This window comes from Rhinolophus sinicus, chromosome 5, assembly GCF_057876585.1.
Source record: "Rhinolophus sinicus isolate RSI-liver-muscle chromosome 5, RSI-T2T, whole genome shotgun sequence".
Classification (NCBI taxonomy): Eukaryota; Metazoa; Chordata; class Mammalia; order Chiroptera; family Rhinolophidae; genus Rhinolophus; species Rhinolophus sinicus.
Genome location: NC_142505.1, coordinates 77,736,387 through 77,858,816, shown reverse-complemented (window position 1 = coordinate 77,858,816; position 122,430 = coordinate 77,736,387). Strand labels below are relative to the sequence as shown.

The 122,430-nt window shown below is 35.7% G+C and overlaps 3 protein-coding genes and 2 pseudogenes across 4 annotated transcripts; 1 reads left to right on the top strand and 4 right to left on the bottom strand.

Moving 5' to 3' along the window:
• Window positions 1-4,455: 4,455 nt before the first annotated feature.
• On the bottom strand, window positions 4,456-47,274 carry DDX46 (DEAD-box helicase 46). 2 transcript variants are annotated; one of them, XM_019740343.3, is made up of 23 exons: window positions 47,025-47,274; window positions 46,139-46,321; window positions 44,628-44,771; window positions 42,181-42,277; window positions 39,520-39,685; window positions 37,813-37,964; window positions 36,930-37,043; window positions 35,885-36,050; window positions 35,058-35,178; window positions 34,280-34,455; window positions 33,236-33,357; window positions 31,504-31,582; window positions 29,696-29,778; window positions 24,262-24,426; window positions 23,597-23,759; window positions 20,526-20,719; window positions 18,741-18,878; window positions 17,827-17,976; window positions 14,559-14,735; window positions 12,934-13,152; window positions 12,474-12,618; window positions 7,311-7,384; window positions 4,456-6,265 (listed from the first exon to the last, which is right to left on the bottom strand). In XM_019740343.3, the coding sequence occupies exons 1-23, from the start codon at window positions 47,039-47,041 to the stop codon at window positions 6,218-6,220; spliced, it is 3,093 nt and encodes a 1,030-aa protein (XP_019595902.1). In that variant the 5' UTR covers window positions 47,042-47,274; the 3' UTR covers window positions 4,456-6,217. The 2 variants fall into 2 exon arrangements, with proteins under 2 accessions (XP_019595902.1, XP_019595903.1); XM_019740344.3 differs by having other exon boundaries at window positions 14,562-14,735.
• Window positions 47,275-48,239: 965 nt separating this feature from the next.
• On the top strand, window positions 48,240-48,369 carry LOC141567388 (U4 spliceosomal RNA; annotated as a pseudogene).
• A 2,598-nt stretch (window positions 48,370-50,967) lies between these two features.
• CAMLG (calcium modulating ligand) lies at window positions 50,968-58,646 on the bottom strand. The gene is made up of 4 exons (XM_019740390.3): window positions 58,364-58,646; window positions 56,202-56,662; window positions 54,549-54,614; window positions 50,968-51,585 (listed from the first exon to the last, which is right to left on the bottom strand). Exons 1-4 carry the CDS (start codon window positions 58,533-58,535, stop codon window positions 51,394-51,396), a joined length of 891 nt encoding a protein of 296 aa, XP_019595949.2. The 5' UTR covers window positions 58,536-58,646; the 3' UTR covers window positions 50,968-51,393.
• Window positions 58,647-63,019: 4,373 nt separating this feature from the next.
• SEC24A (SEC24 homolog A, COPII component) lies at window positions 63,020-117,352 on the bottom strand. Its single transcript, XM_019740260.3, has 23 exons — window positions 116,847-117,352; window positions 106,571-107,062; window positions 102,124-102,267; window positions 99,904-99,981; window positions 99,186-99,346; window positions 98,643-98,815; window positions 97,717-97,819; window positions 96,567-96,693; window positions 94,993-95,102; window positions 92,753-92,865; window positions 91,334-91,452; window positions 86,658-86,713; window positions 85,354-85,560; window positions 84,460-84,580; window positions 83,441-83,599; window positions 81,516-81,689; window positions 75,937-76,047; window positions 74,214-74,389; window positions 71,959-72,096; window positions 70,044-70,148; window positions 69,637-69,729; window positions 66,736-66,839; window positions 63,020-65,981 (listed from the first exon to the last, which is right to left on the bottom strand). The coding sequence occupies exons 1-23, from the start codon at window positions 116,941-116,943 to the stop codon at window positions 65,867-65,869; spliced, it is 3,276 nt and encodes a 1,091-aa protein (XP_019595819.2). The 5' UTR covers window positions 116,944-117,352; the 3' UTR covers window positions 63,020-65,866.
• On the bottom strand, window positions 66,103-66,699 carry LOC109451781 (small ribosomal subunit protein uS8 pseudogene; annotated as a pseudogene).
• Window positions 117,353-122,430: the final 5,078 nt, after the last annotated feature.

The window sequence follows — 122,430 nt, the reverse complement described above, 5'->3', positions numbered from 1 at the left end:
ATGCTGGAACTACTACTGACTTCATTTCTCAGATTACAGGGGTAATAAATGGTGGTCAGGATTGGAACCCAGCAGTCTTGTTCCAGGAAACTGCTATTAATTGCTGGTGGAACAAAAGATCTATTGTTTTATTGTGGCAGGTGCTGCCCAAAGCATGTTAAAAGGACTCAGCCTCTGCCCTTTAGTTGCTTATGGATGAGTAGGGTAAGACCTCCTGCTGTAAACAAAATGGGGAATATCCAAATAGGTGTTTGGACCTTCAGACCTAGGATCATGTGATAATGAAAAGCCTCACCCTGTATTTTACATCCATGACCTCAGAATTGCCATATTCTTCATTCCACCATCACAGGAAGGATGGGACAAGAAGTAATTTGCTTGCTTACAAACACTTTTATGGGGCTATTGTGAGACTTCTGGCGTATCAGTCACCCCATAGAAGCCACTTAGTAGAAGTATTCCCCAGTTCTTCCATGAATTCGAAGATGTCAGAAAGAGTATTCAGAATTAGGAAGGCTGCTGAGAGGAAGACACTTTATTAGAAGTGCGAAGAGGCTAGAGGCCGGTGCCTGTCCTTTTTGCCCAAGCAATGAAGAATGTTTGAGGAGATAATTCTTAGCACTGAGTAAGTTCTACCACGAGCACAGTTCTTGGCCAGGTTCTGCTGCCAGTAGGAAAAACAGGACGAGCAACAACTTTTCTTTCTAGAACACACAAGCCAGGACGGAAACCAAATTCAGTACATAAAACAGGTTACCCATTCATTTTCTGACAGGCAGTGTTTCGTAACTTGATTCTAAATCTCATTCTAACTACTCCTACAAAATGCTAGAAAACAGTACCGACCATACTAATATTGTTTGTATGTAACAGGAAAATACCAATATATAAAACAGTTCAAAAGCATACACATATTTGAGGGCATATTAAATAGCCTTTGAAAAACTTCTTTAAGTTTTCTCTAAGCAAAGTTTTTTACTCTTTGAAGTGGAATTTGAGAATGCATTGTAGTACTCCCATATCTTATTGTGACTATTCCAGATCCCTATGTCTAAACTTATCTGAAATGGCATTCGTACATAAAACCACTTATACAGAAACTTTTGTACTAATAAGGTCAAATTATTTGCAGCCCCCTTGAAGTAGCCAGAGTAACAGAAGTCAGATGTTCTTGGGTTTGCTTTTTTGTCATTTGTCTCCTATAGTACCGTGGGTACGTCACTGCTCTTTCCAAAAGTTTCTATATGTGTGGAATGAAGATAATGTCCTCCTTGTAAGGCTGTGAAATTAAATGAGCTAATAGGTGAAGATCCGAATTTAAATCCTAGGTTTACCACTTACTAGCTGTGTGACTGTGGAGAAGTGACTAGTCAATTCAACATATATGTATTGAATGCAAAGTACTGGGGATGCAGGACAGACAGGGTCCCTAACCTCAGGAAGTTCACATTTGGTGAGGTAGACAAAAATTCAGATAATCAGAATACAGTGTTAAATGTAATGATCTGGTGTTTTCTGATAATTATCTCAGGATGATCTTAATGAGGTGCTATACTACACACAACACCGGTACAATGACTAGTGCTGAATGTAGAGGCTTTTTTAAGAGCACAGGCATTTATCACTTCAACTGCAACAAGCACACCTTTACATGTCACACTATTTTTCTCATCTCTCATTTCTTCCTCAAAAGTGTATATCCTTGGAATACAATATGGATTCAATCCAACATTTTTTATTCCTTCTCCAACAGCTTTAGCATGGCCCAGATCATATGGACAGATCACCAGTTAATAAGGTTTTTGAATGATAAACGGTGATTATATAATATGAAGGGAAGGCCAATAAAAGGAATTTGTCTAGAGCTGGGAGCTGGCTGCCTTTAACGACCTTTCAATTGAGGCAACAAGTCTTAAATAATTTCATTTGAACTGAAAGATATGCGTAGAAAAAAATTAATCTCACTTTCCAGATTTTGGTTTATCAGTAGCCCTTGGTTGTCCTTGCTAGGTATGCAGCTTATAGCAATAATGAACGGTAAAGCAATATAGAAAGATAGCATAAGAAAGCCCACTTCCATTCACCCATTAGTACCAATACTTATTGAATGTTCACCATGTGTCTTTATATGCTTTAAGGCTTTCTATGTATTATTTCACCTCATCTTCACAACAACCCTGAGAGATAAGTATTATCATATTCCATTTCATATATGAAAAAACTAAGACGTTTTAAAGCATTTAAGCAACTTTGCTAAGGTTGTCCAAGTAACCCCCAATGTATGTGAATTCATTTTTAACTGTATACCAATATTGCAGTACTATATTACATACAACATGCCATGTAACATATAAAACCTACAAAGTTTAAAGGATGAGATTTTAAAATAAATACAAATGGAAGCTATATTCTTCTTCCCAACAGCCTGCTGTACACATACCCCACTTTGGAGACCACCGCTTTGTATCACAGGAAGTCAAAATCCAAGAGCAAAAGAAATGGAAGATTATCAGTGGTTTTCAAACTTGAATGTGTCCCACAGAATCATTACCACCCCAGACACACTTACAATAGCAACCCCAGACCAATAAAAAGTTACAGAGGAACTTGGGCTCTCTTTGAAGCTACAGGCATTCACTCCCCTGCTCTTTGCACCGAGCTGTGCAAATTTAAAACTTGGGCTCTGTGCTGGCTTTGGGGATGGAGAGGTGACTATCAGGTATTTTCATGTATTAAAAACAATTAGGATTTTTAAAATTATGGAACTCTATAGCTTTTATAATAATGCTAATAACGTCTGAGAGAGTAACTGAGTTACAGTTCTCCAAAAGGGTTAAAACCTTCTTTTTCATTTCATACTTTTTCCCTCCCCAACAGAACCAGGTTAATGCAAAGTTAGAATTTCTTGTAAAAGGCTTCAGCTTCAAAATCATGAACTCCTATAAGCTGATGCCATATTTGGAAGAGAACGTCAAGAAAAATAATCAAAAGAAAATTCCTCACCAGTCATGTGATCTGACAGTATGTACTTACATATACTACAAACCAGCTAAGCCACAAGGCACTAAAAAGGTGAGACCATGGATATTGCGGAAATTTTGTAATGAATATACATTTGTTTACACTTTTCCTTCACAATTCTACTTGGACTCCTGGCTGAGGAAGATTTAAGTTGATAGAGAACTTATAATCTTTTGTCAAATATCTGCAATTAGTAACATATCAGGGAATCTTTTTACCAAGTGAGGGAAATACAGCCACCTTTAGCTCCAGAGAGCTGGCTTAAGAGCAGAACGTGTTTCATTAAACAATGTGTACGAAGATGTTATACTCTGAGTTAAATGCCCTACTCCAGTGACATTTTTATTAAGGTTTTCTGATGGTTACAACAGCTAAACTGAATAAAAAGTTAAGCCAGCCCCTCTACCTCTCACACATATTCATTCTTTCTCTCTTTATATTTACTCACACATCTTTTTTAAACATTAACTTCAGCTTTTCATGCCAGAAGCAGAAGGTATTAAGAAAATGCCAGTAGATTCCAATTCTTATATAAAACTACATACCAAAATGTGAAAAACTGGCAGCCCCAGACTCAAATCTAAGGGGACGAGTATTCTCATGGACATTGGCTAGCCACTCAGAACTCCTGCCTGCTCTAAGAATTTAGCACCATCGTCTATAAAGCACCAAAATGGAGCCTTTTACTAAACCAAGGGTAGCTTTTTACCCTAGATTTCATTTTAACTACCATTTTCCCCAGCTCTTATCTGAACAAGCACGATGTTAGCTGATAGTTTTATAAAGCAAAGCGAGGCAGCATAGGGAAAAGTGCTCATACACAGCCAAGTTACAGCTTTGGAGGCTTGGCTTTCTAGCTTGTGATTCTTAAGATGCTGATGTGTTACTCAGAAGCAGACCCCACAGCTGGTTTCATGGGATTTATAAATCCCAGGTACGTAAGAGCTGGCTCTGTTCAAACAAAAACCTTTTTACACATAGGGGCTGCCTGCCTTGAAAGAAGCCCTGCAGTCACAAGTGCACTGTGACTACCAGTTGAACACCATGTGTACACCTCTAAGGCTGAAAAGACATGAAATATATCAAATAATAAAGTGTCTAAAAGGAGCTGGAGAGCACTTAGCCATTATCATTTAATTCTCTACTTTTAATTCTATGCTAAAAATGAGTGTCACTGTGGTAAACGCCAACTGGCACATGAACCTATTATTTCACCTACCACCGATCTGTCTTATGCCAAATACAAACACCATCAAAGACTAAGAGGGCTCTTCAAGAAGATATTTTGGATAGAATTGTATATTTTGGGTAGTAAGTTGCTAGAATTGTAAAATAAATATACAGAGAGTACAATACTTTGCTCACATGCCTACTGATATAAACATATTTACATAAACAGCAGAAAACATTTCAAAAAAGATAATTTTAGGAAAATGCAGATTGAATTACTTTTATTTTATAAGGAATTTAGAAAACATGAGCAAATATTGATATTGCATTAGAAAACAAATTAGTCTGTACATCATTCAAATTTTAAAAATCAATGAGTCAATGTGACACTAAAAAAAGTAATAACAGAGAAATGTTTCATTTTGGAACAAAATACTATCAGTGGTTTATTACAACTAGATACACAAACATAAAGGCAGTTAATGCTAAAAATGATATAAAACTCTGAAAATCAAAGTGATCCAGCAGGCTGAGGGGAGCACCAATTGTCACCAATGTGGGATTGCCACATATTCTATCAAAGGAATCAAACCATCACTAGGTAATAAAAATAAGCAAATAAATAAACTGAAGGAAAAAAAGGAGCCCAAGATGCCTGGAATTTTATAGTAAAGAGTTTGTCTGGTTCTATTGTTATATATGTTTTACCTGTTTTCTTCCTCTAAGAAAGAGAGTGGATAGATGAGGGATCCAAGAATATTTCCCAGTTATATCTTAGTTTTTCAGTATGGGTAACTTGATTTTGAAGAAATGATTGATACTCCTTGTCATTTTAGTCAATTAATGTATTGTTAAAATGATTTCTTTTTTAACAGTTATAGTATGCTTTGATTTTTTTTGTCTTTTCTAAAACTCCACATCAAGAATATTCAAAGGAACTTCTATGTCTCTTAATTTAAGAAATATATCCTGAAAATCTTTTGTCCAGAGTTGACAACAACAATATGAAATTCTAATATATCAGTGGTCTGAAAAGAGTATTAGGTGATCCAATTATAACAATTTAAATTAGAACATTCAGAAAATATATCTGAGGGCTCAAAAATATAACTTATGATTCCTTGTGAACTAAATGTCACTGAGAGATGCTTATGTCTAAGTCTAAAACATAGGTATCATTATGTCTGAAAAATTTTAAGAAAATTCACAACCTACTCAATAATCCTAAAGAAAAATCTAGTAAGGTGTTTATATGTTCAGATGTAGAAACAAACATTTTCAAGGGAAAACTGGAATCACATTAATATTTACAGGCTACAAATCACTTTCTTTTAAGAAAGATTAGAAAAGAGTTAGTAGCTAGATGTAGAGCCAGAAGTTGTGAGGGGAACCTAAAAGCAGTAAATACTAAAACTCTTTGCAGTGTAAAGAAATGCAAAAGATTTTTATACTACAAATCTTTAATATTACAAAACCCAAAGCAGTGAAACTATTGTCCATTTACGATGATAAAAATTGAAACAAAAACTCTGAATCCATTTTGTAAAAATTCTATTATAACATTCTTAAATCCAGTTCACATTGTTCCACTGAGTTAAGTAAGATTTAAGCTCAAGAGGGACACAAAATTAGACAAAGATTTTTATCTTTTCTGAAGAGATGATCACAATTTCAATACAAGAGGATAAGATAAGGTGAACAGCCTCTTAGCAACTTGTGCACTTTATTACCTTCAATAGAAAGTGCAAATATTTCCATTTTTTTTAACTTCTGGACTATTATCCGAATATTTAAACTGCTGATGTTTAAACTTTAAAGGACATCGTACTCTGCTTTAAATAAAATTTGATAATCCTGGGAGTACTTACTGAAAGAAGCTTTCTTTAGCAAATACTGGTATCTTCTATTTAAAAAATCAGCAAGACAGAATTTTAGAAATCTTAATTTACAATACATTATAAACTGCAGACAACAAATGCCACACGTTTCACGACCAGCACAGGTAAAAAGTTTTTTTCCAGATGTTTTATAAGACTTTGTATCTTCCTTTATTTGTTGGTTGGTATGAATTTTGCTATAATAGAAAATAAAAGATACATGGTCAGAAAAAGCAAAAAAAGAAAAAGGAAAGAAAAGAAACACAAATTAAGGTAATTTCTTTTACAAATGTATAAAACTATCAGATATTTAAAATAAAAAATGTTAATATTATATGGAAGAAAAAAGAACAGTTCGGTCAATAGCTAGTAATTTCTCTGTGTTCACTGGACTCCTTGACAACTGTTTTGAACCAACTTAATGGTGGTGGCATCAAGGTTCTTCTTCTATTTTTGGTGAAATAGTCTTAAGCACTTGATTTACAGGTTGTTTTTCTTCTTCCCCTTTGTTTTGTGTACCTCCTATTCTTTAAACTTTTTATCCCCCCAAAAGAACATTCTGTAAGAGGAATTTTAGAAAAGCCCTCAAAAACACATTCTTAGAAAAAGGATCAAGTTTCCATTCAAAGGCCGCTCACCCCAATGTACACAGTAAGTACAGTTTACAAGCTTCAACTGGCACTAAAGATACAGAGATGTGTCTGCCTCTTTTGGAAAGGTGGTCTATGAAAGGTGGTTTTCCAAAATCAAATTAACTCCTTACCCAAATTTAAAAACACTAACAATACCTGTATTGGTAAAAATATAGAAAAACTGGAATTTTCATACAACACTGGAAGGAATGTAAATTGGTATAACCACTTTGGAAAACTATTCAGCAATACCAACTTAAAGCTCAACTACATATACTTTATAATTAGCAATACTCCAAGGCATATACCCAAGAGAAAAGCACAATAATGTGTATCAAAGAGACATGAAATAATGTTTACAAAAGTGTTATTCATAAAAACCAAAAACTAAAATAACCCCAAAGCCCAATATATAAGTTGTGTGGTGTAGTCACGTAATTAAATACTACAAAGCCATGAAAAAGAATAGTGATCACGTCAGTGTGCTTGTTACTTTGTGAAAATTCATCGAGCTATATGGTTATGATTTGTATATTTTTTCTGTATTTATATTATATCTAATAAAACATTTATTAAGACAAATAAATAAGTCCTTGAGGCTTTCACTCACCAGCCGGATCAGTTCTTCTTTTATGAGCCTGGTGATTTCTGCCTTTGCTTTCTGTACAGCCAGTTCGTTGGCACCTGGTGAGCGAGTGGAAAACACTGTTCATACTACTAGAATTACACTGGATGTTTATCCATGTCATAGGGATCCAGCAGGAATACTAAGAGTGACTTTCAGGAACACCGTACTGCCTGCCAAGATAGCCTTTCAATACCTGGTGAGACATCATCCACATATGTAATGGCTGCTTATTATTCTCATTACTTTTAGAGCTTCAAATGTAACCAATGAGGTCATATTACTTGTACTACCAAGAGTTCCTGGTATGTTGATTAAAAAGAGTAGAAAAAAGACTAGCAATTTGTCCAAAAGAGAATAAGAAAAAGTTAAAGGGAAATATAACTTCCTTGGTTCATTTACTTAACAAATATTTACTGGACGTTTATTATGTTCTTCAAAATCGGCGAATGTTTCAGAAAGGTGTCATCTGAGCAATCTTAAAGATGAATAATGGAGGGAGAAGAGATGACATGGAGAGTATTTTACAGAGGGAATCACCTGTGTAATGGTATAAATTAAGAAAGGCATGCTTAATTACTGAGGAGTAAAAAAGCATATCGTGCTTGGGAAAAAAGAGTGTGAGAGAACACAGGAAGATAGCCAAGCGGGTGAAGCAGGCTGGAGACATTCATTCATAGTTATTAATTCAAGAGACATTAAGCACCAACCATGTATGATACATTGTGACAGAATCATTATACAAAGAACTCGTTCCTGCTCTTTATGATCTTGTAGACTACTATAAAAACAAACTTGTAAAGATATCACAACAGGATGAGTAGCTGGGAAGCAGTCTACCAGAATAACTTTGAAATATTACATCTTCCAAGCAGCTTTCCCCAATTTCTCCAAGCAATTAAGTATTTTTTCCTCAGTGCTCTCACTGGATTGTGTTCCTACCACCATGAAAGCACATTTTTTAGGTAGAATGGACAAAATTTTTTCTGGCTAGATGTAAAAAGTGAAGAAGAGGTACAAAGTATGATGCTAAGAGTTGAGTAAGCAAGTAAAGTAAGAAGTAATAAAGAAGACACTGAATCCAAATGGAAGAACAGGTGTTAGCAGCAGTAATGGTGGGTAAATTTCAATTCTGAGATCACTGTACTTGGTGTTCTTCTGGGACACCTAGTCAATAAGGCCAATGGAAATACGGACCAGAAGTTCAGGAGAGATGGAGATTAGGGAGCCATGAAGGGGACGTATGGAGGAATCTGAAGCCAGAGAACAATGCCAGGGAGTACAGGGCACACTAAGAGGAAGCAAACTGGACCAAAGAAATAGACTAGAGAGTAAGGACTAGGAGTGAAATGTCAAAGAATAAAAGGACAACTGGGGTTGCGGGGTGGAGGACTACATTTTAATCATTCTCTATAGGAAAACCAAATGAAGAAAACAATTCACAAGAAATGGGGAAAATTTCCCCCAGACAACGGAAAGGAAGGGTGGAGGGGAGAGCATGGGGAGGAAAAGGAGGAAGAGGGAGAGGAAACAGTTTAACAATAGGAAAGAAAGGGCCATGAGTATGGCTGTGAATTCTAAGTCCTGCAGCTCCACCAGCCACCAACCACAACATTTTAAAATGGTGGGTGCTGGAAGGGAAAAGAGGTGGATGAGAGTGAAGGCAAGGGTAGAATCAAGAGCCAAACCACACTGAAAATTACAACCAAAATGAAATTCGGGAGGAAAATATGCTAGTTGGCATGAGTTGATGTGAAACTTGTTGATATTCTGTGCTATTTTAAAAAGAAGGAAAATGACACTCTCACCTAGATCCAAGTGGAAGAGTGACTTTTCTACTTTAGGTAGAGCCTGACCATTTGGACCAGTTTAAATTTTTGACTTACACAGCTTCTTTAGGTAATAGGTTACATATGTTTATAAGCTACCATGAAAAAGAGGCATTTCCTTTCATTGGTCCTAAAACAACTCTGGCTGCTTTTAAGGGATTCTCCACTAGTAAAAAGAGGGTCACAAAACAGGCTATAAATTATACAGGGTGGCTAGGCACGCAAGTCCTTCCTGTTCTCCTTCCCGCTGCCTGGTGGGAGGCCTGGAGCTGCTGAGCCATACAGAGCCTCCAAGGAGCCAGGCAGTGGGGTCCCTCCAATTACAGAACTAGAAACAGATGACATTAGGCTCCTTCCAACACCTGTTTTCATCCTATTAGTGTTCAGTTGATTTGGTTGGAGTTTCAAACACTAAAAGATCCTTTAAAATCTAATCATCTATGAAAATTTCTAAAGATTTAGATCATTTTAATTTCTAATCTCCAGCTTTTATTCAGCATCCTATGTCTCTAGAATTTAAGATTTTTTTTTTGACAAGGTTATCTTTTCAATGGGGTGGGGCGGGGGGAGGGGGTTTGTTTAGATTATAAAAATCAGACATTAGTTCCTGAGTACAAGTTGACAGTGTAGAGAAGTGACCAGAACCACTCTAGGTGGATGGAAAAGTCAGCAGAAGCTGTAGGCTTCTCACTTCACTTTGTAGTACAAGAGGTATATTCTGATCAAGTTATATGTACACTGAACTTTGATACATTAATTAGACAATACTAAACAAGCATAATTACCTTTAAATTAATAAATTACATAGAGGGTCCATCTTCAAAACAGTCATGTCTCTTGATTTACCTCTTTATAAGGCAGGAATTTAAAATACTGCTTTTGCTTAAATGATAACCATGACATTCAAGCTGGGGTTAAAAGCTGACTCCATGTATACCAAGTTTTATCATCAGATTCCACTGGATGACACTGTGTCTCCATCCTGTATGGCCTAATGAACAGAGTAGTAAAGGAGACTTGTCCGGTCCTCGGTGCAGACAGATAATGTAATTTTCTCTCCTTAAAGATCTGGGTGCCAACAATCCCCATATTACTATGCTAAGGAACACTGTCACATGATTTAGAAACTCCGAGTCACTAGCAGACCAAAAGTCTTTCAGGATACATAAAAGGGTGCCATTGAAAAACCTGACTTGAAATAGGTATGAGTCAGTTTCTCAAAGTCACAATCACAAACAAAAAAACGCAATTTGCCTAGTTCTGGACCCACATCCTTCGTACACCATTTAGAAACATGTATGAATCTTATTATACAGTAGTGGTAGACTGGCAATAACATGGAAAATATAAAGGCTGTAGTGGAGTTTTACCTTTGCCACAATTCATCATTATTAATTTTTAAAAAGTCCAATAGTGAGAGAGACATTGGTGAAAATGGCAGAGCAGAGAACTCCAAAAGCCTGTCCCTCCACAAAAGCAGCAAATAAACTTGCAAAAACTATTAAAATCAACTTTATCGGAACTCTGGAAACTAATCAAAAGTTTATAGCAACCAGGCAAACACTTATTAAAAAAAAAAAAAAAAAACCATCTGAATCTTGGTAACAGAACTTTTCAGTGTTTTAACTTACTCTGACCCCATCAGGCATTTTTGGCCAGGAAACAATTTCTATTTAGCGGTAAATGGGATGCACACTGAACACATGTGTTTCTCTTACTGTAGTCTTTATACTAAGAAGCCACATAAAAACAATTTGAGGTCACCAATTAAAAGGAAAATGACTAAATAGGCACAGTACTAATTTACTTTCTGTGAAATTCTTTGTTTTTGCTAGGAAAGAATCAGATCCTAAAAATAATTCCTAACATATAATTAAATCATTTTTAGTTTACATTTTATTTCACTAAGAATATTACTTAAAATTACAAAATCTTCACAAAAATCAAAGGAATGCCAAAATACACAAGAAAAAATTAACTACCCTTCATATAATATACTTTTTCAGTAGATCTAAATAACCTTCCATTGACTTTTCCAACAACAAACAATGGAGCTGAGCTATCCAGTGCAGTCGCCACCAGCCAGGTGGTTACTGAAATTTAAATTAATAAAAATTAAACAATGTTTAGAAATTCTCAGTGACAATGGCCATATTTCAAGTGCTCCACAGCCATCACAGTGAGTTCTCTTGGGTAGTGCTGCTTTAGCGAGATCAAATGGATACGCCCATCAAATGCTCTGTGTCCTGAAGACAAGCGACTGGCTATAGGGCTTAACCAGATGCGATTTTCAATTACCAAGTGTCTACCATGTGCCAGGTAGTGGGAATACAGCAGGTAACAGTCACTGCATTTTTGAGGGGAGACACAACAAGTAAAAACATACAATAATTTCCATGTGATGAATACTGTGAAGAAAAACAAAGCAAGGAAAGAGCTACAGAGCAGTGAAGTGGGATCAGGTAAGGCCTCCTTGTTAGAAATGATGTACATGATTCAAAGTTCTAGACTGGTGTCTGAGATGATACAAAGTGTGGGAGCAGCTCCTTTGCAGCCATCTAAGCCATTTAAGTACTAGATATGCAGACTCTGGGTTTACATGACACATAGAGGAAACGTCTCCACAGCTCCCACAACAGTATCCAACAAATAGTTCATCAAATAGATGAAATGGGTCTGGCTGGTCTACACTTTAAAAGTCTCAAAGAGACTGTTCAGGTTAAATATAAACGAAGGGAGGCAGGTTAACCTACTATGTAGTGGAATAACACATTAGGAAAATAAATCAAAATGGTAACTTTTTTGAATTTATGAAATAAGGTTAAAAAGCAAACCAGAGCATTCTGAGATAATGCATTACTTAATATCCTTTGAGTTATGGTGTTAATTGTCCTCTTGTTATTTTTTAAAGGTATGCATTAATTTTTATGGGCATAATTTCAGAGGCAATATTTGCTTAAACATTCATTAAGTGGACTATTAATATAGTGGATTTACTTTCTAACCTAAACTTCGGCCAAAATGTTCTACTTACTAGAAGCGTAAACAGATCAATCCTTATTAAAAGAAAATCCCTTTTCTTTTAGAGTTTTCAAATTTGACTGAATTGTCAAAACTAAAAGAGTCCCAAACACAGATCATTCACCTTTGTGTACATACCAACGTTCTAAAGAAAGTCCTCAAATAATATATGAAACTATTTTATAGGTATTCCGTATTTTCAGTCCTCTCTAGAACTGACCTCACATTCTTTGTCTATTAGAATGTGAATTAGAGTGTCTGTCTACATTAACCTTGAAACAAAACCAACAGTACATACTTTCAATTGCCAAGTAAATTTTCCGCTCTCCTTCCTTGGGTTCTTTGCCAGGCGGGAAGTATGTGCCTCTGATTGTAATTGCAGCTTCAGAATATTCACTGATTCTCTGCAGAGCTTCCTTAGAGGTAACTTTCCACCTAGCAGTCTATGAAAGAAAGGATGGGGGATAAAAATCACTTCGTAACAGGATTAAAAAACCTGGTGTATGACAAAGAATAGGTTGTCTAAATCACATTATGGTCAATAGTAAGATTATAATTGACACCAGTATACATTCATTTAGATCCTAATGTACCTAGAACATTTTCATAAAAATGACATTTCTGTTATGTCTCCCCCATCTAGATAAAAAGTGAAGTAGCTCTTAAAATGTTCATGGGTTTTTAAAGAGGGATTTTCACTCCTCAAGAAGCAAGAGTTTCTACTCCAAAACAGAAAAAGGTTTAAATTTGTTACTTGCCTGTGGGAAGTCATTGATCTCTAATTCTTCCTCATATCTCTTAAAAGATTCATTCTGTCCACCATCCTGTCTCTCCTCTTCTTGTTTCTCCAAAGGCACATAATTGAGCTTGGCATTGATCTTTTCAGCAAGTTGCTCTGCAATGGTTTTTGCAGATACAGTGGGAGCCAGGATGGTGCCACCTCTGAGAATTGCATTGGTGGCCTGTTGCATTACATCCTACAGTTAAAGAAGACCTACAGTCAAATCTCAAATGAAGGCAGAGACAAGATCAGGGACCCCACCCCAAATTATTCTCTGGAAAGGTACTAACTAAAAGCGTCTTTCTAATGTAGAATCCCACATATGTGCAATTTAGCAGTGTATATTTAATATTGATAATGCGACATTTTTTCCTTACTTGGATGACGAAAGAACCTTCAACTCTGCATTAAAAGTTCTACTGAACATAGATAATTAGGTAACTCTTGATATCAAATATCAATATTCCTAAAACCATTTCTATGCTTTGTGGCTTCCAGGAGTTTTAGAATTAGAATCTTTGTCCACTACCACCAAGGTCCTCCTCTCTCCATGGCTCAACCCAATATTCAATAAATTATAGTAAATGACTTACTCAAAACCGTTTTGTTTTTTAATTTGAACTTAACTTTACTATATGCCTAACAGTGACAGAATTATTCTGTGGGTCGTACATGACTCATACCTCAAGCTTTTCCAACAACAGTGAAAAGTTACAGCTATTTGATTTCCCCAATAAACAGTTATTAACAGTAATAATCCCAGAGAATATTAGGTTAGGTACTGGACTCCCTGTTCTCAGAGGTGGCACAGGCTTGGGTACAGTAAACAGTTCATGATAACTTACTGGCTAAACAAAATAGATGCAGAGACCTGAGGCTCCGAGCCCTGGTTCTGGCTGCCTCACTCAATTAGTCTACTAGCCTCTGGCTTGGTCAGCCCAGCTTAGGTGCTACAGACCTGAACCTGTACAGCCGACTGGACAGAGGGCCTTACAGGTCCCCAAACTGTAAAAATCTTCAAAATGCTGTCAAAAATGTGCAAACTATGCTTTGGAAATGCTATGAAAATTTACCCTTAGTTAGAAATTAAGTTAAACGCCTGAAACTAATAATAAAATTTTAAAAAAATAAGTTAGGAAAAAGGCTCCAAGAGAAAGGTAACATGTAAAAATATTTAACACATTTTTCTACTGTTTTTAAAATCATATTAGTTTGAGTCATGTAACTGGGTGTTTGTACTTCTAAGGAACTGCTTGTGTGCCCAATACCCCACCCAAAAAAAGCACACCGAGAGAGAAAAAGAGAGCTATTTCTTTAAGATTCTGGTAAGCACAATCAGAATAGTACTTTATAAACTTCTCCGTGGCTAACATGCTTAACGTTAGGCCTTCCAGAACAGGCATTAAGACCTCAGTTAACCATACTAGAGACACCGTCCAAATCCAAGAATCAAATAATTCTGTATTCAGAATGATGTTCAACTCTCACTAACTCAGTGTCTAGTGAACTTGTTATTCACTTGTGCCGACGTAATTCCTGAAAAGCATTTAAATCAAAGAACTTATAGAAAGTACTAATTAAAACTCGGAACAAATTACTTAATACCTGAGACTCAATGCCCAAGTTCTTCTGAGCATTGATTCTAAGAGCCAGTCTCTTAGCGATTTCTAATTTCTCAGCATTTCCTGCAGTGGGAGCAGGAACACTCGATGTTCCAGGAGCAGCCATATCCTTCACTCTCTTCTTTGAATTAAACATGCTTTCAATTTGCTCGTCAATCTAAACAAGGAAAAAAAAAGTTATTAAAAATACCAATTTAGGTTTGTCTACAAAAACTACTAAAGAATATTTCTACCAAAATTCTAGAATCATAGTTACATTTATGTTAATTCAACCGCACGGATCAATAGGAAAATATATGAGCTATTCATTAAGGGTGACATATTTTATTTTTTTAAAAATCAGTTGTCTATGGTGTTAAAAAAAAAAAGGAAACAGAGATACAGTGTTGTATGAACCACTTATGCAGGCTCCTGCGTGGTCCAGAAAATACATCCCAGTTCATCAATGGGGAACATGTGCTATCAAGACAGAGCAGCCAACATGATGCAGCTAAGATGCTCCAGAATTCAGGTCTTGAGGCCAAATTACACTGCAATGAAAGAGGCCGAAGGGGCAATAACTCAAGACCAGTGGACAATTAAAACAATAATCAATGATTCTCAGGGGGAATGGTACATGTTCCTAAGACAAGGCTCCCAAAATTCTCAACTCCTAAAATACAAGCGGATTTGCCTGAAAAACTGGGCAACAGAATCAGAAAAGATGGCTTTACTGCTTTATTCCTTTGAACCAAGAAAGGAAAAAAAGGAAGGCTGTTCCCCATCAAAGTAAGAGCAATGCTGAAAGCCTCTGCTCCCCAGGAATCGCGAGTCCTACTGTGACTGTGTAATCCCCAGGTTTGCCACATCTACCTCGTAAACCATTTGCATTTCCTTTCAAAGATGCCTTTTGCCCAACAATGACGACTGATATTGCCAAATAAAGAGATGCAAACCCCTTCATATACTCAAATTAGGCTAAAAAGGCCTTATCTTCTAAATCTCAAAAGCAAAGGAAATTTTGTTCAGGATTTAAAATTAATTAGGTTAACTTAAAAAGACCTTTTACTGAAGTAGAAATAATCAACTTAGCTTCTTTTAAAACCTGTTATCTAATAAGGGGTTTTAGTTATCAACTACTTTTAAATTTAACATTTAACTGGGTAAAACTGTTTTAAATTAAACAGCATATGTGGCATTAAAATCCAAAACAAATGCATAAAATCAGAAATGGGGAATATGTATGGTGCTAGCTGACAGGGGTAACTTTACTTTTGACTTTATTCACTTCAGTTCTGTTCTGATTTTTTATCAAAATCATGCACTATTTTAACAACCAGGGAAACAACCAACATATGGCACTGTGAGACTTTAAAAAAATGTTCAAAGTAACAACAAAAAAAAACCTGAGATGATTTAAAAACATGGCCACAAATACTTTTCCCTTCAAGAGATGAAGCCTGTCCTTGAGTATGGGATGGACTTAGTGACTTGCTTCTAAGACAGAATAAAGTGGAGGTGCTAGTGTGTGAATTCATAGACGAGTATTAAAAGGCACTAAGTTTTCCTCTTTGCTCTCTCGGGTCACTCGCACTGGGGGAAGGCTGCTGCCATGTTATGAGGACACACAGGCAGAGCAGTAAAGGGCAGAAGCATTCTGCCAACATCAAAGTGAGGGAGCCACCTTGGAAGAAGATGGTCCTGCATCAGTCAAGCCTTCGGATGACAGCAGCCCGGGACAACAGCTTAACTGCAACCTCATGAGACCCTAAGCCAGAACTACCTGGCTAAACTGCTCCTGATTCCTGACCCTCCGGAACTGTGAGATAATAAATGTTTTAATCTACTAAGTTGGATTGATTTCTTACACCCTAACAGATAACCAAAATATTGATTGAGTTTTAAGCCAGTCTGGTATACTAGAAAAAATAGGCTCGGGTCAATAGGAGACTGGGGTTCTGGGCCTGGCTGTACTTAACAGCCAGCGTGGTTGTGGGCCAAATACTTTTCCTGGGCCTCGGTGTCCTCAAATGACAAGATCAGATTAAATTCTTGATTTCCAAAATTGTGTTCTAAGCTAAGGTTTAATAGGGTATGTCAAAAACATGTTATGTGATCTAAGATCAAATATGTTGGAGGATTCCTGGGTTAAACAAAATTAAACAAGTTTCTTTAATTAAGGACTTTTCACATCCTTTGATATGCTAATACCACTAGTGGTACATACTAGGCAGATTTTCCAAAATTATTTTATAATGAAAACATCTTTTTCTAAACCTCAAGCTCCTGGGGGTTTAGGGTTCCAACGAATACTCTGTAAAACCTTCAGCTTGCTAAGTCCTCAGGGTCCCTCTTCACAAATAATTCCATGAGCTAAGAACACGGACTCTGAAATAATGGAATGGGTACAGATCCCAGCTCTTCCCCATAATCACTGTATAAATCTGAAAAGGTTATTATTTCTTTAAGACTCAGTCTCAATTATAAAATGGGAATATTCTTGAGTTTCTACCTCATATGGCTATTGTAAGGAATAGAATAATCCCTGTGAAACACTTGCCACAGTACATGGCATTTAGTAGCACTCAATAAATGTTGACTATTATTATCAATAATAGTACCCTATAATGATTAAATTTAAAAAGATGAACAACAACATTTGTACTAATGTTGTTACAGATATGGGGAGTCAGGCACTCTTACACAGCACTAGAGTGCAAATTGGTATACTCACCTTGTTGGAGGACAATCTGATAATGTTAAGACCAAATTAGATACACCCTTTGGCCTAGGATTTCCTTTTACATACTTATCCTCATGACTGAATCTGATGAATGTGCACAGTTAAATGTGCAAGGATGAGCAATGAAGTATAGCTTATGATAGTAAAGTACAGTATATTCCAAATGATATATAGAAACAACCCATATATTCAAAAACAAGGGTTTGATTCATTAAATGGTGGAACAGCCATATAATGAAATATTATGTGGCCACCAAGAATAATGTACTGAAATGGGAAGATTTCAACATAAGACAATTGCTGTAAAGGAAGTTATAAAGCAGCCTGATCTCATTTTTATGAAAATGAGAGACATAAATACGGACACATGTGAACATATGTATGTATATACACAGAAAAAGGTTGGGAAGGGTACACCAAGGTTTCCACTAATTGGTTATCTCAACAAGCATATGGTAAGAACTCCAGTACAAAAGGAACCACTGCTTCAATTGGCAAGAACGAAGCTTAGAACGACAATACTTACATCGACTGCAGCATCCTCATCATCTGAATCTTGCAGACCAAGAGCTGCTTTTTGTAATTTCTTCCTCTCATTAGCCAAAGCTTGTTCTGTTTCATCAAACTTGAATCCCTTACCAGAGAACCCACTACTCTTCTTAATTATTTTCCCTTCCTTTCAAGAAAAAACAAAAAAACGTTAACTTCATAGTACAAAATTTCAATATGGCAATTAAATATTTTTCAAGAAATTTATGAAAATTAAATACTTTTCAAGGTGGTATATGCTAATGTAATAAATACACTTCATCTGCCATGTGAGAAAAAAATAACTCTATGTAGACTACTCAAAATACTAAACTGAAGTACAAGGAAGGATTTTGTTTTCATTCCTTTTTTCCCCCCCTCTCCCTAAAGGGATAAATGAAAATAATCCCTTTAAGGTTTACAAGTATTAAATATGGAACACAATAATGATTTGCATAAAAATGGGAGTTAAAATGCGACAACATGGATGGACCTGGAAGGTATTATGCTAAGCAAAATCAGTCAAATAAGAAATAACATGTGGTCTTACTTATATGTGGAATCTAAAGAACAAAATAAATGAACATACAAAACAGAAACAGACTCATAGAGAACAAAGTGATGGTTGCTGGATGGGAGGGGGACTGAAGGGGATGGGTAGAAAAGGTGATGGAATTAAGAAGTACAAATCATTTGTTACAAAATAGTCACGATGTAAAGCATAGGGAATATAGTCAATAACACTGCAATAACTATGTATAGTGCCAGGTGGGTACTAGACTACTTGGGGGAATTTACTTCGTATATAAACATCCACCCACTATGCTGTACACCTGAAACTAATATAAAATAATTTTGAATGTCAACTGTAATTGAAAATAAATTTTTTAAAATGGGATTTAAAAAACTCACAGCTTTCTGTTGATCTTTGAAATCACTCCAAAGTTTCTCTAGATCAGGAGGCACTGCAGTCCCCGACAATTCAAGAGCTTTAATGATGTCACCAGCATAGCGAGCTTGATCTTCTGTGATAAAAGTATATGCGTAACCCTAATGAATGATAAAAGTGGATCTATTAGACACTAATAAGATGAATCCTATTTAGATCACAAACAAGATAAAATCGAAACCACCCAATAAATCCTCTTAAGACTAACTCCATTGTTAAAGAATTTTAAAAACTTTAAGAGTCCTACTAAATTCTTTAATGATTCAAAGTAAAATATTTAGGCTTAATATTTAAAAATGAAATAAGCAAAACCAGAAAATTTCTAATTTCTTATGCATAAGTAGAAATATGTATTTTACATAAATGCACAATTGCGTTGTCACACATATTAATGTCCTTTAATATAGTATTTTTATCTTTCCCTTTTTTGCTGGCATTCCCTTTCTCCACTGCCTACTGCACCACTTTAACCCAGCTAACCCGCATCAACTTCTTAAAATGTAGCTTTCCATATTTAAGACCAATAAAAGATATAAAAACATGTGTGTAACCATCTTGCAACATGAAGTCAGCTATATCACCTCCTTGGGATTCTCTAAAGCCTAAGACTTCACATGTCCTTAGCAGCTTTGATTCAGGCAAGAGAAAGACTGGAGTTAGAAGTACAGGAATAGCAAACCACAATCAGCTTGCCAGCTTCACCAAATACTCTGCTCCTACCATTAAACTGTTATAAATTTTAAAACATGGTTTAATACTTCACTTCAGAACTATCTAGTCACCAGATTTGACCTATGGTCTGCTTCTGTACTGCCCATGAGCTAAGAATGGTATTATGTCATTTGTAAGGTTGTGTACATGTACATAAACACACACAGATGCGCGCGCACACACACACGACAGAGACCACACGTGACTCCAAAAGGCTACAATTTTTACTAGCTGGCCCTTTACACAGAAAGTTTCCTGAATCCACAGAATACTCGGGTTAAAAGAATAAATGCCACCACTACTTAATTAACTGTGTAAGCTTGGGCAAATAACTTAACTTCTACATGCCTAAACTTTTCTCATCTATTAAATGGGGGGGATATTATCCACTTCAAAGGGAACTTGTGAGGATGAAATGAGATGATATATGTAAATCATTTCTATATCTGACACTTAATCAGTACTCCATAAATATAACCTATTACTATTAATACTATTATTGCTTCAGTATGCAGAAATGTCTAGGGTTGGAGTTTCAAGTATATCATCATCAAATGTCTCTAACAACAGAACATTCTGCTGCCTTCAAAAAGAATAAATTAGACCTATATACTTACCAGAATACACGAGTCAAAAAAGTAGGTTAATATATATGTGTTGAGGGCCAGGGAGAGGGCAGAGGTGATAGATGTGGGTGTAAGTACAGTTTATGATTCCATATTTTTCCCATAAAAGAGCAATGAAAGATCCTGAACTATATACATGGATGTATGTTACATACATAGAAATTTTTAGGCAGGGAAATAAATACCTAATGGGACTCAAACAGTTAACCATCTGCCTATACAGAACAGCTAGGTATCTGATAATTTTAACAATACCTAGACATGCATATGAACAGAAATGATGAACAGCAACTATTCCCCATAATCTGATGATTGAGGATTTTCAAAATGTCCCCATAACTCCTACTATCTACTCCTTAAAATACTAAAGCAACACGTATACAAATCAAAATTTTGAAAAATTCTTTTTACTTTGTTGCCTGCTCTTCCAGTCCGTCCTGCTCTGTGCACATAATCCTCGTAATGGTTGGGACAGCTGTAATTTACTACAAGAATCAGATGTTTCACATCTAGACCTCGAGCAGCAACAGAGGTGGCCACGAGAAGTTTGCAAGTCCCATTCTTGAAGTCATTTATGATGCTATCTCTGTCATATTGATCAATACCTGAAAGTAAAGTAAACGTAAGAGTTGTAAAAGCACATATTCAAATTAACCTTTCCATTGCCTCTGACGCTCAGAGCAAGAAGTTAAACACTGAGTAAAGAACAAATCCAACTTATACTGACCACACATCCAACTACAGTATAGAAAATAAAACACTAAGGAAATGTAACAGCAAGATCAAAGGTTACTGCTATTAACTCATTTATGAATCTTCCCAATCTACCCGTGTTTGTCGCCTTTCTTGTATGTAAATAAGGCTTGAAATTGCAGAAGCCCAATCTCAGAATCACTAACTTAAACCTGTTTTGGGAGCAATGACAGGCAGGTACATTCAGCCTATACTAAGAAATGAGATCTTTCTCCTTCTTCTGTAGGTTATTTAAAGCCTTTATACTCAGTTTTGTCCAATGACCAGAAGCAGCATCACATGGGAGCTTGATGGAAATGCAGAATTTCAGATCCTATCCCAAACTACTGAATCAGATTCTGCATTTTAACAAGATACTTAGGTGATTATATAAGCACATTAAAGTTTGAGGTGCACTGGTTAAATTTACCCAATGGGATCTCTCTTAAATATGTTACCCAAAGAGCCTCAGACTGACTGACAAAACAGAGCATAAAAAGCCAAAATGTTCTATTACAAGATGTGCCCAGGGCACAAATATATTTGATGATGGGGTACTCAGGAATCTCTAGTAATCAGAGAAAGGAATGGGATGAATTCTCAAACCTTAAAACTTATTTATGCAGCAGGAGATACTCTAAGATTTCATAGAAAATCTAATTTTAACATACACAAAATATTTAGCATCTATATATTTATTTTCATTTATATTACTTAAAATTTTAAATGTATTCTATAAAGACTGAATTAAACAAAGTATTTGGATCTTGTATCAAAGAAACTAGGACCGAACACTGTACTCAAAAATCTCGTAAGAAAAATTAATGGAACTAATACCAATAGAAATTTAACTTTATAATTAAAAGATACCAAAACTTGTACTTTAGCCTGAGGTGTCCCAACTACTAACCCAACTGCACATATTTTATTCCATAGAATTCAATATACTAACTGAAGTATATGGGATACCTGCCCAGCAACCATTAACCCTCTTCTTTTTTAACATAACCCCAATTTTGTTCACATATTCAGCCAACACGTGGTCACATATATCAAATCAGAGATAAGCCTAATTCTCAGTCTTAGGAGGTAAATTAGGATTAGTGTAAAACAAGCCTTCTCAAACTTTCTGTGTTTAGAAAGCTTGAGATGGCTTGGTTTACACTAATACTCTTATACTCTTAATTAAATTACCCTATACTCTTAAATAAATTAATAAAGACAAGACCCAGAGAGCTTCAGTTTATTACAGGTCATCTCTATCAACAGTTAATGTATTAGAAACTAGAACTGAGAAAATTTTTAAATACTTATTATTTAAAAATAATAAAGCAATTACTTGTTAAAATAAAAGACATTTTTATGAAAAATAGCTTTTCCAAAACAATAAAAAATAGTTTATTAAGAGATAAATGGAATTGTTTTATAATTTTACAAATTTCTTTAATGTCTGCCTTAATAGAAGACAGTTGGAATCGCATGTCTTCCACACACAATTTGTTTCAATATGAAATGCCATGCAGTCTCTAGAAAACTACACTATACACTCACGAGAGAATGAGAGTTTAAAAGGCAAATAACATCGTGGAGTTATTACAGAAATTCCTTTGACTTCATGAACCCCCTGAAAGTGTAAGAGACCTTCAGGGGTCCCAGGACAATACTTTTTTTAATTTTTATGAGTTTATTTAACCCAGGCCAACACTTTAAAAACCATTAATCATGCCCCTCGCCTACAAATGATTAAGGCATAAGCATGTGATGCAATTTTGACATAAGAGATAAAAGTACAAACAGGGGATTATGGGAAAACACTTCCATGCTTATATAAAAAACACACATGTCCACTAATGTAGTTGAAGGTCTTATTTGACCAACCCTCCTCCAGATAACAACTATGAATTGTGGACAAAATATCAAAAACAACTACCTAAAGGCACTAGAGAGTGACTAAAAGCAGACAGAAACTGGAAAGGAATTGACACTGGAAAGAACGTAAACTGGTTGAGTTTACAGGATTTTATTTATTTATTTAAAATTTCAAGATCTGAAATACTCAGGTAGGGAAGTCAAAACTTGAGTAGAAACAGTCTTACTGACAAGAAACAGAAGAGAGAGTTCAGGACAAACTCAGGACCAAAAAAGAAAAGATGTAACCTGGAAGAACAGAGCAGGCACACTCGACTGCACATAAAAATGCTGCTCAAATATCTGATCCCTAAACTGCATACGCATGAAGAACCCAAGCACCCCAGCTATGGCTAAAATAAATTATCAGATGTTGCCCATTGCAAAAAAGACCGGGTTTGGAATATGTGTCCAGCCACGCTAACGTCCTATTTAAAAAACAAAACAAAACTCCCACATATACAAGTCCCATATATAGCATTTAACAATGGTGATGTTACAAAGAAATTAAAATGTTACTTTAACATTTCAATTAAAGCTCTAACATGAAATCATAAAAATCTCTAGGTAAGGTGCTATCATGGAAGAGAATATAACATGAATCAGAAAATTTCAAGTTTAACTCCTACATTGGAATTTGGTCAAACCAATGTATTTGTTTTCTTATTTTATCTCTAAGATGGAGTAATGCTTCCCCCCACAGAGCTGTTGTGAACAAAAACTAAGATAGATGATATAAAATTTAACTTTAAATTAAGAATACAAAGTAAATAGCATAATTCAGAATACAGCCCAGTACTTGGCCAAGTTAAGTACTTGATAGATATTTCATTAAACATTACCTCCGTGAAGAGACATGCAAGGATAAGATGCTCTCATTAAATCTTTCAGAAGACCATCAGCATGTTCCTGCTTATCCACAAATATAATGACAGATCCTGCTTCTTGATAATGGCCCAGAAGCTCAAGTAACTTCAAGAATTTCTTTTCTTCTTCAATCACAATCTGAAAACACCAAATTCCATCAAATTAATAGAATGAAAATGCAAATACATCTCTTGAACAAAAATATTCATTTTATTTGTGGCAAATGTATATAAATGACAACATCTTGCTGCATAGTATATATCATTAGGAAGCAGGAAAATGTTGATTTTAATTAGTAAACCAATAATGCAAAAAAAATTTTGTAACTTTCAGAGAACAGAAGACGTGCAAATGTGGACAAATGATCATCTGCTCTCTCTGCCTTTTAACTTCACAACTTATCAACCAAAGAGTAAGATAGCTATGTGACATTTCTATCTACTGGCCCATCACTTACGGTGAAAGAAACTAAAAGAGCATTTTAAACAGTTCCAGGGAATAGTATGTTCAAGCGTTTCTGGTAAAATATTAAAGGCTATTTAATTTTAGAAATTATCTGCCTACATCACAATGATCCCAAAAGGCTCACACACTGCGTAAGCATCCAGAGAATTAAGGATTCCCTAAGGATTGTACACACCACTTGTTGCTCCACATCCGAGCAAACCACACTCCTGCCTCCAACCTGCACTTCAATAGGTTTATTCAGGATTCTGCGAGCCAAAGCCTCCATCGCTCTGGGAAAAGTAGCTGAAAACATAACTGTCTGTCGATCAGGACGGACATTATCCACAATGCGCATGACCTGAGAAAACATTAGAAATCAATATGGTGAGTGTAGTCTCCAAAAATCATACGATGTTAAAATTACCAAGTAGAAGGAACTTTGAGAACATCTATTCAGTGACTTTTAACCTTGTTACCTAAGAATATTACAATTGATTTTACCCAATAATTTGCTCCTCTTATAATTTCCCTCTCCCAAGAAAGGACAACTCTAGTCACCCACGTGTTTAGGCAAAAAATCTAGGAGGCATCTTCGACTACGCATGCTCTTACTCATCTCACACCCCAGATATCAACAAATTCAGTAGTCTTGATCTTCAAACCGTATCTAGGACACAACCACTCTCCATTTGGTATCACTTTTTTTCCTTCACTTATTCAACACTTATTCACTTTTTACTGAGCAACCATTATGTGCCAGGCATTGTTCTAAGTGCTTGAAATATACAATAAAAATAGACAAAACCTTGTCTTCTCAGAGTATATATTCTAAAGAGGTAGATAAATGTATTATGTGTCAAATGGCAGTAAGAACTACAGAAACAAACAGAACAATGAACACAGACATCCTGTTGAGGGGGTGGGATGCAGGTACCAATTGCTTCCGTGTCTATGGAGCCACAGAGGAATCAGGGATTCCTAGGATTCTTGTGGTGACTGGTATAAACAAGAAAAAAAAAGACGAAATAATGGTTTCAAGGTAGGTTGTGGTGAGTGGTTAGAAACTGGGAAGGGTGAAGAACTTTCCAAGAATATAAAGAATTCTAGGACCACATTTTCACTCTAATCAATGATGATGTGAATTCTGAGAAAGGGACAGTCCTACTCAAGGCACTTGGAAATCCTGGGTTCCTGGCCCACACGCAACAGTATCACATCTGGTTTATTTCAACTGTCTCCTAACAGGTCTCCTGCCCAATGTGAAATCTATTCTCCACCCACCAGCCAGAATGATTGCTTTAAAACATACGCCAGTGCTTTCAGTTAAAGACTATTGGTCGAACACATGAATTTACTTCTCTTCCTTTGAAAACGCCTGTAAAAATGTAACAATACAGGGATTGTTTTTAAAAATTGTACAAACCAACAAAGACAAAATAAGACAGAAGGTAGCAACAACATTTTGATTAAGTGGTACCTGACTTAGCAGACCCAAGAAAACTAAATACTAAAGTGAGAACAAACTAGATTTTCGAGGGTCACTCTTTACCACCTGACCTCTACATAAATTTGAGTCAATTTAGGTCCTCTTTAACGTTTTTAGTAAAGTTCCATAATTTTCTCGATATATCTTACACATCTTTTATCAAGGTTTAGTTTTTTTATGCTTTTATAAATCATATGTTTCGTTTTTTTAATTCTTGCCATTCAGGCATCTTTTCCCCCATCATGTTTTTTGTTTTGTTTTTTTTTAAGATTTTATTGGGGAAGGGGAACAGGACTTTATTGGGGAACAGTGTGTACTTCCAGGCCTTTTTTTCCAAGTCAAGTTGTTGTCCTCTCAATCTTAGTTGTGGAGGGCGCAGCTCAGCTCCAGGTCCAGTTGCCGTTTCTAGTTGCAGGGGGCACAGCCCACCATCCCTTGCGGGAGTCGAACCGGCAACCTTGTGGTTGAGAGGACGCACTCCAACCAACTGAGCCATCCAGGAGGAAGCTCAGCTCAAGGTGCGGAGTTCAATCTTAGTTGCAGGGGGCGGAGCCCACCATCCCTTGCGGGACTCGAGGAGTTGAACCGGCAACCTTGTGGTTGAGAGCCCACTGGCCCATGTGAGAATCGAACCGGCAGCCTTCGGAGTTAGGAGCATGGAGCTCTAACCGCCTGGGCCACCGGGCCAGCCCTTCATGTTTTTTAAAATACATTTTCTAACTTACTAGGAGAAAGAATGTAGTAAATTATTTTGTTTACTGACTTTGTGTCCAGAACTTCACTAGTCTCTTATAAATTCTGATTATTTTGAGTCTTCTACAAAGATAATCATATCACCTACAGATAACAGATGTTTCTTCCTTTCCAAACACTATACCCTTTACTTGCTTACTGTGCTAGAACATCCTGTAAAATGCTGAACCAGTGTTAAGTATTTCACTTTGTTTCTTATGTTAATAGTTTCAAAATTTCACCAGCGAGTAAGTTTTCTATAGGCTTTTTTGGTGGAGACTCTTTATTAGATAAGAGAGGTTCCTGACGAATCTTAGTGTGTTGAATTTTTAAATCATGAAATTTTATCAAATGCCCTTTCTACATCATTGGAGATAACGGTATAGTTTTTTCCTCCATTCTAATATTAGGATGGATTATATTACTTGATTTTTCGAACGTTAAACCAGGCTTACATCCAAAGATACTAACTTCAATATGATTTATTATCTATTTTAAGCATTGCTATATTTGGTTTCCCAATGTATTTTTTAGGGTTTTTGCATCGTTGTACATAAAAAGTATCTTAACTTGATGTTAGTATCAGTATTATATTGACTATAAAGTGGAATAGCAACTATGGGAAAATTTAAGTTTCTTAAAAAGTTAAGCAGAAATTACAATCAAATACACCAATTCTACACCTTGGTATCTACCCAAGGGAAATGAAGACATAAGCCCTCGCAAAGACTTGTATGGAAATGTTCACAGCAGCATTATTCATAATAGCCAAAAAGTGGAATAATACAAATGTTCATCAAGTGGTTAACGGATAAACAAAATATGACATGTATCCAAATGATGGAATACTAACTACTCAGCAATAAAAGGAATTAAATATTGGCACATGCTATGACATGGATGAACCTCAATCACATTATGCTAAGGGAAATAAGCGAGATGTATACAGCACAATTCCATTTATATGACAGTCCAGAAAAGGCAAATCTATAAAGACAGAAAGCAGATTAGTGGCGGCCTTGGGCTGGGGTGGAAACAGGAAATGATTGCAGATGGGCGCAAGGCATCTTTCTGATGATGGAAATGTTCTAAAACTGGGTTGTGGTGATGGCTGCACAAATCTGTTTGTATACTAACAACTAGGTGAAGTGTATGGTACATAATTAGACCTTAATAGAGCTCTTTTAAAAATAAAAGATTACAATGACCTTATAAATTGGTGAGTATTCCTTTTTTTCTATACTTTGAAATAAGGTATGACTAGGAATCTAATTATTCATTCCTTGAATGCCTGGTAGAACTTGCTAGTGAAAAATAGGAACTAGTGTTTTCCTTGATTTCTTTAATAAATGTAAGACTATTTTAGTGTTCTCATCCTTGGGTCTGTTTAAAGCTTTCAAATACACTGGAAAAGAAACATGGAGAAAACAGACTTTGCAAGGAGATGAAAATTTTAAGAAACTACTATCACTATGCAGAGAAACTTAAGAAATTTCTGCATCTATGAAACAAGAACAGGATGCCACTTAAAATTAATATTCAGAGGAAAGAAAAGACATTTTAGAAATCAATACTATAAAAGCAGAATTCAAAAATTCAATAGAAAAGTTAAAAGCTTAGTTTAGAAAATCTGGAGGAATAATGCTGCCTGCAAACTTTTCTTGAGATAAAAGTGTGTAGATTGGATTCACATGGGAGTGCCTTTACTTGCTAAACATCTATAAATATAGTGCTCCATTGGGGCAGCCAGTTAGCTCAGTTGGTTAGAGCGTGGTGCTCTTAACAACAAGGTTGCCAGTTCGATCCCCACATGGGCCACTGTGAGCTGTGCCCTCCGCAACTAGATTGAAACAACTACTTGACTTGGAGCTGATGGGTCCTGGAAAAACACACTTGAAAGAAATTAAAAAGTTAAAAAATAATAATAATGGTGCTCCATGGCACTGAACCCACACCCAGCATTTTTCTAATCGCCTCTATAGCTCACAAAATAATCATTAATCTACAATTTCTTCTCTTCAACAGGTTTTCAGTGATTAATAAATTACTGAGTATTTTTCCCTCTTGTACTCATGTATTATGTAGATGCATGTACTTAGAGCAAGGGATAATTCATACTTGGCTATCAATAGGAAATGTTTTGACCTCATTCTGGAAATACTTATCTGACTTACCAGAGAGGTCCTATCAGACCTATATAGAGGTATAAGTAGGCTCTATACCTACCTTAAGCAGTATCATAAAATCTAAGATTTTCCATGACTGGGAGGACATTAAAGGGCACCTAGTTCCACCTTCCATCTGATTCTTAAAATTCCCTCTACTCTTTCCACATAATGGACCCCTTCCCTCTATTCGAACACAACTATGAAGAGCATATTCAGTATCTTCCCCCACCCACAAAGTAACCTGTTCCATTTCCAAATAATGCTTATCTAGTCCTTTTAGAAATTATGCTCAGATCAAGCTCCCTGTATCTTCCCCACTGGGTCCCAGTTCTACTCCTTCGGACCCAAAGGATAAATTTGATGCTTCTTTCAAGTGAGAGACTTTTTTCAAAGTATTAAAGGATGCTATTATCAAGTCCTCTACTACAAGCTAAATACTCCTCACCCCTTTAACTGTTTCTCACATGGTTCAAGTGTTACCATAATCCTGTTTACTTTCTTTTGAGCTCCTCTCTCATTTAGAATGTAATCCTTTAAACACAGTACATACACTATTATATGACAGGCAATACATTTTTGGAGAATACACAAATAACTGAAAAGAATAAACACGACTTTAATCTTATCCCTTTCCAATACCTCATTTCTACTACTGTAGCTCGCAACAAAAAAAGTTTTTTGGACATCCACAGCACATTAACAACTCAATTCACATTGTTCTTGTTAAGAAAAATTTCTACCACCTTTTAACATGTGTTTCTCTACGTTTACATCACTGAAATTTTGTATTTGAGTAAATAGCATGTATGAGGAATATAAAAGTCTAAGCTAGCCAATTGCTTTGGGCTTCAGTTTTTCTATTTGGAGAATATAAACAACCTGTGTATCTAGATCATGACCTCCGTATTGTTTCATAAAGGCATGAATTAAAGCAATTTATTTGGAAGTACAAGAAAACTACAAAATAATGAAAAGCTCAAGCTTCTATTATTAGCATTCCAAATCTACTTTTACCAATGATGGGTTTAGATGGCTAAGGAAAGCCTGCACAAGTAACTCCTGAGTAAGTTTTATGGGGAAGTAAAAACATAAATACCTATTTCAATTCCATATGCCCCCAAACTGCTATATCATCACACAACAGAATTGTGAGAATTTCAGAAACCACACAAATATTTCAATCTCATGGCAGTTACAAGGTCTATTTTACAGTACAAAACACTAATGAATTTAATGATTACCTGTGGTTCAAAACCCATGTCAAACATTCTGTCTGCTTCATCTAAAACAACATACGTCACTCGTCGAAGATTTGTGACCCGACCTAAGATGAGGGGAAAAAACAGACAGAAAAGAAAACTAAAAATCAGTCACAATTCATTTTATGGCTACCAAGAACATTAAAAAACTGTAAAGGGAACTAAAATGCCTGACTTAACCAGAGGGGTAAGTTAGGTATCTTTAAACAGTGAAAAGAAATTTTGGTCTATAATGTCTTAATCTAATGGCAAATACTTTCTGACAATGGGTATAATGAGGCCCTTTAGTTTGTCAAACTCGTCTCTTGCATACCATCATAGGGCCTGAAGAACCTGTAAAATTCAGAAAACAGCCCTCTCCAAAACACATCATAAAACTAAGACTGAGATGAAGCATCGAGCCACATCAGCCATTATCTGACAGCAACACCTAGGAAAAAACATATTAGAGATTACAGCGTATGTGTGGAAAGCAAGTTCCAGTGCTAACTATTTCAGATGCAGAAAACCTCTTTATATTACTTAATAACCTACTTCCATATACATAAAAACTTCTAATTAGGCATGTCAGAACATTAATGAGAGGCTATGCAACATCATTAGGTAACATATTACACAAAAACTAAATACCAAATGTATTACGTAGATACATTTTCTATACAAAGATACAAATCCAATTTTATTAAGTGCTCCCACAGGTTTAAATAAATACAACAGGCTTCTTAGCCAGTGAAAATTAAATATATACACAGGAAACCCTTTCTAAAGAATTAACACAAGCATTTCTACCAACTGTTGAATCAATCACCTGGCAAAAACAGGTACAGTTATTAAATATAAACCAAAAAGACAGGTAAGGAAAAAAGATAAAATTAATCAAGATGAGTTTCAGGAGGAGACTTAATGCAGCATTGAGAAAAAGCAAGGGATTATTTCATCAATATTCAACCCAAATTTTTTCATATGCTATACAAGCACAATTACTTAAACAATTTCGATGTCACTTTACCAACTTCATGTAGAATTAGAAATAAATACAGAAATTCAAGCAGAATGCTATTAGAAACATGCATTATTCATAGTTTTTAATACTCCATTATGTATATACTGACTACTACAATGGAAACCTTTGAAAGCATTTTCTTCAAAAAATAGAAATAAGCCCAAATAAATGTTTTCTAATATTTAAGTATTCCATACTAACATTTGCAGCTCCAAGTAATTTTGCAAGGTTGGGAACAGCATTAAATTACCTACCTTTGATGGTTTAAGTCTCGGAAGCCCAGTTCTATAAATCTTGAAGGGCCTTTCTCCACAGAAGTTAAATAATGTCAACAGTTTAGTAACAGTTTTGATAATAATAATTTAACAAAGCACACAGTTGAGCTAAAAATACGCAGTACTACAAAAGATAAAATTTCTTGAAGCTGCAATATCTTAATTTATTCAGTACTATAAGAAAATACCAGCACCTGTGGAAAGTCTAAATTTTACAGTAAAAAAAGATTATCTCCCCACTATATTAAAAGGAAAATTACGCCAAAAGTGGATTAAAAATCCAGGTAAGGCACTAAAAAGATCAGGTGGAGTTACTTCTGAAAAGAAATTTTAATTTAAAATGCAAAACTATTATGAACACTTGTAACAAGCTTGTTACAATACAAATTTTAAGATATTACAGCTTTAAAAAGAAACGTAGAAAACCTTTGGTGGTTTCTTGTATCTGCTTTAACAAAAATGAACAAAATTTCAAAAGGAGAAAAGAAAACAAAAAAGTACCCCAGACTTACCACTGTTAGCTGCTAACATGTCAATCATTCGACCAGGTGTACAAACAATAATTTCAGCACCTCTTTTCAGCTCAGCAATCTAATGAAAAAGAGGAAATTTTATAGTCTATTTGTCAGTAGTGCTTATTTAAAGAGATTTGAAAATAATGACTGCATGGGGTCCTTGCACAGCTCCATAAAGTAAGACAGTGAGATCTGATTAGAAGACTCCAAAACGTCCTGCTTAATTCTTTGGAATGCTGGAGCACTACTAAAGAAATACGTAGTGGCAACATGGTGCTGTAACTTAAAAATCAATGAAAACCAAAGATTTTTACCAATTTTAATTTGACACAATCCCTCAAAACCAAGAAAGAATGTGAGAGAGCAATAAATGAAGTAATTATAGGATCAGTGTTTTGCAAAATGAGAATTGTTTCCATTAGTAAATTATGAAATCAGTAAGTAACAACCAACATTTTTAAAATGAAAGAGAATGAAAAATATTAGAATAGGTTAGGCATCATAAAACTTTTGTTTGGTTTCTATATAAAAATATTATGCATGCATGTACCAGGTTATTTTGCAAACGAATTTCTGACTCTAGGCTATGGTCAAAAAAATTGACAAAGATAAAGTTAGAAAACTAAGTTCAAGTGTTTAAAATAGGATTGGAATAACAAAAGCATATTACTAAAGTGTATTCTAGAAACTAAGAACACTAGTCCTCAGAATGGGTACTGTGATGAAATAAGTTCAGAAAATACCATTTAATTTATCCCATTTTTCTAGCATCACAATATACATTGGCTTATTAAAGACTAAGAAGTCTTGCAGGAAAGAAACCTGTTTTAACTTTGTATAATCTAACATTTCCAAAATTTATTTGATGATAGAACCCAGTTTTTTTCCTTCTACTTAAAGCAAAATATCCAATGACTATCACTCTTCAAAAGACACTTGGAGATATGTCAAACTAAAGAGAGTGAATAAAGGTATGTTTAAACAATTCTTGCTAAAAGTATTTAACAATACAGATGAAACTCTGAAATTAATGCATTTCATTCATCTCCACCTTTCAAAGATGTCACATGGATTAGAGAAAATAAATGCTGGTCCAGGAATCAGAAGACCTAGGCTCTAGGACAAACGACATCTTGTTAACCTAAAGACTTCGGTCAACTTACTTAACCTTTCTGAACATTTCCTTATCGTAAAATGGAAAAAAATATCTGCCTTCCTTGAGTAAAGAAAGACAAAGAGGAACAGGAAAGCCAAGGTATAAGAATGACAAAAATTCCAAAATGTGACGTTTACATAATTCATTCTTACTATTATTTTCATACCTCATATTTTTTAAGATTTTAGAAGCAATCACTATACAAAACACTAAAATAAAAAGTCACTTTTACATTATTAAATTACTCAGTTTAAGAATTAAAAAACTGGGGCAGCCAGATGGCTCAGTTGGTTAGAGCGTGAGCTCTGAACAGCAGAGCAGGTTGCCAGTTCGATTCCCACGTGGGCCAGTGGGCTGCACCCTCCACAACTAGATTGAAGGACAACTGCTTGGAGTTGATGGGCCCTGGAGAAACACACTATTCCCCAATATTCCCCAATTAAAAAAAGAAAATAATTTAAAAACTGGGGGGCAGCCAGTTGGCTCAGTTGGTTAGAGCGCAGTGCTCATAACACCAAGGTCGCCAGTTCAAAAAAAAAGAATTAAAAAGCTGGATGTTCCTTTTATAAATACCTGCTCACTGATTCCTGTTCCTCCATAAACACAGACCACTCTAAGTCCCAAGGTCTTCGAAAACTTCTTACATTCTTTAGTAATCTGTAAAGCCAGTTCTCGAGTTGGAGTCATGATGACAGCTGAAAAGATAAATATGTCAAAAGCCTAACCACCAAAATTCTTGAGACTATGCTTTAAAGTGTTAAATTTAACCTCTGCAATACAGTTTAGATCTCTTAGTCTAATTTTTGTTTTGTTTTCTGCACCTCTGAAAACCCTATTTCAAAAGCTTTCTAATAGTAGAGACTGTGGTGAAGGACAATTTTTAAATAGACTTTAAGAACATGCTATAGGAAGATAAATCAGAGTTAAATGCCTACTCAACCATCAAGAAAATACTTGGTTGAAAAGAATGCAAATCATTCTCAACTGCAAATCACAGAGCAAAGATAATCAAGCGACTCACTGTGCTGATGAGCCATTCCACTGCTTCCGGAAACAACCTTGGTCTGAGGGGCACAGACAGAGGAGAAATATACTGTGCCCTCCACTGCCAAGAGAGGAGCTGGCAACAACTTTTCAAAACCCTATTCAAATTTGCAGAACAGATCTCTGCCAAATGAATGACGAAATCTGAATCTGAAGACCTAATCCTGAATGAAATGCTGGCACTATAGCCTTTTAAGGCCAAAAAACGGAAAATAAATTTCCCTACAATCCTCTATGTTGAGTTTATAGATCCACTGATACTGGTATAAGAACAAACCTCAACATAAATAGATAGATGCACAAGGAGTCTACCTGCCGAGTCAGAGTTTAAAAATTGAGCTGTGCCAGGAGAGGCTGTTTTTGTACTTCTGAGATGTCACTCCAGAGCTCTGAAGATTCTCACTCCACCTGCTGGTAAGGGGAAATCAGCCCCAAAGTGCCAAATTGATAGAGGAAATGTACATAAAGACATCTTTATTGTTATAATAAGAACAATATAAAGTATCAGGTCTTTCTGATTAACTGACAACAAAATTGTTATCTGTAAAAATAGTTTAATGAAAGGAATTGTACCTATTGGCCCCTCTCCTTCTTCTAATGACCTCTGATCCATGATGTGTCTAAACATGGGCAACAGAAAAGCAATGGTCTTTCCACTTCCTGTCTTGGCAATACCAATCAAATCTCGTCCAGACATTATAGCAGGAATCGCCTGGGTTTGGATTGGTGTGGGCTTTTCATAGCCATGCCTTAAAAAGCAAACCAAAAAAAGACAAGGTAAAAGTTGAGATCTCTGGAGCTCTCAAAGTTCCAGAAGAATAAGGTTTTCCAAAATGTGGTGTATCCATACAGTGAAATACTATTTGGCAAAAAGGAAAAAAGGAATAAAGTACTGAGACATTCTATATCATTGATGAACTTTGAAAATATTGTGCCAAGTAACAGTTAGTCACAAAAGACTACACTTACATTTATAAATGTAAATATGAAATATCCCATTTATATGAAATGTCCAGAATAGACAAATCTATACACAATAGAGTAGTGGTTACTTAGGGTAAGAAGAAGGGAGAAGAATGACTACTAATGGATATAGGTCTCTTCCGGGGATAATGAAAAAGTTCCAAAATTAGATTATGGTGAGAATTGTATAACTTCATGAATACACTAAAAAATCATTGGGTGGTACACCTTAAAAGGGTAAATTTTACGCTATTATATAAATTTTCTCAATAAAGCTGTTTAAGAAAAAATATACAAGTTTTTTTATTAGAGTAAAAATATACCAAGGGAGAAATTTGTGTGAAAGTAGCAAGACTTTGAAAAATGTGGACATTCACTACCCACTTACTTTTTGAGAGAATTTAAGATCTTCATGGAAATTCCACACTGGACCCAAGATTTAATTGGTTTGGGGCAACCTTTTCCCTTGACAATAATGCCCTCCATTTCCAACCGAAATACATTCACCTCTACAAAACAAAATTCAGATTAAAAATTCTTAATAGTTGTTATATTAGCGCTTTCTACTTTTCAATTAGGCATGGTAAGGTTAACAATCTTCAAATCTTTTTTTTTTTTGTGCTACCAAAGATTATTTCATAGAAAAGCTATAGGAGAAACCATTCAACAGCTCAGATAGTTAAAGCGATTACTGTTGTAACCAACTGAGAACAAAAAGCAGTATCCCAATTTCTATAATTTGACTTTTATTTTGTCTTAAATTGCAATAGCAATAAAAGAACAATGATTGACAAGTACTATAACCACTTCTTCTCCAAGTAAGAGTTGCCCAGATTTTCTTATTCTACCATTACACAGGTTCACATTGGTTCCTAACTCTCCAATCCCAGAAGGAAAAGGCTAACAATATTTTATTTGCTAACTTCACATGAAGAATATTTTCAACCCTAAAAAATATCAACTACATGAAACAAACTAATTTTTGCTTATTCTTTTAGTATTAATACTTCCAAAAACACACCGATTCCTCACATCTCTGAATCTCTGCAGATTATTTTCCCACTCTCTAGAATGACTTCTCACCTTCCAGGTCCCTCTCCAGGCAAATTCGCCCTACTCCAGCATCAACTCACATGCCTATGCACGTTCCTCCCAAAGAGAAGTGTATCCTCCTCTGTTCTCACAATACCCAATAAATGAATAAAAGAATTTTACCCTCTTGAGACATTTTGGCTAGTTCTGGAACTTCAACATAAAAGTTTTTCCTGAATGGTTCATATTCAATTTTTCCATGATCTACTGGTTCTAGAAGCTTTCTCTGTTTGGTCTGATAGCCTGTAAGGGCTGTCTGAAGATCAACTTCTTCCTCCTCTGAAGAATACTATAATTAAAAAAAAAAAAAAAAAAAGAAGAAAAAAGGAAAAAAGCAAAGAGCTAAATCCATTACTATTTTCTCTTTATGGGAAGCAATATTCCTGAATTTTAAGATCACCCTCACCTAGAAAATATGCTTTGACTTTTACTTTTTTTTTAATTAAATTTGTTGGGGTGAAAATTGTTAGTAAAATTACATAGATTTCAGGTGTAAAATTCTGTATTGCATCATCTATAAATCCCATTGTGTGTTCATCACCCAGAGTCAGTTCTCCTTCCATCACCATATATTTGATCCCCCTTACCTTCATCTCCCACCCCCCACCTCCATTACCCTCTGGTAACCACTAAACTATTGTCTGTGTCTATGAGTTTCTGTTTCTCATTTGTTTGTCTTGTTATTTTGTTGTTTTTGGTTTATATACCACATATCAGTGAAATCACATGGTTTACTTTTTTACTTTATGAATTTTTTAACTCAGTTTTTTTTCTTTTCCCTTACAGAAAGTTATGATAATATAAAGTTCAAAGAATAATTCTAATATGGCTTTCATGAAGTTTCGCTATAGTTCTTGCTACTGAAATCGTTACAATGCATGTTAACAAGAAATTTAATTCATTCTGTCACTTCATTCTTCTCTCCCTATTTAATGTCTCACATGAGCTGGTGAAGGCCAAGGGGAATCAAAAAGGGGGCATACAGCAAGAGATCAAAAATGTAAGAATGTTCTACCAACTGGATATTCAAACACAAAGCTGTTGAGAATAGCAAGAATTCCTCCTAACAGTAGTTTGCATAACTGAAAAGCACATCTCCATTAATGCTTTCTAAAAAAATACTTCTAGGGTAGTATCATGAACAAAGTCAAAATTAATGAAGCATTACCTCCATGGCATCCTGGTCATTCTCCATCAGCTCACCTTTCTTCTTATCAGAATCTACGACTGCTTTTTTGGTTGTCACGACAGTGACAACTTTTGTGACCGTTGGCCCAGATTTCTAAAATAAAAAATATAAAATATTTTGCAAAGGTGAAATACAAATTCTATGCCAACTGACACACCATGATAACTGTCACAATTTATAATTCTAATTAACTTACTTATTAGTGGCAACTTAATTAACGAAAACACAAAAAGTCTACTTTCTCTGTTTAAATTGTAAAATGTAATACAATCACAGTATTTCATAATACATTAACATATGTAGTTTATTGTATAATATGTAATTTTATATAACATTATGCAATATAATTTATTTTAAAAACACTACTAAATAGTACTTTTCACTCATTTGACAGGCCAGACACTGTTCTGGGAGCGCAGGATAAATCAACAATCAAAATAGGTAAAGGTCACTGCTCTTGAGGAGCTTTTATTTTAGGAGAGAGAAGGGACAAACAATAAACATGAGAAAAAATTAAATTATATAATTTGTCAAAAGGTAATAGATGTTTTTAAAAAACAGACTAGAGTAAAAGGGATAGGAGTATGAAAGATGAAAGTGCTAGAGAAGTTCGGAGAGGACCTATTGAGAAAGCAACAAGCAAGCAAAGCTACTGAACAAAAATAATGATGGTAACGTTGACTTTTGAAAGAACGTTTACAGTTAAAATACACTAGCATTTCTGGTACTCAGAAAAGGTATTGGCATTTCTGAGATGGGGAGGAAACAAAAACATTAAAAAGTCACGCAAGTAGTAGGTCAATGCACAATGAAATCAAGTTATCCAATTAGGAATATAAATCTTTAAAACAAAATTCCATACCTTTTCATTTCCCCCACCACCTTTTACACTTCTCATATTAAACTTTTTTACTTCCTCTTTTACTTCTTCCATGTAAGCATCTAATGGATCTAACTCCTCATCCTCCATTTCATTTCCTTCCTTTTCAGCTTCTCCAGGATCATCTTCATCATCTAAAATATTAGAAAACATTTTCTTTCTATATGTTTCAAAAGAAAACATTTCACAATCAGACCACACCCCACCATTCTAATCTTTTCTCACTATCCAAACACCCTCCTTTCCAATTAACCCAGGCACAATGCAGCTCAAATACTTACACTTGGAAGTTTTTAAATCAAGCATGTATTAGTTTTAAATAATAATGATACAAGAAACAAGTTATAATACATTATAAATCATTAAATTGAAAAGAGGTGGAAAGGTTAATTATGCCTAAAAAATGGATGTCCAGTATTAAATCTTACACTACTAGAAGTAGAACTAAAAACTTTGCTAAATTTATTTTTCTTTCAATTACTTTTCTTTAAATCCCAGAAAAAAGATAACAGGAAAAAGATAACACATTTTTAATTCAAGACAATCTTATCTTTTTTTACAAAAGACGTCATTACCAATTAGATACAATCCAATTCATCTATTTAACTACTCTGGAGCATTCTGTGATTTCACAGAAATTTTCTCAAAAAATGGAGCAAAATTCCATTTTCTTATAAAACTCCACATTCCTCCTCTTTACTAAAACCTCAAAAGTCAAAATCAGATATGGAAAATGTTTCTGTTGTAAGTCATTTAAAAAAAAAAAATCAGAGGAAAGACCTGAAAACATGCCTTTAATTTACCCTCATTACTAACATTCTTACTTGTAGTAAAAACTAAAAAGCTATTTACCAACTATGCCCATAAGCACCCAACTCTCCAGTCTAAACTCAGTAATCCTTACTAAACACTACTCTACAATTTTAACATAAATATTAAAAGGGACATTTAAAACCCCCATATGAATCCAGCAATTCCAGTCCTAGGTATACACCCAAAAGAACTAAAAGCAGGGACTCAGATCCTTCCACAGCAATATTCACAGCAACATTACTTACAATAGCCAAAAGGTGTAAACAACCCATATATCCAACCACAGATGAATAGGTAAATAAAATGTGGTATATGCATACAATGGAATATTATTTAGCCCTAAAAAGAAATGAATTCTAATACATGCTACAACACGGATGAACCTTGAAGACATTAAGCTAAACACAAAAGGACAAATAAGCTAAAAAAGAAGCTAAAAAGGAAATAAGAATAAGCTAAAAAGGAAATAACCTAAACACAAAAGGACAAATATTGTTTGATTCCACTTTCATGAAGTATCTAAAATAAGCAAATTCATAGAGGAAGAAAGCAGAATAGAAGTAACCAACGATGGGGGGGTGAGGGGGAACAACCATAGGATGGGGAATTATTATTTAATGGGTATAGAGTTTCTGTTTGGGATGATGAGAAAAAGTTCTGGAAATGGATGGTGGTGATGGTTGCACAACACTGTGAATGTACTTAATGCCACTAAATTGTTCACTTAAAAACAATTAAAATGGTAAACATTATGTTATGTATATTTTTTCCTACAATAAAAAGGGGCGTTAAAATCCCAATAAGAAATATTACTGATAATTCTAGAATATTCTACACATGAATTGTTATTAGACTTAGTCTAACAAATGAATATACCATCATCATCTTCTAAACTCCATTTTTTCCCTTGTTTCATCTCTTCAATTTCCTTTTTCAGTTCCCCTATGTTTTCCATGGCCTTTTTGCGTTGCTCTTCTCGCCATTTTTCTACTCTTTCTTTTCGTTTTCTCATTTCTTCTTCTAGCTTATTTTGGTCAAAGTTCTTGGGGGAGAAAAAACAGAGAGGAAAACAAGGGTTAACAATTTTACTCCAAGTGACATTTCAAACAATTTCTCCAAAGTATAAAAAAGGGGGGAAAAATAGATGTATATGCAAACTCCTCTATTTAGACCAGATTAAGATCACACATCGTTTAACTATATCCACAAATATACCAGCAAAACGAAATTACAAAAATAGCTTCAACTAAGAAAATAGGAAGACAGACTTCAAACTCCAAAAATTAATCTTTTAGTTACAAGCAATATGCACACATGAATTCCATTTCTTCCTCAAAGCAGAAACTAAATGATCAAGCAAAGTTCCCTAGTTATTAGTTATTCTCAACTTTAAATCCTCAAAACTCCTCCAAGATTGCCTCAATGAAAACCAATTTTTCAACACGACTAAGAGGTTTTGCTCTTCCAACCTTTATGTCTAAGTTTCTTAGAAACAGCCAATCTAAAGCCTTGATCAATATTTATTAATAATACTCTTAAGAGGAGATAGCAAATCATTTTCACAATAATCAGGGACTTAAAGATTAAGCATTACAGAAATCAAAAGTTTACATGCTACCATTATAGATACGAATGGCAATATACATGTAAAAACAGTCAAAGAAAGTATTACAAAATTGTAATGATGATGGTGTTTTAGGCACCTGGGATTATAGAGAATTATTTCTGACTTCCCAAACATCTTATTATATGGTTATATGATGCATGTATTTTAAAAATAAGTTTATTTCTTAAACAAAAAAGCTTTGCTCCTGAATTTATATTCTTTATAATTCCATCCTCTGTAAAGATGAGCTTATGTGCTTTTCTTTTTTTCCAGAAAGCTTATGTGCTTTTCTCAAAGTCATCAAGTCATTCAATAGAAAAAATTGGATCAGAATCCAGACCCCCCCTCAGACTTCTCCTGCTGTATCTTTTCCTAGCTACCCGGCTCAGCAAGCAGGTCCCTTAAAAATAAAAAATACTAAAAAATAGAACACAGAATAAAACAAGAAGTAACACTACAATGCATTCTAAAATAGGCAAAAGACATGAGTAGGCAATTCAAAAAAAGTGCGAATAGTAAATAAACTTAAAATACATTATGTATATATGAATTTATATTATGTTCACAGCATTTGAAACCATTCATTTAAAGACATGCAACTCAAAATAACAAGATACCAATTACCTCCTATTATATTGGTAAAAGTTAAATTTTGAAATTTTCATGTTGGCAAGTATGGAAACAGACATTTTCATATGTCTATATCTTAAGTCAATATATACAACTTTCTGGGAGGACAATTTGATACTATTTATCAAAATGTTAAATATTCATATACATACCCACTGATAAAGCCATTTCACTGATACCAATTTACCTTATGCTATATTCACAAAGGCATGTGTACAGGACTAATGCACCACTGTTTATAACTGCAGACTGGAAACAACCTAAATATCCATCAAAGGTGATCTTTCTACCTTGTTTCAACAGAACATATGCAGACATTAAAAATAATGAGCTTGGGCCGGCCCGGTGGCTCAGGCGGTTAGAGCTCCGTGCTCCTAACTCCAAAGGCTGCCGGTTCAATTCCCACATGGGCCAGTGGGCTCTCAACCACAAGGTTGCCAGTTCAAGTCCTCGAGTCCCGCAAGGGATAGTGGGCTCTGCCCCCTGCAACTAAGATTGAACATGGCACCTTGAGCTGAGCTGCCTCCCAGATGGCTCAGTTGTTGGTTGGAGCGCGGGCTCTCAACCACAAGGTTGCCAGTTCAATTCCTGGAGTCCCGCAAGGGATGGTGGATAGTGCCCCCTGCAACTAAAATTGAACACGGCACCTTGAGCTGAGCTGCCGCTGAGCTCCCAGATGGCTCAGTTGGTTGGAGCATGTCCTCTCAACCACAAGGTTGCCGGTTTGACTCCCGCAAGGGATGGTGGGCTGTGCCCCCTACAACTAGCAACGGCAACTGGACCTGGAGCTGAGCTGCGCCCTCCACAACTAAGACTGGAAGGACAACAACTTGAAGCTGAACAGAACCCTCCACAACTAAGATTGAAATGACAACAACTTGACTTGGAAAAAAGTCCTGGAAGCACACACTGTTCCCCAATAAAGTCCTGTTCCCCTTCCCCAATAAAAAATATTAAAAAAAAAAAAAAGTTAGTAAAAAATAAAAAAGGATAATGAGCTTTATCTATATATACAGCAATAGAAAGATATCTAATATATAACAAATGAAAACAGCAAGGTGTTCTATTTTTAAGTTGGATGGTATACTGCTGCTTATTATTCTTAAAACCTTATATATTGATAAAATAATTTATAATTTAAAAATGAACAAAAGCAAGGTGCAGAATGGTGCCTACGGTAAGTTCATATTTTGTAAGTAAAAACAGATAATGTGTATAGATATGCAACTTTTTTTTGGAAAAAAATTTTCTCATGGGGACAACTTATTATTTTATAAGATTATTTATCTTAGTAAACATACGCCAGCATCTTTTTCTTTTTCATCCTCCTTGTCATCTTTGTCTTTTTTCTTCTCTTTAGAACTTTCCCCACTATCTGTTTTCTCTTTGGACTTAGACCTACCAAAAAAGAGAGAAAAAGAAAGACATCATCTATTTGGGCTTGGAAACATTCATTTTAAAATACTTTTATGGACTTACACTTTACGTTTTAGGTAAAAAATAAACTTCTAAGAGTCAACTGCATTTTTATATTCCACTAATAAACACTGTGAAAATATAATGAAAAATTAATGCCATGACACTAATTGCAAATATTAAACATTAGGAAATTCACCTCCAAAAACTGGACACATCCTATAAAAATTACAAAATTTAAAGAGAAGAGGTAAAATGCAACAAATGAAGAAATATACCAAGACGTTAATATTCTACAAGATAATTTCTACATGTAATATTTGAAATCCCAATAGGCTTGTATTGTTGACCCTACTTACGGTTTCTTAGAATTAATAAAATTTAATTTTAATGCAATTAAATGAGTCGATCTTTTTTTCCCCTTAATGATCAGTGCTCTTTAAAGTACCTTAGGAATTCTTCCAGATTTGAAGAAAATAACCAGAGGTAAATAAAATATTCTCTAGTATAAACTTGTAAAAGGTTTACAGTTTCACCATCTAATTTGGTCTTTAATCTGCACGGCAATGGTTTTTGTGCACAGGATGAGACAGGCCGTCTGATTTCATTGTAAGATACCAAATGTCTGTGGCACCATTTGAAAAAACCTTTTCCCACGGATTATAATGTCACCACTGTCTTTTAAGAAATGACCATATATATATATATATATATATATGTATGTGTGTGTGGATCTGTTTCTGGGCTCTCTATGTGGTTCCACTAATCTATTTGTCTATCCCTACATTAAAACCACACTATCTTAATTTCTGTAACTTTATACAAGTGTTGGTAACTTGTTCTTCAAGAGTGTTTATGTCCTTTGCATTTTAAATTTTATAATCACTTTGTCAAACACTTTTCTATTCATGCCTGCTAAGAACTTCTAAACATGAATGTATGTTGAATAAAATAACCATGATTTTTCTCCTTTAATCTTATTAATATAGAGTATTACACAATACTGATTTTCTAATGTTAAACCAATCTTCCATTCCTGGAATAAATCCAACTAGCTCATGACTGTTATCTTTTTTATATGTTGTTGGAGTCAGTATGCTAATCTTTATGTTTAGACTGAATATATATATATATGTATATATTCAGAAAAGTGAATAAACATAAACATGTAAAATACCCAATGGGTATTTTACACTGACCTTGGTAAAACAAAAATAAAATTTATAAAGTAAAATAAACAACCTGGGGAAAATACCCATGACTAACATGAAGACTAGACAGAAAACAGATACAAGTCGATATATCAACAATCCTATGACACCACTTTAAAAACAAAGGCAAAGAACAAATCACTGACAAGAGAAATATAAAGAGTAAACATTTCTAACAGACATAAATAATATCTCAAATAGAAAAGTACATTTAACTTACACAAGCAAAGTTCACCCATCCAGAATAGCCATTCAGCAATGTACACCAAGAGTTAAAGTTATTTGTCAGTCAATGTAAGAAATACTAAAAAGGGGCCAGCCCGGTGGCTCAGGCGGTTAGAGCTCCATGCTCCTAAACACAGAAGGCTGCAGGTTCGATTCCCACATGGGCCAGTGGGCTCTCAACTACAAGGTTGCCAGTTTAATTCCTCGAGTCCCGCAAGGGATGGTGGGAAGAGCCCCCTGCAACTAAGATTGAACACAGCACTTTGAGCTGAGCTGCCACTGAGCTCCCGGATGGCTCAGTTGGTTGGAGTGCGTTCTCTCAACCACAAGGTTACCGGTTCGACTCCCGCATGGGATGGTGGGCTGTGCCCCTGCAACTAGAAAACGGCAACTGGACCTGTAGCTGAGCTGCGCCCTCCACACTAAGACTAAAAGGACAACTTGAAGATGAACGGCACCCTCCACAACTAAGATTGAAAGGACAACAACTTGACTTGGAAAAAATGCCTGGTAGTACACACTGTTCCCCAATAAAGTCCTGTTCCCCTTCCCCAATAAAATCTTAAAAAAAAAAAAAAAAAAATACTAAAAAAATAAATTCAAAGGAAAAAACATAGTTCCTACAGAGATGTTTATAAAATATATTTGTGACCATTAACAAAAGGTATTAAGTAACAGAACAATGCATTATGAGTGTTAAAACTAGCAAAATCTAGTGTTTTCCAATTGAACTGTAAGTTTTAAAATCTATTAAAATAAAATTCAGCCAAGAGTTCATGGTAGAGGCCAAATTCAGTAAATATTTTTAAAGATTTTTTTTTTTTTTTTTTAATAAATGGAAGGAATGGAAGATAGTTCCCACCCTGCGTGGCAGATACACCCAATGGTAACAGTACCTGTTTTCAGCTTTCTTGCTTTTGTTGCCAGGACTCGAGGACCGGGATCGCCGGCCCCGGCTTCTGCTCCTAGAGCGTCTCCTGTCTCGACTTCGAGATCTTCTCCGCTCTCGACTTCTGTCTCTCTCTCTACTTCTGGAACGCCTGAAAGACGGACACTTTTCATAAATTCTATGATCAAGGGGAACTATTTCAGATCATGGTTCTGTTCCATGTTGAAAGAAGCTTCTTACGTTTCACCATTATGAAAGGCAGAGATTTCAATTAACTATCAAATCAGCCAAAGAGGGAACAAATAATACCAATTCTTACCAGCGGTCAATGAAAAAAAAATGAAGATACTAATTTCAAAATGATGTTTATTGAAAAACACAGCAAATGTGTAATGATAGCTATTTTAAATCCACAGCTTATAGTAGAAAATCTAAATTTCAAAGGTAGCCTAAAACTAAGTATGAGCACGGACAAAATGGGGCTGTGGAACGATCAGAGAAGAAGATGAGGAGACAAGAATATCAATCCTGACCCTGCTAACTAGTGGCATGACATAAAGCAGATCAACTCTGGGTCTCAGTATCCTCATCTATAAAACATGGACACTTCATGAGATAATCTCAACATCCTTCTTGCCCTAAAATTTTGTGATTCTATTTTCACACCAAAAAAGTCAAAGAACAAATATTAAAAGAACAATTTCAGTTGTTAAAAGTACTTAACTGAACAGTACGAAACTGTTCCTGGGACCACATAATATGAAATTGAGTAAGTTAGCACTGTCCACGTTGTCAAGGGTCAGTATTTTCCCTGACTACTGTTTTACAATACTTTTGCAATCTCTCCTTCCAATGTTTGAAAAAAATAAAGTCAAAGTTCTTTCTGTGATCAGTTCACAGCAACTGTACAACTTTGACTTCTTTCCTATTTTAATGAGAAACTGTATTAGCAAATTTTTTTGGTGTGGGAGGATAATTTGAAGACTGTTTTTCACCCCCAGAAAGGTTATAGCTGCTTCACTAGTGCAAGAACTAGGTAACCAAGTAAAAGTAAAATAAAAATTAGGGTGTTCTTTGGTTTAAACCTAAAACAGTTCTTTAAAGTAGTTTCAAACAGTAAGCAGGGATTGGAGATGGCTCTGCCCTGTTTCCTTGTCCGCTTCAGTGGCTGCTCTGAACACAGTGGTCAGCTCTCTTGGGACAGAATTAGAATAGAATCCCCCTGGTGGCAATATTACCTTACCTTTTGCTTCTTTTTTTTAACCTATCTCGGGGGGGGGCTTCAAGGGTTCTCTTTGGATTACAGAAAAGACACCCTAAAGTTTCCAAACTTGAAATAATGTTTGAGGGTCTTTGTTCTAGGCAAATCACTTCTGGACCTAATCAAACAAGCTGGAGTTAAAGCAGAGGGACTGCAAAGGGACCACTAAATTCTAGTCCAAACCACACTTTTGAAGAAGCCCAATTTAGCTCAGAAGGCTCAATTTATCATGGGTCCTTTGGAGACTAATATCTTACCTCAGACGCTTCCTGTCTCTTGACCGAGATCTCCTTTTATCCCTGCTACGAGATCTCTCTCTCCTTCTATCTCTGCTTCTAGATCGTCTGTCATCTCCACGTTTACTTCTTTTGTCTGAGGGTGAGCGACTTCTAGATCGACTTCCAGAGCGTCCCCGAGATGCTGACCGCTTCCGATAGTGGCTACAAAATTAAATTAAAGATTAAGCTTGGCAAACAGCTTCTACTATATTTTACTACATTTTTCAAAAATAAATCTCAGCAAACACTTAAAGCACTTTTTAGACATAAACTTTTTTAAATTAAGGGGAATGAACCTTTCTGCTATAGCACATGCAGAGGGGGAAAACCTGTCTTGAAAGGGAAGCAAGGACCGTAAACAAAACAGATCAAGCTCCCGCCTTTGGGCCCAAGTAGCTTGCATTCTGTAAAGGAAGAGATGACAGACAAGTAAAACAATAAATATGCAATATGCTATGTGGCGCTATGGAGAAAACAGATGAGAGTAAAGGAAAGAGAATTCTAAGTAGAAGGCTTGCTATTTTATACTAGAGCAGTAAGGGGAAAAAACTATAGTCCATATTCAATCTAAACATAAAGATTAGCATACCGACCCCAACGACAGATAAAAAAAGTAACACAATCATGAACTAGTCTAGGGGCTCGAACAGGCCGATGGCAGTGCGGAGGCAGAACCCTGCGCCCGTCACCAGCCCAAGTACAGCCACTTCTTCACCAGGGTCCCCCAGCCCCTCCAGTGGAGTCGGGTAGAGCTGGCCGCACGGGGGACTGGGCCAGGCCTGGTCCGGCGGCCCCCTCAACTCCCGCCTCTCCCCCCACTCCAAGGAAGCCGCTGGCCCGTGGCCCGCTCGCCGCGCCGCCTCACCGTGACTCCCGGCCCATGCTGCCGGCCGCGGGAAAGCGGCGCCCTTCCGGACGACACGCAGCAGAAACGTACAACGGAGAGGGCCGTGCTGCCCTCCGCCTCCGTGCTGCCCTCCGCCTGTTGGGCGAGTAGTAGGACTAAGTGGTGGCAGCAGTTGCTGCAGCACTGGCAGCACTGGCAGCAGCGGCAGCAGCGGAAGCAGCGGAAGCAGGGGCAGCAGCAGCAATCCGAGGGCGGCCAACGAAAACAGGACGTGCTGGCGCCGGCGGCAGAAGAAAGGAAAAGGCGCGCCGGAAACTGCTGCCTCCTCATAGCGCCGCCTCTCGGCTGGAGGCCGCCCCGCGCCGGCCGCGCCGAAACGAAGATGCGATGCCGGGGTTTTTCCAGCTCCGCCACTGCAGGCCCTGCACGTCGGTGCGGTGGGGGGCGGTGCCTCACCCTCCGAGGCGCTGGGAGGATCTTTCCTGCAACGTCCACCGAAGGGCCACGTGCATCCCCAGGCTGTCTCAGGACGTGTACTGAAGTCCACCTTAACCTGCGCTAAGTGATGATACAAACATCTCTGGTTACTTTCATTCATCCATTCATTCATTCATTTATATATGTTAGTATGTGTCGAGCATGTGCTAATTCCCAGCAAGCTACCGTCTAGTGGGGGACATAGACATTACTAAAAGCACAAGCAGATGTAATACAACAAGAGTCCACAGTAGGAGGGGTTCAGAAAAGGAGTTCCCTGAGGAAGTGACTTTGAGGGGAGATTTGAAGACTGAGTACTAGTAACTTGGTGGAGAAAAGGAAGAACTGAAAATACATTTGCAAGATTATAATGGTTGTTAACATTACCTGAGCTTGGAAGCTTTAAAAATACAGATGTGTGAGTTCCATCCTGATATTCTGATTTAATTGCTCTAGAGTGCTGCCTGTGCATTGGAAATTTTCAAGCTTCCCAGGTGATTCTGAAATATACTCAAGGTTGAGAACAACTCACCTAGTGGGACATACACTGAAATGTTTAGTTCTAGCAGAAAGCTATAATGGAGTTGGGGAGAGGCTCTCATTTACTTTACGTACCTACATACTTTGACTTTCTTACACCTAAGGATGATAGAAAGGTTCTTGATTCTGACAGTCGTTGCCTGGATCTATATATATTGTCAAAATGCATTGAACTGTTTACTTTAAAATGGTGTGTTTTACTCTATGTAAAATTTAAGCTTTGCGCAGTGGCAGTATCGTAGCCAATGAGGTTTATCCGAGGCGCAATTATTACTAATTAAAATTTACCTCAATACCTTTGACTTTTAGAAAAATGAAACCAAGAAGTTAAGACTCCAAGATGAGTTCCTGCTCTTCCTCTGTGGCAGCCTGTGGCAGTAATGCCATCTATGCTGCAAGTAAGGAAGGCTTCAGCTATTATGTGACAGAATGGACACCCGTGAGGGTCAGGTATCTGAGCCACTGTAAATTGCTTGTTTGTAGGCTAAAGATAAGGCATGTGGGTTTCAGTCTAAAAGAAATAAGAAACCACTAGTGACAAGCAGTGGAGATACTGAAAGGTGGTCAGATTCTAGATCTATTCCAGAGGTATCTCTCCAAACACTAATTATTAAATTGGATGTGAACTGTGAGGGAAAGGGAGGAATAAAGATGACTCCCCGGTTTTGAACATTAACTACTGTGGATTGTGCTGAATTTGTAGAGATGAGAAATGCGTGGGAGCCAGATTTGAAGGGGGAAGGAGAGAAAACCAGTGGTTTTGTATCCGTGATGTAATGTTTGAGACGCCTACTAGATATCCAGGAGATAAAGGCTACATGAGGGGATATATGAGTCTGGAGTTCAAGGGAGAAATAAAGGTTGGAGAGACAAGGGTCATAGCATTTTACAGAATGTATAATAATACAAGGTATTTGAAGCCATGGAACTGGATGAGGCCATGCCGGTTAGTTACAGCTGGAACAGATTTTAAAATCACTTATCTTGAAGTGAAAAAAACTGAGACTCGGGAAACAAATTTAATCCTAGATCACTAATCTTTTTGGAATCTATGCTGGAACCAGAACCCAGGCATCTGATAGGCTGCCCAGGGCCAAGATACATTGTTTCTAACTCCCCTTTAAGAGAAAACATTGAAGTGACAATTCAGACTGGCTTTTTATATCTATAATATATTTATGGTAAGTTCACAGTACTTCTATGTCCTGGAAAAAGCAGCTTTTCTCTATTAGCACAAGGGAAAGAAGTACAGGCATACCTCGTTTTACTGCGTTTTGCTCCACTGTGCTTCATAGATAATGCGTTTTACAAATTGAAGGTTTGTAGCAACCCTGTGTCAAGCAAATCTATCAGCACCATTTTTCCACCAGGCTCAGGTGATGATTCGGTTTTTTTACTATATTATTTAATTAAGGTATGTACTTTTTTTTAGACATAATGCTACTGCACACTTAATAGACTACAGTGTAGTGTAAACATAACTTTTATGTGCAGTGAGAAACTGAAAAATTGTGACTTGCTTTCTGGATATTCACTTTACTGGTGTGGTCTGGAACTGAATGTGCAGTATCTGAGATATGCCTGTAATTATACCACTGTGTCTCTAATGCATCACTTTTAGCAAACTGTCCTGGCTTCCAAAGCAGATTTTGACTCTAATTAACCCAGTTCTGAGTATCTCATAACTCTCTTGCTGTTTTTAGTACCAACTGTGATGCACACATGTCCATTTAGACAACTAATTAGACAAAAAAATAGCTACTAATCACAGATGTCTCCTCTCAACAACCATCCTCATCCATCTAGTTTTGACCCATATACATTTAAAGTCCCCGAAATTTCCAAATAAAAAATTCTTTTTAATTATTCCAAACAGTAAGAAACTTCCATTTCTGTTTGTTATTATTCAACACACTTAAAGTGGCACTGATAGACAAGGTATCTTACAGCTCCTCTTTGAAATAAATTTGATAATGATCTCCAATTACTAAAACTCTGCATGTGTCAACTGGATAAATGGGGTCTTTTTCCTTTTTTATTTTTTTAAGAAACAAAAGAAGTAAACATATGCCATTGAAGACCACTAGTGTCTTTCCAGGGATTGGGGGGAAGAGTGACCAATCCAAGAATGCTTTCCAATCCTCTAGATACTATGGAATCAGGAAAAATATGTGCTTGTAATCCTATCCTAAGTCAGAGGACTAAACTTAAATTATTATACTTATTATTCTGCTCTAAAATAGACTTTGTGAGTAATAAAAAAGGATGTTTTTAATACAAGGATTAATGAAATAGACCATACAAAAATCTGTAAGGAAATATAATACCTTTTATATTTTTTACTCTCTTAAGAAGATAAACCTTCAAAAAATGAGTGTTACCAAGTTAATTAAAAGGATATTTATGCTATTGGATTGCATACCTCAGTCAATTCTTTAAATCCCATTTTTATATCTAATCATTCTAGTCTAGTTTGTTTTTTAAAAAAATACTTCTAAAAACTGAAAACTCAAAAGTGGAAATTTCCAACTCTAAGATTGGTAATAAAATTTTTCATAAATAAAGATTTCAAGCTGATGTAGAATAATATTGAATGTCAGACACACACACACACACACACACACACATATAGTCACAGGATGTAAAGTACAGCATAGGGAATATAGTCAATGGTATAGTATCAGCTATATATGATGTCAGAAGGATAATAGACCAGAGGGGGGATATCATTTTGTAAGAGGTATAAATGTCTAATCATTATGTTGTTTTGTACACCTGAAACTAATAAAAAAACTAAAGATTTCATAAATACTTTCTCATTTCTTCCACTAAAATATTTGCACTGGAGTAAAACTTAAGATACTGATTCAACAAGAAATGATAAAATTGGCTACCTTATTCAGCCCTTGTTTAAGTTAAAAAATGCAGACTTAACATTACACAATTTAGTTTCTTTCATTTTATTTTTAAGATGGCTCCATTTCTTAGGACAGAACAACACAAATATAAGATGCAGTCCCCAAATACAAGGGTCTGGCTGAGATCTGTTCATCTGCTCCCCTAAAAGCACTAGCTCAGCCACCAAAAGAGTTACAAATCTGAGAAGTTAGGGAAAAGTATAGACTAGGGATTCTAATTAAACCAAAAAAAATCAGTTAATGACATTGGTACTCTATTCTTCCCATCAGTATTAATATAAACTCAACCCTTTTAAATCAGGGAACCTGTGATTCCATTCCTAATCAGTAGTTTTACAACCCCTATAAAGTAAAAGAATTACAAAAAGGTGTAAACTGATTTTCCTCCTTTAGAGATACTGTAATATAGAAATTGTTTTTTTGTAAGCTTCTCCTTCAGAGTTCTGCAGGCTTCATGGTACTTCAGAGCCCCAATAATCAAGCAATTCATGACAAAAGATAAAAGTGAAAAAGTAGACACAGAGATCTGTGAAAACTTCGCCCATTTTGCTGTAGGTATCCATTGATCGATTTATCACTTCGGCAGGAATTCCAGATAACAGAAGTGCAGCTGTTAGTACTGTTGTCTTTATCTTCTTTTCACCCTGTACAGAGAAGGACAAATAAATTTCACAGCTTTCCAAAGACTACGTAAGCTCTAAAAAAACATTATCAGTCCTGCCATTTTTGCCTAACTGATTTCAAAACCGTTAATGATGTTTCAAAACATCAATGAATAATAGTAACAAACATTCATTGAGTATATATGTAAAACAGCAAACTGCTAAGCAGTAGGGAAAAAAGACACCATTTTTGCTATCAAAAATTTTTTTAAAAGTCTTAGAGGCAAGACATAAAACAACAATTTAATATATGTTCAACAGCATAGGAAAAAAAAACAGGAAAAACATTACCAGACAGAATATAAATAACTGCTACACGAATGACATGGATAATATGCAGCAAAGTGGTTCAAAGGAGAAAGAAATTACCCCAGGGTTTCATGTAGAAATAAAGCACAGGGAAGAATTTTAGGAGAAAGTGGAATTAAAAACAGGCCTTCAAGAATGAGCAAGATTTAGATGGGCAGAAGTATGAGGAGAAATCTTATTGTAAGTTAAGGCTCATGACAACAACGTCAGAAGAGTGATAGGTGTACTAGAGGAAAGTGTGTAATTTGTAACAGAATCATAGGAACATTCTGTAGAACCCTAACTGCCAGTGCAAAGCAATTCACACTTGATTACACATGCAATAGGATATCATTTAACATTTATTTCTTAACATAATTCTCTAGTATTATTTTTTAAGAGATTCAAAGCTGAATTTTTATTTAATTTACTTAGTTGGTGTCACCAAATCGAGTCACATGGTTCAAAAATTTCTTAAACATAAAAATCTATAGTTACCCAAGAAAAATCAAAGCCTATGTCCACAAAAAAATTCATACAAGAAAGTTATGAACTGCTTTAGTCATAATAACCCAAAATTGAAAACAACCAAGATGTGTCTATCAACAGATTAGGTACATAAATGGATATATTCACACCATGGAATATTACTCCACAAAAAAAAAAAAAGAGAAGGGAATAAATTACTAATACACTCAACACCATGGATGATTATCAAAAATACTACTCAGAATAAAAGAAGCCTTGCACAAAAATGCATGTATAGGAATGATTCCATTTACATGAAGTACTAAAACAGGAAAAACTAATCTACAGTAGGAAAAAGAAAATCTGTCCTTCAGAGTGTAGAGGCTGGGCTTTCTGTAAAGGGCATGATGAAACTTCCCTGACAGTAATGTTCTAAACCTTGAAAGGATTTGGGTTTCTCAGGTTGTCAAAACTCATTAAATGGTATACTAAAGACTTGAGCAATTCACTATATGAAAATTTTACCATAAAGAAAAGAAAAAGAACCATAAACAAACATTGCATTGTAGTTAATGATATGTAAGCTGAAACGTGCAGGGGTATAGTATTGATATCTACCTCTACAACATACGTACTTTGAAATGCATCAAGAAAAAATTGTATTGAAAATTCATAGAAAATTGGATACATGATAAATACAATGAAATATCAATTATAGAATCTAGGTGGTAAGTATAAATGGGTATTCACTGCACAATTCCTTCAACTTTTCTGCGTGTTTAAAACCTGTTGAGGGTGGCTGGTTAGCTCAGTTGGTTTAGAGTGTGGTGCTGATAACAAAAAGGTTGCCAGTTTGATCCCTGCATGGGCCACTGTGAGCTGCACCCTCAATCAAAAATAAAAAAATAATAAAGTAAAAAAAAAAAAAAAACTGTTGAAACAAAATGTTTTGTTGAGAGAAAAGTATACAGCAGTCTCCCTTCTTTCTCTGTCTCCCATTCACCTCGTAACCCATATACACTCCTATCACAAACAACCAGTTAATAGTTTCATGTATTATTCTTCCAGAGTTTCTCTACACATAGATAAGCAAAATCAAACGTTATTTTCCTCCTTTTCACAAAAAAAAGGGAGTATACCATATAGATCCTATTCTGTATTTTGATATTTTTCTCTTAATATTTCTAGGCAAGCTTACCATTCTCAGTACATGGACAGCTTCATCATTTTGTTTTTATTAAAATGGATCTGCCATAACTTTTTTAACTAGCCATTTTTTAGTAGACATTTAGGTTGTTTCCAAACTTGCTACTGCAAAACTATAATCAGTATTTCAAGGGCAAATTTCTGAACAAATGTTTTTATTAAAATTACACTTTTGGGAGTGGGTCAATAAGTACACATCGGCATCATAAAAAAATTAATTAAAAATAACATTTCTTTTTTTACTTTCACAGTGTGTATTTGACCTCCCCAAAATATAAATGTTTCAAATACATTAAAAACACACATGAGGTCTATCAGTGCATTACAAATCACTAAGCAAATAGCCAAGTAGCTTTTTCTCAGCAAAAAACTCACATAAAACTCAATTACACAAGTAAGGTTATCTTTTATGTCAGCAAAGCCAAGTCCCATAAAACTGTGTATCTATCTGTAGTCAACCAGGCCAGGTAAACACTGATATTCCTCATGATTCTGTTCTGCAATTTGGCCAAATATTTCTTGTAAATATCAGGTCCTCAGCATTAAAGATAAAGCGCATTTTTATTAAGTGTCCACTAAGGAGCACAGTAAGATCATTGAACCCACTTTTAAATTAATTTCCTTTAGCATAAACAAAATGTGTTACTAAATTTTTACTAAGTAATTAAATCGAACACTTTTATACAAGTACTATTCAAATTCTGTCTTGAAGTTTTTCCCCTAATCCATGGTGGACCAACATTTTTGTAAAATATGACAAAAATATAATGGCAATGTCAAATTGCTATGAAAGTTTCTAATTACTCACTTTCTGAACTTACTACAAACAGAACAAATAGTTTGAAGATCAGCACTGGTGGCCAATCACACGTTGAGTAGCACTAATTCAGACTGTAAGTATGACCAATTTTTTAAAAGTTCTTAAGATTATCTAGTCATTAATGAATCTGCATCACCATAATTTAGAAAAAAATTTCATTTACCTTGGGAAAATACTTGTATAGTCCCATGTATGCAAGTTGTAAAGTAAGAAATGGAGCAAATATGGACTGTGAAGATAGAAGATACAATTACATATTTCCAACAGAATTATTCAAATCCAATAAATCAAACTAATAGCAGCTATAAATTCCAAGCAAAAATTCTGTAATAAAATATTTAATTTTAGCAGCTGAAAGCAGACTTGTTTCTGCAGAAGGGTGGAGAAAATAAAGGGATTTGATTCCTTATCATAAATCATGTTTCTCAAGTCAAGTCACATTCTTTAATGTCCCCAAAAATATCTTATCTCATAAAAACTTATATTTTAAATGACAAAGTATTCAATGGTGATAGATGTATAATACATCATACGGTAACATCTTTCTTATCTAGAGGTAATTAACTGGCAATTTCAAAGCACACATAAAAAGCCCAGTATTCAAAACAGATGCCATACATTCCTCAGACTTTGGGACAAGAAATTAACTTATAAAACTACATCTCTGGCCCTCAAATGACAAGCTACTCTTGTCATAAAACAGCTTGGTTTTCTGGCTTCTCACATAACAAAATAGAAAAGATCAAAACAATACTTAATTTATATTTATTTCTAAAATTAAAAATATTATGGAGTGAAGGAGCAAACATTACTAGATGGAAACATAGTGAGAGCAATGAGAAATAACAATTTAAAGTCTGAGAACAGAGAAAACCAGAAAGCCAAAATACCCTCACACAAATATGAGGCACAAAAATAGGACTTTATGAAAGCACAGAGTAGCTACACATCTCACTGAATTTTGAAAGCTATAATGACAAATTATCATCGGGGGAAAAAATCAAATTTATTCAACAGATTCTCTTTAAGAAAAGATTTGCATAAAATAGTTTAAAAACATTTTTGAGTAATAATATAAACTTTACTTATCTAGAAATTTACTTATGTGCCTACCACTCAACAGGTATTCTTAAAATTATTTTGAGAAAATGGAAATATCTCAAAAAGCAAGACACTTGCTTTTCTTCATTCCTCCACATACTGTAAAATAAAACCAGTAAATCCCAACTTTCAATTAACAGCCATTGGCATGTGAAGGTACAGTAAAAATAGACTACATTTTTATGATGCTACTACAACATTATAAAATGGTGAAATGCCTTCCCAACCATAAAAATATTATATCATGTTCAAAACCATAGAAACTGCATTTTAATGTTTAAAAATATTTGAAAAGTGGCAATTAACATATATGTAGGTACTTTACCCTTTGGTTTTGGAATCAAACTGCCTGGGTTTAATCCCAGCTATCATTTTGTAGGTGACCTTGGGCATATGATTTAACCTCTCTGAGTCTTCATTGCCTCATCTATAAAACACAGATTAAAATGATACCTAGTTCATAAGGATGAGGTTAAATGAATCAATATATGTAAAACACTTAGAATGGGACCTACATGTAGAAAGTGTTTAACAACTATTATTAGGCTCTGTATTTAATCAGAATACCTCATTCTATAACTAAGGTGAATAGCAGTTTATAATACATCTCAAAATAGCCCGGTGAATCTGGTAAATACTAATATTGGCAATGAATTCTATGGATTAAAAACACTCATTATTATCACCAATTTGCATTTTTCATTATGTTTCTTACCAAGTATTTGCAAACAAAAGCTCTGACTCCAAAGGCAAGAAGAGCACATCCCACCAATCTGAATATTCGGAAAGAATCAAATTCTTCTGTTGTATTTCCATCCTCTTGATTGGGTTTTTCACTAATCAGTTGTTTCCTTAGCTTCATTGCTTCTTCAAATCTGGAAAGGTACTGTTCTAGGCCATGGCGAGAACCTCTCTGGACAGTGTCTGCTGGCAGGTTCCCTCTGTTCCGCTGCCGGAGCTCAAGGCTTACATCATTACTGCACTCCGGTGGTTTAATGAAAGAGTCCAATTTGTCTCCCAGCTCAGTCCCCTTTCCCTCGGCCATACCACTCTGCTGGTCAGCTGTTCCTGCACTGACCGAATCACCCAGCACCACTCGCTTTGAAACTGAAGGAATGGTGAGGGAGTTCAGTTTATCACTGTCCTGCTGCTCTGATTTTGTTTGACTTTCTTCTTCTGAGAAAAGAAATTCAGAAGCCTTATGTATTACATACTGGCAAACACCTTTCATATTAATATAAAAAAATATGCCACTGAGCTAGAATTTTGAATCTAAATTAATACTGATTCTACATAAAACATAAACTAGTTCCTTCCTCTACACCCTAAAAACACATCACCCAAAAAGAGTATTCCTACAGAATATATAATCCAAACTTTGGGGGTAGAAGATAAGACTACTAGACAAATTGGGAAAGAGAGTTAGACATGGTTGAACAAGCCATAAAGCCCAAGTTTTTATGGATAATACATCCATCCCCACAGTATGGTTGTATTGCCTGCTGTAGCTTCTTTGGTTAAAAACGGAAAATTATTAAAGCTTTCCAACATCTGTATTTTAATATTTAATATCTATATTTTAATATTTCTGAGTCCAGAGTGCTGTCAGCATAGGGTGTGGCATATCCTACAGCTACTGTTTACGTAATCCTCCTACTGTAGTCAGGGAGCCATTAGTAGGGACTTACGTAGTTTTAGGATGCTGTCCTGCATTAAAACAAAACCAAACCTTAATGCCATAAAATTTTCAAAGCAAAAAAAAAAAAAAAAACCACAAAATATGGAATGCACCTCAAAAAAGATAACAAATGCTTTCTTTGGGAAAGAATAAATATTCTATTAATCACTGAAGGAAGAAATGCGTCTTCTAACTATGGTTCTAGGAGAATTTCACATAGTGCTCTTACCTGTTTTAAGCAGTTTTCAGTTGCAAACCTGTGAACTGTCTTTAAGTTCAGAACCATATATCTAAAGCCCCATGGAACATAAGTCACAAAGATCTAAGGAGCTTGCAACCAATGATTACAGGCCAGTTACTAAAGGCAACACTCAAAAGAAACTTAAAGAACATTAGCACATACTACGTGTTCAAAAAATATTCACATAAAAAAAAATTTAAAGACACTCACTCTACATGTCACTGGGGAGAAATGAGGAACTCCCGTTAGGGTTAAATGCAGTTCCTGACATCAATCACATCAATCTCTGCACACTAGGAGAGAAGACCTTCCCACTTGTTGGGTCTATAAAGAACGGTCGCTCCAATTTTTTTTGCCTGTTTTAGAAGGCCTGAAGATGACATTGCTGAGGGCACTGAACAGTCACTAGGATATGACTGTAAGAGTCCCTGGTCCATGTAGGAAGGACTAGGGGGCAGTTTAGTAAAGACATGCAGGCCGAAAGAGTTATAGCAAAAAGTAAGAGAAGACAGATATTAGAAAAGGCACGGGAAGGGAAAGCACTTGGAACAGAAAGGAAAACAATCTTCCTGAGAGGCACAATAGGGAGAACAGCCGGCCTGGGGATAAAACGTGCGCCCTTTAAGAGAGGCGAAGTGGTGGGGAAGGATGAAACGGTCGTCTTAGTAAACTGGGCAGAAGGCACCAAGGCAGGGGGGCTCTGGAGCGAGGGCATCGCAGCCCGCGGCGGAGGTAGGACAACCTCTGCGCGAAGCCTCCGGAAAACTGAGGAGAGCAACGAGAAACGCCCGGGGGTTAAGTGAGAACTTGGAACATCACCTAGGAATCGGGGACAGAGTGGGGCGGAGGATCAGGGAGCAGGGCTTTGTCAAAAAGATCAGTGGGGTGGAGGGAAAGAAAGAATGATCCTGAAGACTGAAAGGGGTGTGCGGGACACTGAGGGGAAACAGGTTCTCACCAGCGCTGCTCCCGGGCCTGTGAAAGCCCATGATTCGGTTGATGCGCTGTTCAGAGTTCATGAGCAGCTTTCTCCGCCGCAGCTCGGCCCGACGCTGGGAAGCCGACAGGCCTGAGCCCACCGGGGCCGCAGGCCGGTCCCCGCTGTCGGTAGCGACGGTCACCGGCTCCATCTTCCCTTCCACAATCGAGGAGTGACGATGATAGTACAGGTGGCTGCAGCAACAGAGCGGAGGACTTCAGGTCCGACCGCACGGCACGCGTACCCCTCCCCACCGTAGACCCGCCCCCAAGAGCGCGAGGCTGGAGACTGCGGGCTAAGCACGCGCACCGCCTGACGGGACCAAGCGGAGGATTGAGCCGCCATCTTGAATGAGGGCAGAGCGGGATGCCCCAGTTGCTCCTATCTGTGCTGGCCTTTGCCGCTCCTCTCCCCCGCCACCAGGTCGCTCTGCTGTCCACTCGGAGGTGAAGAAAATCGTCATCTAGCCTGACTAGAGGGAAAGGAAGGGGAGTTAGGAGTACTCTCGTCTGAGGATGTTGCCAGGAAGCAAAATGGAGGTTGCGACGGCAGGCACGTCTTCCACTGACCTTCTGCGGCCTCGCTTATAGGCCTCTGGAATACGTAACTCCGGGAGCGACGCTTTAAGGAGCGTGACGTTTGGATTTGTTCTTGATACTGATTCCTCATCCTCTACCGCTCTTCTCCTAAATGTGCATGGTTCTTCCAGGCTTTCTTTACGTCTTTGTTTAAGACTTTCCCGGGGACACCTTCCCAGTCCATTGTATTTAAATTGCCACCCCGTCTCAACACTACCTATTCTCTTTTTTAAGTAATTTTTTAAATGTTTGAATAGCAGTTGACGTACAATATTATATCCGTTTCAGGTGTACAACATAGTTATTAGACATTAATATAAATTATGAAGTGATCACCCCGGTAAGTCTAGCACCTATTCTCTTTATCTGCTTTCCTTTTCTCCTTAACACTTAAAACCGCCTCGCAAGCTAAATGTACTTTTGTTTATTGTCTGTTTCTCACTAGAATGTAAGCTCCGTGAAGACAAGCACTGTGGTTTGTTCAAGGATGTAACGCCCAGAGCAGTGTGAGCGCTAAGCAGGGCCGACATCAATTAGGCAATGTTGAGGACCCACGACGGTCTTAGGAGCCCAAGAAAATGTTTTTAAGTTCTTTAAAAATAAGAACAAAATGTAAGAATAAATAATAATGGATCCAGCCTGGATTACAGTCGTCCTTATGCCAACACAGTCATAATATATAATTTTAAGTATACTTTTGTGGAGGAAAGGACCCATGAAAACAAACTTCCTCGGTCCTATAAATGCAGCCCTGGAGCTCAGTAATGACTAAGTGGATGAGTAAATGAATGAGGAATTGTATCCTCCGTCATCCCTCGCTGACAGGCTACAGAGGTTGAAGCAGCCTCGTGCGCCCCCTGCAATGAAGGCTGCTGCACAATCACACTCAAAATCCGGAAGCAGGTGAAGCCCCTCTTAGAAAGTAATAAAATATTGTATTTAACTGACAGTCACCTAACCTTGTCCCAGACAGAAAAGGAGTTTGAGAAAAAAGTGTACAAAAAGCAAACAAACAACTTACCTTTTGGATTCAACACATAAGGAGCTCAAGTAAAAACACTGAACTTTACCCCTTGATTGAATGAAAGTTAAATCTCAGGGACATGCCCTCGCTAATAATCTTAAAGCATTAGAAGAATTTCCCCTGTATATCTGTACAGATCTACATCTCCTAGGCTCAGACTGTCTTTAAAATATTCTACAATTCAGAACTTGCCCAGACCGCAAAGAATGAAATGGTGAAAACTAAATTTGAATTAAGATCCTTCGGTTTTAAGACCCTTCCTCTTTCCACTACACCATACTCAAACTGCCCCACCCAAAATAAAATGTGGAATTCATCACTGTAAAAAAAATCCTACAATTCAAATAATTGTAAAATAGTAATAAATGTGCAGAACTTGATGAGGTACAATTCTGATGAGTCAAGGCCAAATAATAGTTCCAGGATAAAAGATTTTTTTCACTTGAAATCTATAGAAGCCAAATGAAAATTTTGGTTCTTCAGAGAGATGTATTGATTTAATATGGCTCATTTAGTCAGGTAAGAATTGTCAAGATTTCATATTACATGCTTATTTCTGGGAAACCATTTTCCTGTGGGGTTCCTGCAGTTTAATTAACCTTCCTTGTACTTCTGTGGTGTATGTGATTCTTTGATAAATTATCCGCACGTTTAACAACTCGAATTAATTTCTATCTCTCTCACTATAGTGTTTACAAGGGCAAGCCCGTCCCTTTTTTTTTTTTTTTTTTTTTAATTTTCCACTTTGCCCCAAAGCTAGCACTGAGAGCAGTAGATTAAACTTACCTGAATAGCTGCAGAAAATTTTCTTTCAGAGGACATGTCAAAACTTGGCATTTTCATTGAGTTTTATGTATAATTTTTATTTGATCCTAGCATTAGTTAGGTAGGCTAATATTAATACTTTATTGATAAACTAGATACAAAGCTGAACAGATTGAGTCACAAGTATAAACCTAGAGCTCATTTTCTGGGATTAAAGGTAGGCAGTAAATTCATGCTTGGACCCCTTTCTTCTCTACACAGCAGTAACAATAACAGTTAAAAATATAAAGGATAAAAGTAAATAGCTGGACTCAAAAAGAACAGAAACATCTCAGCAGATCAAAGTACTCAGCAGATACAAAGTATTACAGAGTTGAAGTCTGATGTCTATCCGGCTGCAGGTCCAGAAGCAGGCAATAATAGCACATTCTATGGGTAAGGTGCACTGAAGGTGCTCCACGTGACACAGGGACGAACAGGCTAAACTCACTACCTGAGGTCTGTTCTCCCTCCAGAAATATTTTAAAATCATTTGCCATTGACCCACATAGCCTTGAACTTCAACTTTTTAAGCAGGGAGGCAAAAGAGAGGGCAAACAACTAGACTTTCCCCTGTGGGTGACTGGAATGTTGCTATCCCAAAATCATTGCAGGACAGGAGCTCTGAAACCCCCCATGAGCCTTAGTTTTGGGGAAGGAAATGCAACTGAAAAACCCATAGCTGGGAAGGGCATGGACAGAGTGAGCTAAATGAAAATAAAAATCCACCTACTCAAATGAGCCTACAAATCCAAATTCTAACTAACATGAAGATACACAACATTTAAATTCTGTCAAATTACAAATTGGAATTAATTCCAGAAATAGTTCTTTTTCCCCTTTCTTCCGCCTCCCCCCACTCCAGTTCAAGCTGTTGTTTCTCAGTCTAGTTTTGTAGGACACCGGCCACTCCAGCGGCAGCACTGAGCAGCCCGGGGCAGCTCACGCAAACCTCCGGCTGCTCACAGCAGCCCAGTTCCAGGGAGAGCTGTTGTTCACTCACAATCTTAGCTGTAGAGGTCACAGCTCACTGGCCCATGCAGGAATTGAACTGGCAACCTTGGAGTTAGGAGTACCATGCTCCAACCACCTGTGCCTCCGGGCCAGCCCCAGAAATAATTTTATAAAACAGTTTTAATACATTATTAAACAAACAGGAAGAAATGAATAAAAAATGGATATAAAAAATCAGTCTTGGAAATGACAAATAGTTATGCATGAATAAAATTCAATAGATAAAATTAAACTTCAATCTGCAAATAAATAGTCACAAGAGGAATTAGTGAAAACATACATCAAATAAGAATTTCAAGAGTGAAAAAAGAATAGAGGGAATGACAGAGAAGCAAATATTTTTAAAGAAAATTGCTTTATACGTCATTTATACCTCAACTTAAAAATAAAATTTAATATAGTAAACAACACAAAAGGGAGAAATTAGATTTAGAAGAAACAAAAAAACCTTCTATATTGCTTTAGACTGAATTGTGTCCCCAAATTCATACGCTGAAGTTCTAACCCCTGGAGATAGGGCTTTCAGGAGATAATTAAGGCTAGATAGGTCATAAGGGTGGGGTCCTAATCTGATGTGATTGGTGGCCTTTACAGGAAGAGAGATTACTCTCTCACCACATGCCTGCACCAAGGAAAGCCCACATAGGACATAAGGAGACAGAGGTCCATAATCCACAAAGTGGGCTCTCTCAGAACTTGGAGAAAATAAATTTCTGTCATTAAGCCAAAAAAAATAAATAAAAATAAAAATTTTAAAAATATATAAAGTAGCTGAGAATTTTCCAGAATTGAAGATAGAAAAGGATATTTGGATTAAAGTGTGCTCTGAAAAACATTCAGGATGAACAATAAACTCAGAGTAGTAAAACTATAGATTAAGGATAAAAGAAAAATCTTAAAAGCTAACAGATAATCTTCAAATAAACAATTAGAGGGACAGTAGGCATTTTATCAGTAGTAAAAGGGTCCAGAAGATAATGCAGTAGTATTGTAAACATATTTGGGATAAAAAAACTCGATCTAGAATTTTAAACCTAGCTATCCTTGAGGAGTGAGCATGAAGAATTCAGTTTATAACCTCCCAGAAACTGACTTAGATTTAAATATAAAGTACCTTCAGCAATAGTTTTCCACTGACTACTTGGATGCACAACATAGCACTACTCAGTGATTGGCAAGTTATTCATATCACTTTAAATAACTAGTCACTATATGTAAGCTCTTTCAATTAATTTTATTGAATAGCCAAATTGATAAATTAGCATAGTTCAAATGATTATTTGCATGGGTTACAAATGACTTTTTTTTTACAGGAATAAAACAGTGAAAACTACAAACTGTAAAAAGGAAGACAAATCTTGTCTCTAACATTTCAGAGAAGCAAGATTTAACACAGCACATTGAAGATCAATACATATTTGAATTTGAGAACAAGAATTTCATGTTACAATATTATACACTACTTTACAAAATTAAAATTTCTATATAAGGATTATATTTGTAATAGTTAACAAAATCTTGAAATCACATTTGGTGGTCCCCTAGATAATAGCTGTTATGCATTTTGATTAGAAGAAATAAATCTTTTATTCTAATTAAAACATAGACATAAATTAAAACAGTGAAATATATGCAAACTAAAATAAATGGTACAGCTTGAGTGAATATTAATATGTCAGACTTACAGAAATGTTATTTTAAAAATCCTAGAAATTAGAAAAATAGAGTACTTTTTATGGTAGAACTGCCGTGCTCAGATTTAAATACCAAGATTGCCCTTATCTGTTACTTTAGTAGTTGTAGATCTGTAGAAAATTCAAAGATCTTTCATAATTTATAACTACAATAAAAAAAATATGGCATAGTGTAATATTAGTTGCTTTACATAAAAAAGTAACACAAGATGAGATAGCAGGTAGTGCCCTATTGCAAAAAAAAAAAAAAATCAAACTAAAAAACACACTCAATATTGCAAAAAATAATTGCTTAATATCAATATCTCCAAAAGGTTCATTCATTCCCTCATTATCCAGAGAACAAATATTGTGAATCCTAACTAAAGTTATGTTTTTTATGACCTGGCTATTATAAAATTATTCTGGATTGCACATGTTACACAATATCTAAAATAATTTTTTAAAGTAAATTTTTGAAAATAAATTTGTGAAATCTACTAACAAAGCATGTAGTAATAACAAGAGTCATACCCACTTAGGGATGAAGTGAGGCACAAGGAAGAGTATTGTCCCAAGAAGCACACTTTTCCCTCTGGAAGATTCTTTAGTACTATTAAGAACGGACCTACAAATATCAACATTTAAAATTCACATTAAGAAGAGAATTTTAATTATTTTAAGAAACATCAGTGCATAATAATGACTGTTTCTTTAAAAGAAGGGAAAATACAAATTTATTTTGATTTGCTACTCTTTGAAAATAGCTTCCTAATAAATGAAGCAGTTTTCAAGAATATTTCTAGTTCAATGTACCATTTGCATACTGAAAATAAACCTTAACACTGCTTAAGGGAGATGATATCTTTATAAAACACAATTATTCTGATCCAGATGACAGACAGTAGTATATATTCTAGTGGGACCTGCTTCTTCCCTATCCCAAAACAACTCAGTTACAGTCAGCTCATATTGATGTAAACCTGAAAGTTATTATTTCATTGGTAATCATATGAGACCAAGATTGTAAACACATTTTTCTAACCCATTAAAACAAACAATAATCTTTTCATCAAGTATTACACATGAACATCTTTTACTTTAAGAAGTTCATACAAGACAATATGAATCTGTGAATACTGGGCCAAACTCTTATTAAAGATACTCTATCACAGCACTTTAAATATACAGATGTATAATTTACCTATTTGTAAACAAAAGTCACTTAATGGTTTTGACTATATTTCTCTGGCTGAATCAAAAACGCAGTCTCTTGAGCGTGTTCAGAAATCAAGTTTCTTTCATAACTTCAATATACTGGATTTATGTAATCTTAATATCCATCAAATCAAACAGCAGCATTCATGCTTTAATAAGTTTTAATATCCAAGAATAAACCTCTTATGAGTGGCTTTCTATTTAAAGTCTTTAGAAAAATGTTACTGATGCATTTGAGACAGCATTTAAGAAAACTTTAAATTTCTTTAATTCATCCTCAATTCACTAATATAACACTTTTATTACATATCACAGGCAGAAATGTACCAAACAAAACCCACTTAAAGGATCAAGATAACCAGTTTCTCATCTCCCTATTATCATTGCTAGTCCCAACATATTTAATGAAGACAGCTCAGATTCTTTTCACTGCAGAATAAGATAGCATGTCCAAGTCTTTTGCAGTCAAATCAGAAAACAACTTAATTACAGTTTTCACTTCAAATCAAGGTGACTTTGTTCTTCAAGTATAGAGAATACTGACAGATTTTAAAGCTTGACTGTATTATTTCATATTCTTCTCAAACTAGACTAGAGTTAGTTTACTCTAGTTTTGGTTAACATGATGATCCTTTTTCTTCCTTAAATAAGGAAAAAAAAAGGTATGGGGGATGGATTCTAGTTTTTCTATATACTATTTACTTCTAAAATTTTTTTATTTTAGAAAGATCATCATTAATGGATTTTTAACTTCCCTGCAACATTTGTCTTGTGAGGTTTTAAATGTAGCAGCCAAAAATTCAGAAAAAAATGAGAAATATACATTTGGAACACGGAAGTCTTTATTTTACAAAATGTACTTTGCCTCTGCAATATTGTCTCATCTTATTTCAATCCATAACAACTCAAACATAATTGGCAGCAAAGGAAAAAAGGTATCTGATCATATGTAGACATATTTTGATTTTAAAAATACAGTATTTCAGAGTTGCATGTTTGAGTCTCTGCTGTGGTCCTTTATTTGCGACAGTTTGTTGAAATCACAGTGAGAACATATAATCAACATGTCAGTCCACAAACCTAATAGAAAAGGAAGGTATTATACATTCTCAGGTGTTCTGCATTATCATGACTTTCCTTAGAAATAACCGAGTCGAATATCTTCATTTGTTCATTTATTGACTTGCTGTTGTATATGCAAGAGGAATTCATAATATGATAATGCAGATTCTGTTCTGTCTTCTACCATGTTTTGAAGAAAGTTTGCTTTCATTGGACTCTCATCCCTTAGGAATAAAAGAAAAATATTTATGTGCATTAGATAAAATGTCATAAACAGTGGATTTGTCACAAGGTTTTTGACACACTGTTTATTAATAACTGAATGCAAAGCATAATTTAGTACTGTTTGAAAATTCTTCTTTTTCTATGTTCTTTTAAAAAAATTTTTCTATTGAGGCATTTTATTTGCATGTATGTATTACATCCCTAGAAAAAGAATCCCAGAATTTTCTCTCCTATGTATTTTCATCTTGCTTCTTCATGGTCCATGATGCCTGCTGAGGTTGTCAGTAAAATGAAACTCAAATTTACGGGACGGGAGCAGGCTGTTCTGCCATTTTTCTAGATCTTTGAGTTGCCATAAAATCTGGAGCTGATCATTCCATACTTGTTTAACCTGCCCATGAGGTTCACAACAATTTTTCCAGCTCTGTGATCATCAATGATTTCAAAATCGCCAATGTAACCATGTTTCATCATCACAGCTAGAAACCAGACGATGACCTTGGAGCACAGGCCTAATAAGAACCTGGCATGTATCTCTCTTCTCGGCATTGTTGGTGCTCTTGAGAGCATCAGCCAGGACATTCATGCGCACCATTATGGCCGCATGGAAAAATGGCAGAAAGAGCTCCCCCCCCCCATATTATTCTAAAGGGTTTGCTTATGTAATATGTGGCATATATCTATGACTCAAAACAGGTTCTTGCAAGACCAAACAAACTGTTTCACTATTAGCAAATGAAAAATTCAACTTACCTTATGACATAAAGTATTGGGAAAAATGGTCTCTGCTCTCTAAGCCAAGAGATGAAAGCTATTGTTCTGGCAGATTCTGGTGTATCAAGTTCCGGAAGGTCTGTCTATTAAACAAAAACCGGCAATATCCAAGTTATTCTAATCAAATAGCTAACATATCATCCATAGTGATTCTCAAACTTTATCATGTACAATAGTCCCCCCTTATCCATGGAGATACATTCCAAGACTCCCCAGTGAATGCCTGAAACGGTGGATAGTACCAAACCCTACATATACTATGTTTTTTCTATACATATATACTTTCCACTTAATGAAAGCACTTTACGGCTTCTTTTTGGCATATCCAAATTGCCAGCCTCACTACTCTTGAGTTTTAGGGCACTATTAATGGGCTACTTGAACACAAGCACTCTGATATCCCAATAGTCAATCTGCTAATTGAAACAGCTACTAAGTGACTAATGGGCACGTAGTATATATACAACATGGATACACTAGAAAAGGGATGATTTACATGCCAGGCAATGGAGTGGGACGGTGCAGGATTTCATCACACTACTCAGAATAGCATGCAATTTAAAACTTATAAATTGTTTATTACTGGAATTTTCTATTTACTATTTTCAGGCCACAGTTGACTATGGGTAACTGAAACTACACAGAGCGAAACCACAGGTAAGGGGGTATTAGTGTAGATGAATCACCTGGGGATCTTGCTGAATTTCAGATATTGATTTAGGAGGTCTGGGGAGGGACCTGAGATTCTGCATACCACAATTTTCTAGGAAGGGGTGGGCAAACTTCTTAAAGGGACAGAAAGTAAATACTTTAGGCTTGCAGGTCATTTAGTTGCAACTACTCAATTCTGTTGTTGTTCCACTGAAGTAGACATAGATAATACATAAGTGAATGTACCTGGCTATGTTCCAACAAAACTTTATTTACAAAAACAGGTGGCAGGCCCCCTTGAGCATAATTTGCTGGGCCCTGATCTAGAAGAACATCCTAACTCTCCATTTTATTATGACATTTAGAATTAACTGATTCATTCAAGCAATTGTTACAAATATGACAATTTCTTATTTCCTCTTTACTTAAAATGTCTAGTTATTCAGACCAGTAGTTTTACTCAAAGCCTGAAAGCTAGTGCTAAGCCTAGCTATAATCCTGACATGTATGTCTTCTAAATACAAGAATCTCCTAATGACATCTATGAATGGAGTTAAACCCACAGGTAAAATTCAAAACTGTGGGGCCGGCTGGGTGGCTCAGGGGGTTAGAGCTCCGTGCTCCTAATTCCGAAGGCTGCCGGTTCGATTCCCACATGGGCCAGTGGGCTCTCAACCACAAGGTTGCCAGTTCAACTCCTGGAGTCCCGCAAGGGATGGTGGGCAGCGCCCCCTGCAACTAAGATTGAACACAGCACCTTGAGCTGAGCTGCCTCCCGGATGACTCAGTTGGTTGGAGCGCATCCTCTCAACCACAAGGTTGCCGGTTCAACTCCCACAAGGGATGGTGGGCTGTGCCCTCTGCAACTAGAAACAGCAACTGGACCTTGAGCTGAGCTGCGCCCTCCACAACTAAGACTGAAATTCAGGACAACAACTTGAAGCTGAACTCCACAACTAAGATCGAAAGGACAACAACTTGACTTGGGGGAAAAAAAATAAATAAATAAAAATTTAAAAATAAATAAATAAATAAATAAATAAATTTTTAAAAGTATATAGCGTTTGCACAGTTTTGAATTTTTAACAAATGCTTTCTCGTGGATTATTTCAAGTGCTCCTCCATAAGCAACAGCAATCTTATTTTATAAATGAGGTTAAAATGTTAATTACTTGTCCAAGGTCACAGAACTAGTGATAGAGAGTCCATTATTACTTTCTTCAATAATCAATAGTAACCAACTGACACTGATTACAAATCATTTGCTTATGTGGCAATTAGTTAGTTCTTACTCCAAAGCAGAAGTTAAAAGGACAATCAAATCACGTGCCAAAAACACCAAAGACAAAAACAAGAAAAGTTACAACGCTATTGCCAATTACAGCAAGCTATTTTCTTTTTTCTTTATTTTGCCATCGACAAAATTCATTAATTTCTCCATAAAATAGTGTACTGTCACAGACACATAAGAACACATAAGTTATCAGGGCGATCACTACATAAGTTATATAAATGTCTAATCACTACATTGTATACCTGAAACTAATACAATGTTGTATGTCAACTCTAATTGAAAAAAACTAAAAAAAGAACAGATAAATCAATGATGCAAAGTAACCTTAAAAATGCCTTTAAGACATAAAATGAGTATTTTCAATTGGAAGAGAAACAATCTGTGGTAACATTTTATTTTTTGGAAAAACTTTTAGTTTTATGCTATGATTTCAAAATGGGCTATGCATGTTGTGGGGACAGAGCCAGGAGTGCAGTTTCCAGGCTCTCGGCCTCACGTGGAAAGGTGCTGGCTCGGGTAGTAAATGGCCATCAACTGTGATTGGATGGCCATCAGCTGTGGCTAGTTGGCCGTCAGCTGTAACCAGTGAGCCACTGGCCACTAATATAACTGTCGTGGCTATGCTAGCAGCAAATGGGAGCTAGCAAGAAGATGGTGGCTGAGCTAGCAAGAGCGGATTGCAGTTAGCACGTCGGGTTGCAGATCGTGTGGCTACTGCTTCCTGTGTCTCCAACCCAGCCGCCAGCGAGAATATAGTGGTATGACTCCCCTACCTATGGCTCTGTGGGTGTTCCTGTTTGGCCTCACCATATCCTGCATTCTTGTGTGAGGAGTGGGACCAGAGACCCCACATGACACCCTGCACAACACATGTTTTTGCCACATTTGAAATGTCCTTTAAGTCTACTACAATCACTATAATTAGATAGTCTTACCATAGTGTGTGGAATTAATGCATAGTTTTGAACTCCTAGAACTCGACTGAGAAAATTCTGTCCACAATTTTTTCCAACCCAAAGCATCAGTACCTGCAGATAGGAAGAAAATTATTTTGAGATGTAGCACAGAGTGACCCGTTGACTCACCTTTACCCTGAGTATGTTTTAAAAGCTCAAAATGATAAGTAAGTTTAGTGAGATTGTAGAGCCTTCAACTGAACTAATAACTACTATTTACCAAGATGAGATGTTTTATGGTTGGTATAAAAGGAAGCTATGGAGGGAGAAGGTGGCTAAGACAAAAATGTATAGATTAAATAGCATATAATCAGTTCAGGAAGACAGCTACTAAGGGGAATGAAGGTATAGTAGTAGTATGCAGAGGTCACAGTCAGACAACTCACAGAGCCTGCATCCATGAGAAAAGCTCCATCCCTACTCAGCTTCTCCACTGAAAGCTGAAGAATAGGCGGCTGAGGTATGGTGCGATCATTGATGTTGAGAGCTCCCTGAAATTAAGCCAAAGATTACAACTTTTAGATACAAGTAATATGGAATCACAATTTTTAAAAAATTAACATAATTATTCATATTTAAATATAAAAAAGATGGAGAAATACCACTTATCTAAACAAAGTCACTGTGAATCACAATAAAGCCAAATTAACTTCTGATCTTAACTATTATTTAAAAAATGAGTACAATAAACGCAATCGATACCTACATAATGTGAACAGACATCAGTGAGATGCCAATAAAGTCTGGAATTTAGTTAATAATAATGGATGAATGCATGGGTTGGGTCATGTACACATCCTGAGGGAGGAATAAAAGCCTAATACAAATGAGACTTTAGTATCAAATCTCCAATTTGGCATTTATTTATTAAAGCCAGAAATTGACTATAATACTGTTATCTGAAAACACACACACGCGCGCGTACACGCGCACACACGCACACACACACACCTTTAAATACTCATTAACTATTCATATTTGACCAAAAATAAATTTAAGTACTTAAGTTAGGTACTTAAACCTTATCTGAGAGAGGAAGTAAATAAAATATAGCTCTACCAAGGGGTATTCACCCTCCAGGATGAGGCTTTGGCTCTATCAGAGACTATTAATCAGAGTACCTTAAGACGTTTGGCCTTACGATAAGTGGGAAGCAGGAGAGAGACTATAAACCAAATATTAGAAATTTCTCCTAGAGGTTTTCAGCTGTGAACTAAGAAAAGAGAGCCTTGTCTTTCTCTGGTGGTAAAGAAAGGAAGCTATCAGTGGCTCTGTTTTCTAGTCTTGCAAAGAAGCCTGATTTGAAAGGACGAGGCAATGCATAGAGTCTGAATCTGAGCTAGACCTGAGTCAAGCTCTACCCTAGCCTTTTCTGTGGTTTGTTTTTGAGTGACTTATCAGACTTACCAGTCCCCTTTTCTTCCTAAGCTTACTTGTAACCAAAACAGTCCTGATAAATACACACTGATATGCTAATAGTGCTTGTCTTTGGATGTAAATATTACAAGTGATTTCTTTTTCTTCTTTCTGGTGGTTTCCATATTACAGCTATATAATGTATTACATTTATATTTTTATGTTAATTTGCCATTTTTTAATTTGATAAAAAGGTAGGCTTACTTAGTTAAACTTGTCAAACACAAGGTTAATCAGGATTGAGTTATTATTTCTGTAATACAAACCAATAATGTTCTCAACAGTTTTCATTTGCTAAAAATTACCTCAAATTTCACAGGCAAGTTCTCCTTTACATATATACAAGATATGTTAAATTCTTTAAACTTTGAAAGGTTTTTAACCAAAATATTACGTCCAACATATATATCCTAACTTGATCACAATTTAAAAAAGAAAGATTACAATTTAAAATTTTTGTGCTGGGACTTTAACTCAGGTAAATTTACTATTGAGGGCAAATAAGGTTACAACTTCGATAACTATTTTTTTCTTTAATTCAAGAACACTGTTACACTAAACATTGACCTGAGATGTTTAGATGTAATTTAACTCTCAGGATTCTCCTTTCAGATCAATTTGTTTAAATGTATAAATCATAAGTTGCTCTGGTCAATTTGACAATCTCTAAGTAAATGACTTAGATCTGCTCTAGAGATTTGTCTCAGGCAACTTAAATAAAGGCACTATTTTCAGGAGCTTCCCACCAAAATTTCTTTTCACCGATTTAGCAAAGCAATAAAATAAAAAGCTTTAAAAAACAAATCTTTCTTGATTTCTACAATGGACTCAATATAATTAGGCTTAAAACCTTCAAATAAAAGCTGCAAAATGAATCAATCTTACCTCATCTGAGAGATTGTCAACTCTATACAAATTGGGATGAGTTGTGAGCATAAGGTAAACCAAGGGCTGGTTTTTCACTTGACACATAGCAAAAATGCGTTCATCTAGACGTGCATTTGTCCCAGTCTGGAATGATTTCTGTAACAAAAAAACCACCCCCCATCCAGAAAAAAAAATGGTATTTAACAAATACATATAAAACTTTGCAAATATCAGTCGTTAAAAGAATATCTTCAGACAGAATTAGCAAATTTACTGTCAATTTTTCTTTGAAAAGTTATCTTTTAAGAAGTCACACATATCTATTTAATTGTGACTCTCTCCCCACCTAAAAGCCTTGAGAAACTAATTACCTAACCATGGCAAAGTCATTTGACTCTCTGGTGTCTGTTTCCTAATCAGTGAAATAGATCTAAACACTCTGTCTACCATGTAGTGATAGTGATGTAAAAACAAACGCCATCACAAGAAGAATAAAGTTATATTGCAGATGACAAACTAAATATACATATGAAGAAGTGTTCTATAAATACTGGGTGATACCTGAAACTAATTAATAAAAAAAAAAAAAAAAAAAAAAAAAAAAAAATACTGGGTGATAATTATGGTGATTAATTATCCTTGTTTCTCCCACAGAGATATTAAGCAATGTAACAAAGCTTACATGTCAACCAGGAAAAATAAAACAAATGAGGACAACTACTTTGCAGAATAGCATTAATAAGTAATTGTGAGTTTTAACTGGCATATTAGTTTCATGGAGAATAATGAAGTTTTGAGGTAAGGTTTTAGGCAACCCCATTAATGGAAAAGAATAGAAAGAGGCAAAGTAATGAAATTATGTCTTAAAACAAGTGCATTGACTCTAAGTAAAGGGAGATTAGAAAAGGCTCTTAAGATATTTTAAACTGGTATGTGGACAGTCACTAAGAAAGATCAAAGAGTACTATGGGAACTGGAAGAAGGGAAGTTCCATTTATTCACTCAAAAAATATTTACTAAGTGCCTGTTATGTACTAGGAACTGTTCTAGGTGCTAGGACAAAGTGGTGAAGGAAAAAGATAAAAATCCTGCCCTCATGGACAAAAATCCTAGTAAGGGAGAAGTAAATAATAAAATATGTGATATGCCAGTGTTAAGTGCTATGGAGAAAAATAAAGGAGGGAAGAGAGACAAAGAATGTCAGGATTGGGTGGGATGAGAGTGTTACATATTAAATGGGGAGATCAGGGAAGGCAGGCCCCAGTGAAAGGACATTTAAGGAAATACCTCAAGAGAGAAGAACTCAGATTTTTAAATGTTTAAAAATTTAAATATTTATGCAATCTCTGTGCATTGCCATTATTCAGAAGTGGAAATACATAATTTGAGTTAAAGAATCTAGAAGTAGATTCAAAAGCCATTCCTAACAGTGTAGCAGGTTGCCCTTCTCACCTGGAGACTACACACACCAGGGGATTGACCTGGCGTGCAGAAAGGCATACAAATGGGCAAGATCCAGAGCAGTGCTTGATCAATTACAGAATCTGGGAAGAGTCTCCAGGTGATTTATTAACATGAGCTTTTGTATAAAATTTTACAAGGGAAGGTTACCCTAAGTCGACAAGCTTGGACGTTATATTCTAGACATTGGAAAAATAAGTTTCCTTTCTTTTTTAGGGAGTCAAAGGTAGGGGCAATGGGTAGGGCAAAGGGAGACAAATAAATAATACGTATCAAATGAAAAACTCTATAAATAAGTGCATAAAGTGCTACAGGACCATAGAAGGAAAGGAAATTGCCAGAGAGACAACATTTAAGCTCAAAGACAAGGATAAGAAAATGCAATGCATGCCATGGAAACAGGCAGACAGGTATGAGAAGATGTATCTAAGATTAAGAAGTAGAATCTGGCTGAAATATTGTTGGGAGCAGGGAAAAGAGCCAAAAGAAGAGTCTCATGTGTGACTTCTTACTCTAGCAACAAAATATAAAGTTCTTGTTTGGGAAAACTGGAAAACAGATTATCATTTCCCTCTTTGATAACATAACTGAATTCTAAGTGACCATCTCTTACAAACAAGGCACATGCTTCAAATAAGTACTTTGTAACTTTTGGTTACAAATCCTCTCAAGATTCCAGTAAGAGTTTTGGTCCTTGCCCTCAGAAAACTTAGCTGGCATAAAGTTACATATACAATGTTTAGGGGTTTCCAGAATAAAAATTTTGGCTTTTGATATTTTCACTGTGTTAGTTTCTGGTTTGATTCTCTTACCTGTTTAAGAAGAGCCAACACAAAGAGTGGAAAAAGCCTCAAAGAAAAAGGAACCATGAGTCCAGGCTGGTGGTTACTTAGGACTGAAGAACGATAAGCTGAAAGGGAGTCTATGATGGCGTTCACTAAGGCATCCCGAGCATCGCTCAGACTGGCAATCACAGACCTGTCAACAGCTAACAGAGGTGGGGGGAGGGGCACAGAAAAATAAGACAGAAGTTTACCCCACTGTTAAGAATAGAAAAAATAAGTTTTTTTAATTATAGAAGTTCTCTGTCCAATTTGTTACATACACAAGCAGCCAAACAGACATAGCAGTTAAAGGCACATATTTTGGAGAATCGAACCAACCTTTGTTGAAACGCTGCTCTGTTATTTCCTAGTTGTATGACAATTTGGCAAGTAATTTAACCTTCATAAGCCTTAGTTTCCTTATCTATAAAATGCAAAAACTGTATTTCGTCTAATAGGATGTTATTAATTATAATCCACCATTTTATTTTGTATACCACTGAGAAAGGAAAACTCTGCAATTAAATATACATGCTTTCTTAACACTAAGAAGTTTTATCTTATATTTATTGAAAGAGCTCTTAGAGAACTATTTAGATGATTTTCATTGTCTGTCATACCACTGTTTATATGCATTCTGCATACTCAAAAGATTATTTTCAGTACTAAAAATACAATACTTGTTTTGGAAACTTTTCAAACTACAACTAAATTCAATTCATGTGATACCAAAAATACACTCAATGAAGTGATGTTATTAACTTGTAGTTTGAAAAGTACATATGTACAAATCTGCACATAGGCAGGAAAGCATGAAGACCACTGTTATCTGCTCAACAGTAACTCTAGGATTTCATCAATTTAAAACATCCTGATTTTAAAGATTTTGATACAATCTGCATATTGGGATCAACCAAATTTAAACCGGTGAAGCAAATTGGTAAAAACAACACAGTACTGCCTGATATATAGTTGTTGTTAATGTCAATAATAAAGATAATAATGATCATACTGTTACCAAAAAGTATTAGTTCAATAAAAAATAAAGACAGTGACCTTCAAGTTTCTTCAGTCACAATCTTTAACTTTTAACAACATACGAGACTAATGTGGGGTTTGACCTTTTACCAGGCTCCATTAGAAAAAATTTCCCCAGTAAGAAATTCAAGAAAATAGGTAAATATTCCAATTATAAGCAGATTTGAGTTTGAAGCAAATGGACCCACTGGTAGTCTTCCCTGAAGGATAAATGGAGCAATAACCAAAATGATGTATACGAGAAAGGGACCAACAACAACAAAAAGATTCAAGAAGGCAACTATATCTGAGATGGAAATAAAGACATAAAGATATTAGTAAATTTTCTGTTAGCCCATGTGATCTGGCCAAGGCTGCAAACTTACATAAACTGGTTTTCAATGCCAAATTCCATGACTCCGAGTTTAATGATCTTTACAGTACACTGTCTCTTATAATCCAAGTTACATAGCTCATAAAAAAAACCTATTAACCACTAATATTAAACATTAAGTAAAATATGGTTATTTAAGTCCATAGTAGCCAGACTATGAGACAGAAAGCTGTTTAGTGGTTGCCTTCTAAGGTCAATGAGGAAAGAAGGAGGGAGTGGGCTGTAATTGTTAATGAGGTTCTTTCGGGGGTCATAGAAATGTTCTAAAATTAGATTAAAATAGGTGATAACAATTCCTACCCATATTGGCCAATAACCCTGAAATTGCTTGAACATCAGCTCCAAGAAAGACTTCATTCAGAGTTGAAACTACTGGCAAACACAAAGTATGAACACGAATTCTTCTTTCACCTTTGAGGAAAACACACAAATGATGGTAAGAGACAACAATATAAAAAAAGTTTATATTAAAATCACTTGGAAGAATGACTTCTTTTCATTTCAGAACCAAACAGGGTTACATAATAAGTAGAGATAGTATCAGAACTTTAATGTGAAAACTCTAAAGTTTGAGTTCTTTAATTTTTTTACTAAAAAATTCTTTATATTCAAGTTATTACTGAAAAGACAACAGGAATCATATTCAAATGATGGTAACATGCTAGCTTTTTAAAAATCTCTTTTCTGAACTTTTCTTTACTCTGTTTTGTAATAAAAAATTTAAATATATATATATTATATAATATATAATTATATATTATATAATATATAAATATATATATTATACAATATATATTATATAATATATATATAAATATATATATTTATATATATTATATATATATACATATAAAGACAACACTACTCCAACATGTGTTCTAGAGTCTGTTCTGAAATTGAAAGTCCAGGGAAACCTTATATTTTTTTCTTTAACCACATAAAATTATTTTAAAAGAAGTTGACTAATAGTCACAATACTTTCTCTGATAATTTACCCACAACAAAAATCAATAAATACAAGAAACAAAAATGTAAACCTTTTGAGAACAATTAAATATGAAACATCCTGTAAACCTTTTAAAATTTTCTGATCAGCAAAACCCTGAACACCAAAGAGCAAGTTTAAAAAAAAGATAATACCCACACTAAGACCTGTACTGACACATAAAGACTAATAAAAGTGTACATATGAAGAGCTTATACAAATTACTTTTAAAGAGAAAAATTAATGTCTGCAAAAAAGAGTAATATTGTTTAGAGCTTCAATTCTAGATAAAAACAATGTTAACTAAAAGAAGAGATGGGTACCAGACTTATGAAGGGGGTGGAATCACTTCATGGATTATATAAATGCGTAAGGACTGTGCTGTACATCTGAAACTAATATAAAGTAATATTGAATGTCAACTATAATTAGATAGATAGATAGATAGATAGATAGATAGATAGATAGATAGATAGATAGATAGACAGACAGACAGACAGCTACAGGATGTAAAGTAGAGCATAAGAAATATAGTCAATGGTATTGTAATAGCTATGTACGATGTCAGAGGCGTAGTATACTTGAAGAGGTTATCACTTTGTGAGGGGTATAAATGTCTAATCATTACGTAGTTTTGTACACCTGAAACTAATAAAAAAATAAAGAAAATAAAGAGATACAATGTGTAGCCTATCACGTTGACAACAACTACACCAATACAAAATCAGACACTAAAGTAAATGAAAAGGGCAACTGATGGAACTATAAATTGGTAAAATCTTTCTGAATAGCAATCTGGCAATACCAAAATTTTTCTAAACAGTTCATCTCTACATCCTATATTTCCAATTCTAGGGCTCTAAGGGATATTCTCAGAAATGACAAAATTTGTGTGTATGAATAGAAATTATAATCACATTTTTCATTAAAACAACCTAAACTTCTATCATAAGTATATGAAGAGATATCCAACATTATAATAGTTATCAGGGAAACACAAACTAAAACCAAAAGAGATTTCACTATACTTTATTAAATGGCTAAAAACAAAACAAAAACCTCAAACAAAACAACAACAAAACTAAACACTGAAAACAGCAAATGCTGATGAGGATGCAGAGCAGCTGGAACTCTCATATGCTGCTGGTGGAAATGCAAAACGGTACAGTCACTCGGGAAACAGTTTGGCAGGTTCTTAAAAAGTTAAACATATACTCACCATACAACCCAGCAATCTGTCTCCTAGGTATTTACCCGAGTGAAATGAAAACTATGGTCACAAAATCGGTAAGTATATGTTTATAGGGGCTATACTATTTGAAATTGCCAAAAACTGGAAACCCAAATGGACTTCACCTGGGAAGTGAAAAAAAAATCTGGGTACAATGGAATACTACTTAGGAATAAAAAGTAACAAACTACTGGTAGATGCAACAACATAGGTGAATCTCAAATGCACTACCCTAAGTGAAAGAAGGCAGATACAAAGGTTACCTACTCTATGACTCCATTTATATGATCACATTCTTGCAAAGGCAAAACCATAGGGTCAGAAAACTGATCAATGGTTGCCAAGGGCTGGGGACGGGAGAGAGGGTTAACTATAAAATCATGAGATTTTGGGGGTAATGGCACTGATTGTGATATCTTGATTACAGTGGTGGTTATACAACACATTTGTCAAAACTTGTGAAACTGTACACTAAAATGATAGATTTCACCATGTCAATTATATGTTTTTTTAATATTAAGAAAAATCAATAAGCAGAAAAAGGACTGGGATATTCTTTTGTCAAATAAAAATGATATCCCGAGACAGAAATCTATTTTATTTTTACATTTATGGTGTAATATATTAATTATAATCACAATAAAAATATTTAACTTCTCTAATACTAAAGATTATCATTCAAATGCCTTTACTACACACTTTTTATAGATTTTGGAGGGGCTATAAAGGTGAGTAGACATACTGTATTTCCCCAAAAATAAGACCGGTCTTATATTAATTTTTGCTCCAAAAGATGCATTAGGGCTTATTTTCAGGGGATGTCTTATTTTTTCATGTACAACAATCTACATTTATTCATTTATTCACGTACAAAATCTACATTTATTCAAATACAGTCATGTCATCTTCTGGAACATCGTCATAACTCTCCAAACCCCAAATTCTGGCTTGAATTTCTTGTCACTCCATTTCCTGTAGGACCATTGGCCCCAATCTCTCGTGTCCAGCAATAGAGCTCTCCTTAAATGAGCACTTCTTGTCCATGTAGCCTGCTCGTAGTGCATTGGCGACACAGCTGTCAGTGATTTTATCCTATGAATCCTTCACCCAAATAATGACCTCTTGCAGGCTAGGCTTCACAAAGTTTCCACGCTGATTTCTCTCCATTCTATTTTCAATGTAGTCATTGATTTCCATGAGCAAAGGGTCCTTGAATGGCTTGTTTACTGCAGTATCACGAGTCGGGAGATAGGCAGTCATTCCTGCATGAATCATTATTTGATCTATTCTTCTCTCTGCAAGGGAGTCTTCAGGTCTTTAGCGTGGTGAGTGCTGGCTGAATCCCAAACCTCTTTGGCCACGTTGCAAAACAAGTAGCAGCATTAAATCGACCCACTTCCTTATAACTGCTTGTGTGCACCAGTCTTTTTCAGTTTCAAGAACATAAATGCCTGAAACACGTTCAACCTTATCTTTCTTGACCTTAGCGATGATTAGAGGTGGGGCTTTCTTTCCATCCAGACAAATTGCCAAAATACAGGTAACGTGCACTTTCGTAACCAGTGGAGGGAATGTAGATTGACGAGCCCCCCTCTGATCAATTGTCATTTGAGATCCTTGGCCCATAAACACTGCAGTTTCATCCATAGCAATCATGTTGGAGAGTTGGTATTTAGAAAAGTCGATGCCATCAACAAAGGACTTGAATGCAAGTGCACGTTTAATAACTTCAGTATCTTCCAGCTTGAACAGTGTTGTCGATCTTAGATAGTTTTTATCACTGAAGGAAGCCAGTGTTGTGATGCTTTGAATTCTTTTGGGGATATTTCTAACTGTGGTGTCATTGCAAGGGCAAATGTTTGAGTATCAGCCCTGCATACAACCAAAGCCTTTGCTCTCCTGTCAGCAATCCATTCACAGATGATGTCTTCCAGCTCAGGAAATAATGGTTGCCGACCCGATCCATACTTGCGCTTCTTAGCATTTCCCTCGTCCACCTGTTGACTGAGGTTATTGTACTCTGCTCGCCATTTTCGGACCATTCAGAGATCCAACTTCTTCTCTTTGCAGAAAGCTGTAAGATTCTTGCCCCGGGAGTCCTGCACGATTCCTTTCTTGTATTCACCGGAATAGCTCTTTCTTTTTGCACTCATCTTGTATGGGGATCAAAATATTCCCTTTAAATCTACCATTAAATCAAGTGTTAACTGCAGACTTACGAGACAGAAGTGGCAACAAAAATGATGACAGTTAAGAATGATGGTCCACACAAAAGCAACAAAAAATTGCAGGCACCAAAATTTAGAAAACATTTATATCACACGAGTGCATTAAGTACATCCATTCCAACACACGACGTATTGAATTATGAAGATTCATATCAGACACAACCACATCCATTTGTTATCAAATGCGCACATTATTCGTGTGTTGTGTCTGTACTCCAATTGGTCATTCAGCAATAAGTCTCGAGTTCATCTGTTTACATAGGTGTTTGCCTCTCGTCCAAAGGCACCCGCTTGGGTATTTACAAATACTTAACTATAATTTATATTATCATTTATTTTAAGTATTAATGTCAATATTATTTATTTGTATTTAATTATATATTAATATTATTTTATAATTCAATACATTCGCCCTGTGTTGCAACGGATGTACTAAATGTGTCCGTCTAACTGATGATCTTAACTGGGGCTTATTTTTGGGGTAGGGCTTATATTACGAGCATCCTGAAAAATCCATGCTAGGGCTTATTTTCCAGTTAGGTCTTATTTTCGGGGAAATATGGTAGCATTAGAACACTCCTAAAACATTTTTAAGGAGGTAAACAGAGTTAGAAGGTGAAAGTGGTAAATTATTATTATTTCTTTAAGGAGGGCACAGCTCACAGTGGCCCACGCGGGGATCGAACCAGCAATCTTGGTGTTATTAGCGCCATGCTCTAACCAACTGAGCTAACTCGCCACCCCGAGAATGGTAAATTAAAAACAAAAAAATAACCATCTTTCACATCATCTTTAGGACAAAACATTACAAATAAAGTAATAAACAAGTTACACTTTTAAAAAGTGTTTCCATTTGAGCTCCATTAAAACAACTCAAATGTCTCCTCTGTGAGACCTTTCCTGACTATCTTATCTTAAAAAACCATCCACCCAGCACTTCCTAAACCCTTTACCTGTTTTATATTTCTCCTTAAATAATATCACTATACAACATACTATTATTATTATTTTACTTATTTATCCCCTTAATCTTCTCCGCTACTAGAATAAGCTCTATGAGGAAAAAGATTTTTTAAATTAAGTTTTATTGACTGTTGTGTCATCAGAAGGTATTTTAGTGCCTGACACTAAATAGGCTCTCAATAAATACCTGTTAAATAAAATGGTTAAGGAAAATAAATACCAAACATCTTCGCTTTACCAAGAACAGCAAAAAGCTCTTCAGATTAGGAATACTCTTTTGGCTTAATAGAAATGAGTACCTCCAAATAAGAGAAAGTTTATCACAAGCGGTAGAACATATGACCAAATCAGAAAACTTACTTTTGCAACAACATTGTTCTTACAGTTAAAAATACTGTACTGTACACTTAAAAATTTGTTAAGAGGGTAGATCTCATGTTATGCATTTTTTGCCACAATTAAAACAACTTACCTTTGCTGGATGTATACAAGAGAGCTGACTGAAAGGAAACCAACTGAGTGTCAGTAAGACTCTCTTCCACTGACATCTGTACTGCATACCCAGCATCTGGGTTTACATTGGGCAAAGACAGTAAATCTGTTGACCGAACAAAGAAGTTCCCATGGAAAGTATGAATGGAAAGACCTAGAAGAAAAAAATTTATCAAAATGATTTATATACACCTACATATAGATATTTACATTTCAGCCTTGTCACTTATCAGACTGGCAGAGAGTAGATTAAAAAGTTTAGTTGTGATATTGTGATATATTTATAATAAATATACGTATTTGATCTTTGCCCATTTCTGGCACAGAGATTTTAAAACCCTTACAATTTCCCAAGTAATGAGAGTGATACAGGTATCTTTTGCTATGCTAATGAGGTGACTTTTGGAAAGCACCTAGGTAACCTAAGGATGGGGGCTGGTTGCCAGAGGACCCAACTATGCGATTAGAAGGTTGGAATTTGCAGTCCAACCCCCGACCCCCACCCCAGGGAGGGGAGAGGGGCTAGAGGTTGAATCAATCACCAATAGCCAATAATTTAATCAATCATGACTATGTAATGAAGCCTCCATAAAAACCCATGAAGGACGGGGTTCAAAGAGTTTCTGAGTTGGTGAACACGTGAAGATCTGGGGAGGGTGGGGCACTCAGAGAGAGCATCGAAGCTCCGAAAGCTCCATGTCCTTTCCCTTCCCACAGACCTCACCCTGTGCATCCACCTGGCTGTTCCTGAGTTATATCCTTTTATAATAAATCAGTAATCTATTAATAGTAAGTAAAATGCTTCTCTGAGTACTGTAAGCCCCTCCAGCAAATTAACAGAAAACATGGAGGGAGGTCACTGAAATCTCCAATCTACAGCCAGTAAGTCAGAAGCACAGGTAACAACCTGGACTGGGAATTGGCTTCTGAAGTGTATGTGTGTGTTGTGGGCGGGGGACCAAGGCAGTAGTTTTAGAGACTGAACACTTAACCCTTAATCTCTGGGATCTGATGCTATCTCCAGGTAGACAGTGTCAGAACTGAGTTAACTGCTTGGTGGTGTGGGGAAAAGCAACCCACACACTGGAATTGGGAGCAGAATGGTATTAGCTAATACACAGTATTTAGGGAGGGTGAGGGAGGGGTAATAGATTCTTCTTAAATGAAGGTGAGGATTCAAATTTTCAGAAACGTTTTTTTCTAAATGAATACTTACTTTGACCCTAGTAATTCCGTATCTAAGAATTTATCCTACAGATACACTCATTCAAGTGCCAAATTGTATGTGCAAAAGAAATTAAGCAGTATTGTTTTTGTCTGTCATAACAGAAAAATAAGAAACATCCTCAATGCCAATCAGTAGGAAAATAACTAAATTGTGATTTGTACATTCTACTGAATGCTAGTATTCATGGATCTTTAAGATTTGCTGAAAATATGTACAGAGTTATTTATGCTAATACACTGTACTATGTATTTTTCCATAGAGAGGTACGTAAGTATGTAAATGTATAGAAAAGCCAGGTGTACACACCAATGTGGTTAGTGACTACATAAGGATGGAACGAAAGTATAAGTATGTGTAGATACCAGCTGATGATAGAGGGCTTCAGCTTTATCAGTAACGCTAATTTTTACAAGAACAGATGCATGGTTTGCTTATGAAATAAAAACCAACTTTAAAACAGTAATCAGAAAAAATAAAAAGATGTAGGTCTGTATGTACAAGAATAGAAAGGTATGGTTAAAAAGAAACCAGATGTAATCCGCACGGCTTTTCTTTGAAGACTATAGTATGTGCTTACATGCATGGGAAGACTGTGCAAGGGCATATGAGAGACTGAGGTGGAATTGGTGTCAAAGGTAACACTCACTCCCATCAAAATGCAAACACAAGCACCCCACCTTTGGTGCATCGAATCCTCATGACAGCCTCAAAGCCAATCTTCCGAGTGAGGTATCTGTGCAGTTCCTTCTGTAACTTCTGTACTTGGACTGGGTTGTGCTGATGGTGGTAAGAGGGATAGTAGTAGACGCTACCAGCCGAATACCGAGAAATACAACCTGCAACACAACACACACTCTTTTCAAATTCTGCCATTAACTACTATTACTGCACCAACGTAACTGCAGGCATTTGAATCAATCATTCTTTAACCCCCTGAGGTAGTGTCAAAAAAGAATGTTTCATTCCTTTAAATAGTATAGATGGGCCGGCCTGGTGGCTCAGGCGGTTAGAGCTCCGTGCTCCTAACTCCAAAGGCTGCCAGTTCGATTCCCACATGGGCCAATGGGCTCTCAACCACAAGGCTGCCAGTTCAATTCCTTGAGTCCCGCAAGGGATGGTGGGCTCCACCCCTGCAACTAAGATTGAACACGGCACCTTGAGCTGAGCTGCCTCCTGGATGGCTCAGTTGGTTGGAGGGAGTGCGGGCTCTCAACCACAAGGTTGCTGGTTCGACTCCTGCAAGGCATGGTGGGCTGCGCCCCCTGCAACTAGCAATGGCAACTGGACCTGGAGCTGAGCTGCGCCTTCCACAACTAAGACTGAAAGGACAACAACTTGAAGATGAATGGCACCCTCCACAACTAGGATTGAAAGGACAACAACTTGACTTGGGGAAAGAAAAAAAAAAAAAAAAAAAGTCCTGGAAGTACACACTGTTCCCCAATAAAGTCCTGTTCCCCTTCCCCAATTAAAAAATCTTAAATTAAAAAAATATATATATATATTAAATAGTATAGAAATTTCTCTATTATAAATGTTTAAAGTAGAAGACTGTAAGGTTCAGAATAGCTGAAACTGAGTGATTAACTCTCCCAAGGGTATAAAATTTCTTTCACTTTGTCCTCTATTTAGAATATCATTATGTAAATACCATTTTGACATTCATTTGAGAAAAATAATCATTAGGAAAACTTACCCAATGAAGCCAAATCAGAATACTGTCCACTGAGAAGGAATAAGTCAACAGCTACCTGCTGACCAGAACAGTCCAAAGCTAATTTCTTATAGAAGTCAGTGGATGGTGTCAAGTGAATTTCCTATTAATAATAAAGTACAAAGGGAAAAATTTTTTAATCCTTTTTGTTTGTAATAGTTTTTGGGTTTTCAGTAAGAAACATGTACAGCTTATGAGTTTCACTTTTTCCTTATGTGTTTTACTTTTAAAAAATAAATCTGTTATACTAATTTCAATAACCTATTAAACGCTTAGTATGCTGGAAACCGTTCTAAACAATTCATATGTAATATCTATTTAGTCCTTTTAACTACCATAAGAGGTAGGTACTATCATTATTTTCACTTTATAAATATAAGGAGACAGAGAGGCAAAGAAATTAAGTAACTATTCAAGCTCACACATCTAAAAAGCAGAGGAACTTAGGGAGACTGACTCTAGGACAGACACCATAATCATGACAGTATGGCCTCACTCGTAATTTTTGAGAAATACACATCTCCAACTAAGTTTATACACACAAGATGCTCAAAAGCAATCCATGGCAGTCAATATACCTAACTATGACTATTTTTTACTGGTCATCCAGGTTCTACTTTGTCCCTCGCAAGTATATTCTCTTAGTCTTTCTCATCAAAGGCAGGCTGCATGGCTAGTGGCTTGCTAAAGATCTAAATATAAAGTAAGGGTGAGTTGGGTAGAATTAAATTAAAAAGGCTACATAAAAGAGAAACGCTATCCTTTTCCTTATATTCCCTCCTCTCCACAACTGAAAAATAAATAAAATACAAGTGGTCTGGTCAAGGAGATAGGGCACCAGCATGAATCTTATCATAGATTTGATGACCTTCTAACCTTAGCAGATGACCTTTGGTTGGGTTCCTCTCGTGGTTTCAGGGCTCCCACTCCAAGAGTTGGGAGTTGTGTTTGAAAGACGGACATTCGACCACCAGTTGGGGACATCAGCTTAAAGGCAGCCTGAAGTACAGGACCCAAGGCACTCTGGGTCTCCAGGGTCTTGGTGAACATTTGCGGCAAAGTTTTCAGTAAATCTTGGACAAGCTTGTGAAATAAAGCGAGAAAACTCAAGAGTGTTACAATTAAAAATTTTTTTCCACAAAAGATCAGTAACTAATATAACAGACAAAACATTGAGTCATGATGATGGTCAGAGAATCTACAGACAGTAAACAATGAAGTTGGTCAAATGACAAGAAAGCCATTTTAAATCAACATTATAAATTGGCAAGCAAGACAAATAAAAATTGAGGCCTTACAGTTCTTGCACATGCAGTAGTCCAGCAAGACTATAAGTCCAAAATGTATCCAAAAGAACCATTACAGTTTAGAGACTTGATTTATTTTAATGCCATGAAATATGGCCTTCTCAATCAATCACCTCTACACACTGTTTTCTTTCCAGTTCCAAAGTGAGTTTAACTCTTTCCTATTGCAAAATCTGAGATATCCAGTAAATTTGCCAACTAGTAATATCACAACAAAAGAAAACAAAAAGAAACACAACTACCTATTCAGGTTAGGTTGTACAAATAAAGAGAGTTAATGGGAAAAAAATACTTCGCACTATGGCGAAATCACCATTGCCAACAGCTGAGACCATAGACTTGCTAGTTAAAATGTTACCCCTACGGCATATATGCATGTACAGGGTAGACAACATCCCCCCTTCAGACACATTCTGTTCACCTCTCACTGTATTATGTCATGGCAATTTCCAGGCAGGTAATAAGAGTTTCTTCTGAACTGACCCCAATGACACTCTGTGAATCAGAAAAGCAAAGGGCACTGAAAGCAGCCTAGCTAAATGCTTCTATGCAGTGACCAGAAGCTTATCTCAGCAACCCTCCCAATTTCCCAAATGGCTGGTAAGGCAAGTTTCCTTCAGGTTTTCCTCCTTAATGGAATAGGCCTATCTTCTACCCTACTACAAATAACTTGCTACATTAGACTTAAAAGCAATCAGTTTAAGGGTAAACTCAAAAGCTGTTCTTTTAATGAATTTTAACTAACAGCAAAATGTAAAATGCTATACATCTTAGACACGTCACAGAAAAGCAAAATTTTACTTAAAGTTCATTTCAAAAATATATTCCTTCAATGTTTCAATTAAACATGTCAGATAGGAAAATGTGCCTTACCTCTTTTCTTTCATTTAAATTTACTAATAAGTTCTCTGGCATAGGTATAAAAACATCTGAAAGAATAAATATTTCATTTAAACAAACTTAATTGTTAAAGATATCCCAAATACATAACACTGATATAATTAACCATCCCATACTTACAGAAAAGCCACCTCCTCCACTGTCTATAGATATGTTCAAAGAGCCACCAAAGGAGCATTGATTTAGGTATTTATTGCAACTTAACTATTACTGTGTAAAAGATAAATAGCCTCCCAATTAGAAAATACTGATCTGTGAGCACTCAGTAAGGGTTTGCACAAGTGCTCTGCTTAAGTTAAAGACAATTCAGAACTCTGTTTTACATTCGTGCTTAGCCCTGAAAGCCAGCCAAAGAGACACTCATGGCATTAAAAAAATGTTGACTAAGATGATACACAAGAATGCTATGTCTTCTTACCTAGACATAATACAGCCCACCAACAGCTCTGTCATTCAAAAAGCAGATGCTTTCTCATAAAGAAGATGCCCATCAGTGCCTCTGCTTATGGGACTACAAAATCAAGTGAATCAGAAGGCATGCTAACTGACCACATCTGATGAGCTTCTCAGGATTCAAATTTATTCTTGCTGAGGAATTAAATTCCCTTGCTGAGAAGGAAGCAAGCTGGGAAGGAAATGTGGGTGGTGGTGGCAGATTATGAGGGGTCTCACTTTCTACATTTTTGTACTATTTCGTTTTTATTAGAAAAAAATAGGCTCATTATAATGTTTGTAAAAAATAATACCAACAAATAATTTGAAACATTACGTATTTACTTTAGCTATCACACTAAAATTCTGCTGTTTGAATTTCTTCCCTTTTTATCTTTAAAATTTTTTAAAAATTAGTAAGGTTTTGAGCTATAATTCACCCTTGTACAATCATCACCACTGTCTAATTCCAGATCCTTTTCATCATCCTAAAAAGAAACCCCTCACCAATTAACAGTCACTTCTCACTTCCCTGCCAATTCCCACAGCTCTAGGTAGCCCCCTGTCTTTCTGTCTCTGGATTGGACTATTCTGGATATTTCACAGTAATGGAGTCACACTATGAGGTCCTTTTTGACTGGTTTCTTACACTTAGTATGTTTTCAAGGTTCATCCATGTTGTAACATGTATCAATACTTTATTCTTTTTTATTGCCATATAACATTTCACTGTATGGATATGCATTTTGTTTATCCATTCTTCAAATAATGGACATTTGGGTTGTTTCCACTCTTGGCTATGTTGCTATGAATATTCATGTACACATTTTTGTGTGGACATGTTTTAATTTTCTTGAAGATATATCTATTGAGTGGAATTGCTGAGTCATATGGTAATGCTATGTTTAACTTCTGAAAGAACTGACAGATTGTTTTTCATTGTGGCTGAACCATTTTCCATTCCCTCTAGCAGTACACAAGAGTTCCAATTTCTCCATATCCTTGTAAATACTTGTTATTGTCACTTGTTTTTCCTTTTTTTGCTATGCGACATTCACTGATATTCCACCTATTTAGCTCATGTATAATATTAAGAGGCTGGACCACAACACTGAATTCACAACTTGGCCCAAATCTCCCTATTCAGATTTTATTTTATGCCAAGTAAGTATCTGGGTGAAAAGATTAGGGAATGAATGAATGAATTGGCTGATCTGTTGTGAGATTTAGAACAATCAAGACAGAAGAGGGCTCACCTCAACTACTCCCCTGTATTTTGTTTATTTATTTTATTTTATTTTTATCAACTATTCCCCTTTAAAGAAGTATAGTCAATCCTCATTGTTCATGGATTCCACACTTGTAAGTTTGCCTACTTGCTAAAATTTATTTGTAACCCCCAAACCAATATTCATAGTCCTTTAAGTCATTCAGACATGCTCAGAGAAAAAAAATTTGAGTTTGAAAATTTTTTTTACTGGTGTGAGGTGGCATCAGGTGGTTTTCATGTGCATCTCCCTCATAACTATAGGGAGATTCATTTCAAACGCTTATTGGCCAATTGTATGTAGAGAATATTGAATATTGTGTATTGAATACAGACATGTCTATTCAACTACTTTGCCCACTTTTCAATTAGGTTATCTTTTTATTGTTAAGTTGTAGGAGTTCTTTAAATAACCTAGATATAAATTCCTGATCAGATATATGATTTGCAAATATTTTTTCTCATTCTGTCAGTTGTTGGTTCACTTTCTTGATGGTGTCCTTTGAAGCACAAAAGTTTTTATTATAAGAAGCCCAATTTATCTGTACTTTTTTTCCTTCCTTGTTGTGCTTTTGGTGCTATATCTAAGAAATCACTGCCTAATCCAAGGTCACAGAAATTTACTTCTATGTTTTCTTCTGACAGTTTATATTAGGTTGGTGCAAAAGCAATTGTAGTTTTTGCAATTATTTTTAACCTTCTAAACAGCAATTACTTTTGCATCAACCTAATAGTTTTAGCCTCACACTCAGGTCTACAATCAATTTTGAGTTAATTTTTTAAATTGTTGTAAAATATACATATTATAACATATAAAATCTATCATCCTAACCATTTTTAAGTGTACAGTTAAGTGCATTCACATTATACAGTTTCAGAACTTTTTCATCATTCCAAAAGAAATGCTATATCCATTAAATAATACGTAACTCCCTACTCCCCTTTCTCCCGGCCTAGCCAGGCAAACTGTATTCTACTTTCAATCTCTATGAATTTGCCTATTCTTTTTACCTCATAAGTGAAATCATACAATATTTTGTCCTTTCGCATCTGGTTTATTTCACTTTGCATAATGTTTTCAAGGTTCATTCATGTTGTAGCATGTATCAGAATTTCATTCTTGAAGACATTATATGTATATACTACATTATTTATCCATTCATCTGTTGATAGATGGGTTGTTTCTACCTTTGACTATTGTAAATAATGTTGCTATGAACATTGGTCTGTACAAGTATTTGTTTCAGTGCCTGCTTTCAATTCTTTTAGGCATAAACAAAGAAGTAGAATTGCTATATTACAATGGTAATTCTGTGTTTAACTTTTATCAGGAACCACCAGACTGTTTTCCATAGCATGCACCACTTTATAGTTTATGTATTTATTTTCACCCATCTCCCCACCACCTCCCTTTTGGCAACCTTCAGCTTGTTCTCCGCATCTACGGATCCATTTGTTTTATTTATGTGTCTTATTTTTCAGATTCCACATATAAGTGAAATCATACATCATTTGTCTTTCTCTGACTTATTTCACCTAGCATAACACCCTGTAGGTTCACCCATATTTGTTCAAAAGATTCCATTCTTTTTTATTGCTAATATTCCTGTGTGTGTGTGTGTGTGTGTGTGTGTGTGTGTGTGTGAGATTTCTTTATCCATTCATCTATTGATGGACACCTAGGTTGTTTCCCATGTCCTGGCTATTGTAAGTAATGTTGAATGAACATGGGGGTGCATATGTCTTTTGGAATTAGTGTTTTTGTTTTCTTCAGATAAATACTCAGAAGTGGAATTCCTAGATTATATGGCAGCTCTAGTCTTAATTTTTTGAGGGCTCTCCGTACTGTTTTCCATAATGGCTGCACCACCACAGCACCATTTTACACTCCTACTATTAATGCACAACAGTTTCAATGTTTTCATATACTTGCCAACATTTGTTATTTTCCATTTTTTGGATAACAGCCATAGTAATGGATGTACAGTGGTATTTCATTGTGGTTTTGATTTGCATTTCCCTAATGACTAAGGCCATTAAGTATTTTTTTCATTATTTCATTACTGATCATTTGTGTATCTTTGGAGAAATGTCTATTCAAGTCCTTTGCCCATTTTTGACTTGCATTTTTTTGTTGTTATTGCATTAAGGAGTTCTTTATATGTTCTGGGTATTTTCCTTCATCAGATAAATGATTTGCATATATTTTCTCTCATTCTGTGAGTTGTCTTTTCACTGTCTTGACAATGTTCTTTGATATACAAAAGTTTTCAATATTAATGAAGTCTAATTTATTTTTTCTTGTTGTCTCTGCTTTTGGTGTCATATCCAAGAAATCAACATCAAATCCAACGTCATGAAGATTTCCCCCTATGCTTTCTTCTAAAAGTTTTATAGTCTTTAGCTCCTAAGTTTAGGTCTTTCATCCACTGAGTTCAGCTATTTTTTTTTTTTAATCTGGTTTAAGGCATGCGTCCAACTTCATTATTTTGCATGTCCAGTTTTCCCAGAACCATTTATTGAAAAGACTGTCTTTTACCCACCAAATGGTTTTGGCATCCTTGTGAAAAATCAATCGACCCTATTATTGGAGGGCTTTATTTCTGGGCTCTCCATTCTATTCTATTGATCTTTATGTCTATCCTCAAATACTTTTTTAATGAACAAATGAGAAGGTAAAAAGAGTTCATCTGAGTTTTAATTACCAGCTTGTTTTTGTTGCCTTGTACAGAATTCACTTTAGCTCCATTAACTCTGTTTCCTCTTCTATAAAATGAAGGATTGGACTGAAGGACTCTTACAATTCCAACAATCTTATGATTTTATACTCAAGGTTTTCCTCAATGTAGTAGAACTATACCATACACCTCTAATCTGTCAAATAGTCATGAAATATTTCTAAAACTAAAAATTCCTAAGACAGCAATAATTTTAAGTGTATAATATATACCTTCAATATCTGAAACTATTAGCATCTGAGGTTGAGAGAGACCTTCTTGAAGACTGTAGAAGTGGATTGTACTATCAAATGTTATGAAGCCAATTTTTGTCCTAGTGTTGCCTGGAAGCCTAAAAACAAATTTAGAAGAGTCTCTTAGCAAGTTTTCCATATACACACATATATATAAAATAGCTGCTAAGAGTTACATACAAATATCTACTTTTATATTATGGAAATTGTCCCAACATAAATGTTTAACCCCCCCCAATGTTTAATCACCATGAAAATATACCCTACTCAAAGAGAAAACACTACACATAAGTCAAACAATCAATAAAACCCAGCAATAAAACAGCATTTCAAAACTCATTATACCTATATAAAGTTATATAAATCATTTAGGAAATGGCATATAAAAAATACTGGAAAGCATATACAAAACTTTGTAGATGATTTTAATTTATAAAAATACATTAAAAATTACCACATACCAACTCTGAAATGTAACATAAATTTAGACACTGCATATCTTTAAAAAATTTTACCCATGCTTGGGTGAATCAGTGGATTCTCATCAACAGACAATTCCCCACACACAACCTACAACATTAAAAATGCAAATGCTGGCAAGAACAAGGACGCTCCTTTCATCAAGGTGAGGCAGTTAGTCCATTTCTAATGAAATCTGGTCATCCACATTCTTCCACATGACACAAGAACACTATACTTCATTACACTGGAAGGTCACACAAGCTTCTATGGACTATACTAAGTATCTAAGCATCATTTAAAGTACAGATATTTTAAGAGACTTAAGAGATATGACAACCAAATGCAATGTGTGAACACTGTTTGGGTTCTTAGTCCAACAAACCTACAGTAAAAAAGCCATTTTTGAGACAACCAGGCAAAAAACTGAACTGGGTACTAGATCATATTATGAAATTACTGCTAATTTTGTTTGGTGTGACACTCTGTATTTTAGTTAGGGCTAAAAATAATTCCAAGTTTTATTAGTAAGATGATATGCTGACTAAGATTTGTGGTAAAATACTCAAGGGGAAAAATGTGTGTGTGTGTGTGTGTGTGTGTGTGTGTGTGTGTGTGTGTGTCTGTGTGTGTGTGTCTGTGTGTGTGTGTCTGTGTGTGAGATTAGGTGAAGCAAGAAGAGCTAAATGCTAAAAATGTAGAAGTTGAGGGATGGATATCTGGAAGCTCATTATAGTCTTTCTATTTATTATATGTTTAAAATTTGTGCATAATAAAAAGTTAAAACAAAGTTTCTCAGGGAAAGCGAGGCCTAAAGTTCACAACTGATTTAAGCAGGTTCTTAGAACATAATTACATAGCTTCTTTTGTGTGTGTATTTTGAACTACTTATCCATTTTGTAAACACTGTTACTTTCAAATTTAAACTAAGATACTTACAAATCCAGATTGTCTAACAAACTCTGGCAAACTGAATCCAAGTATCCAGTTTCAACTGCATTGTGAGACACATCAAATACAAAGAGGTACACTGGAGGTTGAGGTGGTCGTAACTGAAGGAAAAAAGGATCTCATTAAATACATTTAATAGGATTCAATTTAAATTAATCATTTGTCATGCCCACATACAACAAAACAGTAAAATAAGCATTATTTACGGATTAAGTGGAGAGGATAATAAACAATAATGGATTAAAAAAAGAGCATAGAGGGGCCAGCCCGGTGGCTCAGTCGGTTGGAGCTCCATGCTCCTAATGCCGAAGGCTGCCGACTGGATTCCCACATGGGCCAGTGGGCTCTCAACCACAAGGTTGCCGGTTCGATTCCTCAACTCCCACAAGCGATGGTGGACTGTGCCCCCAGCAACTAAGATTGAACACAGCACCTTGAGCTGAGCTGCCACTGAGCTCCCAGATGGCTCAGTTGGTTGGAGCACGTCCTCTCAGCCACAAGGTTGCTGTTTGACTCCCTCAAGGGATGGTAGGCTGTGCCCCCTGCAACTAGCAACAGCAACTGGACCTGGACCTGAGCTGCGCCCTCCACAACTAAGACTGAAAGGACAACAACTTGAAGCTGAACGGCACCCTCCACAACTAAGATTGAAAGGACAACAACTTGACTTGGAAAAAAGTCCTGGAAGTACACACTGTTCCCCAATAAAGTTCTGTTCCCCTTCCCCAATAAAATCTAAAAAAAAAAAAAAAAAAAAGCATAGAAAGCAGTTTGAAAAACAGGAAAAACTATAGTATATTGTTTTCAGATGCATACTTAGAAAAAGAAAAATGAGAATGTGATTGCCATAAATCAGAAGAGTGTTTTCTATACAGGAAGGTGAGGAAATGTGATCAGAGGACTTCTGGGAGTATTGGCAATGTTCAATTTCTTGACCTGGGTTGTGCTAAAACAGGCGTTTATAATTATTTGGTAACCTATATATTTATGTTTTATAGACTTCTCCATATGGGCATTATATTTCATAATTTAGGGAAATTACAATTCTGAATGTGATAAATCAAGTTAGCCTGAGTGTGTTATTTAACCAACACATTTCAGCCAAGTTTCATAAAAATACACAACTGTATTTTTAAGCTTCCAAATGCAAAGGTCTATTTTCAATTCAATAAAAAGCATCAGATAACCACAACCAGAACTAGGCATGTAGTGTATTAACTTTTTTCTTTCCATGTATCACTTGAATCATAGAATCGGTTGCCCAAAAGGTAAGTCAGGAAGAAGCAAAACCTCTTGTTATAGGCAAGTTCCAAATTTAAATGAAGCCTTTTTTGCAAAACCTGAGAGCTTAAAGAAACCCAGGAAGGCCAATTAAAAAGAACAAATGCTTCTTCTTTTTTGGGTTTTAATTCAACAAAGGGACAGCTACACTGCAGAAAGCTATTACGAACCACTTAAGTGCACAAAAATGTTTTTTACACAGAAACTTCTCTATGATGAAAGAGACAGAACCCTCATAATTTCTATACTAAAATGGCCCCAAATTGCTCAAGTAGAGAAAGACTATCCCATAAAAATATACTAAAATAAAATATTCAAAGTTGATGTTAAGTCCTATTTTCATAGCCCCTTTCCTTACAGGCAATTATAGTATGGTGAAAGAATAACCAAATCAAAAGGCCTGAATTTCAGTGACAGCTCTACCACTTACTAAAGGATATCTGGCAAGTCACTTAATCTAATAAGTGTGTTTTCACATCTGTAAACTAGGATTAACAGCATTTCCTTAGCTTATGTCAGAGAGTTGTTTGTGATAACCAAAAATACATAAGTGCTTTGTAAAAATGTAAAGTGCTAATTAAATATTAGGCATAATTATTATTTTTTAAATGCAAGACCTCAGGTACTCACACAAGTGTATAAAAGTACTTGCAAGAGGATATTCATCACACCACTATTTGTAATCGAAAAAGATTGGCAGTGACTTGAAAGTAAATATGATCCCAATATGATATTGCAAATTTCTGGATGAACACACAAGAAAAATAAGTAGAACTTTACATACACTTTCACTTTACCTTTATATACTAATTAACTACTTTTATAATGAACAAGTATAGCTTCGATAAATTTAAAAACATAAAATTTTGTTAAAGGATGTTATATTGTTTTATTTAAAACCCAGTATTAAGAAATAAATAAGCTATACATAAAAAATGAAAACTTACCATGTATTCTGAAGGGGCCATAAACTCAACTGTAGCATTTTGAACTTCAGGTCTTCTGTGAGGTTCTCCATAGACTCTGGTCAAAGGGTTGTACATGAATTCTTCAGGAACTGTGTGGGTTAACAAAATATAGTGATAAAACTGAAAGGATTAAGTTTAACAAACTTTGCATTTGGCTGTTTTCTTAATTTAGTAATTTATAAATACTTCAATATAGACTAAATGGTAAAAGATAAATATACACTTTATTTTTTAACTCCATTCAAGTTCCCCATATACTAAACAGCACTAAGTATGCCTTGCTTTTATAACTACAATCACTGTGATTTTTCTTTTCCTGTCTTCTAATATCTTCTTCATTTTAATTCTTGCTAAAGCTGCTTTCTTAAAATACCTTGAAAAAATGATAAAAACTCATTAAATGCCAATATTTTCTTAGATGCAAGATTAAACGCTGTCTTAAATTTCACAATGGTATACAGATACTAACATTTGACATATAATACGTACAGACTCTGGCTGCTCCTAGAAAACCATGGTAAAACTACTTCAAAGGTTAAAGCATAAGGGTTTGGTGAACTTCATTAATTAATGAGACCTCTATGGAACATCCATTTCCTACCACTTATAATACACTAGAGCTCAAAGAGTATTTTCTATTAATTATCATTGTATCTGTCTTCCCATTAACTGTTTAGAAATTCACATTTCTATGTGTGTTAAAGGGTAAGCCATAGTTCATGAAATGGTCTGGGCAGCATATGAAAGTGACTTCAACTTCTATTACAATTTCATTTCATATATTAAAGTACATAACATAAGATTTTAAAGGTGTACTAAACACTATACATATATTTTCTGAATTACTATGGAGTAAAAAGAACGCTCTTACTCTGTCCTCACTTTCCTCTCTTAAAAAACACACAAACAATAAAAATGGCTTTAAAAAAAAAAAATCTCTTAAATTCCTTTATTTCCCAATGCTTAATGAAATTTCTTTCAAGCAGAGACTTAATTTTCAGTGTGGATTTGGCATGCCCTTTTTCTTCTATAACCCTATTAGAATGTTGTTGGTTAGAGGATACTCCTCAAAAATAAATTGTGAAACAGTTACTCAAAGAGTTCTCCTCAATTACTGAGAAAACTATATTCAACTAATATAGCACTGCCCACCTCCCTTCATACAGCACTGCCCACCTCCCTTCATACAGCACTGCCCACCTCCCTTCATACAGCACTGCCCACCTCCCTTCATACAGCAGTGAATGAAGCTAATGGCAGCTATTCTGTGGCCTTATTCTCTTTTACCCTAGAGAAAAGGTATGGGACAATTTCTAAATAAAAATATTTCTTAAATTACAGGCTTACATAACACCATGAAATATGCCATTTATTATATATCCAATATAATAAATGTAAAAAAGTGGTACCAAAGTAATCAATTTTTTTTTTTTGCTTAAAGAGTATATAATTATTCATATGTAAGTATAAATGCATAGAAAAAAGTTAACAGAAGCTATCTCTGAGTGGGAGGATTAGCTATTTTTAAATGTTTCAGAAAAAAAAAAACATACCATCATTTACTCGGTAACATAAGTTACACTTCCATCTCCTTTGATCAAGAAAGCTGACAAAAGGGTTGATGTACGTCCTACAGGAACGGCATCTCACAATTGTATTGGAGGTAACCACAGGCAATTGCTGAAAAAACAGAACTAATTTTTTAAAGGTAGTGATCATTGTGACCAAAGGTCAAGCATTAACCACACCTTCCAAATTGTTGGGATATTATAATTTTGGAGAAAAAACCTGGGGTAAAAAGATGTGTTCAAACTGCCACACACAAAAATTACATAGCTGAAATGTACTGATTTGAAACCCTATTGTTTTTCTCCAGGACTGGTCTCTTGAATTTTACCTTAAAAAAAATATTTACTTTCTCATTCAACATTTACATCGTAAAACCAACATAGTAAATTTACAATGTATTTTTGAGATGGGTGGCAAAGGAAGGATCAAAATTCTAAAACAAATGACCAATGAAATTAACTAGAAGTTTCTTCATGTTACATTAAGTTCTCATGAAAGAATGGTCACAAAGTAAGGTAAGGTTAAATTATATTTAAATATTCAATTAAACTTTGCAATTATGTTCCTATTTCAAGTTTATCATACATATTAAAAGTTGTAAAGTCTTAATATAAAAAAAATCAGCAAAGGCAATACAAAACTATCCCAAAAAGGAGGTTTGTTTTGGGCAAATCAATTCACTTCAGCACTGATTCTCTCAAGAGTATGTGGCCTTATGCCAAGGTCCAAGACGCCTTAGCACAAAAGTAGACGTTTTTGTTTTGTTTTTAACAGCTTCTTAAAGCAACAAAGTTTACTCCAAGAATGGCAGAACTGGGAGACTGGGTGAAATATTTTAATGGGTAAATAATTCATAACTTTTTAAAATAATAAGGTTCATTTATTTATTTTCTTTCAGTATATTCTATTCAGTACCTCTTGGATTTTTTCAACAATATGCTTATTTCACCTTGTTTTGAAAGTGTTTGGTAACAAAATTTTGGGTTGAATTACAAACAAAGGAATCTGTCAATGGTCAAATTCCTAAAGATAGGCTCAAACAAATTCTGTATGTAATTCTTTCATTATTATAGAAAATTCCTCACCACCGAGATCATTTTCCACAAGACATTTACTTTCACTAGTGAAACATACCACTAGGTCTTTGAAAGGATGAAGCAGCAGTCCCAAAGGAAGTTTGGCTTTATTCAATAAGGCCTGAGTCTGAGGAATGCCAGTCAGCGTACATCGAAATAACCTATATTAAAGTAAAAACCATGCGTCAGTTGTTGCTGATTATTTTTGGACAAAAACCAAAAAAAATTATTTAAACTGTACATATTTTAACACTGGATCAGATCATAAATAAAATATTTTAATAGGCCTGCTCAAATTTTATCCCATTTAAATATTTAAGTCCTAATCAGAAAGAGAGGGTAGATGGTTATAACACTCTATTATATGATTAAAATAAAGTCTCTCCTCTGCTTGTGCACAAGACAGTCTAGACTACCAAATGACCTATTTTTCTTTATATAAATCTAGATTATACTGGAATAACAAGGTAATGCCCCAAATTTGCAAATGCAAAGTTAAATTTATTACTAAAATGTTTAGCTTTGCTGAAGGTTCTAGAAGACTATTTAAATTTAACAAAATTCAATTTATCAGAAAGTCTTTACCACTTACATTTAAACTTATGGTCAATTTTAAGAAAGAAAAGAATGTTATGTCTATTATAAAAAAACAATTTAAAATGAGAGCAAGTAAAGGATTACAATGTACTTTGGACTTTGAAGAAATAATGTAGCTACCATAATGATAATGAATATCAGTCCCATTACAGCCGATAAGGGCAGCAATCAACTCATGGGTTACAACCCTATTTCTGGACTTAGAACATTTCAAATATCAATTAAGTAAGCAACTAACAGAGTTCTGTTTTCTGCATGCAGAACTACTTTCACAAATTAATATATTTGTGCAACTTGTTCATAACATATGAAGCTCGAAAACACCTGGGGAACTTTTAGAACAAGTAAAATGTCATATTTAGTAAGAAACACTGTTTGAAGCCTTACTCTGGGTTACAGTTGAGTTTCTGGATATCTTCATGCAAATTTGGAATTGGAGGCTGCAAAGGTGTTGGCGGAAGCATATTTCTTTCTTGAAGAAGATTGACAACTCTTAGCCCCTCTGGATGTAGACTTAATCCACTCATGCTTGCAGTTAAATGATTAGCACCTAAGGGAGTCTAAAGACATATAATTTCAAATTAAGTAGGCTTTATAATGTCTTAGGTTGAAAACAGAAGTGTATAGGGACTTGGTAACTTAATTTCTCTAAAAGTAACAAAACTATAACCTAGACTTCCTGGTCAATTTTTTTGATTCTGGAGCTATGTAACAGAACAAAAGCCTTATGAAATATCCATTATTATTCTAACTGGTAAAAATGTTCATTATATTTTCCTAAAACTTTTTCCTGCATATACAGTTTAACCCAAAAGGTGGAAAGGAAGAAAGGAAGAAAGGAAGGAAGGAAGGAAGGAAGGAAGGAAGGAAGGAAGGAAGGAAGGAAGGAAGGAAAGAAAAAAGAGGGCGGGAGGGAGATAGATAGATTACCTGAGTAAAGGCCTGTGGCCCAGTTGGGTAATTCAAGGAAGAGGGTGGCATTCCGATTGTACCAGGTGGTGCCGTGTTCTGATAACCAGGTGGTAAGGAGGGATATGAATATCCAACACTTCGGTTCACTGTGGGATTCTTATTAGCAAGCTGTGGTGTTGCTAGAATCAAGGTAACTTATAAGTTCTATTTTATACTTCAGAATACTGTAAATCAACACATAAATCCATTAAATTATAGGAACTATAGCTCCAAAATCCTTTGGGTAATTTAATACTGTCACCTACCAATTTTGTAAAATAAGACAAATAAACACTAATAATAAAGTAATAGCAATGATTAAAATCTAGTTAATATAGACTATGGCTATAAACACAAAAATAAGTTTATTTTTCATATGTACTAAACTTTGTATTCAGACTAAAATTCTAATTCAAAACATCTTTAATGAAAACATACTAAATGTTCAACTGGTTAAATAAGTTTAAATAGATCTAACTGATAAAAAATACTCTATAGTCATAATGTCACAATAGTAAAACCCATGATCCCAATTCAGAAAACAAAGAAAAAACTAACCAAAAAAATCTAAATGAATGGAAATAAAAAATGCTAACAGTAGGTATTGCTGCAAGACATGACTATGAAGATGTATTTTTTGCTTTCCAACAATGAATACATTTTTTAAAAAAACAAAAAATCTTTCATAGCATCTCACCCAAGAAGCCACCGCCTTCAATTTCATCATAGCTATTGTGAACCACCATAGATCCATGATTGGTATTTGATGTAATACCTAAGAAGGAAGTTTATTAACAGTATTTAAATTAGAACAATTATTACAATTTCTGCAAGATTTGAGCTAATGTCTAAAATTTAAGATAACTTTCCAAATGACAAACTGTTTAAACTACAGCCCAAGAAAAATGTCAAATGTTAAAATAAAAACTCGAACAATGCAAGTTTTTAAACATGTCAAATATACAAAAGTATCAAATAATTTTATAAACTTCTAAAAAGGATGGTGCTGGGGGTGGCTCACTTGGTTACTGCGTGGTGCTAATAACACCAAGATTGCTGGTTCAATACCCGCATGGGCCACTGTGAGTTGTGCCCTCTTTAAAAAATAAAAAATAAAAATGAAAAAGATGGTACTTTGTAGAGTTTATAATATTATATACTGTCTGGAAGATTTCAGCAGTTGCGACAGCAGCATTAAAAACCTCCAAGGAGGGGCCGGCCCAGTGGCTCAGGCGGTTAGAGCTCCATGCTCCTAACTCTGAAGGCTGCCAGTTTGATTCCCACATGGGCCAGTGGGCTCTCAACCACAAAGTTGCCGGTTCAACTCCTCGAGTCCCGCAAGGGATGGTGGGATCCGCCTCCTGCAACTAAGACTGAACACGGCACCTTGAGCTGAGCTGCCTCCCAGATGGCTCAGTTGGTCTAGAGCCCCCTGCAACTAGAAACTGGACCTGGAGCTGAGCTGCACCTCCACAACTAAGATTGAAAGGACAACAACTTGACTTGGAAAAAAGGCCTGGAAGTACACACTGTTCCCCAATAAAGTAAAGTCCTGTTCCCCTCCCCCAATAAAAATCTTTAAAAAAACAAAAACAAAAAAACCTCCAAGGAGCAGTACACACTGAAAAAAAAAAATCACCAAAATCAATACTGTTAAAAGATAAAATAAAATTATGAGGGTACAAAAACTTTTTTTCCAAATTTCAGAACAAAGTGGAATCCTGAATTAATTTGAAGGTGATATAAATTAATTAGAGCAATTGCTTTAGTCTAGAGAACCATTAAAGTAAAATTAAAATCTTGCCCCTCACCCCCAATTTAAAGAGTTAAAGTCAAATGCCAGGGACATCTGCTTTTGAAGAATAGAAATTTACTTATTGGTACATTAGCTATTTTGAGCTCTAATTCAAGTACAGAAGAAACTAAAATCAGTGAATAGCATCAACCTCTAGCACCTAAGTACAAACGTGCTAACTTTAATAGTCACTTTAACACCACGTAGATAAGTTTAATGGTTTCAATAAAGTCAGTAATTTCTTTCCAATTCTCAAGACCACCATGACTTCAACCATGAGTTGATTCAGAAAAACTTAGTAAAATTGTAGAAACAAACAAAATCATTGGGCATATTTTCAGTTGGTTAAAATTTTTAATATTTATTGTTGCTTGATTTTCAAAGTTATAATGTGACAACCAGTGGGACACTGCTGTATCATTTTGTTACTCATTGTTGACACCATTCTTTTCAAACTATTCACAAGTATGCTTTCCCCCTACTTACAATTCTAAAAGAAAATACAAAAATGAGGATGTTTATTGTATTCAGTAGTAGAACACGAGCAATAGTTTTTCCCCTCTTCTTCTGTGTTCCTATTTCTACATCTTGCAGCAATGGTTATTTTACTGCTAAAATCAAGTTTCTTTCTTTACTAAATATTTTGTTTAAATCAATAAACGCATTTTAAAGTTATGCTTTAAAATATTTTATTTTTTATATAAAACTTCAAATGCTTGTATATTTAACTTTTTATTTAGACTCATAAATATTTGCTATTTACAATAATACTGCTTCCATGGAAAAGAGCCAATATATCAAAGGATAGTTTTAACATCATGTCCAGAAAAGCAGGAATTGTCCTTTCAACTCCCTCTCCCAAAAGGCACCTAACTTTATAGCCATAGCAACAAAAAAAGTTAATAGCAGTGGTTCCCAAATGCTAGTCCACAGCCTAGCATAGGGCAGTGGAATTCTGACAAACTTTTCAAACTTTTTAAACTGTAAATTTCTGAAGTCTGTCCCTAAGCAAAACTAGATTTTCTGGAAAACTATGATTTGGATGCACAGAATTCAGATGATATTCATCCTTCTACCCTAAGTCAAAGCTTTAAGACTTGATTTGGTTTTTGTCATGCTTACCTTCTTGGTTGATAGCTGAATTAAATGAGGGCTGAGGAGTGACTGCCCTCACTGGAGGTGGTCCTCCAGTTGGAGGGGGCCCAACAGGAGCTCCTGGTTGAAAAGTGGTAGGCAGAAGTGGATTCACTAAGGGGGGTGCAGAACCTATGGAAACATTGGTTTTTCACATGTCACTTAAGAACTTGAGATAAAGGCCAAAACAGCCTTTTACCAAATCTGAGTAACTTCTAAATTTACATTTTAATTATATTCAGCAACAAATTACCAGAAATGTTAACATCCCAGGTTTATGACTTTTTAATTTACATGCATCCTTTACACATTTTCAAGTCTCTTCTACCACGGTTTCATTAACTGGTCAGTTTCAATAGGCCATGTCAAATATTCCAGTAGAAACTGACATACACAATATTTTATTAATGGTCTATTATCCGTTCAATTAACATCAATTAGGTTTAGAGTTAGATTTCCAAAACTACAAATATTGTGATTATTCTAAATTCTCTAAGTTTTATTTCATTTTGCTTCATTTTTATTGGGGGTATAACCTGTTAAAATGAGATTGTAAATTTGTGTACTTTTAAATAACCTAACAATTAAAAGTAGTTTACTTTCCATAATAGTTTAAATACTATATTATGAACACTCCCTAAGCTTAAAAACTAGGAAATGATCTAAAGTTTATGTATACTTTAGAAAACATTGCTATCCAAGAGGTGTAAAAGTACCCATCAAATTAAACTAAGAATGACATAGTATTTGTCCTTGTATCTACCGGTATCTCACTGCCTCAATTTCATCAATTTTCTATTAGGACAATTAAGTTCTGACTAATGTAAAAATATTACAGGTTACTCTTGGGAAAATTCTTCTAGCTGATATGAAAAGTTCCAAAACCCACAGCCACCTGTTCATTCAAGTCAGTAATATTGTTTCTACCTTCTCATCTGTCAAAGACAGAAAATAAAATCTACAAAGTATTGTCAAATACTACTGGTAAGTATATGATTTAATTTTTCATTGCAAGCCTTTTTTCAAATCCTCTGAATTTATATGTGAAATAAGTAATAAATTTTACTTATATTCTACAGTTAACTATTTTGTAAATTAAAGGAATGAAAATATGCAAATATGAAAAATTTCAATGTGCTTCAATAGTGTTCAATTCTCCAGAGCCAAATTGAAAAATTATCCTATTACTAAGCCGTATAGCTCCCAACAGGACTAATCAGTGCCCTGTGACAAAAGTAAAGACAAAGATTACAACATGTACCTCCCTTATCGAAGAAGCACCCACACATATCTTTGGCAATACAGACCAAAGGAACAAAAGGGCAAGGAACATTACCAACTCAGCATGAATGAGAATGTATGACACATCTGGCCACAAAGAAGTAACAACCTAATGTTTAAAAGAATACAAGTGAGCTTATAGAGATTATTTTACAACTTTAAGAATATTTTTTAATCCAGAATATGCTACATTTCATAAAATAGACATTAGTTTTTCAAGCTGCATAATTCTTATTTATAACACTAATAACTAAAGTTTCAGAATCTGCCTTCTACGATCCCTAAAGCTAATGTAAGGATGCTAAAAGGTGGCCTATTAGGAAAAAGAGAGAATTTTAATATGTGGACTCTAGAAACTTAGTATAAACTTAGATACAGTTTTTTTGTTTTGTTTTGTTTTGTTTTTTGGTTTTTTTTTGTTTTGTTTTTTTATAATGACCTTTTTTATTTTTATTTTATTTTTAAGTTTTTTTTTATTGGGGGAAGTAGATACAGTTTTTAAGATCAATCAGGCACCTACTATCAAAGACGGGTTGAAAAAACAGGGGTGAAAATTGAGGAATTATTTTTAGAAGTCTTACAAGAAAAAGGCAGGGTAGTCATACATTCATTTTAGGTTCATTTTATTAGTTTATATATTTTTCTTTCTCCTTCTTTTACATGGAACAGAGTTTTGGCATTTGCTTATGTCTCTTTCACCACATCTGTGGCTTCTGTTATAGCCAAAAATATTTCAGATTATTGATTAAACTTTTAAACATGAAGCTACACCTACTCTTAAATAGTTTTTAAACAGTACCTGTTCCCAAATTATTTTCTTGTAGCTTTGTGTAAATTATTCAAGCCTCAGATTTCTTACTTATAAAAGAGACTGCTGTAAAGATTAAATAAGATAACACATGTAAAAGCTTGGCAAAGTGCTGGAAAATAATATTCAATAAATGTTACCTAAAATTATTAATAATGAAGTGAGTATTCATTAATTTCAAGTGATTAATGCTCACTCACGGTGTCAAATTAACAAAAATGAAACTAACCAGAAGAATTTGGGCTCTAACAATTGTGAGTCAGAAGATTTCTACAAAGCAACTACATTTCTAGAAGTAGCCTTAATCTTTATGAGGCCAAACTGTCTTCACCAAGACCAATGGCTGGTCTAAAAGCTAAGAAAAATAAGTAGTTTCAGCAGTTAACAAATTACAAGTCTGATGAAGTGTATACAGCATATAGATGCAGAAACGCATATGAATATACCTCTTGGTAACTACTGATATTACCATTTCACTTGGATGCTTTTTTACTAGTTCATTTCCCTGAGGATGTCTGCTGAGCAGAATCAACCTGCAGATTCCAACACAGAATTTTAAATGCTTTTCAGAGTAACATTATTAATGTTGGTAAGTGTATAAGACTAATTTTAATAGAAAAAAAAAAGGATAGTGAAATGGTTAAATGAACCTACTTTTGAATTAATATGAACAAACACTGAGGTTACAGATAAAAAGATCAAACAAAGTCAGTCCAAGAATATATAGATTTCTTCCCAAACTGATGTACAGTTTCAACATAATCCCTTATCAAAATCCCAGCTGTCTATTTTACAAAAATTGACAAGTTGACTCTAAAGTTTTTATGAAAAGGCAAGGGACCCAGAACAGCCAAAACAATCTTGAAAAAGAAAAACAAAGTTGGTAGAGTCACACTTCCCAAATTCAAAGCTCATTGCAAAGCTACAGTAATCGAGGTGTTTGGTACTGGTATAAAGACAGACATATAGCTCAATAAAATAGAATTCAGAGTCCAGAAATAAACCCTTCCATTTATAATCAATTGATTTTCAACAAAGGTGCCAAGATAATTCAATGAAAGACAGAGTAGTCTTGCCACCAAATAGTCCTGGGACAGCTGTATATGCACATGTACAAGAAGTTGAATCCCTACCTAACACCATACACAAAAATTAACTCAAAATTAGTTAAAGACCTAAATGTAGGAGCTAAAACCATAAAACTCTTAGAAGAAAACATAGGTATAAAGCTCTGTCCACTGCTTTCTGACTACAGTTGTGCTCAATAACACTCCTTACTTCCTAAGTATTACCTGTTTTAACCTCTGAGATCTTACAATTTCTGGGGCCAAAAACTGTCCAAGCCATGATGAAAAAGATAACCCAAGCCTCACATCAAGACCAAAGAGAGACCACAGGGATTGAGCTTCCCTAGAATACAAAATGGAACCCAATTAATAAAAGTAATGGCCAGTCCTTAAGGAAGTGTTTCTGCCATAGCCGAATCCCTGAAATATCACAGGTGACTCAAAGAAACACAGAGGAAACCTTCAAAGGAAAGAAGCAAATCAGGAACAACCCATGATTTTAAGTTAACTCAAAGGTTAGAGAATTAATTTATTTAAAGATGAACAATAATTTTAAAAATCAATTTGCAATGATATAGGTGGACCTAGAGAACATTAAGCTAAGTGAAATAAGTCAGTAGGAGAAAGACAAATACCATATGATCTCACTTATATGTGGAATCTAAAGAACTGAATAAAAGGGGAAAGTAAACAGAAATAGTCTCAGATACAGAGGAAAAACTGATGGTTGCTAGGAGGGAGGGAGTGGGGATGAGGAAGAAGGGGAAGGGATGAGACAGCATAAACTGGTAACTACAATATTGCCACGGGGACATGAAAGACAGTTTGGGGAATATAATCAATAATGCTGTAAAGATTTTGTAGGGTATTAGATGGGCACATGTCCTATTAGGGAGACCACTTCATGGTCGGTGTAGATGCCTGACCACTGCACTGTACACCTGAAGCTGAAGCTGAATAATATTGTATGTCAACTATAATTTACTATATATATATATATATATATATATAGTCACAGGATATGGAGTACAGCATAGGGAATAGAGTCAATGGAATTGTAATATATATGATGTCAGAGAGGCAATAGATTGGGGGAAGAGGGTTATCACTTTGTGAGAGATGAAATGTCTAATTATTGCATTGTTTTGTACACCTGAAACTAATTAAAAAAAATCAATAGTCTTCTATATGGTTTTAAGGCTTGAAATTCTAATTCAAACATCTAAACAAGCAAAAGTTTCCCGTTTCTCTACTTTTAAGACTCCTAAAAGAACTCTACCTGATTTTATGAAGTTGTTTTGAAGTGAAGCATTTCCAGAAGAAACATATTGATGATCTGTTGTCAAATTTGTATTCCCAGACACAGCTGGCCCAGATGATGCATGAGGACAATGGTTTGTCTGTGATCCAGTGGATGGATAGTTACATTGCCAATTCAAAGGTGGCGGTATGTTGGCTCCAGGAAAACTACCAGAAGGCATTGGTGTAGCAGCTGGGTTCTGAGAAGTAGGTTGTGGCATTCGGGGAACAGGACCACTATGGAGTGAAGGTCTCACTGTATTGGAAGCCACAGGTGGTCTATAAAGAGTCTGCCCAGGTCCCTGGTAATTACTTAATGGAGAAACAGTCTGAGAACCACCATAGGCTGACTGTCCAGAGACTGGATTCAAAGTCTTTGCTGGTATTAGATGAGGGTAGGATCCTGGAAGCGGAGAATTATATCCTTGGCTCCCTGATACTTGTGAAGACAACAGTGCATTTTGGAGAGGACCTTCCAAAAAGAGGAGGAAAAATTAGTCTTGCAAATAAATAAGTACTTTAAAAAATACAATAGAATAAAATGTATGGTATTCCTACAATGAAAACACTAATAACCCAATTTAAAAATGAGCAAAGGATTTAAATAGACATTCAAATATATTTCCAAAGAGATAAACAAATGGCCAGTAAACACATGCAAAAATGCTCAACATTATTAGTCATTAGAGAAACACAAATAAAAACCACAATGAGATACCACTCACACCAACTAGGCTAAAATGAAAAAATGGAAAATAACAAGTGTTAGCAAGGATATGGAGAAACTGGAACCCTCACGCTTTGCTAGTAGAAATGTTAAATGGTGCAACTACATTGGAAAACAGTTTGGCAGTTTTTCAAAATGTTACACATAGTTATATATAGCCTACTGAATAAACAGTCCACACCAATATAAATAAATGAATAAATTAAAAATCTAACAAGGAATGAGATATTTACATAGTCTCAAAGTACATCCCCACAGAATAGTAATTACAAAGGGAAAGGAGCAAGTTTACCGTGGAGAAGTTTGGCAGACACCATTTTAATCAAGTGATTAAAGTGAACATCATCAATAATAGAATAAAATGAAGCCATGTGCCACCTGGTAGAATACAATGAGAATAGAGCATCTCTTCTGTAACAGTCCTGCCAGCATGCATCAGGCAATTCAAATTGAGAAACTTTCTACAAAACAACTGGCTTGTAATTTTTAAAAGCACCTGGGTCATGAAAGTCAAGGGAAGCCTGAAGAACTGTTTCAGACAGAAGGACACTGAAGAGGCATGACAATAAATGCGACATGTGATTCTGGACTGGAATCTTTTGCTATAAAAGGGTTTATTAGAATCCTATGAATGGGGTCTGAGGGTTAGAGGATAGCAATGCATCAATGTTAATTTTCTAATTTTGATAGTTGTAATGTGGTTATTTAGGAAAACTTTCTCATTTGTAGGAAATACAAACAAACTAAAGTAGTTGGGAGTGATGGGACATCACGTTAGCAACTTACTCTCAAATGGTTCAGGAAAAAAATATTCTTTGTAATGTACTTGCAACTTATTTATAAATTTGGGATGGTTACAAAATAAAATGTTTATAGCAACACTAAGTAGTTATATTGTAAAGAACACAAATCACACCTACTTAATAAATGAGAAAGGCTAATAAGAACTTAGTGACTTAGGGTAAAATTTCTAAGGACAGCATCTTACTCAGTGTGGTATATGAAACAACTTAAAACAAATCAAAAATTATGTACTCTGGAAGGCTGTTCTAGTAATGTTGACATCAATGTGAAAAAACATAATGCGATACCAATTCACACCTACTAGGATGGCTATAATCAAAGACTGACTGACAACAATAAGCGTTGGCAAGGATGTGGAGAAATTGGAAATTCGAATATATTACTGCAGAATGTAAAATGCTGCAGCCACTTGGGAAAACAGTTTTTCAGTTTCCCAAAATGTTAACCATAGAGATATCGTCTGATCCATCAATTCCACTCCTAGGTAAGTACCCAAGAGAAATGAAAACATATGTCCATACAGAAACTTGCACACGAAAATTCATAGTAACATTATTCATAATAGCCAAAAAGTGGAAACAACCCAAATGTCTATCAATTGATAAATGGATAAACAAAATGGGGTATATCACACAGTGGAGTACTATTTGGTCATAAAGGGAATGAAGTACTGATACATGTGACATGGATGAACCTTAAAAATAGTACGCTAACTTAAAAAAGCCAATCACAGAGACCACATATTATACGATTCCACTTATGTGAAATATCCAGAATAGACATATCTATAGAAATAGAAAGTAGATTAGTGTTTGCCTAGGGTTTGGGGTTTAGAGACAAATGGAAAGTGCCTGCTAACGGGTTTGGGGGTTTGCAGAGTGATGAAAATGTTCTAATATCAATTGTGGTGAGGGATGCACAACTCGAATATACTAAAACCAATGAACGGTATACTTTTAAATGGGTGAATTGTATGGTATGTGAATTATATCTCAATAAAGTTGTTTTTAAGAGTGGTTTAAACAAACAAACAAAAAAGAGTAGAAACACTCCAAACGTCCACCAACTAATGAATGGATAAATAAAATGTGGTATATTATACAATGGAATATTATTTGGCAATAAAGTAGAGTTGACCCTTGAACAACATGGGTTTGAACTCTGTGGGTCCACTTATATGTGCATTTTTTTAATAAATAAATGTATTATCTCTTCATTATGATCTTCTTAATAACATTTTTTCTCTAGCTTAGTTTATTGTAAGAATACAGTATATAATATATATGTAACATACAAACCATGTGTTAATCGACTGTTTATGTTCTCGGTAAGGCTTCCTGTCAACAGTGGGCTATTAGTAGTTAAGTTTTGGGGAAGTCAACAGTTATATACAGATTTTCGACTGTGCGGAGGGTCAGTGCCCCCAACCCCAGCATTGTTCAAGGGCCAACTGTACTAATATACGCTACAACATGGATGAATCTTGAAAACAGTATGCTAAGAGAAAGGCAGTCACAAAAGACCACATATTGTATGATTCCATCCATATAAAATGTCCGGAATGGGCAAATCTATAGAAACACAAAGTACGTTGCTTAGTGGTTACCCACTGCTGGCAGGTACAGGGATGTGGCACAGGGACTGACTGATAACGGGGACTGGATTTCTTTTAGGGGCAGAAAAAATGCTCTAAAATTCAACTGTGGTGATAATGGCACTACTTTGTGAAATACTAAGAAGCATTGAATTGTAACTTTAAATGGGTGAATTGCATGATACATGAATTATATCTCAATAAATCAGTTTTTAAAAAGACGACAGAATAATTTATGCAATTCATATAATAGCTACGTCTGGGAGAGAGAAAGGAGATGTGATGAAGGGCAAAAGGGTTTCAGAGGTACTGGTTAAACTGTTAAACTACATAACAGAGACACTGTTAAACTAGTAGTGAATACACAGAAATTCATTTTATTATTTCCCTTTAAACTATACATGTGATTTATACAATTCGTGTGTGTGTTTCAAAATAAACATTTTAAAAACAAAAAAAGATGCATGTAAAGAGTTTAAATAAAATTATTTCATGAATATAGAAGTAGAAAATTAATGTTTCTAATATATAACATTTAAAAATCTTACGCATATATCTTTAAATACAAAGTTTAAAGATGCATGTGTTAGTAAAATAAAACATTAAACATTACAAATAGTCATTTGATTAATTTCATCCACATCCCTAAAATTTCATACTTTCAAGTGACCTGAAAAAAATTGGGGAGGGGGAAATCCTCTCATTGGGAAAATGGTTGATTGCCTTTTTATAGATTCACCTTATTTTTATTTTTAAGCATATATAGTATTTCATTCCATAGAATGCCAAACAAACTAAATTTTATTGTCAAGACATCATCTTAACTTCTTTGGGCAGAAAATAAAATTTGTATTCCACATAGAGCCTGGTACCATTCTGACTCAAATATTTGATTTGGTTCCCTCTCCTACTTAATTGCTAAATTAAAATTTAGGAGATTACAGCAGGTCAGAAAATCAAAGAATGACAGAATCACAGTCATCTTTCTAAACAAGAAAAAAACACACCCACTGGGACCAAAAGGAACAATGAGTTAAATAAACCAAAAGGAACAATGAATTAAATAAACTCATTGAGTCTTAGCTCCTGGCAAATGCATTGTCTCCACTGAGAATATTCCAGGCTAATTTCTGAATCTTCCTATTTATAATTAGAATTTTTTTTAACTGATTCCTGTCTAAAGACTCCAAAGAAAGCAACATATTTATAAATGTGAAACATAGCATGGTAATCCAATGGAGAAGTGTTTGAAGTATTTAAATGGTGACCCTAGGCCTGGAATCATTTTAAAATAAGCATACCAAAAGATTGGCCAATGAGAAACCATCAATGAAATTCTAAATCTGTTGTTTAGAAACAAGGTAATGTTCTGAGTACTATAAGACTATACTCTGTGACTATCTTACCATACACACAGATTTAAAAAAGTTTCACTTTCCTTAAATTTCACCCCTTCAATGTTTATATAACCCATTTATATAGTCATCTTGACTCCATGGAATAACACATAGGATAGGGAAGGAGAGAGAAGTATAAGTAAGTTAAATTATATCTCTGGCTGATCAGCAAAACATCAAATCAGAGGGGAATGTTCTGGGAAATTAACTACTAACGATTTCCAAGAGTACTTTGCATATATATATATATGTATGATTTATCAAATGCTAATAGATGAATTACAGAATCTGCATATTCCAAAGGACTCTAAAGATTCTGGTCCCGTGAGTAACCTCAGGCTTAGAGCAGCTAAGCAACTTGTACCAAATCACACGAGTCAACATAGTTCACTGAACTCCCATTTTCTATATATTCAAACTCCGTATGTGTGCATATTCAATCTCTGGGACTTACTAGAAAACTACCTAAAGGAATGTCATAAAATACTATACAATCAACTTCCTGATAGTACAAGGTCACTCTATGTGGAATGTATATGGAAAGAAACATCATAAAGTAATGAGTAAGAGCACAGACTGGAACAACTGAGATCAAATTCTGGCCTTGAAATTTAGTTAATTGCCCTTGAGCAATATATTTAACCTTTCTACATCAGTTTCCTAATTTAAAGAATGGGAACAGTAACAGTACCTATAGTGTTGATGTATATGGTAGGCAGAAAAATGACCCCCTAAATATGTCCATGTACTACTCCCTGGAACCTGTGATATGTTAGGTTACATGGGCAAAATGGAATTAAGGCTGCAATCAACTGACTTTGAAACAGGAAGATTAGATTATCAGGTTGGGCCCAATATAATCACAAGGATGAAAGAGGGAGGCAGGAGAGTCAGGGTCAGAAAAAGACTTGACAGGACATTGCTGGCTTTGAAGATGGTAGGGGGCCATGAGCCCAGGACAAGGGTAGACTCCAGAAGGCGGAAAAGGCAAAAAAGCAGCTTCTCTGCTTGAGCCTACAATAAGGAGCACAGCTCTGATGACTCATTTGACTTCTGACCTCCAGAATTGTAGGATAATAAATTTGTGTTGTTTGAAGATACTAAGTCTGTGGTATTTTGTTACAGCAGCAGTAGGAAACAAATACAATGTGAGAATGAGATTTAGGATTCAAGACGACTATATAAATGGGTTATATATAAACACATTTATAAGGGTGATTCTCATATACACGTAGTTAGTACTCAATAAATGTTTCCTACTGTCATCATCTAAGAAACATGTATTTGTGTCCTTAATACTGCAGCACTCACCAGTATTTCTGCTTGCAGTGAACCAAATAATTTCATCTGAAGTAATCTTTCATTTAGTTAAAGACTGATCCTGTATTTAGGCTAATGATTCATTTTATTCCAAATGGTTATGAACATTCTATTCATTCCCTGATTGTAAAGACACCTTTTACTAAATATCTTCTGAGGATACAAAGGTGAGTCAAGTCCACTCTATCCCTGCTGTCAAGTAGCTCACAGTCCAGATGGGAAGACAAAATTTTGATTTAGCACCTCACCTCACACATCAAAATATATACTGTGATCACTTACAGAGCTGACCAACTGAAACTATAAGTACAACAAATGGATGCCACTGCATGAGTACAATTTGTGAGTCAGTCACTAAAAATAAGGGCTTTAATAAAGCAATGGAAGGGTTAATTCGATGCTAGGAATCAACGTGGGGGTAAGGAGCAATTTCAGGATCTATAAGACATTTATGAAATGTGATGTTGAAACAGCAAAGAAATGCACTAAATACTAACAAAAATTAGGGTCAGATCATGTACTAATTATAATCCAATTAAGCTAGGTGGCAGTTTTGAAAAATATCAGCTAGTATTTATTGTTAAAGTATATGACCTATCCACCTGCAGAAAGAAACCAAAGAGGAGATTCTGATCCTTGATTCAGGCACTAATTCAAGGCGCTAGGTCCTGGGATTCGGAGATAACAACCAGATAAATTGAATAACAATGGTTATGTAAGACACCTAGGTTTAAATCTAGGTAACACAAATCTAGGTCATTAGCTGTGTAACCTTGAGCTAGTTGCTTGACCACTCATCTCAGTCTCCTTGTCAGTAAACATAACAGTTATAATCTCATAGAGCTGCTGTGAGGATTAAATGAGATGACGTATATACTGCAACCTAGCACAGTGACTGGGCATAGAGTAAGTAAACAATAAATGTTAGTTCTTATTGCTACCATATCTCTTTTAGGAGCTCCCCATCAGCAGAGACAAACAAGATGCTCAATGCCTAAGTTCTAACAGAGGTATGCAAAGAGTCTTATGGGAGTCCAAAGTTATTTGCCCCACTGGAAACATTAAAGAGAACTCAGCCACAACATTCAGTGTTATAGACCACATGACAATTTTATTCACAGCATGTTTTGATAATAACTAAAGACTTCCTATATTAAATACACAATCATAAAGAGATCTACATTCCTGTCATACCTAAAACAGAGATATGAGTACAAGTCTAGCATTGAAATCGACGCCCAAACCTACCCACATATTCTATTGAGTTTTAGCTGATACTATGATGCAAAACTCCACAGAAAAAGTCACCAGAAAAAACAAAAAACTGAAAGTGAGCTCTATCTTATAATAAATTTGTGTTGTTTGAATACAGTTCTACTTTCTGTATTTTCAGGTACCTTTGGTCAACTGCGATCCAAAAATGTTAAATGGAAAAGTCAATACATGTTTACTGACCTAAATTACACAATACCCAAATCTAAAACTTTCATTCAATAAAACTGATAATTCCTAAAACGTGCTAGACATCATATGGGAAGATGGAGACAGAATATTATGCAAAAACAGATATACTTGCTGTCACAGATTTTACAGTATAGAGGTGACACAAGACATTACTTTATAAAATTACAATATAACAGGGGAATCTGAGTGGGAGAAAGGATGAATACCCTTAATCTATATGGGAAAAGGTGAGTACTACATAAATATTACAAAAAATAAAATTAATAAAACTGCAGTTTTTAACTGCCTTGGAAAATGGATTTAAAGTCAATAAAGCAGCTAATTAACAGTGAGAGTCGTGATTTCCCTTTGGCCTTATTACATGGTAATCAGATAAAGATTTGCCAGTTTAAGTAGTCTTAACAGTTCACTATCAATTTTTGCAAAGGAAATAAGTGTACACAAATCTACAGAGACTTAGAAAAACCTGTCTAGATAATTTCAGATTGTAATGCAATGTAACAATCTACCACAGAAGGAAATGTCTCCATATGTGAGGAATTCTGTAATATAATGACACCATACAATATGAAAGCAAGTTATAGAAAAACGAAAAAGGTTTTCACAGTAGTCCCCTCTTATCCACAGTTCTACTTTCTGTAGTTTCAGGTACTTTTGGTCAACGGCAATCCAAAAATGTTAAATGGAAAATTCCAGAAAAAAACAATTCAGAAGTTTTAAATTGCACACTGTTTTGAGTACCTCACTTCATCCTGTCATGTAAGCATTGTATCATCTCACATCATCACAAAAAGGGTGAGCATAATACAATAAGATATTTTGAGAGAGACCACATTCACATAACTTTTATTACAGTATATAGTTATAACTATTCTATTTTATTACTAGTTATTGCTGTTAATCTCTTACTGGGTCTAATTTGTAAGTCAAACTTTATCATAAGTATGCATAGAAAAAAAACCATGGCATACATAAGGTACATTACTATCCGCAGTTTCAGGCATCCACTGGGGCGTCTTGAAACGGATCCCTCGCAAATAAGGGGGGACTACTGTATTTGGAGTTTTCACTATAATCTAAAAAACATCTGAAGATCCAACTGAACTGTACTATATAATTTAAGCAAGCTACATTAAATCTAAAGCTTAAGAGTATTCAATAGAATATTTAAGCAGCAATAACAGCTTTGAAAGAGTTAAGCAAAAACACCTACATTCCAGCATTGAACTTTTTTTCCCCTTCCACAGAAATACCCTCCCCTCCAATTCTCCACCACATCCCTACTCTCTTTATTAATGGGATGCACAATGAAGGAACTCAATATAGGACATTAGCCACCTTATTGAGAATAATTCTACAAAAAACTTTAAAATGAAGATTATAAAAAGACTTAAAATTACACCTTCAAAAAAGGAAAGTATTTACACAGTTCTATAATTTCCTTCCCTGTCTGAATCCCCACTTGGCTCTGGGCAACATGTACACAGGGACTGTACCTTGGGTTGTATTTTCCCAAGGACAGAACTTAGAAGGTGTGTAACAAATGTCTGTCGGACTGGTTCAAATCAACATAGTGACAACATCTCCGATATGGCATATCAGTGGCTAAATTCCTTTGACATTTCAAAATTAACAAAACTATACTTACATATAAGCTGACAAGCATATTTGCTTACATATAAGCTTACAAGCATATTTGACATTTAACTTCATGTAAAATAGCAATTTATAGATTATAAGAAAAAACCATAGCCATGACATCTTGCTTAAGTTTTTTGACCTTAAAGTGAATTTCTTAAAATGATTTCACCCTCAGTGTAAATGTTGGTAAATAGCCTAGAATAAATGTAGTTTACACGTTACCATAAATTTGAGACAGAACAATTAACACCATTTCAGTGCTTACCCCCACTTAATTCTTGCTTCTGCCTACTCACAGACATTTTTTAAACTCTTTTGGAGCCTTCTTTGTTAAAAAAAAAACAAACAACAAACAGTAGTCTTCTCTACAAACAATGTAAATTAGCTATTTTAGTCAATGGATATAGTCTCAAACTTCACAGCAATTTTAGACGCCAATGGGCAAGTTAAGTATTTTAGTATTATTCTAGTTTTGTTTCCATGAACCAAAGATTTTATAGGTAAATTGGCAACTTAGCAAGCTTTGGCAGACAACCTATCTTTCTCTATCATAACAATTACAATAAACTTAGCAAATCACAATGCAGGAGAATTTAAAGAATCCTAGAAGAGGTGGAAAAATATAAGACCCTCTCACACCAAATGACAAATTACAGTGCCACATGCATACTGTCGTGAGAGGTTGAGATTTGTGTCCAACCACTCTTAAAGCATGTAAAGGCCTCTGGAAATCAAACAGGAGATTCTCCCCTCTGTTTGGTTCTTTCAAAGCTGGAAAACTGAACAGGTGGCTTAAGTACAACTGGAGGAAAGTTCTGGGAAAGATGAATGGGCCCTAAAAGCGTCTCCCAAAAACACAACCATTCATTCGTCTCCACAAATTCAAAGTGAGTGTGACCCGAACCCCACTGCAGGCCCTGAGGAACCAAAATGAATCAGATCCCAAACTGCTCTCCAGCAGTCAAGGTGACTGCTCTGAGCAACAACTCTGAGCCTTGTCCGAGAGTTGTGAGGTACGGACCGAATCCACTTTTTACCCACGAAAACAGCAATTGCTCATTAATAGTTTGCTGAACGAATGAATAAGTAAATAAATATGAAACACTAGGACAAGCCGGGCGTTGCGGGTGCATATCCGTCGCGGTCTCCGTGGCCCAGCTGCCCACCGCCACCGGCTCCTGGCTCCGGTCGGGAGGTCACCCTCTCCTCTTGTGTTGCCTCAGGCGGCGGCAGCAACCAAAGTTCAGCTCGAGCCCGGGCCCAGGGTGCGCGCCACCACCACCACCTCCCGCCCCCGAGCAGCACTAACCGTTGGTGTAAGGAGACCCCGAGGCTGAGGCCTCCCCATTCTGGGTCTGGAGGCCGGTTAGGGCACCGCCGGAGGCCGGCATCCCCGGCTGGGACATGACGACGGTGGTTTTCCGGGCTGGTAGGGGTCTGCGACAGCGCCAAGCGAAGAGCTGAAAGACGACTGCTCGAAGCGGAGGGAAAGGGCTAACGATTTAGGACTGAGGCGGGGAGGAGAGAGGGCGGTGCAGCAAGCCCTAGGCCTGGCGCCGCATTCTCCCCAGCCCACCGGCGGCCACGACTAGGCCTGGGAGCTGAGAATATGGAGTAGGGCCAGTGGGGCAGGGAACGCTAGGCTGGACGGCAGCAGCCAAGCGGCGAGAAAAGGGAGGCCCCTGCCGGAAGTGCCTGTCAGCCGCCGGCCGCGCAGGCGCAATCGGGACACGTGGCACTTCCGACTCCGGGCTGGCATTCGCCACCGCAGTAGGTACTTTAGGCTTTCCCCGCTGGGCTGCCCAAAGGCCACCTGACAGCTCCGGGTGTCCCGGCCCTAAGGACCGTGACCGGCCTGGCCTGCCACGTCACTGACTCTCACCGCCGGCCGGAAGTAGAGTGTGTCACCGCTACGGAAATCCCCGCGGTCGTGAACGTCATCCCGCCGGCAGAGCCAAGATCTGAGCGAAATCTGGGCTTTCGTGGGGTGGCATTGACTGGTTCTCTCCTCGGGGTTTTGTGAAGATTACCTGAGACGATAGATGTCATCGTCCTCTGTTTAGACTATATCTCTGGTAGCTGAACCGATTCATGTGCATCGCAGTATTTCATGTCACATTTCGTCATCATATTCCAGGTGTAAGTTGTAAAGGCATTTTTAAAAAGGGGTGGTTAATTATGTTCCTGTATTAAAAGTGTAATCAAATCGTGGAGAAGTCCTCTTTTTGACTGGAAGATTGAGAAATGATTTTAATTTTGAAACTCGCTGATTCATAGCGTAGTCACGCTAAAGTTCATTGACAATACCTTGAACAGCACATTTAAATAGCAGTTTCTGTTCCTCTTCTAAGAGTTAACAGTAAGGTGAAACTTTCAAATTTCCTTTCTAGGCAAGTAGACTTCTGTTTTTCTTTTTCTTTTTTTCTTGCGAGTAGACTTTTTAAAATTTTAAGACCAAAGGGAGGTAGAAACTGGAGTGATTAGACAATATAGTTAATGGATAATCTCAATAGTCATCTTAACTATCTTCACTCTAGGTAGGGTTTTCCTGCTGTGAGCTGATGATAAATAAAACCCTTCTTTAAACTACAGATTTGTACTGTTGATTAAAATGTCATGCTAACGATTTCGCAATCCCAGAAGGGTGAAGTACATCTTACTTTATTTAATATCAAATATCTGCTATGAAATGTTGTATTACATACAAGGTGGGCAAGACCTAAACCACTGTATCAGGCCTGAAAAGCAAACAATAAGAATTCAAATAACTAAGGGTTAAATTTTATCCTAACCCTGTTTTATCATTTGCCTCAGAACCTTACTAAAAATGTGTTTGCTGTGGGTAGAATTCCACAACTCCTTTGTACAAAGGCTTCTTTAGCATGAAGACAATACTTTTGGTCAAATTATTTTCATCTTATAGTCCCTATGACAAAGTCTCAAATCACATATCCCAAGAACAATAAAAAAGATACACAAACAAAAGCTTCTCAGTGTTTTAAAGAGAAAATAGATCTCAAAGAGAAACAACCTTCCTGAGGTCAGACAGAAAATCAAGGTCATCTTCAAATGGGCAAATGCTTAATCCTGGTGTCAAATTTGCATTAGTTTAATTCTTTTTTATTTAATGCAGCTCCTTAATGATCTTGGTTTGTTGACTTTGGCACAGGAGTTTGATTTGGTTAAATCAAGCTTTCTTTGAACTTTGTTCTGTTTAAGCAATGTCTGTGTGTTCAGAGGGAAAAAAAAACTCATGGAGAGCATTAGCCATTTTAAAAAGTAAATAACCTCATTGGTTAAATCAGGTTAAATAAACATAAATAATTTGCTAATAAGTAAACATTGTTTTTTTCTAAAATTTGTTCTATCCCAAAGAATCCATGTTGCTATTATTCCCCACAAAACTATGGTTAAGTCTTTTATTTTACTTGATTTTTTTTACATTTTAAATATAGTCAGCTTTAAAATATTGCGAAGAAAAGCAGCATTTGTCATCTGCCCACCCACAGGGATAATAGGATGGTAAGTTTAAGTAACTGAGGTGAGACAGCATATTTAAAAAGTTATCCACACATTGTCAAATCCTTCTCTGACTTCTTAAAATGTGGTCACACAAATATCAAGGAACAGTTATTAGTGCTATTACAAGTGGTTAAGGGTATTGCTATTTCTTTGGCCAATTACCTGTGTCTACCCTACATTTTCCTAAACTGATGTCAATAATATATTCTATGTTTTGATACTTGTTGTCCAGAACACCGGGACCCTCTGACACTTATGCACCCTTCATATGTATATGTATCACATATTCTGTATATTATTTTCAGAGCCTTCAACCCTGCTTAAGAAAATTATAAACAATAAAGTGACACAAACGTGTTTCAGTAAGGAGAGAGCACTATACAAAGAATATTCCATGAAAGTTGATAATTTATTTAGACCCCAAAGAGGGAAACAGTCATTCCTGATAAAATTTGCTGATAACACAGAAGTGCATTTAAGCTCACACCAGGGCCCCTTTGCCTTCCTGCTCATGACTACTGAATTGTCAGCTGATAAACAGGATCAATTTTACTTTTCAGGATGGGGGAAATTATTTTAGGGCCATTAATTATTTTTTAAAAATTTATCTTTCAAACAAACAAAATGATTTTAATGACAAATAACAGGTTTGTTCTGAAACTCTCTTGTGGCTCCATTTTAGAAACAGTTCCTTTGGCCTCATTTGCCTCTGACAGGACATCTGTTTGTATCTGAAGTCAGTAGCTCTGAAGTTACATCACAAGTACACTTTTCTCACCAAGCCAGTAAACCCCGTGGCCTTCTTTGAAAACTTCATTTTTATGTAGTTCTTCCCATTCTCGTTACCCGCTAGTTAGTTTTCATCATCTTGCACTTGAACTATTGGAATAGTCTTTCTGGTTTCCCTTTCTCTAGTCCAGTCTACATGTTGAATTGAGTTCCTAAATACTGATCCTGTTTTTATTTTCCTGTACCCCAAAACCTGTAGTTGCTCCCTGTACCTTCTCCACCAAGTTTAAATTTTCTGCATGATTTTTCTCATCGCATGCTAAGTAAAACCCAAAGTCCTACCCGTACCACTCAAGACCTGGCCTTGCTGTCCTTCTGTCCTCATTTTCCACACTTCCTTTCAATCACTCCACTCCAGACACACTTTCCATTTCTCTAGCTACTCAAGCACAAGCTAGTCTTTTACACATACTTCCTCAAGACACCTACCTAGCTCAATGTCTCACCTCTTCCGCCTTTATTCAAATGTTATCTTGTTGACTATTGACAAGCCCTTCTATGAACACCCTGTACAATAGCATACCCTCCCTGCTCACTCTCTAGCCCTCTGACCCTGCTTTATTTTCCCCATAGCACTTGTAATCATTGTTATATATTTGGGTCTATGTTTATCTTTCTTCAATGGAATACAATTCTACAGGTATCCTATCAGTTCTAAAGGAATTGTTTTGATTTCATGTCTGCCTCCTTGTTTTGACTGTCAGACCATAGAGACCAGAAACTGTGTCCTATTCACCTCTGTATTCTCAGCACTTGGCTTAGGGCCTCACACTTAACAGGTGTTTAATGAACATTTTTAAATGAGTAAAATTTAGTGTCGTCTCTTCCAGTCTTCTATACTATTTTGACCCTCATGCATTCACTAATACCAGTTCATATTGCACTTACAGCCTAAACCACATCTAGCACTTGTCTCTAAACTCTCTAATTCTTTTAGGTTCTTAACTATTATGCTACCTTGTGTCCCATCTAATACAGACCTAATAGTGTAACTGAAACAGTGTCAGCTCTGGTCAGGCCCCATCTCCCCTGGGCAATATGGCAGGTACAATATCAAATGCCAATTTTTTTTCTTAACCTCAAATACATTCCTCTGCCCCCGCCTCCTCTACAAACACCTTGGCACCATAGTAGCAGAGATTTGAGGTGCAACTTCCCCTCTAAACCTATCTTTTCATCATCCTTTCTGTTGAATGTCCTCATCAGCTCTCGCATTCATTGATTAATTAATGTATTCAATAAATATTGATTAAATGCCTTCTACATGTCAGGCCCTGAGCCAAACAAGCAAAAACAGAACAGGACAGACAAAATCTCTTCTTTCTCTGGAGTTTACAGTGGACGAAACAAAATAAATATATCTTTTAAATTAAAATTTGTTTAAGTGCTATTGAGGTATTGGTACTGAGATAGAGAATAGCAAGCAGGGACTTGATTTGGATAGGATGGTTAGGACAGAAGGTGACATTTAAGTTGTGATCTAAAGGATGAGAAAGCTAACTATACAAAGAAGATGGGGAGAAGAAGGGCTCTGGGCAAAGGGGACAGCACCTACAAAGGCTCAGAGACAGAAATGCATTTGCTGTGGTGAGCAAGGCAGAATGGCAGGAGATAAGATTGGAGAAGTAGAGGGGTCTGTGCAACAAGAAACTTATAAAGCATTGTAAGGAGATTATATGCTTTGGCAAGCCAGTAGAAGAACTGTAAACGGGGGAGTAATTTGATCCAATTCATGCTTTAAGATGAATGAATTTTAAAAAAAAAACATTAGTCCAACAGCTGTGACGGTAATTGATTGAAGAGAAAAGAATGGAGTTGTTGCAGTAACCCAGGCCAGAGATGATGATGGCCTGCAGTAAGGTGCCAGTAGTGGAAACAGAGAGTAGACTCACTAATCCAAGTTAAAACTTAGGACTTTGATATCACCTTTACTTTTGCTACCAACATGGCAAGTGCAAAGGGAGGACACATGGAGTGAGGCATGTCCTGAGGGTGGAGAAGAAAGAGGGGGAGATCCAGCAGAGCCAGTTACAGACTTTGTTGGGAATTGAATAACATTTGCTTCATTCCTCAAACAGCTCCTCCTTCTGTCCCCACCAACTAAAATTCTAGGCTTGAGAGTGTGGATGAAAAGGGGTTCTACTGAAAGTAACCTCACAGGGTGCTCTGATCTGAAATTCCTAACTGGGTAGGTCATGGTGGGTAAGTCACACCCCAGGCATATAATTTCTTTAGTAAAAGGTTTATCTTTGCTTTAAGCAAGCCCTGTCCACTGTTCTTTGAAATGTCAGAGAAATCCTTTCTCAGGCCCCACCACCCTCAAGGGAACACATCATTTTGTTAACTATCCTATAGTCCAATCTTCATCTTGCTTTCTCCCACCTTCATTTAATCTTTCTTACTTGCTTTCCTTAATTCCAAATGCATGAAAAAAAAATACAAAAAACCTGCAAGCTGTCATTCTATGAAGTATTTTTCTCAATCTGTTGAAGTCTTGCTTCCAGGTGTATCCTGTTTGGCTCAAATACATTTTTATAAAAATTCTCTACAGGTTTGGACTTTCTTACCTGGACAAGAGCAAT

What these genes read in the sequence shown, in the direction of transcription:
- CAMLG (XM_019740390.3), bottom strand. Translation starts at nt 58,535, where the DNA reads ATGGAGCCGGTGACCGTCGCTACCGACAGCGGGGACCGGCCTGCGGCC. An exon ending in CTTTTGTTTGCAAATACTTG is followed by an intron (nt 54,615 to 56,201) that starts GTAAGAAACATA and finishes CTATCTTCACAG; the next exon opens with TCCATATTTGCTCCATTTCT. An exon ending in TATACAAGTATTTTCCCAAG is followed by an intron (nt 51,586 to 54,548) that starts GTAAATGAAATT and finishes TTCTCTGTACAG; the next exon opens with GGTGAAAAGAAGATAAAGAC.
- SEC24A (XM_019740260.3), bottom strand. Translation starts at nt 116,943, where the DNA reads ATGTCCCAGCCGGGGATGCCGGCCTCCGGCGGTGCCCTAACCGGCCTC. An exon ending in AAACAACTTCATAAAATCAG is followed by an intron (nt 102,268 to 106,570) that starts GTAGAGTTCTTT and finishes ATGTTTCCATAG; the next exon opens with GTTCTGCACCCCCCTTAGTG. An exon ending in ATCCTTTCAAAGACCTAGTG is followed by an intron (nt 96,694 to 97,716) that starts GTATGTTTCACT and finishes CTGTTTTTTCAG; the next exon opens with CAATTGCCTGTGGTTACCTC.
- DDX46 (XM_019740343.3), bottom strand. An exon ending in ATCTTAAATTCTCTCAAAAA is followed by an intron (nt 34,456 to 35,057) that starts GTAAGTGGGTAG and finishes TTGCTTTTTAAG; the next exon opens with GCATGGCTATGAAAAGCCCA. An exon ending in CGGATGTGGAGCAACAAGTG is followed by an intron (nt 23,760 to 24,261) that starts GTGTGTACAATC and finishes TGGTGTTTTCAG; the next exon opens with ATTGTGATTGAAGAAGAAAA.